The sequence below is a fragment of the Balaenoptera physalus genome, assembly GCF_965194825.1.
Source record: "Balaenoptera physalus genome assembly, chromosome: 18".
Taxonomy (NCBI): Eukaryota; Metazoa; Chordata; class Mammalia; order Artiodactyla; family Balaenopteridae; genus Balaenoptera; species Balaenoptera physalus.
The window spans coordinates 23,815,610-23,959,788 of NC_138899.1; the positions used below are offsets into that span (position 1 = coordinate 23,815,610).

The 144,179-nt window shown below is 36.2% G+C and overlaps 1 long non-coding RNA gene across 1 annotated transcript; it reads right to left on the reverse strand.

Moving 5' to 3' along the window:
* Nucleotides 1–59,386: 59,386 nt before the first annotated feature.
* LOC309647410 lies at nt 59,387–117,355 on the reverse strand. Its single transcript, XR_014256028.1, has 3 exons — nt 108,263–117,355; nt 76,564–76,643; nt 59,387–64,398 (listed from the first exon to the last, which is right to left on the reverse strand). It is a non-coding gene; the product is annotated as an uncharacterized lncRNA (long non-coding RNA).
* Nucleotides 117,356–144,179: the final 26,824 nt, after the last annotated feature.

A 144,179-nucleotide genomic window follows, 5' to 3' on the forward strand; every position in this document is an offset into this window, starting at 1 on the left:
AATTACAAACAAAACTTTTGTCATGCAGTGAATTCCTGATATTTAATGAAAGTCATGTGACATTGAGAAATTAAATAGATTAACATACATGTACAATTCATAAATATTAATGACAGTATATGTTATGTCAAACTAATAGTGAATCAAAGGCTTATAAGCAAGACTAGGTCTATAGTCAATGAATTTGCAAGTTGTTCTGTGCTTACTTGTCATCAAGTGCTTCATGCACTTTGTGTGAAAATATATCCCCTTGTAAGTAAAGTATTTATGTAGCAGGCAAACAGACAAAACAACCTCATTAAAATAGAAGAAAAAATTTGCTTAACTTTTTTTTTTTTAAATCACTGAACCTGTTTGTTTTATTGGAGGTCATCAGCCAAATGATACATCTGATAGTTATTGAAAAGCATGCCTCCAGATTTGTCTTGCTACATTCTTCAATTTTATGCCCCGATTGTGTTTACTACCAGATCAAGCTAAAATAAGCAATGATTACCCGACTCTGGTGTTACTAGCCTTCTTTCAAAATCTGATAACACTCCAGGTGGTTTTAAAACTTGCTAACTTGTTCTGCACATCTGGACCAGGTTAGTTGCCTGGATATGAATCAAAGATTATGTTAATCTAGGTACATATTTTTTGTTAGAAAGTCCAGTCAACATTGGTTGGAAGAAAATTTCAAGAGCTAGACAAAAGTTTAAAGGATAGTCTACGAGAATGTGTGTATAAACAAGTAGGTGGAATTTTGAGCTTGAAGGCTGGAAGAAATGTAGAGTTGGCTTTAATAAATGTATTATACCAGTGAAGGAAGGAGGAAGGTTTAAAGCATTGCCTCATCTGATCTCCAGGTTCTGCCAAAGCAGAATAGCAGCTTGATTATTGCTCAGAACAAGAAGGGAATATAGGTTAATTCAGGAAGGAAAGGGAAATCATAAGGATAGTTGGAGACATGACAGTGTACAACCAGTAATTAAAATATGAAAAGTGCTCTTGAAGTTGATCTACTTAAGGAATAGTAATACAATACACCTTAAAGGAAGACAGCAATAACTAATAGACTAATGTTCTTGTTTTTCAAAGAAATACATTTAGTTTGTTACTAAATTAGCTAAATTGGTTACAGTTTCCTTGAAAGATACTGTTCAAGTCTTTAACTTTCTCAAATGTATGCCTTGTGGAAATGGGAAGTTTAGATTTTACTTTCAGCTATAAACATGTTCTCTCATATTAATCTTACATAAATGATGGTGGTTTAAATAATTTGACAATTCACAAAAGTTATGTGTATCAATATTAGGAATATTAGTATTTGTATTAAATACTCCAAAATTAATTAGTAACAAATTTAATTGATACCACATTGGAAATTTGGAGATATATTTCATTTATTGCATACCTCGATTTATTTAAGATTATTTATTTTGGATACTTTGAATATTTTGGTTTTGGTCTCTTCTTTTTAAGCCAGTTTAGCACAACTAAAACTAAGCTGGCAAGAGGGAAGGTCTTGGGTATAAGGTTTGGTGGGTGGTATGTGAATGTCATGTGAGCATAGGACATTATTGAGTCTAAAATATCCTATAGTGGCAGACATGTTAGTCATTTTCACTTTTTAAAGTGAGAAGTAGGTTTAAATACCACGAGAAGAATTTCAAGTTTTAGGTAGCTGAAAAGATTCCTAGTTCCTTGTTTGCATAGATGATTATATGCATATATTCCTGATGGGTTTTCTAATTTTGGGTATTAACTTCAGATTAAGTATTATATCTAACCTAATTTGGAGGATTTTCTAGCACTGTATAATGTAGTCTTTTGTTTGCAATAGGAAACTGAGTACAATGTAAAACCACACTAAATTCTGCAAAGCTACTGCCATTTGTTAGCATAAAGCAGACAGATATAGCTAAACAGCATTTTTGGGAACCATTTGCAATGCATTGCTTAAGACCCAAAGTAGAAGCCTTTGATTTCCAGCATACATAGAAGGTGATATTCAACAATAATCGTATGTGAATAGAATTTTAAAAGAGCATACAGTTAAAGCCCAAATTGTAACCCACCGATTTAAAGAACATCATTTCTATATATTTCTGAAGAGTCTCAGCAGCCTTAGAAAATACAAATTCTTACTATGGATTATAGGTAGAAAATGCTGTCAGAAGTCTGAGTTCCTTCCTCCTCAAAATCAATAAGAATGGATTTAAGCCATAAGATGATTTCTATCATCTACTAATTGTCCCATTATTATTATAATCACAAAATACTTGAACACTGGTTACCTTGATATGGTCTTCTACTAAATTAATATCTTGTGACACCATTGAGTCCTAAATAAAAATAATTATAAAAAGCCTTCTTTCCTACATCAAAAAACTAAGTGAGCTACAACTCCTGCATTTCACATATGCGATGGCATTACTACCTGAATTTCAGTAAGCTGAAGTGAGTTTTAAAATGAGGTGATAGGGAGAGGAATATTATATATCATCATTTACTAGATTATTTAAAACTCTAAAAAGAAATTGTCTCAATCTTATTAAAGAAAAGTTATCCTATGGAAATCTACTAATGCCAACATCATGTCCTAAAATTAGAAGTTTTTGTTACAACATATGTTACCATTCCTCAAAGCTTTGTAATAACATAGGGAGGCAGAGTATCAAAGAGAAAAGAATATAAGCATTGGAGTGAGATAGACTGAGTTTTATAAACTAAATAAATAGTAAAGTACAGCCACACTGTGCATGTATATGTATGTATATATACTTATATGTATATATAAATATATGTATTGTGCATAATGTGTCATAATTTATATTATATATGTTGTATATAATGTATATGTGATATATGTATATATCTCATCATAGTGCTATAACATTGCCATAGCAACTGTTGTACAGTACATGCTGTATATATATTAAAAATCTAATAATATATTAGTGAAAATTAAGAATGATTCTGAAGATTTATTATGGGGCTTTAAACAAGATTGGGGCAGTAATAAGAGCATGTTTTAGAGACAAACAGTAACTTGAGACCTACTGAATTTGAAATGCCTCTACTATAGGATATTCAGTAATTATATTTAATAGATAGTTATAAGTATAGAGCATAAATGTAAAACAAATGTCTGAACATCATGAGTTTGAGAGGAATCAGCATAAATTATGCATTTAAAGCCATCAACATGGAAGATATATACTGCAGAGGCTGGATGTGGAGGTGACAAAAGAATATGGAAAGCATAAACATGAGATCACTAATACTTGAAGAGTCAATAAAGGATGAGAAGTGTGTATAGGAGACTGAGAATGACTGTTCTGAACAAAAGGAGAAATTCAGAAAGTGCTATTTACCAAATATAAGGAAAAGAAACACTCAAGACCCAGCCTCCCAGATGCTACTGAATTCTCAAGTGAAATCAATCATAGTGGATGCAGGTTTAGAGAAGAGATGGGAGTGAAAACAAGACTTCAGTGATTCTAAGATGTAAACGAAAGTTGAAGAATGGACATGGCTAGTTGAATATGTCTTGAAAGACATATCTATAAAGGAGATATGTTAAATGTTTGATAAAGGGAGTTTCAAGGTGGGTGGAGGCTTTCTGAAATGAGATGAGAAAAATACAGCCTAACGTGATAGTATCAATGAAGGAAGATAATTGTAGGATAAAAAGGAAAGTGGGTATGATCTATGGTCTTAGAGTTCCTGGAAAATAGGAGGAGATGGTACCCACTGCAGAGAGAGAGGAGTTAGCTTTGGATTGGATGAAGACATCTTTTCTGCAACATTAAAATATAAGAAATTATTTTATATATATGTGTGTGTATATTTATACACACACACCAGTTAGAAAATAATATGCCAAGATAAATATATCCTAATTCCTTATTTTTTACTTGTAAGTCAGAAGTGGGGTTTTTTGCTGCTCAGAAAGAGAATTAGTTAGATGTGTATAAGGTGGCTTATTTCGAATGGTAAATATTTGGCATATTAAATAAGAGAGAGCAGAGGGAGGAAAGGGAAGAGGACAAAGAAAAAAATCTGAAAGAATGATGCCATTGAAGAGGTGGTGGAGGCGGGGAAAAAAAAAAAAAATGGTGGCCAGAGAGAAAGAAAGGAATCAGGGGAATAGAGTTTTCATGAAGATAAATAATCAGTAGAATTAAATGTCTTTCAATTATTTATACAGGAATATTTAATATTTGGTTTAGCAAAACTAACAGCAGTTTCAGAGCTGTTGGAAAGGAGGTTTTGCAGAGAAGCAAGATTTAAAAGGGTTTTGCCATAGATGGGACATGGCAACAATTATTTCAGTTAAATTCAAGATGTTTGCGGAGGGGAAAACAAATACATGGGGTTATCTCAGGAGGACATGAGGGATGTATGTTAGTGAGAAGGAAAAAGCGAGTATATGCAAGTAGTCAATGAAAAGATCCAAGAAAAGGGGTGGGGCTGAAGATAGGACCAAAAAAATGGTTAATCAGCAGAGAAATATACCTGAAGAAGGATGAGGAAAAAGATTATGATTGCTATAAAAGGTAACTCCTTTTAAGAAATAGGAAAGAAGATAACTTCGAATACTGGTGGCAGAAAGTTGAGCATTTGTTTGCTCTACGAATCTGAAGGAAAGACTTCCTGTTGAGAACGAGGACAAAGGCAGATGATGTTTGAAATAATTTGGAGAATGGGAATAGGCAATAACTTGGAAGGAGCAAACAAAGTTTATATACCAGCACAGATCTGTACAGTGGGTATTTTTCTCTGGCAATAAATGTGAAACCACTCATTCTAATTCAGGTTTGGGGTTTGCTGGGGGAGGAGTGAGTAGTATGATTAAAGGACAGTACACAGATAGACTATAGCTTAATGACAAGCCAGTGGTTGAGATAATGGAGAAGGGGCCTAAACTGACTGTGGAAGAAGGCGACTGATGGTAGGGAGAATACCAAGATCAAAGGAATAGAGTTTTGAGGAGTTCAAAGAATCAGTGAAGTGGAAGCTCCAAGTAGATGCTGTAGTTCATAGGATTAATGACAAAAGTAGGAATAGTGTGCAAAGATCTTTTTTTTTTTTTCTCAATAAAATAAGGGTGAATTACCACAGCATAGATAAGCCTCAAAGAACCGAGGTTTGTATAAAAGAGCATTAAGGAAATAGTGTTGAAGTTGCAGGGAGCAAGGAATACCTGGGGTGCGGGGTAAGAGTTTCCTTTACTTCACAGGGGTACACAGGAGGCAGGACCCTCAGGGGAATAATGCATCTTCAGGAAAAGCAAGGAGATTCAGGATCCCTCAGTGAAGAGGTTCTGGATATAGAGAAATCTGTGTAAAGAATAGTGGCTTCACAGGGAATGTGAAAAGATTTGGGTGAAAGTGGGGCTGTGGAATTTGTGTTAGGGAAGGGGAAGTAATAAGTATGGGTTGGAGAGATTAACAAGAGATGATCTATATAACAATGAGATTTGCATCTTGAGTAGTACCCAAGGATATTAGGCATGGTGTGAGGATAGTTTTAGTGGTGTGACTGATATAATTTTTAGCCATGTGAATCTAGAATATGATTTTCTTTACATTTTCTTGTGACTAAACTTAAGATATAGCATGAGTGCCTATTTCTTTTCTTTCAAAATTACTTTATTAAGGTATAATTTGAATAAAATAATTATTTGAATAAAAAATTAGTCATAAATAATTATTAATTATAAAATTCACCAAGTGTAAGTGTCCTATTCAGTGATATTTAGTCAATATTCAGAGCTATGCAAACATCAGCACAATCCAGTTTTGATAGTTTTCATCACCCCAAAGCTTCCCTTGTGCACATTTGTAGTCAATCTCTGTTCTTACACCTAATACCAAAAAACCCCTGATTTACCTTCTGTCTTGATTGCTTTGCCTTTCTGGAATTTCCTTATAAATGAAATCTGGCCTCTTTCATGTCTTGCCTTTTTAATTGGATAAATGATTTGCAAATATTTTCTCCCAATCTTCAGCTGGTCTTTTTTGTTCTTGTTAATTTTAATTCATAATGCCTGTTGAAGAGCAAAGGATTTTAGTTTTGATGCAGTTCAGCTTATTACTTTTTATGGATTATGATTTTGGTTTGATATCTCACAACTCTCTTTGCCCAGTCCAAGGTCAAACAGATTTTCTCCAGTTTTCTTCTAAACATTTTATATATTTAGCACTTACATTTAAGCAGCTGACTCATTTTGATTTTTTATTGTTGTTGTTATGATGTGAGGTGTCTAAATATATTTCTTTGCAAATGGGTACCCAGTTTTCCCAGCACAGTTAGTTGAAAAGACTATCATCTGCCCAACATATCATCTTGACATCTTTGTTGAAGTACAACTGGCCATAAATATAATGGTTTATTTTTAAACCTGCAATTCATTTTGACTGATCTCTGCATCTATCCTTATGCCAATACCACCCTATCTTACTTAATTAGACTTATAGTAAAGCTGATCTTATATTTCAAATATATTTTATTAATATACTAGATTATTTACATTTCCATGTAAATTTTAGGATTTGCTTGTCAATTTTACAGAAGAAAAAATGCTGGAATTTTTATAGGGATTGCATCAAAACAGTTGAATTTGGGGAGAAGACCCAATTCAGTATTACAAAGCAGCATAATGAAATATCTCCCCATTTATTTTAAACTTCTCCCCTTTCTCTCAGCAATGTTTCATAGTTTTTAGTATACAAATTTTGGTTTCTTTCTTAAATTTGTTCCATAGTATTTTATTCTTTTTCATGCTAGTATAAATAGTTATTTTCTTTATTTTTGGATTGTTTGTTACCAGTATATAAATTGATTTATTTTACTGACCTTGTATCCTGCTACTTTGTTATGGTTCTTAATTCTAGTAGTCTTTTTATAGGATCCTTAGAATTTTCAACATACAGGATTGATTATGTTATCTGCAAGTAAAGGCAGTTTTACTTCTTTGCCAGTCTGAACGCCTTTTATTTATTTTTATTGTTTTTATTCTCTGGCTAGACCCTCTAATACAGTATTTGAATAGGAGTAACTAGAGCAAATATTTTTGCCTTGTTCCTGATCTTAGGGGAAAAATATTCAGTCTTTCACCATTAAGTACAATATTGGCCATTGGTTTCTCATAAATGCTTTCATTAGATGAGTACATTTCTCTTTTCTTGTAGTTTGTTGTGAATTTTTATCATTAATATGTATTGGGGCTTGCCGAATGCCTCTCCTGTAACTGTGACATTATTTTTTTTATCCCTTTAATCTATTAATTTGGTGTATTACTTTAACTGATTTTCAGTTGTTGAACAAACCTTGAATTCCCGGAAAATGCCAAATTGTCCTTGTATATGATCTTTTTTATATGTTGTGGGATTAATTTGCTGACGTTCTGTCAGTAATCTGCATCTATGTTCATGTAGTTTCTATAATTTTATTTTCTTGTACTATCTATGCCTAGTTTTAATATCTGGGCAAGATAATCTTCACAGAAATAGTTGGAAAATGTTTCCACTTTCTCTGTTTCTAAGAGTGTTTAAGATTGTCATTATTTCTTAAATATCTGATAAAACTCACTAATGAATTTATAAGAGCCTGAAACTTCATGAGATATATTTTTTTAATTCTTAATTCAATCTCTTTATCAGTAATGGGTCAATTCAGATTTTCTGTTTCTTCTTGAGTCAGTTTTGATAATTGTCTTTGTATTAATTTGTCGATTCATTTACATTTTCTGATTTATTGGCATAAAATTGTTCATAATATTCTCTTACAGTACTTTTCATTTCTGTAGGGCCATTAGTAATGGCTTCTTAAATTTTCTGATTTTGATGTTTTTGTGTTGTTTTTTATCTTGGTTAGTCTAAAAAATTGTCAATTTTTATGCTCTTTTTCACAATCATCTTTTGGTTTTATTGATTTTATTTATTGATATTCTGAATTCTCCTCAGATGTTTATTATTTCATTGCTTCTGCTTGAATTCAGTTTCTTTCTTTTTTTTTTTTTTTCCCCTCTCTTTGGGCTATTTTCAAATGTTGAAGTTATAATTTTGAATAAAAATTTTTCTTTTTTTAATAATAGGGACACAAAATTACACATATCTATGAACTATTTAGCAGGATCCAGTAAATTTTGATATGTTTTGTTTTTGTTTTCAATCAGTTCAAAATATTTTCTAATTCCCTTGATATTATTCTTTCAACTGTAGGTTTGTTTAAAAGTGTTCTGCTTCATTTCCAAATATTTGAAGATTTCCCAACTTTGTTTCTTTTATTTCTAATTTAATCCTTTTATGTTTGGGGAACATATTTTCAGTTATTTCAGCCCTTTTGAGTTTGAGCCTTGTTTCTTAACATAGTACTTTACATGTCATATCCTAAAGAATATTTCATGTGCCCTTGAGAAGATATGCATTATCCTTTTGTTGTGTGCTGTATTCCATAGATGATAGGTCAAGTTGGTTAATAGTATTGCTATTAGTATTGCTATTAATACTATTGCTAATAGTATTAACTATTGTTAATAGTCTTCTGTACCCATGCTGGTTTTTTTTGTAGAGTTGTTTTAGTAATTAGTGAGAATTTGGCATTGAAATATCAAACCGTAATTACTAAATTGTCTATATATCCTTTCAACTCTGTCAGTTTTTGCCTCACGTATTTTGAGACATTTATGCTAGGTTACATATGTTTGTAATTATTATTTCTTACGTATGTATGGACACTTTTATCATTACTAAATGTTTCTTTCTTAAATTCTATTATTTTAATATCAGTATAGCTGCTTTCATTCTTTTATGGTCACTGTATTGCAAGTATATCTTTATCCACCCTTTTACTTTCAACCTATTGGTGTCTTTGATCTAAATGTACTTCTTGTAGACAGCATACATTGAATCTTGCTTTTTAATGATTAAAAAAAATTGGATGATTTGGATGATTAGCCAAAACTCACTTAATATGATTATCAACATGTTTGAATTTCTCTCTACACATTTTTAAAAATATTTTTCCCATGTATTTCTTTCTCTGTTGCTTCTTACTCCTGAATTTTGTATAAACTATATTTTTTAGTATTCATTTTAATTCCTCTGGTGATTTTTTTTAACAATGTATTTTTATTTTTTCATTAGTGGTTACTCTAAGAATTACAATATGTATTTTAATTTATCACAATCTACTTTCAATTAATTTCAAGAACTGTTGAAGTTTTGAGATGTTACCCTACTTTATTTTTTATTTTTAAAAATTAATTAATTAATTATTTTTTTTTTTTTTTTTTTGGCTGTGTTGGGTCTTTGTTGTGGTGCGCGGGCTTCTCATTGCAGTGGCTTCTCTTGTTGTGGAGCACGGGCTCTAGGCTCATGGGCTTCTGTAGTTGTGGCACGTGGGCTCAGTAGTTGTGGCTCATGGGCTCAGTAGTTGTGGCTCATGGGCTCTAGAGCGCGGGCTCAGTAGTTGTGGCACATGGGCTTAGTTGCTCCGCAGCATGTGGGATCTTCCCGGACCAGGGCTCAAACCCTTGTCCCCTGCATTGGCAGGCGGATTCTTAACCTCTGCACCACCAGGCAAGTCCCAATTTTACCCTACTTTAAATAACAGATTGCCTGCAACAGTCTCATGGATACTGACAGAAGACATGTGACTCATGGGGAACAAGCCAAGGACTTTATTATTCACACAATATTGGAAGCCAAAGGACTGGCATGTTTATGCCCTGGTTCCCTGAGACCTAATTCCTACAAAGGCAAACTGGAAAGGGTCAAGTGGCCCTTGCCCACAAAATGAGTTTCATTACAGGAAGGTAACCCTGAGGTTAGCTTACTTGGATCTCATACAAGGACAGCAAGCTTGCCTATGTTTTGCTCCAGTGGGAAGATAATATCTCTGTCTCCCATGGCTGTCCACTATACAAATATTCTTGAAAAGACAGTCTAGCACAAAGGCAAAATTGTCTGCTGACAAGGTGTATGAAAATGAGACAGAGACCCATGAGGAATTGTATCCCAACAATTAATGCTGGTTTAATTCCAATTAAATACAGCAACTTTGCTCTGATATAATTCCATCCTTCACTATCTTTTGTGCTATAAATTTCACATATATTAAATATGAAAAACATATTATCATATATTTCATATATATGAAAATTATTGCCATATAGAAGCATGCATCCTTTAAAGAAATTAAGAGAGGCACATTTTAAAAATAATTTACATTTACCCACATAATTATCAATTCCAGTGCTCCTGATTTTTTCCTATTTGTGTTAACATCTGGTGTAATTTCCATTCAGCTTGACAATTTCCTTTACCATATCTTGAATGACAGGTATACTCGCAATGATTTATCACAGTTTTTGTTTACCCAGGAATGCCTTCATTTCACCTTTTTTAAAGAATAACACATATATAAATAAAATTCAATATATACATATATATTTCAGCATTTTGAACATACCATTCTATAACCTTTTATCTTCCAGTGGTTTTTATGATACCTAAGATACATGGTGAATTGTTTTTCTGTTGCTCCTTTCAAGATTTTTCCTTTGTTTTGGCTTTCAAGAGTTTGTCTATTTTATTTTATTTCTTTTTTAACATCTTTATTGGAGTATAATTGCTTTACAATATTGTGTTAGTTTCTGCTTTATAACAAAGTGAATCAGTTATACATATACATATGTTTCCATCTCTCTTCCCTCTTGCATCTTCCTCCCTCCCACCCTCCCTATCCCCCCCCTCTAGGTGGTCACAAACCACCGAGCTGATCTCCCTGTGCCATGCAGCTGCTTACCACTAGCTATCTATTTTACGTTTGGTAGTGTATATATGTCCATGCCACTCTCTCACTTTGTCACAGCTTACCCTTTCCCCTCCCCATGTCCTCAAGTCTATTCTCTAGTAGGTCAGTGTCTTTATTCCCATCTTACCCCTAGGTTCTTCATGACTTTTTTTTTTTTTCTTAGATTCCATATATATGTGTTAGCATACGGTATTTGTTTTTCTCTTTCTGACTTACTTCACTCTGTATGACAGACTCTAGGTCCATCCACCTCACTACAAATATCTCTATTTCGTTTCTTTTTATGGCTGAGTAATATTCCATTGTATATATGTGCCACATCTTCTTTATCCATTCATCCGATGATGGACACTTAGGTTGCTTCCATGTCCCAGCTATTGTAAATAGAGCTGCAATGAACATTTTGGTACATGACTCTTTTTGAATTATGGTTTTCTCAGGGTATATGCCCAGTAGTGGGATTGCTGGGTCATATGGTAGTTCTATTTTTAGTTTTTTAAGGAACCTCCATACTGTTCTCCATAGTGGCTGTATCAATTTTACATTCTCACCAACAGTGCAAGACGGTTCCCTTTTCTCCACACCCTCTCCAGCATTTATTGTTTCTAGATTTTTTGATGATGGCCATTCTGACCGTGTGAGATGATATCTCATTGTAGTTTTGATTTGCATTTCTCTAATGATTAAGGATGTTGAGCATTCTTTCATGTGTTTGTTGGCAATCTGTATATCTTCTTTGGAGAAATGTCTATTTAGGTCTTCTGCCCATTTTTGGATTGGGTTGTTTGTTTTTTTGTTATTGAGCTGCATGAGCTGCTTGTAAATCTTGGAGATTAATCCTTTGTCAGTTGCTTCATTTGCAAATATTTTCTCCCATTCTGAGGATTATCTTTTGGTCTTGTTTATGGTTTCCTTTGCTGTGCAAAAGCTTTTAAGTTTCATTAGGTCCCATTTGTTTATTTTTATTTTTATTTCCATTTCTCTAGGAGCTGGGTCAAAAAGGTTCTTGCTGTGATTTATGTCATAGAGTGTTCTGCCTATGTTTTCCTCTAAGAGTTTGATAGCGTCTGGCCTTACATTTAGGTCTTTAATCCATTTTGAGTTTATTTTTGTGTATGGTGTTAGGGAGTGTTCTAATTTCATACTTCTACATGTACCTGTCCAGTTTTCCTAGCACCACTTATTGAAGAGGCTATCTTTTCTCCACTGTATATTCTTGCCTCCTTTATCAAGAGTTTGTCTATTTTATATCTGGGTGTGGATCTCTTTGTTTCTAAACTTCTTTGGTATCACTTTTTAAAAATCAAATTTGAGGGCTTCCCTGGTGGCGCAGTGGTTGAGAGTCTGCCTGCCAATGCAGGGGCCACGGGTTCAAGCCCTGGTCTGGGAAGATCCCACATGCCGCAGAGCAACTGGACCCGTGAGCCACAATTACTGAGCCTGCGTGTCTGGAGCCTGTGCTCCGCAACAAGAGAGCCTGCCATAGTGAGAGGCCCGCGCACCGCGATGAAGAGTGGCCCCCGCTTGCCACAACTAGAGAGCCCTCGCACAGAAACAAAGACCCAACACAGCCATAAATTAATTAATTAATTTTAAAAAAAATCAAATTTGTGGGAGTTGTGTGCCATTATCCTTCATTTCTTTTACTGCCTCTTCTCTCTTTCCTCTGCCCCAGGGCCTCCTAATACATCTATGTCAGTGTGCCCTGATGTTGTCCTAAAGGTCTCTGAGGTTCTGTTTATTTTTCCTTTCTGTTCTTCAGATTATGTACTTTCTATTGGTCTGTATTCATGTTCACTGATTTGGCTTTTTTCTTCTATCTCAAACCTGCTGTTCAGCCTATCTAGAAAATACTTTATTTTAGATTATTTTAAATTTTCACACTAGAATTTACATTTAGTATATTTGTAGAATTTCTATTTCTTATTGATGTTACCTTTTTGGTGAAACATATTCATACCTTATATAATTCTTTAAGCATTGTTTCTTTCCTTTGATTCTTTGAACATAGGTGTAATGGCTGTTTTGACATCATTGTCTGCAAAACCTAATGTCTGAGTCCATTGGAGACAGTTTCTATTAACCATTAGTTTTACTGAGCAAGTTCACACTCTTTTATTTCTTTATGTGTCTCAATTTTTTCTTTTCTTTTTGTAAATCATACCTTTTATACAATACAAAAATGTGTTGTAGCATTTCTGGGTTTTGTTATCTCAATTGAGAAGCATTGTTACCATCACTAATTTTTGTTGTTTTTCTTTCATTTGCTTTATGCTGTAACTTTCCAGGACTTAATCTGTAGACTCCTCTCCTCTACAGTGTGTGATCACTGATGCCTCACTCAGTTGTTTTTATCCTCATTTTTTTTTTTCTTTTCGTTTTGGCCTCAATTCCTAATGGTTATACTTCTGTCTGCATAGCTTACTAGACAGCCAGTGATTGGTGAAAGAGTTTGCTCAAACCTAAAGCCAGTAAATCTTCCACACTCTAACGGTGGATATTTGTACCAGATTGGAGAGTACTTCCAAAATCTAGGCAGTTTGCACATCTTTCCACCAGAGCCCCTTCAGTCACCTATGTGCATGTGCAGAGTATCCCATTCAGCCAAAGTTGCTTGAAGATCTTGGGCCCTTTTGGGTCTCCTCTCCAAGTACAAATAGCTCCCCAGTAAGTCAGGAATATGGGAGAGCCCATCTAATGCTCCTATGGCTCTTTTTTCTAGGATCGCTTTGCTAAAAATTTTGATTGGCCAGTGGACTAACTCCAGTCCCAATTGCTGCCTTAAGCCAATGGGGCTGCATGCTTTCTGTATTTGTTTCCAATCATGTTTGCTACATTTTCAGTAATATCATTGTGGTTGGACTTTCCACACTGAAACAAAGTCAGCTTCCTCTGCCATGGAAGCTTCCAGTTTTCACAGTCAGCACCGCCCAGGTAGAACTACCATGCTGATTGAGAAGGTGGGAAGGGAGTATGCGAGTAGCCCTAGCAATAATGGCACAGATTCCAAGTGTCGTTACCTGAAATTCATTGGCATGTCTTAAAAAATGCTTCTTTTTGTGTTTGTTTGTTTGTGTTTGACCAGTTTCCAAAATGTTGAAATAGATATTTCTGACAACTTGGTTCAGATTTTATTTCTTTTGGGGGAGACAATTTTTTAATCTCTTTAACTCCTCCATAGCCATAAGTTCTCCCTATTTGTTCTGATACAAAAACCTTAATTTAAACTCTTAAGTTACTAACTGTTGTAATTTTTCTCAGATATTTATTGTTGAAATTAAAGATTCATCCTATCCTGTCCACTTCTCCCTTTGTGGTGTTTTAGCATCCTCTAGCAAAATATCCACTAAGTTGCTGTCTGCCCTCCATCAAATCCCTGTTTGGATGGTTCACTCCATAATTTCAGCTGCTGTGTCCCCTCTATCTGACAGTGAGAGTCCCTATCGAGTTTCCTGTTTGTGTTCTCTCTTCTGTGGGTAATTTCAGTGCCTCCTTTGGGTGTGGGCAAATGCGATTGTATGTTGCCATCCTAAACCAACAGGACTGAGGAACGGCAGGAATTTTAGGAATTGTAGTTTTGTCCTCTCAGGCTGGACATACAATGCCACTGTGGTGACCTAGGAAAAGGCTTTAACTCAAAGTTGCAGTATTGGTCTTCTTTAAAATCATTTCTCTAAACATCAAGAAAGTTGTACCATCTACAACACCCCACTCCAAAAGACTAGACCTAAACAAAAACAAAAAACTGAGGTAGAAATTATGATCTTAATATCATATATACCTTGTTATGACTCCACATTCCCACACACTATCCTGTCCTCTCTCCTCACAGTTCAGAGAAGTGAATGGTCCGGGAGCAGAAATTCAACTTCCTGTATCTTTCTGCTCTACAACTCTAGATCAGATTTTTTAATTTAAAAGTTCATTATTTATTAGTTTTTCTGTTTTACAATCTCTTCTCTGGGCAATGTCATTCTCATGTCTCAAGGCCTGATTCAAGTAGGTCATCAGACAGAAGGGAGAAAAGCACCTCAGTTGGTATATATCTTCCTGCCATATTTGAAACAGGCTTTTCAAAATAGAATAATTCCCTGCATCCCTGATGAATAAAAGACAACCAGGCCTGGACTGATCGTATTTCAAGGCAAGTCCTTGACTGGAGGTACAAACTGGTAATGTGAATATCACAATGTACTGGAAATAATCACCAGGTACTGGAAAAACAGCAGCTTCTGATATTTGGGAATTACTTGGCTTACAAGAAATATACATATGTGGATAGGGGTACTCTAGCCTAGTGGTCTCAAAGCTTGCTTCTCATTAGAATCAGCTGGGGAGGCCTTAGAATGTAACAATGTTTATGATCCATGTAGAAATTATTATTTAATTGTTCTGAGGAATGAACGTCATTTAATTCTATGATGTAGCCACTGCTTGCTTGAGCCTTTCTGGGAGCAGGTAGCAAAAGTTTCATTTGATTTTATGGATTTACTGCACACACTCTAGGTAGGCACTCTATGAGATAATGAAGGTCATAGAAAAATGTCTAGAATATAGTCAAAGTGTTTAAGGCACTGGTGGTTAGAAAGTCTCATCTCTCTACTTCCTTTGGTAGTCTTCATCTCTCTACTTCTTATTCCTAGTTCATAATTATGACTGTATTCTTTATTAAGGGCATGGTCCCCAGGCTAATACACCTCTGGGCTCTAATAATGTTAATGTTCTGGAACAACAAAACAGAAAACCTAATCTTGAATGTAGTGACCTGCTTGAGTTTTACCTGTTGAAGTTCTTCACAATGTAACCACTTTTTCCTATATGACATGTCCAGCAGTACCATCTCTGAATTCCTAGCTATTTGTGTCTGAATAACAAGCTATCTGAGGCTAGGGTAGTATATTATTTTTCTAGGCGTGCTGTAACAAAATAGCACAGATTGGATGGCTCACACAACAGAAATTATTTTCTCACAGTTCTGGAAGCTGGAAGTCCAAGATCAAGGTGTCAGTAGGGTTAGTTTCTCTTGAAACCTCTCTCCTGGTCTTGCAGAATGCCACCTTCTTCATGTGTCCTCACCCGGTCTTCTCTCTCTGTACATGCATCCCTGTGTCTGTGTGTCCTAATCTCCTCTTTGTTCAAGGACACCAGTCAGATTGGATTAAGACCAACCCTAAAGGCCTCATTTTAGCTTAATTACCTCTTTAAAAATCTTATCTCCAAATTTGGTTGCATTCTGAGGTACTGGGGTTTGGGACTCCATCATATGAATTTTGGGGGGATAAATTCAGCCCATAACAGGTGCTGATGCTGCTGAAAAACACAGAAAATAAAGATGAAATGAGGATTCTTCTATCTTGTGACAGCTACTTAAACTTTATCTGTTCTTTTCTTCTTTACTATAAGAAAAAAGCTACCATCATAGTAGTTAAAATTAGAAAACATGTATAAAAATTATGCTACACGATCTTAGAATATAATTCTCCATGGATTCCTTATGTTTCTGTGTGTTCTCTTCACTTGTGAGCAAATGGCATGTTTGAATAGCACCTGGAATCAGAAGTTAGAAAGAGTATATCCCTCTGGAGATATTTGGAATCATCTAGGATAATGAAGATAGTCTTCTACTTCCCCTCACTTCAAACATTTGCTTACATTATGAGGTAATAACCTAAAGATGGCATGCCACCCTCCCATGGAGGAAATTTGCTTCATTCCAAGGTAATGAGTAATCTCAATCTCTCTAGAAGGGAGGATGGGAAGGTCACAAACAGCTCTGATAAAGGTCAGAATCTTCTAAAATTCGGAGTTCCTCTCCTGTGGTGACAGGTCCTCATGATGTCTCCCTGAGGGAAATGAGACATGGTGAACCAGTGCATGGTATTGCTATGACTGCTCTTTCTGTGCTGTGAATAATAATAAACTGTCTGTCTCTGACCCAGAGGTCTGGTGTTCTTCTGTCAGTATATGTATATAAAACTCTACCAGGCTAACTGGCTGCTTGCAAGTAGAGTAAAATTTCAGACCCTTCACAATATCTGACTAAAAATAGATATCTACTACATAACCGTCAGTTCTAACAATAATTTTGTCAGGTGTTTTTTGACCTTACACTGGATAGCATATGATCAATAGGGAAACTTAGAATTTCTTGGAATCTCTCATATTCTCTCAGGGTACAATTTAATTCCTACATATGGTACACTGAATTCACTTGTTCCATTTATGATTTAAGGCAGAAATACATTAGGAGGAAATACTCTTCCTAAAATAAATGAGGAGCAAATACTCTGCCTGAAATTTCTTGATTGTGTTAATAGTTAGAATATTGTTCTAACTCTGATAACTCAGAATAACCAACAATGATAATCATTCTTTTACATAGTTGGCAGAAGTGACTTTTGTTAAATCTCTTTAACAGAATGCCATAGGTTAGCTCCAATTAATGGGTTTCTTTTCTTAAAAGATGGTGATTGGGACATAAAAAATATTTTTCCCTTGTTTTTCTTTCCTTCATTACTAAAACATGTCTTGATTCACTGTCTTAAAAGCATAATCTCAATAGAGTCTATAACAAAAAACAAGATGCAGTATCTATAGCAGATTCAGACTATATAATACCAACAGCTGAAATACCTGTCCATTAACTATTGAGCACAACAGAGCAGGCAGTGGAAGAAGAGAGCACAGGTCAAAATATTTCAAAACATATGTACAGGATAATAAGTACATGGGATGGTACACTTCAATTTCGAGTTTTAACAGGTCTACAGCTAATGCTAAAATTTTCAGTGACACTCATCTCTAGTCCCATTTTATCTTTTTATTCTATTCTCTCAGTATATTCTACTAACCAGCATCCACCCCTCTCCCATATTTTTCGATGTGTGATTTAAAAAATAATCCACAATAAATTTTCATTTAATCTACTTTTTTGGCCTCACCCTAGCCGTGAAGATATCTGCAGCTTAACAACGCTCCCAGGTGATTCTTAGGCACCCTAATTTTGAATCCTACTTGGTAGCCTTGATCTTTATGTCTCTGTGAAATTTCCTCATTAATTTAAAATTTGGGCCTAATATTTTAACCATGTTCTTAATTGACTTCCATTAGATCCTGCTGGACTGTACTAGCAGTACTCACATTGACATTTGCAACAAGCACTTCATATGTATTATCCCTCCTAATCATCACCGTAGTTCTATGGAAATGTTAATTTCCATTTCACGTGTTAAAAAATGAGTAGTTAAATAACATGATGACTCACTTGTTGCTTGTAACTAGAAAAACTGGGACATGAGAATACCAGAAATAGCTCAATAACCCAAGTAGCCGTATATTAATTCTACCTAGAGCTAGGCCTTTTTGTCTATAAATATGATTACACCAATCACCACCAGGCTGCCTCCATAATGTCTATTTAAAATAATTTGCTTCTTTCTTTCCCACAGATAGCTTTACTGAGAAAATTTACTCAGTTGCCATTATGTAAACAAACTACTCCCACCATTGCAGTTTCTTTTTGATTCCACCTGAATTTTAACATTCTCAGCAAACCACTAATTTTAAACCGTTGTAAAGTCTTCCATCTCTCGTACCAAAAGCTTCTGGGAAATTAAGTTAGATTTTTGTGATTTTCTTCTCAATGTGGCTCTGAGGTTGAATTTTTGTCATGTCCTCTTAACGTAACAGTATGCTCAGCTGCGCTTTTATTGTTGCCTTATATTGGCTAGTGGGATCCACAATTGGGGACTGATAAACACAATGCAACAAGCAGTTGGAGGCCAGACACCCACCTCAGCACTTAAAAGAGAGTTAGAACTGGCTCTGATGCTCCAATTCTAATCCAGTTTCTGAAGCCTCCATTTCAAGCCAAGTAAGGATGCTTCCTACAAAATTACTCAGAAATTTAAGGGTTGCCTCCATTCCTTTAGTGAAAATCTGCTCCTCCATCAAACTATCAGCTACATGTGCTTATTTCAGCAAGGGTGTGAAGAGAATTGAAGCCACAGTCCTGGGCAAGAAAAAGGTGCAAGACTGAGCAGGAAGCAGAACCATCACCTGATGTGGTGAGGGTGAATAAGGACACAATTCCACTGTAATTTTAGCACATAAAAGTCAGATGTGAGGCATGTTGCAGAAACTCAGTTGGGAAGGCTGGCTGGCTGCCCAGTCAACAAAAGACGGGGTTGATAGATGAAGAGAGTTGAAAGAAAGCAAGCCAGAGCAATCACCATCTTTGGGAATCTCCTGTCAGTAGGTTTACCCATGTGTGCAGTGAGATAGTACTTAGCCTTCAGAATTTTGTGACATCAACACTCACCTAGATATGGGAGAAAGAAAAATGCAGCAAAAGAGACACATGTTCCTGTCCTAATCCAGTGAAGGATAGTGGAATCCAAAGGAGAGAAAAGAAGCAGTCAGAAAGCAGACCATACTACCTTTACCTGTAGTCTGTGGGTTTCTAGGGCCAAGAGTCAAGCGTGACTTAGCCAGAAAAGTATAGAAGACATGCACTGAATTAGATATGAGATTAGAGATTAAACTTGATTACACTTGTATGACTTTTTCAAATCTGACAAGGACCATAAAGCTATAGAATCTGCCCATGATTAGAGGAAAGAATAAATAGTCACTAAATGATTGTACCTCATTTGGTTCACACTGTTTTAGCAAACAAGTAAAAACTAAAATGCAATCGTTTTCTTAAAAGTAATAGAAATTTAATTTGGCTTTGTGATTTTACCCATTATGTATGCCAGTATCTCCTTACTTCTCTATTAGCCCAGTGGTTCACACCAGCAGCAATGGCATCACTTAACAAGAGCCTGTAGGAAATTCTGAGACCCTACTCCAGACCCACTGAGTCAGAAACCTGGAGGTGGAGCCCAATGGTCTGTGTTTTAACAAGCCTTCCAGATGATTCTAGTACATACTGAAGTTTAAGAATCACAGTGTAGTTTGTGTTTTCCATTTTGAATGTCTTTAGTGAAAGAGTTATAGAGATTTAACTTTAATATTTTAATAAACATTTTGTAGTTTTGTGTATGTGTCAGCTCATCCTTTCCCTAGTATTTGGTTAAACTTAAAAAAATATATGGATCTTTCATTATACAATTATACCAATATATATTACAGTACAAAGTTATTCAATAATTTAAATAGTTTATAATTTTTGCATTATTTTTCCAAATGTAAATATCTCATTTCATATATCGATTTTTATGTTATAATAGTTACTGATTATTTGATATAAGCTATTAATGATCTATTCTATTAAAATTTCTTTAGAGTATTATATCTATGGCCTTTAAAAAATATGAGCGTTTCTATAATTTTAGTATTTGAATTTAGTGCTTAATTCAGTGACAAAGAGAAATAATTAATACATTCCCAAAACTTATATCTGGCTCAGTAACTTCTTAACAGTTCATAATTGACCCATATTTAGCTGATAAAAAAATTTCTATTACTTTCAAAATTTTATCATGGCAAGCTTAAAATTAGCTTCGTAAAAATGCTTTATGTCTGGTTTAATCTCTAAAATGTATTATTCTTGGCCTCGATTGGTATCTGATTTTTTTTTTTTTTTTTTTTTACATTTCTTGTGTTTTCACTATCCAGGAATATCACCACTTAAAGTTAAAATCTGCTAAACTCATATCCACTTTAAAATCATCTTACTTACATAATGGTAAAACAATGAATAAGGTTGTTTTCTTCCTTTAAATCACGACCATCATATTTTTTCTAAAAGTACACACACACACACACACTTTTAATTTAACCATTGCCTCTGTTGCTCTGGAGCTAAATTAAGGTTGCATAAGAGTTTGCTTGATATCTGTTTTTGAGTAAAAGAAACAAACTTTATTTTTGTTAATTCTGATTTAAAAAAATACTTCCTCAAATTTTACCATTCATGAAATGTAAAGCACTGGCACATTATATTTTGAAAAGATATTAAAGAGAAAAGAGACTAATGATAAACATCCATGATATTATCACAAAATTTTAATTTCTACCAAAAAAAAGATAATCAGTGCAAAAGATATCCTTTGATTTCACACTAGTGTCAACAATATATCCACATGCCCTTAAGTGTAGTGGAATTTGACTTAACTCTGTTAGAGTGGATTAGTAACAAAAATAACAACATCACTGTGTTTCTAGATGCTTGAAGGACATAAGGAATCTTCATAACCGCTAAAAATACAGTATAGTATCCCAAACAAAGGGATGCTAAAACATGTGAGGTCTAAAAGTTGTGGATCTGTGCCAGCTGAGCAAAGCAACAAGCAGTTCATTTGAGCAGCCTGCACAAACATTTCTTTCATAGAGGAACACTCTCTCACTATCCCTATCCCCTCCTCTCTCCCTGAAAAATCTCATACATGACATTTGCATTGACTTCATCAGCTTCGGATTGCACCGTCTTGAATACTAGCATGCATTTTGTATTCTTTCCATCAACAGCCAGGACAGGAGGCTAATTAGCGTACTCCCAATGGGTTAAACACAGGATTGCCATAAAGGGCAATTCTCTCTCACAAAAACCTCAACCTCAAAACTGTCAATTCAAAGAAGGGATTTTTTTCCTAACACAAACTGAACCTAAATAGCTACCTATGTTTAAAAGTTTTAATTTCTGTGCTAAACTGTGAAAAAATATTTTGAAAACCATTTGAGCTCCAACTAATATGACTGCTCTATAGACTTTAAGTTCTGTTATAAATGAAATGGAGTCATTTATTGAAAGATATAAAGTAATATGACATGGTTAGAGTAATAGTGGTGGGAATAAAATTCAGAGCCTTTATTTCCAGGATCTGATCTCATAGGTGGTCACGCTTTGGGCAAATTTCACTGGATTTAGACCTGCCACAGTTCTTAGAGACTGATAGACCTCTGATAAATAATAATTATTTCTTAAGCATGAGAGGGAATAACGATATATAATACTCCAATAGAATAAGAATTTGAAAGTTTTTATGTAAATATTTAATATTGATGATATTGATGATTCTTTAAACAGATACAGGATGGAAATAACTGACATAATTGTAGAAACACTGCTTACATAAATATATATAATGCATATGTATATATATATTTATACATACTTATATATGTACAAATACAAACACAAGAAAAATTTTCTTTTTTTCCTTTTCAATCCCAAAGGAAACATTTTAAAAAATTACTTCTTGAATTTTTCCCATAAAATAATGAACTACAATATCTGTCACAGGAGTTAAGTACATCCCTCATCTTGAAAAAATAGACACATGCAACATTTTCTAGAAATTGGTTAAGGGAAAAGAAGAAAAACATCTATGTGTCATGTGATTGTGTTTAAGATTCTCTATCTGTACTCACGTACTATAACGGAGAGAAATCTCCCGTTTCCCTTTTGTGGAAATGATAATCAAGTGATTACTGCCATCCATATATGAGTCGGTCTGTGTTACAAGATCAAAGTTTCTGTGTGGTAAAGCTTTCAAAGCACCTTTATAATTGAGAACCACTGTTAACAATAGTTTTTTTTTTTAACATCTTTATTGTTATATTAATTGCTTTATGTATAATTGCTTTACAATGGTGTCTTAGTTTCTGCCTTACAACAAAGTGAGTCTGCTATACATATGCAGGTATCCCCATATCTCCTCCCTCTTGTGGCTCCCTCCCTATTCCACCCCTCTAGGTGGTAACAAAGCACCGAGCTGATCTCCCTGTGCTATGCGCTGCTTCCCACTAGCTATCTATTTTACATTTGGTAGTGTATATATGTCCATGCCACTCTCTCACTTTGTCCCAGCTTATCCTTCCCACTCCCTGTGTCATCAAGTCCATTCTCTACATCTGGGTCTTTATTTCTGTCCTGCCCCTAGGTTCTTCAGAACCTTTTTTTTGTTTTGTTTTATTAGTTTCCATATATATGTGTTAACATATGGTATTTGTTTTTCTCTTTCTGACTTACTTCACTCTGTATGACAGACTCTAGGTCCATCTACCCACTACAAATAACTCGATTTCGTTTCTTTTTATGGCTGAGTAATATTCCACCGTATATATGTGCCACATCTTCTTTATCCATTCATCTGTTTATGGTCGCTTAGGTTGCTTCCATGTCCTGGCTATTGTAAATAGTACTGCAGTGATCATTGTGGTACATGACTCTCTTTGAATTATGGTTTTCTCAGGGTGTATGCCCAGTAGTGGGATTGCTGGGTCATATGGTAGTTCTATTATTAGTTTTTTGAGGAACCTCCATACTGTTCTCCATAGTGGCTGTATCAATTTACATTCCCACCGGCAGTGCAAGAGGGTTCCCTTTTCTCCACAAGCTCTCCAGCATTTATTGTTTGTAGATTTTTTGGTGATGGCCATTCTGACTGGTGTGAGGTGATACCTCATTGAAGTTTTGATTTGCATTTCTCTAGTGATTAGTGATGTTGAGCATTCTTTCATGTGTTTGTTGGCAATCTGTGTATCTTCTTTGGAGAAATGTCTGTTTAGGTCTTCTGCCCATTTTTTGGATTGGGTTGTTTGTTTTTTGATACTGAGCTGCATGAGCTGCTTATAAATTTTGGAGTTTACAAAGCAAAATCCTTTGTCAGTTGCTTCATTTGCAAATATTTTCTCCCATTCTGAGGGTTGTCTTTTCATCTTGTTTATGTTTTCCTTTGCTGTGCAAAAGCATTTAAGTTTCGTTAGGTCCCATTTGTTTATTTTTTGTTTTTATTCCCATTTTTCTAGGAGGTGGGTCAAAAAGGATCTTGCTGTGATTTATGTCACAAGACTGTTCTGCCTATGTTTTCCTCTAAGAGTTTTATAGTGTCTGGCCTTATATTTGGGTCTTTAATCCACTTTGAGTTTAGTTTTGTGTATGGTGTTAGGGAGTGTTCTAATTTCATTCTTTTACATGTAGCTGTCCAGTTTTCCCAGCACCACTTATTGAAGAGGCTGTCTTTTCTGCATTGTATATTCTTGCCTCCTTTATCAAAGATAAGTTTACCATATGTGCGTGGGTTTATCTCTGGGCTTTCTATCCTGTTCCATTGATCTATATTTCCGTTTTTGTGCCAGTACCATACTGTCTTGATTACTGTAGCTTTGTAGTATACTCTGAAGTCCAGGAGCCTGATTCCTCCAGCTCCATTTTTCTTTCTCAAGATTGCTTTGGCTATTCGGGGTCTTTTGTATTTCCATACAAATTGTGAAATTTTTTGCTCTAGTTCTGTGAAAAATGCCATTGGTAGTTTGATAGGTATTGCATTGAATCTGTAGATTACTTTGGGTAGAATAGTCATTTTCACAATGTTGATTTTTCCAATCCAAGAACTTGGTATATCTCTCCATCTGTTTGTATCGTCTTTAATTTCTTTCATCAATGTCTTATACTTTTCTGCATACAGGTCTTTTGTCTCCTTAGGTAGGTTTATTCCTAGGTATTTTACTCTTTTTGTTGTAGTGGTAAATGGGAGTGTTTCCTTAATTTCTCTTTCAGATTTTTCATCATTAGTGTATAGGAATGCAAGAGATTCCTGTGCATTAATTTTGTATCCTGCTACTTTACCAAATTCATTGATTAGCTCTAGTAGTTTTCTGTTAGCATCTTTAGGATTCTCTATGTATAGTATCATGTCATCTGCAAACAGTGACAGCTTTACTTCTTCTTTTCCAATTTAGATTCCTTTTATTTCTTTTTCTTCTCTGGTTGTTGTGGCTAAAACTTCCAAAACTATGTTGAATAATAGTGGTGAGAATGGGCCACCTTGTCTTGTTCCTGATGTTAGTGGAAATGCTTTCAGTTTTTCACCATTGAGAATGATGTTGGCTGTGGGTTTGTCATATATGGCCTTTATTATGTTGCGGTAAGTTCCCTCTATGCCTACTTTCTGGAGGGTTTTTACCATAAATGGGTTTGGATTTTGTCAAAAGGTTTTTCTGCATCTATTGAGATGTTCATATGGTTTTTCTGCTTCAATTTTTTAATATGGTTTATCACATTGATTGATTTGTGTATATTCTAGAATCCTTGCATTCCTGGGATAAAACCCACTTGATCATGGTGTATAATCCTTTTAATGTGCTATTGGATTCTGTTTGCCAGTATTTTGTTGAGGATTTTTGCATCTACGTTCATCAGTGATATTGGCCTGTAGTTTTCTTTCTTTGTTACATCTTTGTCTAGTTTTGGTATCAGGGTTATGGTGGCCTCGTAGAATGATTTGGGAGTGTTCCTCCCTCTGCTATATTTTGGAAGAGTTTGAGAAGGACAGGTGTTAGCTCTTCGCTAAATGTTTCATAAAATTCTCCTGTGAAGCCATCTGGTCATGGGCTTTTGTTTGTTGGAAGATTTTTAATCACAGTTTCAATTTCAGTGCTTGTGATTCATCTGTTTATATTTTCTATTTCTTCCTGGTTCAGTCTCAGAAGTTTGTGCTTTTCTAATAATTTTTCCATTTTTTCCAGGTTGTCCATTTTATTGGCATATAGTTGCTTGTAGTAATCTCTCATGATCCTTTGTATTTCTGCAATGTCAGTGGTTACTTCTCCTTTTTCATTTCTAATTCTATTGATTTGAGTCTTCTCCCTTTTTTTCTTGATGAGTCTGGCTAATGGTTTATCAATTCTGTTTATCTTCACAAGGAGCAAGCTTTCAGTTTTATTGATCTTTGCTATTGTTTCCTTCCCCTTTTTTCCATTTATTTCTGATATGATCTTTATGATTTCTTTCCTTCTGCTAACTTTGGGGTATTTTTGTTCTTCTTTCTCAAATTGCTTTGGGTGTAAGGTTAGCTATTTTATTTGAAATGTTTCTTGTTTCTTGAAGTAGGATTGTATTGCTGTAAACTTCCCTCTTAGAACTGCTTTTGCTGCATCCCATAGCTTTTGGGTCATCATGTTTTCATTGTCATTTTTTTCTAGGTATTTTTTGATTTCCTCTTTGATTTCTTCAGTGATCTCTTGGTTATTTAGTAGCGTATTGTTTAGCCTCCATGTGTTTGTAGTTTTTAAAGACTTTTTCCTGTAATTGATATCTAGTCTCATAGTGCTGTGGTCAGAAAAGATACCTGATACAATTTCAATTTTCTTAAATTTACGAAGCCTAGGTTTGTGACCCAAGATATGATCTATCCTGGAGAATGTTCCATGCGCACTTGAGAAGAAAGTGTATTCTGTTGTTTTTGGATGGAATGTCCTATAAATATCACTTAAGTCCACCTTGTTTAATGTATCATTTAAAGCTTGCATTTCCTTATTTATTTTCATTTTGGATGACCAGTCCATTGGTGAAAGTGGGGTGTTAAAGCCCCCTACTATGATTGTGTTACTGTCGATTTGCCCTTTTATGGCTGTTAGCATTTGCCTTATGTATTGAGGTACTCCTATGTTAGGTGCATAAATATTTACAATTGTTATATCTTCTTCCTGAATTGATCCATTGATCATTATGTAGTGCCCTTCTTAGTCTCTTGTAATAGTCTTTATTTTAAAGTCTATTTTGTCTGGTATGACAATTGCTACTTCAGCTTTCTTTTGATTTGCATTTGCATGGAATATCTTTTCCCATCCCCTCACTTTCAGTCTGTATGTGTCCCTAGGTCTGAAGCTGGTCTCTTGTAGACAGCATATATATGGGTCTTGTTTTTGTATCCATTCAGCCAGTCTATGTCTTTTGTTTGGAGCATTTAATCCATTTACATTTAAGGTAATTATCAATAGGTATGTTCCTCTTACCATTTTCTTAATTGTCTTGGGTTTATTATTGTAGGTCTTTTCCTTCTTTTGTGTTTCCTGCCTAGAGAAGTTCCTTTAGCATTTGTTGTAAAGCTGGCTTGGAGGTGCTGAATTCTCTTAGCTTTTGCTTGTCTGTAAAGATTTTAATTTCTCCATTGAATCTGAATGTGATCCTTGCTGGGTAGAGTAATCTTGGTTGTAGGTTTTTCCCTTTCATCACTTTAAATATATCCTGCCACTCCCTTCTGGTTTGGAGAGTTTGTGCTGAAAGATCAGCTGTTAACCTTATGGGGATTCCCTTGTACGTTATTTGTTGTTTTTCCCTTGCTGCTTTTAACATTTTTTCTTTGTATTTAATTTTTGATAGTTTGATTAATATGTGTCTTGGTGTGTTTCTCTTTGGATTTATCCTGTATGGGACTCTCTGTGCCTCCTGGACTTGATTCAGTGTTTCCTTTTCCATATTAGGGAAGTTTTCAACTATAATCTCTTCAAATATTTTCTCAGTCCCTTTCTTTTTCTCTTCTTCCTCTGGGACCCCTATAGTTAGATTGTTTGTGCATTTAATGTTGTCCCAGAGGTCTCTGAGACTCTCTTCAATTCTTTTCATTCTTTTTTCTTTATTATGCTCTGTAGTAGTTATTTCCATTATTTGATCTTTCAGGTCACTTATCCGTTCTTTTGCCTCAGTTATTCTGCTATTGATTCCTTGTAGAGAATTTTTTTTTTCATTTATTGTGTTGTTCATCGTTGTTTGTTTGCTCTTTAGTTCTTCTAGGTCTTTGTTAAACATTTCTTGTATTTTCTCCATTGTATTTCCAAGATTTTGGATTATCTTTATTATCATTACTCTGAATTCTTTTTCGGGTAGACTGTGTATTTTTCTTCATTTGTTTGGTCTGGTGGGTTTTTATCTTGCTCCTTCATGTGCTGTGTGTTTCTTTGTCTTCTCATTTTGCTTAACTTACTGTGTTTGGGGTCTCCTTTTCGCAAACTGCAGGTTCGTAGTTCCTGTTTTTTTGGGTGTCTGCCCCCAGTGGCTAAGGTTGGTTCAGTGGGTTGTGGAGGGGACTGGTGCCTGTGTTCTGGTGGATGAGGCTGGATCTTGTCTTTCTGGTGGGCAGCTCTGTGTCCGGTGTTGTGTTTTGGTGTGTCTGTGACCTTATTATGATTTTAGGCAGCCTCTCTGCTGGTGGGTGGGGTTGTGTTCCTGTCTTGCTAGTTGTTTGGCATAAGGTGTCCAGTACTGTAGCTTGCTGGTCGTTGAGTGGAGGTGGGTCTTAGTGTTGAGATGGAGGTCTCTGGAGAGCTTTCGCTGTTTGATATTATGTGGGCTGGAAGTTCTCTGCTGGACCAATGTCTTGACTTCACTTCTCCCACCTCAGAGGCACAAGCCTGACACCCGGCCAGAGCACAACCCTGTCAGCCATATGGCTCCCAAGTCTACAGTTGCTCCCAAAGTCCAGCGCCTCAATTTTGGGATGATTTGTTGTCTATTCAGGTATTCCACAGATGCCAGGTACATCAAGTTGATTGTGTAGATTTAATCTGCTGCTCCTGAGGCTGCTGGGAGAGATTTCCCTTTCTCTTCTTTGTTCGCACAGATCCTGGTGTTCAGCTTTGGATTTCATCCCACCTCTGCGTGTAGGTCGCTGAAGGCGTCTGTTCTTCGCTCAGACAGAACAGGGTTAAAGGCGCAGCTGCTTCAGGGGCTCTGGCTCATTCAGGCGGGGGGGAGAGGGGTACAGAGGAGGCGGGGCGAGCCTGTGGCAGCAGAGGCCGGCATGACATTGCACCAGCCTGAGGCGCGCCGTGCGTTCTCCCGGCGAAGTCGTCCCTGGATCACGGGAGCCTGGCAGTGGCGGGCTGCACAGGCTCCTGGGAGGGGAGGTGTGGAGAGTGACCTGTGCTCACACACAGGCTTCTTGGTGGCGGCAGCAGCAGCCTTAGCGTCTCATGCCCGTCTCTGGGGTCCGTGCTGATAACCACGGCTCGCACCCGTCTCTGGAGCTCGTTTAAGCGGCGCTCTGAATCCCCTCTTCTTGCGCACCCTGAAACAATGGTCTCTTTCGTCTTTGGCAGCTCCAGACTTTTTCCCGGACTCCCTCCCGGCTAGCTGTGGCACACTAGCCCCCCTCAGTCTGTGTTCACGCCGCCAGCCCCAGTCCTCTCCCTGGGATCTGACCTCCGAAGCCCAAGCCTCAGCTCCCAGCCCCGCCCGCCCCGGCGGGGGAGCAGACAAGCCTCTCGGGCTGGTGAGTGCTGGTCGGCACCGATCCTCCGTGCAGGAATCTCTCTGCTTTGCCCTCCGCACCCCTGTGGCTGCGCTCTCCTCCGTGGCTCTGAAGCTTCCCCCCTCCGCCACCCGCAGTCTCCACCTGCGAAGGGTCTTCCTAGTGTGTGGAAACCTTTCCTTCTTCACAGCTCCCTCCCACTGGTGCAGGTCCCATCCCTATTCCTTTGTCTCTGGTTTTTCTTTTTTCTTTTGCCCTACCCAGGTACGTGGGGAGTTTCTTGCCTTTTGGGAGGTCTGACGTCTTCTGCCAGCGTTCAGTAGGTGTTCTGTAGGAGTTGTTCCACATGTAGATGTATTTGTGGGGAGGAGGGTGATCTCCACGTCTTACTCCTCCGCCACCTTGAATATCTCCTAACAGTAGTTTTTGAGGAGTTACTTGTGTGCCCATGATAATAAGGTTTGACCTGTAATGCCTTTTTTGTATTTGTATACATTGCAAAATGATCACCACAATAAGTCTAGTTAATATCCATCACTGCACTTAGTTACAAAGTTTTTTCTTGTGATGAGAACTTTTAAGATCTACTCTCTTAGCAAATTTTAAATAGAGTACAGCATTATTAAATATAGTCAGCATGCTGTAGATTACATCTTCAGGACTTATTTATTTTATAACTAGAAGTTTGTATGTTTTGATCCTGTTCGCCCATTTTGCCCACCCCCACTCCCTGCAACCACCAATCTGTTCTCTGTATCTATGAGGGGTTTTATTTTGGTTTTGGTTTTGTTTGTTTGCTAGATTCCATGTACAAATGAGATCATATGGTATTTATCTTTTTCTGTCTGATTTATTGCACTTAGCATAATGCTCTCAAGGTCCATCCATATTGTCACAAATGGCAAGGCTTCCTTCTTTTTTATGGATGAACGATATATCATGGTGTGCAATTGTATGAGTGTGTATGTATATACATATACACAGATAGTAGAATCTTGAACAACATGGGTTTGAACTGTTCAAGTCCACTTATATGCGATTTTTTCTCAGTAGTAAATACTATAGAACTACATGATCCTCGGTTTGTTGAATCCACAGATATGGAACCACCCATGGATAGGTAGGAACCTCAAATATTAAGGGCCTGCTATAAATTATACTTGGGTTTTCCACTGAGGGAAGGGTTGGTGCTTCTAACTGCCACACTGTTCAAGGGTCAACTGTATATATATTCCACATTTTCTTTATCCATTTATCCATCAATGGAACTTAGGTTGCTTCCATGTCTTGGCTGCTGTTAATAATGCTGTGATGAATATGGGGGTGCATATGTCTGTTTGAGTTAGTGTTTTCATTTCCTTCAGATAAATGCCCAGATGTGGGATTACTGGATCATATGGGAGTTTTATTTTTTAATTTTTCAAAGAACTTCCATACTGTTCCCCATAGTGACTGTACCAATTTTATCTTCCCAGCAACAGTGTAAGAGTGTAATGCCTTTTATATTCTAAAGGAACTACAGATTAAATATATGATCTCTGTGCTTTAGAATGGATCCTAATGATTAAAAAAAATTTTCACATTTTTTTCTTTGTTTTTTTTCCTTTTCAGAAACCATTAAGAATGTGGCTTTTTGAAATATTATCCACTATGGTCCTTATATTAAAGGTTTAAACAATATAGCATGCTTTTATCAACATCAGAGTAACAAGGAGCATATCACCAATCATTTTCTTATTATGGCTACCAAAAACCAAATTAAAAACTTCAAAACACTAGGCAACATCATTCAAATGAGTATTTTCTGAAGTGATATCATCAAATTAGCATGAGTAAATTAATGAGTATATTAATTTAGAAATCATTAGCTCATCTCATTTTAGCTATACTGCTAAACAAATCAGAGTATCTGCAAGGATTTTAATTATTTAGTTAAATATGGTCTTAAACTAAACTCCTCTTCTGCCTGTGTTGGAAATAAATTGCACATGCTTACATTTCCATAGACTTCACAACATGAGCTGCTTCGAGTTTGAAATAAGAATGTTAAGGTTGCCAAGTATAAAGTTTATAACTGCTGTTATTTTGGATTATATAGTTATGAAAATCCAAATGTTTTACAAAGTTAAAAAGTATTCTTTTTTTGCTCACTTATAACTCAAAAATCACTAAAGTCATTCTGCCAAAACATGCCAAGAAGCCCAACTTCTTGCCATATGCCTCTGTAATCTTACCAAATCACTGCTAATCACGGGCACATTCTCAACACACACACAAACAAGGGAGACGAAAGATTAAAAATATATGTGTTTTACAGAAGCTTGAATTGAGACCATGACCTCATTTGAACGCATGTGGCCTATTTCTAGGGTTATTTTTAAGTCAGCATTCCAGCATTAACAAAATTACGTTTGGTATTTTACTTAGTACTTCCTGTACCCACTGTCATTTTAATGTATTCTGGTACTCCAGTGATTGAAATAATCTAATAAGTACATAACTTATTTTTAAATTTTATTTACTATGTACAATTTGCTTTGTTCATCAGTTAATTATATTACACAGTTGTAAAAGTAATAACATGCAGGGAGCACCAGATAAGCACTAGTTATAGTATAATAATAATATATTTAATATTAATTATTATTAAAACATGTATAAATAGATTCTTAGACAAGGCCTCTAAGTTGGTGTCTTAAGTTCTTAAAATAACTAAACTCTATTAATAAATCATTCATTAAATCTTTTTCCTTTGTGAAATTTAGCAGTTCAAACAACCTGTTCTTAGTCTCTGATTGTCCAAAGTGCCATATTTCCTATTTGTAATTACCCATTGCATATCTGCACGTAATCTCAGCCTCTGGTTCTAGGTCTTTTCAGTTGATGATGGCAAGGATTGTATTCTCCCTTGAGACATGGACTAGGAAGGGAATTTCAAATTTGGATATTCTGAAGTGTTTGAAGAATACCTAGCTCATGCCAAAGAGTAATTAAAAACTGCTCCTATATGTCTATGTGTTGAGAAAAAGAGGAGTGAGTGGAAAAAGACCTCAAATATTTCTGCACTTTGTTCTAGGATAAGACTCAAGTTTTTAGGGTGTAGGAGTTTCTTTCCAAGCTGATCTCAGTCACCCCTCTATCCTAGTATTTTACCAATATTCTAATCCAAACTGCCATTTCAAGATGTGTGTCCTTTCATATTACAACTGGTACCTTGCACCTTCATCTTTCCAATTTCATCTCTTTGCTATTTATATTCACACTATCTTGCAGTTGTTTATATCTTTATCTCATCCAGTAGAGAGCTACTTTAGCTTTCCTTTTATTCTTAGCCCTAGCAAAAGGGCTGTTTATTTAGTATATGGATAAATGAGAAAATGTTTTCTGAGGAATATGGAAAACTGTATATAATCTACCCAATGGAATTGACACTGTCATTCACTCTTACTATAATAAATTTAGACAACTTCAGTGGCTCACAGGTGTGGATACATGTATAATTACCAAGATATTTTGAAAGAAATAATTATGGAAAGACCCACTCTAGACACATATCAAAATACCTGGGTGTAGCGGGTACTGGGTGTAGAGAGGACTGTGCATTTATAAGTTTTTAAATCCCCTAGGTGATTCTAATGGTTGAAAACCACAGCCATAGATGACCTTCTATCTACCTATAAGGTTTGATATCACATGTATTTACGAATTAGGCCAAGGCATCAGTGAGCTGGGTGTTGAAGTTAGCCCGTAATGTGGTTAATATGGATCTATTTCCTGGGCACTTTTCCGTTTCACAATAATGTTATAAAAATTTTCATGGAGTTCAGACCAATATTTTATAACCTATTTTTCACAACCAAATTTAGACATGGATTTGTGACTTAACTGTGTCATTTTAATTCCTTCTACAAAATCTTTTGCAGATATTTATCTAAACTTTATTTAAACTTTATTTAAACTTCATTTATCACTCTGTGTTTCTCCTGTGATACAGTCGATACCTATTAATGGATTGTTCTAATTCTAGTCAATTTCTTTGCTTGAATTGATTAAAAATCAACTTCTCTGTAATTTGTCCTGGTCCTTCACATATTAAATAAATCTTCTTTCCATCAGTAAACCCATCAAGTATTTGAAGATAGTTATTATATTTACTTTTCCAAACTATATTTCCACATTCCTCTTATAATATGCTACTTGGCTTTTGTATTACTCTGTAACAATTCTAATTAAAGTGTAGTGCTATACAGCTATTTACTGTTGGAAATGCATAATGAACTAGCAAACTAAAATAATATATATTTGAGATGAACATTTTACCTTGGTGAACCAAAGTGACTCCTGCCTCCCTATCTATCTATCTATATATTTTGGGGGGCTTTCATTTTACTTTATTATTTTTTTAACATCTTTATTGGAGCATAATTGCTTTACAGTGGTGTGTTAGTTTCTGCTTTATAACAAAGTGAATCAGCTATACATATACATATAGCCCCATATCTCCTCCCTCTTGCATCTCCCTCCCACCCTCCCTATCCCACCCCTCTAGGTGGTCACAAAGCAACGGAGCTAATCTCCCTGTGCTATGCGGCTGCTTCCCACTAGCTAGCTATTTTACATTTGGTAGTGTATATATGTCCATGCCACTCTCTCACTTCGTCCCAGCTTACCCTTTCCCCGCCCTGTGTCCTCAGGTCCATTCTTTATGTCTGTGTCTTTATTCCTGTCCTACCCCTAGGTTCTTCAGAACCATTTTTTTTTTTTTTTTTTTTTTTTTAGATTCCATATATATTGTTGGGTTTTAAGTTTCAACATAGATGTTCCTTTTATCATGGCTAAATTTTAGGCTGTTTACCTTATTTCATAATTTTCATCAGGGAATTTTGAAACCTAGTTGTAGTAATGTAGGAAAAAAAAATGGATTTCTTGAGGAAGTTGGGAGCAGAGGTATTTTTCAGTCATTTGGGCACTAATTATAATGCTCCCCTCCAGAAGAATGTGTGATCTTGCTGATACAGAGTTTGGTTCATGACCTCGATACACTTCCTTAAAAAGAGCATATTGGTTGACAATTGAAGATTTTGCAAAATGTCAATTTAAAGTCCCATGCGTAAAAGTTCAGAATCATACACAAATTGACTTTCTGGAGCCTAACCAGACCCTACCTTTTTCAGATAGTGTGCAACAGGCAACTGCTTCCCCAATGAAGGACTCTGGCTACATCTATTTTGGCACAAGGGAAAACTCATTTCCATTATGATTTTATATCCTTGGATAATTAATTTGGGAATGGAATCTGCATACAGTATGAGGGTTTATCCGTGCACAAATATATGCACACGTGTAATTGTATGCTTGTGGTTTTTAAATTTTGTTTGGATAGATCGGTATTCCTTTCCTTCTTAATCAGCTTATCTGGAAAGCAACACTCATCAAGTGTTAATTATTTCTCCTTGCTCTGGATATGTGTCATCAACAACCAAAATAACTTTATCAAAGACATTAGTAAAAATGCTGATGATAATAGGGCCAAAGATAGGACTTTGTAACATACCAATTAAGACAGCTCCCAATATGTCTTACCCCCAGTTTGAAACAATCTGTTACTCAACATTCCTGTGACATAATTTTTTCAAATGGTTATAAAACAAAGTAACACTGTTATAATTCACACAAATCCCTCCATAAAATATAACAAATTTTTCAAGTGCCTTGATATACTGAAAATATAAAATGTCTGAATACCCTGCTACAGTAGAGATTATATAGGTTTGTCAATTAAAAATACGGTAAGGTATGTTAATATAAATGTGGCTATTTGATCAGAATCTATTATCCCAAACTCCTAAATCTCCACGCAGTCTTCACTAATTTCAGTGAGTGTCTTAATGAACTATGAGGTAATCATACATGGAAATGATCACACTTAATTACTAAGTGGCTATTTCTGCAAACCCCCATAGAGTCCTATAGTGGATTAAGTGGGTCTAAGTGGAACAAATTTTCTCAGGTAACTTAAAAGTGTAAAGCCTATCACTCAAAACTAAACAGTGCACCTCCACCACCAAGCAAGAGTGGAACAACACCCTCTAGATTTATGTACCAGCCATTAAAGAGAAATAATAATCTCTGAAGAGAAAATTCCCCAAAGGCTCCAAAGAACAAGGGTGTTGTGACTTTATTAAATTAACATTTGTTAAGTGGAGTGCATAGTGCCGGGCAGTGAGCTGTGGTTCAACAACAGACCGCACAAAAATTGAAATAGAGAGTTTTATTCCTCACAAGTCCTGGAGGAAGTGCACAGCATGCCTCAAGGGGCCACATGGGGAGGACAAGACGGTGCAAACAGGGAAGAGGCAGGACTTCTGTTGTTAAAAATAAAAATTATGATATTGCCCTTCCACCACGTGAGGACACAGCTAGAAGCTCCAACTATGAACCAGGAAGAGGGCCCTCACCAGATAATGTGATGATGCTGGTGTCTTGATCTGAGACTTCTAGACTCCAGATTTGTGAAAAATAAATTTCTATTGTTTATAAGCTAATTTTTTTTTAATGTTATCACCAAAGTCCCACTGGCTTCATATGACAGAGGTTTATTTCTCACTCCTGTTTTATGTCTTCCACTTTGGCTCTGTTCTGTGTCTTATTATTTTAGCACCCAGGCTGAAGAAGCAGCCTGTATTTGGGGTGTGCTGATTTTTTAGGCAGAGGATAGGACAGGCAGTGTCAAAACCATGAAATGGCTCTGAAGACTTTTGGCTGAATGTGATATGTCATTCATACACATCTCAGAGAAAATCCTATGGCCACTTTGATGTCAGTTGGAGAAAGCAGATATACTCATCCCCTAGGGAGAAACACTAAAGAGATACCTCAGAGATGGAGGCAGTGGGTATTTGGGAAAAATAATACCATCTACCACAGAGCTCTTCATGGTCAAGAGCCTTGCCTTACCCATGGCTGCATTTCCAGAACCAACAATAATGCCTAGAACATAATAAGATTGTAATCCTTCTTTGTTTAAGGAATGGAAGGGTTGATGAATGGATGAATAAATGATTTAATGGTTAAATTTTGCAGTATTAAATACACATGCCATTGAATACTTAGCTAAGGTATTTAACATTTTAACTGTTAGGAAATGAAACATCATTAAAAGCTTTGAATCAAAAATACTATTTTCATAAAGGATAGCTGTAAACTTCTAGTGAGACTATAGAGCAAAATATGGCCAGAAGACTCTCCACCTTGGAATCCCCTGAGGAGATTGTTAAACATGCACATACTTGAGCTAGAGCTTCTGAATCAAATGGCACAAAAGGGCCTAGATGATTGCAGTTTATTTTTTGATGGACATCTTTCATGATTCTAAAATACTGTAAAATTTGAGAGCTTCTCACTGATGCATATGAGGAGAACAAAGAACTATTATGTAAACTTTGAGTTTGGAGAATTTGTGGAGAGACAATTTCTGGAGGAAAAAAAAAACGAATCATCAGAGAGAGAAAGATGTTGATGTGACAGGATTTTCTATTACTTTCTCTGAATAGAAGCATTTGGATATATACAGCAATCAAAAATGTTATCTATTTTGAATAGATATTCTAGTTTACTCTTATATAACTATTATTTTCACATAAAAGCTCAAATTCTTTTAGATTTTTCTCTCTCCTGCTTCTATGTATATATATATATACACACACACACATTTATGAAATATATTATGCATTAATATATACTATTTTGTATAATAACCTATTGCTTTTTAGTATCTTGCTTTAATTATTTTTTAAAATCTAGAGCTATTCCTAATGTCATTTATAGGACGTCCCCCAGTGATTTTTATGATTGTTACTGATGTGAAGTCAGATATGTTATTTGATGTTATGGATCTTCAATACTTTCTTTTTTTAAGCAATCTCATTATAACACGTTGACTAAGAGGACACTGGCATCAGACTGCTCATGTTTGAATTCTAGTTCTCCAACGTATACACAATGACTCTCAGTTTACTCATCTATAAAATAGGTTAAAATATTACCTATCATAGGATTATGGGAGTGAATAAAGTAATACATGTAAAGGCACAACATAGGTAGAGTAAGCAGTCAATTAATATTAACTGTTATTTTTAGACATTGGTGTGATTATTATAAGTTGTATGATGAATATCTGTTTACATATTTTTGTGCAAATTTTAAATTATTTCATTAATATCCATACCTATTATATTACTATACTGATGAATCTGACAATTTTAAGATTTTTGACACATTTATTTCATTCTATAGTAATTTTCTACAGAGAGCATGTATAAGAGGTAAACCTGAGTCCTTGTGTTTTTACAAAGTTTATTTTTGTTATCCCACTTTTAAAGTTTGGTTTGGGTATAGAATTCTAAATTCTAAATCAGTTTTCCCATTAGCAGCATATTGTTTGAATTACTATGGGTGTATTACATGCCAACTGTCTGATAAAATGAGCCTTATGCATTAAGATTATTTATCAACTTCTCCTAAAACACAGTCTACATAATCTAGTTTTGGTAATGAGAACGTTGACAACACTCTTATTTTATTCCTTTGTAGGCAACGTATTTTACTTCTAAAAGCTTTTCATAGTTTCTCTTTTCCCTTAGAGTTCAAAACTTTTACCATGATATTTGTCTTGTGGGTTATTTCTCATTCTTACTATTTGGAACTTGGCGGGCCATTTAAATATACAGAATTCTGTATTTCTTCAGCTCTGGTAAATTTTCTTTTAATATTCCAGATTTATTTTAAGAGACTCCTGTCCCAATACAACTGTACTTGTGAGGTTATATGTTCTTTTTTTCCCTGATGCTATATCTAGCAATTTGGGGCAGGAGAGGGGACAGGCATATGTGATCACATGACATCCTGGTTTAGTCTCTTATTTAATTTTTGTTTCAATTTTTTGTGAGTTATCTTTTAGTATTTATTTTTTGGATAATGGTGGGAGTGAACATCTAACTTGTTTGAATAGTTCATTTTCCTATATCATAATTTAATAATAACTTCCTTAATTACGTAAAATAAAACTTCTTCTGTATATTAAATAAAACACCGAAATACATAGGAACTTTTTATAGAGCCAATATATTCTAAGCCGTAATCTTCTTGAATCCAGTCAGTGCCATATTGTTTGAATTACTATAGCTGAATTCAACACCAAATGTCTAATAAAACAAGCCCTTATGCATTAGAATTATTTTTCAACTTCTCCTAAATATTTTATTCTGTATATTATTTATGACCAACTTGTCAAAAAATAACTCTCAAAATTTATACAAGCTTGATCTCACTCAAATACAAATGTGTCAAAGATTTTAAAAATTCACTTATGACAGCACAGCAGGGTGGTAGAATTGATACAAAGAATATTTTTAAACAGACATTTTTTTGGAGCAGTCTTAGGTTTACAGAAGAATTGAGCGGAAGGTAGAGATTTACCATATACCACCTTACCTTCCCTCCAGTTTCCACTATTATTAACATCTTATATTAGTGTGCTATATCTGTTAAGATTGAGCCAATATTGATACATTATTATCAGCTAAAATCTATATTTTATATTGGGGTTTATTCTTCACATTAAATATTCTATTGGTTTTGACAAATGTATAATCACATTTATCCACAGAATAGTTTCACTGCTCCAAACTCCACTGTGCTCCAACTATTTATCCTTCCCTTTCCCTCCCAACCCTTGGCAACCACTGATCTTTTTACTGTTTTCATGGTCTTGCCTTTTCCAGAATGTCATATAGCTGGAATCATACAGTATATGGACTTTTCACATTTGGCAGCTTTTCCTTAGACATATGCATTTACTAAGACTCCTCCATATCTTTTTGTGGCTTGATAGCTATTTTTTTTTAATGCTGAATAATACTCCTTTGTATGGATGTACCACAGTTTATTCACCTATTGAAGGACATCTTAGTTGCTTTCAGGTTTTGGCAATATGAATAAAGCTGTTATAAACATCCATGTGCAGGTTTTTGTGTGGACATATTTCAACTCATTTGGGTAAATGCTAAGGAGTACAACTGCTGGATCATATGGAAAGATGATGTTAGACTCGGAAGAATCTGTCAAAATTGTTTTCCCAAGTAGCTGTACCATTTTACACTCACCAGTAATGAATGAGAGTTTCTGCTGCCTCACATCCTTTCCAGAATTTGGTATTGTTGGTGTTTTGAATTCTAGACTTTCCAATAGATATGTAGTGACATCTCATTGTTGTTTTAATTTGCTGCTCCCTAATGACATATGATGTTGAGCATCTTTTCATGTGCTTATTTGCTATGTATCTTCTTTGAGGAGTTTTCTGTTCAGATTTTTGCCCATGTATATTGGATCATTTATTTTCTTATATAGTTTTAAGGTTCTTTGTATATTCTAGATATCAGTCTTTTATCCCATAGGTGTTTTGAAAATATTTTCTCCCAGTATGTGGCTCATCTATTCATCCTCTTATTAAAGTATTTTACAAATTAAAAGATCTTAGTTTTAACAAAGACCAATTTATCATTTTTTTTCATGGGTTGTGCCTTTGGTATTACTGTGCCCAAGAAGTCATTGCCAAACCCAAGGTCACCTTTACTTTCTCCTATATTATCCTCTAGGAGATTTACAGTATTGTGTTTTACATTTAGGTCTATGATCATTTGAGTTAATTTTTGTGGAAAGTAAAAGGTCTGTTTCTAGATTAATCTTTTTAACCATGTGGATATCTAGTTGTTCTAGTACTATTCTTTTGCTATTGAATTGCCTTTGCTCCTCTGTCAAAGATCAGTTGACTATATTTATGCAGAAAGAAAATATTTTAAGAATTGATTATAGAAATCTAACAAATAAATAGGAATATAATTGCCAGCCTATATACAAAAATAATTTATGTTGTAGAAGGCAATACAATCATAACACTGGGTTCTTCTGGAAAGAAATTATTTGCATCTATATTTGATTAAAAATATCCATAATTTAACATGCAACTACAAGAGTCTGGGTCAGAATCAAAATAGATAGTAGGTCGAAAGCACATCCTATACAGGTTTGAGCTCAAATGTTACATCTTCAGGGAGGTCTTTCTCAACTATGCTACCTACCTTTAGTTTCCTTCCAAAGGACATTTTATCAGATGATAGATTTATGTCCTTATTTATATTCCTAGACCTTATAACGTCTATGGACAAATATAAGTGTAAAAGAAACAAATCTCCCATTTGTCCTGCCCCTTTACATTTTAGTTGGCCCTGTGATTTGCTACCAGAATTAATGTATGAATTCCAGGCATGAGCATAGGAAACCTGTTGTGAGCCGTTCCACTCACATTATAGCCTAATGCAAAATGTAAGAAGACCTTGTTTGAAGGTAAAGGAGGGATGTTGAGATCTGAGCAACCTAGATGACTGATTTGCCACATGGAAGGCTGACAGTATTGTCTAGACAGATGCCTGTGCCTACAGCAGCCATAGGGATAACAAGAAATAAAATTTTGTGTCTATGAAATTTTGGTGTCATTTGTTAGCACAGTAAAACTTTGCTGATCAATACAGCATGTACAAATTAATATTGTATATACATATTTTAGATAAATGGGTAAAGCAAAATGAAGAAAATATATTTAGTCCATTGAGAATAATCCTAAATGTAGTAAACAATTTCATTACAAAACACAAGTGAATTTATTGAGTCATGTCAACCTTCCAGAGAATTATGGAAGATTTCAGTCTAACTGTATGCATTGCTTCATATGTCTTTGTGACCCATTGTACTTAGTAGTCGCTAATTAACTAATTAACTAAAGTAAAAACCAGATTGAATCTAGTAATAAGAGGTTCTGCCTGGGAGGTCCTCGGGAAGATGGCGGAAGAGTAAGACGCGGAGATCACCTTCCTTCCCACAGATACAGTAGAAATACATCTACACGTGGAACTGCTCCTACAGAACACCCACTGAACGCTGGCAGAAAACGTCCGACCTCCAAAAAGGCAAGAAACTCCCCCCGTACTTGGGTAGGGCAAAAGAAAAAAGAAATAACAGAGACAAAAGAATAGGGACGGCACCTGCACCAGTGGGAGGGAGCCGTGAAGGAGGAAAGGTTTCCACGCACTAGGAAGCCCCTTCGCGGGCGGAGACTGCGGGTGGCAGAGGGGGGAAGCTTCGGAGCCACGGAGGAGAGCGCAGCCACAGGGGTGCGGAGGGCAAAGCGGAGAGGTTCCCGCACGGAGGCTCGGCGCCGAGCAGCACTCTCCAGCCCGAGAGGCTTGTCTGCTCCCCCGCCGGGGCGGGCGGGGCTGGGAGCTGAGGCTCGGGTTTCGGTTTCGGTTGGATCGCAGGGAGAGGACTGGGGCTGGCGGCGTGAACACAGCCTGAAGGGGTTAGCGCACCACAGCTGGCTGGTAGGGAGTCCGGGAAAAAGTCTGCAGCTGCCGAAGAGGCAAGAGACTTTTTCTTGCCTCTTTGTTTCGCGGCGCGCAAGGAGAGGGGATTCAGAGTGCCGCCTAAACGAACTCCAGAGAAAGGCGTGAGCCGCGGCGATCAGCACGGACCCCAGAGACGGGCGTGAGACGCTGGGGCTGCTGCTGCCGCCTCCAAAAAGCCTGTGTGTGAGCACAAGTCACTCTCCACATCGCCCCTCCCGGGAGCCTGTGCAGCCCGCCACTGCCAGGGTCCCGTGATCCGGGGACAAGTTCCCCGGGAGAACGCACTGCCCGCCTCAGGCTGCTGCAACGTCACGCCGGCCTCGGCCGCCGCAGGCTCACCCCGCCTCCTCTGTACACCTCCCTCCCCGCGGCCTGAGTGAGCCAGAGCCCCCGAAGCAGCTGCTCCTTTAACCCCGTCCTGTCTGTGCGGGGAATAGACGCCCTCAGGCGACCTACACGCAGAGGCGGGTCCAAATCCAAAGCTGAACCCCAGGAACTGTGCGAACAGGGAAGATAAGGGGAAATCTCTCCCAGCAACCTTAGAAGCAGCGGATTAAAACTCCACAAACAACTTGATGGGCCTGCAGCTGGTGAATACCTGAATAGACAACGAATCATCCCAAATTCAGGAGGTGGACTTTGGGAGCAGGATATATTAATTTTTCCCCTTTTCCTTTATTTGTGAGTGTATATGTATATGCTTCTGGGTGCGATTTTGTCTGTATAGCTTTGCTTTACAATAGCTTTATTTTACTTCACTATATTATAGCCTCTTTCTTTCTTTCTGTCTTTCTTTCTATTTTTTCTCCCTTTTACTCTGAGCCGTGTGGACGAAAGGCTCTTGGTGCTCCAGCCAGGCATCAGGGCCGTGCCTCTGAGGTGGGAGAGCCAACTTCAGGACACTGGTCCACAAGAGACCTCCCAGCTTCACGTAATACCAAACGGCAAAAATCTCTCAGAGATCTCTATCTCAACATCAAGACCCAGCTTCACTCAACGACCAACAAGCTACAGTGCTGGACACCATATGCCAAACAACTAGCAAGACAGGAACACAGCCCCATCCATTAGCAGAGAGGCTGCCTAAAATCATAATAAGGCCACAGACACCCCAAAATACACCACCAGACGTGGACGTGCCCACCAGAAAGACAAGAGCCAACCTCATCCACCAGAGCTCAGGCACTAGTTCCCTCCACCAGGAAGCCTACACAACCCACTGAACCAACCTTAGCCACTGGGGACAGATACCAAAAACAACAGGAACTACGAACCTGCAGCCTGTGAAAAGGAGACCCCAAACACAGTAAGATAAGCAAAATGAGACGACAGAAAAACACACAGCAGATGAAGGAGCAGGGTCAAAACACACCAGACCTAACAAATGAAGAGGAAATAGGTAGTCTACCTGAAAAAGAATTCAGAATAATGATAGTAAGGATGATCCAAAATCTTGGAAACAGAATAGACAAAATGCAAGAAACATTTAACAAGGACGTAGAAGAACTAAAGAGGAACCAAGCAATGATGAAAACCACAATAAATGAAATTAAAAATACTCTAGATGGGATCAATAGCAGAATAACTGAGGCAGAAGAAAGGATAAGTGACCTGGAAGATAAAATGGTGGAAATAACTACTGCAGAGCAGGATAAAGAAAAAAGAATGAAAAGAACTGAGGACAGTCTCAGAGACCTCTGGGACAACATTAAACGTGCCAACATTCGAATTATAGGGGTCCGAGAAGAAGAAGAGAAAAAGAAAGGGACTGAGAAGATATTTGAAGAGATTATAGTTGAAAACTTCCCTAATATGGGAAAGGAAATAGTTAATCAAGTCCTGGAAGCACAGAGAGTCCCATACAGGATAAACCCAAGGAGAAACACACCAAGACACATATTAATCAAACTGTCAAAAATTAAATATAAGGAAAACATATTAAAGGCAGCAAGGGAAAAAAAACAAATAACACACAAGGGAATCCCCATAAGGTTAACATCTGATCTTTCAGCAGAAACTCTGCAAGCCAGAAGGGAGTGGCAGGATATACTTAAAGTGATGAAGGAGAAAAACCTGCAACCAAGATTACACTACCCAGCAAGGATCTCATTCAGATTCGATGGAGAAATTAAAACCTTTACAGACAAGCAAAAGCTGAGAGAGTTCAGCACCACCAAACCAGCTTTACAACAAATGCTAAAGGAACTTCTCTAGGCAAGAAACACAAGAGAAGGAAAACACCTACAATAACAAACCCAAAACATTTAAGAAAATGGGAATAGGAACATACATATCGATAATTACCTTGAATGTAAATGGATTAAATGCTCCCACCAAAAGACACAGGCTGGCTGAATGGATACAAAAACAAGACCCATATATATGCTGTCTACAAGAGACCCACTTCAGACCTAGAGACACATATAGACTGAAAGTGAGGGGATGGAAAAAGATATTCCATGCAAATGGAAATCAAAAGAAAGCTGGAGTAGCAATTCTCATATCAGACAAAATAGACTTTAAAATAAAGACTATTACAAGAGACAAAGAAGGACACTATATAATGATCAAGGGATCGATACAAGAGGAAGGTATAACAATTGTAAATATTTATGCACCCAACATAGGAGCACCTCAATACATAAGGCAAATACTAACAGCCATAAAAGGGGAAATCGACAGCAACACAATCATAGTAGGGGACTTTAACACCCCACTCTCACCAATGGACAGATCATCCAAAATGAAAATAAATAAGGAAACACAAGCTTTAAATGATACATTAAACAAGATTGACTTAATTGATATTTATAGGACATTCCATCCAAAAACAACAGAATACACATTTTTCTCAAGTGCTCATGGAACATTCTCCAGGATAGATCATATCTTGGGTCACAAATCAAGCCTTGGTAAATTTAAGAAAATTGAAATCGTATCAAGTATCTTTTCCGACCACAACGCTATGAGACTAGATATCAATTACAGGAAAAGACCTGTAAAAAATACAAACACATGGAGGCTACACAATACATTACTTAATAACGAAGTGATCACTGAAGAAATCAAAGGGGAAATCAAAAAATACCTAGAAACAAATGACAATGGAGATACGACGACCCAAAACCTATGGGACGCAGCAAAAGCAGTGCTAAGAGGGAAGTTTATAGCAATACAAGCCTACCTCAAGAAACAGGAAACATCTCGAATAAACAACCTAACCTTGCACCTAAAGCGATTAGAGAAAGAAGAACAAAAAAACCCCAAAGCCAGCAGAAGGAAAGAAATTATAAAGATCAGGTCAGAAATAAATGAAAAAGAAATGAAGGAAACAATAGCAAAAATCAATGAAACTAAAAGCTGGTTCTTTGAGAAGATAAACAAAATTGATAAACCATTAGCCAGACTCATCAAGAGAAAAAGGGAGAAGACTCAGATCAATAGAATTAGAAATGAAAAAGGAGAAGTAACCACTGACACTGCAGAAATACAAAAGATCATGAGAGATTACTACAAGCAACTCTATGCCAATAAAATGGACAACCTGGAAGAAATGGACAGATTCTTAGAAAGGCACAAACTGCCGAGACTGAACCAGGAAGAAATAGAAAATATGAACAGACCAATCACAAGCACTGAAATTGAAACTGTGATTAAAAACCTTCCAACAAACAAAAGCCCAGGACCAGATGGCTTCACAGGTGAATTCTATCAAACATTTAGAGAAGAGCTAACACCTATCCTTCTCAAACTCTTCCAAAATATTGCAGAGGGAGGAACACTCCCAAACTCATTCTACGAGGCCACCATCACCCTGATACCAAAACCAGACAAAGATGTCACAAAGAAAGAAAACTACAGGCCAATATCACTGATGAACATAGATGCAAAAATCCTCAACAAAATACTAGCAAACAGAATCCAACAGCACATTAAAAGGATCATACACCATGATCAAGTGGGGTTTATCCCAGGAATGCAAGGATTCTTCAATATACGCAAATCAATCAATGTGATACATCATATTAACAAACTGAAGGAGAAAAACCATATGATCATCTCAATAGATGCAGAGAAAGCTTTCGACAAAATTCAACACCCATTTATGATAAAAGCCCTGCAGAAAGTAGGCATAGAGGGAACTTTCCTCAACATAATAAAGGCCATATATGACAAACCCACAGCCAACATTGTCCTCAATGGTGAAAAACTGAAACCATTTCCACTAAGATCAGGAACAAGACAAGGTTGCCCACTCTCACCACTATTATTCAACATAGTTTTGGAAGTGTTAGCCACAGCAATCAGAGAAGACAAAGAAATAAAAGGAATCCAAATCGGAAAAGAAGAAGTAAAGCTGTCACTATTTGCAGATGACATGATACTATACATAGAGAATCCTAAAGATGCTACCAGAAAACTCCTAGAGCTAATCAATGAATTTGGTAAAGTAGCAGGATACAAAATTAATGCACAGAAATCTCTTGCATTTCTATACACTAATGACGAAAAATCTGAAAGTGAAATTAAGAAAACACTCCCATTTACCATTGCAACAAAAAGAATAAAATATCTAGGAATAAACCTACCTAAGGAGACAAAAGACCTGTATGCAGAAAATTATAAGACACTGATGAAAGAAATTAAAGATGATACAAATAGATGGAGAGATATACCATGTTCCTGGATTGGAAGAATCAACATTGTGAAAATGACTCTACTACCCAAAGCAATCTACAGATTCAATGCAATCCCTATCAAACTACCACTGGCATTTTTCACAGAACTAGAACAAAAAATTTCACAATTTGTATGGAAACACAAAAGACCCCGAATAGCCAAAGCAATCTTGAGAACGAAAAATGGAGCTGGGGGAATCAGGCTCCCTGACTTCAGACTATATTACAAAGCTTCAGTAATCAAGACAGTTTGGTACTGGCACAAAAACAGAAATATAGATCAATGGAACAGGATAGAAAGCCCAGAGATAAACCCACACACATATGGGCACCTTATTTTTGATAAAGGAGGCAAGCATATACAGTGGAGAAAAGACAGCCTCTTCAATAAGTGGTGCTGGGAAAATTGGACAGGTACATGTAAAAGTATGAAAATAGAACACTCCCTGACACCATGCACAAAAATAAACTCAAAATGGATTAAAGACCTAAGTGTAAGGGCAGACACTATCAAACTCTTAGAGGAAAACATAGGCAGAACACTCTATGACATACATCACAGCAAGATTCTTTTTGACCCAGCTCCCAGAGAAATGGAAATAAGAACACAAATAAACAAATGGGACCTAATGAAACTTAAAAGCTTTTGCACAGCAAAGGAAACCATAAACAAGACCAAAAGACAACCATCAGAATGGGAGAAAATATTTGCAAATGAAGCAACTGACAAAGGATTAATCTCCAAGATTTACAAGCAGCTCATGCAGCTCAATAACAAAAAAACGAACAACCCAATCCAAAAATGGGCCGAAGACCTAAATAGACATTTCTCCAAAGAAGATATACAGATGGCCTACAGACACATGAAAGAATGCTCAACATCATTAATCATTAGAGAAATGCAAATCAAAACTACAATGAGATATCATCTCACACCGGTCAGAATGGCCATCATCAAAAAATCTAGAAACAATAAATGCTGGAGAGGGTGTGGAGGAAAGGGAACACTCTTGCACTGTTGGTGGGAATGTAAATTGATACAGCCACTATGGAGAACAGTATGGAGGTTCCTTAAAAAACTACAAATAGAACTACCATACGACCCAGCAATCCCACTACTGGGCATATACCCTGAGAAAACCATAGGTCAAAAAGAGTCATGTACCAAAATGTTCATTGCAGCTCTATTTACAATAGCCAGGACATGGAAGCAATCTAAATGTCCATCGACAGATGAATGGATAAAGAAGATGTGGCACATATATACAATGGAATATTACTCAGCCATAAAAAGAAATGAAATGGAGGTATTTGTAATGAGGTGGATGGAGTTAGAGTCTGTCATACAGAGTGAAGTAAGCCAGAAAGAGAAAAACAAATACAGTATGCTAACACATATATACGGAATCTAAGGGGAAAAAAAAAAAAAAAAAAAAAGGCCATGAAGAACCTAGTGGCATGACGGGAATAAAGACACAGACCTACTAGAGAATGGACTTGAGGATATGGGGAGGGGGTGGGGTGAGATGTGACAGGGTAAGAGAGTGTCTTGGACATATATACACTACCAAATGTAAAATAGATAACTAGTGGGAAGCAGCCGCATAGCACAGGGAGATCAGCTCGGTGCTTTGTGACCATCTAGAGGGATGGGATGGGGAGGGTGGGAGGGAGGGAGATGCAAGAGGGAAGAGAAATGGGAACATATTGTATATGTATAACTGATTCACTTTGTTATAAAGCAGAAGCTAACACACCATTGTAAGGCAATTATACTTCAATAAAGATGTTAAAAAAAAAAAAAAAAAAAAAAAAGAAATGAATAAAAATAAAAAAAAAAAAAAAAAAAAAAAAAAAAAAAAGAGGTTCTGCCTGAGTTACTCTAAAATTTCCAGGCATAAGAACCTACAATGCAGTTACGAGGGCAAGGAGCAAACATTATAGACATATCCAAGAACCAATAAGATCAACTGTCACTTTTTCTTTATATGGTTAAACTTCTCAAGCTCAAATTTTAGTCTTTATTCTTATCTTTTGCCTGTTTAATGTTGGCTTCCACATATGTCTTTCTCTGCTTTGCTATGTACTTTAGGACACTGGAAATTTACAAACTACACTTTTTCCATGTATAGTTGGTTGGCTTTCTGATAGGTTCTGCCAATAGGAAGAATTGTTGCTAGATCAGAAGGCGGGAGGAAAAGAGGAGCTTTCTGATTCTGGTAGAGCAGTTACTGGCAGCTACTAGAATTACTTGGAGCAGTGGTAGCAGTAAGGTGCTATTGGACTTGAGCATTTGTTTGATGTTTCAATGCTGATCACCTATCAGTGTCCCCAGAACTACTACTACATCCTCTTCTTGTGTGTGCTACCTGATGCATTCTGGTAGCCTCCTGCCCAGAGGCACTAGCAACTTAGGTTTCTTGATATTATCTCCTCTTCTTTTTTCATTCCTTCAGTCCCTGCCACCTTTGTTTTGACCGTTCAACTCTGCCACCTGTGTAACTACTCAGCCTGTTTGAACAACATAGATTGATTTCTATTTTCCTGACGGGACTGTGGAAGACACAGTGAAAATATATTTGACATATTACAGGAAGGCAACGATGAGGGAATTAGCAATTTGTCTAAAACTCATTTTGCCATACAAATGAGTGAATGTCATATAATGCATAGCAAATGGACATCGTATATTTTATATGCACAGATTCCTTTAGTAATCTGAACCAACATGAAAATTGAAGTAATCACACAAACATCTAGATAACCTGAGATAGCTGTCTAAAGTTTCACGCCCTAAAATCCATGCACTTTACTCTCTTGGGTACGTCTTGGCATTTTATTTTACACACTATTCTAACAAGCCATTTTATCTCTTTGTTCAGCCCAATGTAAACTACCTTGGAACAACAATTTTATATGGGGGTGTTAGAATTACTCTTAGAAGCACAGTGATCAAAACCAAGGTTAATAATTGACAGATTAACAATAGAGGAAAGAGAAATACTCAAAAAAGAGAAACATGAGAACTCTTAAAGTATAATCATACAGAATAAAATGTATCGAGACACATTTATTTACAGCTTTCAAAATGTCTCCAAATGTGTAAAAGTCTCCATTTTTCTGTGACATTTAGTCATTTATAATACTTTATTTCAGCTTTTAAATGTTAAAACACCAGGAGTAAACAGTTGTGCAGGAAAAATTACATAACATATATTACTTGTTTTAATTAAGTAGTAAAAGTACAGAAAGGTGTCTGATACCTAAATGAGATTCCCTATATATGTCATGTCCATGGTCAGTTTCAATTTATATTGATTACCCAGTATAATTTTTAATGGTGCTACCTTTTACACTTAAAATTGTTCTGGTTTATATCAGAAATTTCAGGGTTATCCTATCCATTGGTAATATCTTTGTCATAATATTATTGTAAATTATGCATTTTGTTAACATCCAGTAGTTAACATGATTTCTGACACATAGTAGTAGTGGCAGAGATTGTTGTCCTCAACATCTATACTCCTGTTTTTCCAGAATTATGCATGCCTAATTCAGAATACACATGGCTTTTTAAAGAGTCAAGTGTGGTTCTGTGGATAAGTTCAGGTCAGATGGGATATGGACAGAAATGTCATCTGGAGGTTTCCAGAGACCTTCCTTAAGAGACAGCTGGCAGATACATTTTGACTTTATTTTCATCCTTTCCTCCTCGTCACTCCTTGGGATATGTGTGCTTCATTTTGGAACATGAAGTTGGCAGGTGGCGGGGGACAGACCCTTTCGGAGCATGGCAGAGTTCTGAACAGGAAAGTCCTTGGTTCCCTGGGGAGTTCATAGAGCAGAGCCAGTAACCAGCTCTGAACCACTTACCTCTGGAGTGTTTATACAATAGAGAAATAAACATATATCCTGTTTAAGACACCTTTATTTGTAGCCAAATATAGTCTTTACTGAGATAGTAGATATTTAATAAATGTCCAAAGGGTGAATCAAATATTGACTGAAGATCAAGCTACCATTCAATCAAACCTAGAGACCATGTTTTATTTAAAATGCTTTCAGCAGCAAGGTGCAGAAACTCCAACTCAAACTGCTATGAACAATATTAATATATATTTAATTATGTAACAGAAAAGCTACAGTTAGCATAGGATTCAGGGTCTGATGATTTAATGGCACAATGATATCACCATTTATGCATATATTTCCTATGGTTTTACTTGGTCATCCTTTGGCAGTCATGGTGGATTTAGAATGATTGCTGAAGCAATAGCAATTTTACTCAGCAGGAAAGGGATGACCATTGCCTAGATTTTAAAAGTGAAAAACTTTTCTGGGAAGTCAGTGGTAAACTCTCACTGGCTTGAATTGTACTCATTCCTCTCACCATCAGACCCTATATGCTGATTGACTTAACCTGGAGTTTTGAAGCAATAAGTGGCAAAGAGGATGAGATACTCATTGGAGTCTTAGACTATTTACTAATTGTTAAAAAAAAAAAAAAAAGTATTCAAAAAATAAAAGTAGATTTTTTTTTTTTAAATTTTTATTTATTATCTATTCACCATGTTCATCCTTGGCTGTGCTGGGCCCTCCCCTCTGCGTGAGGGCCCTCTCCAGCCGCGGCGAGTGGGGGCCACGCCCCATCGCGGTGCGCGGGCCTGTCACCATCGCGGCCTCTCTCGTTGTGGAGCAGAGGCTCCAGACGCGCAGGCTCAGTAGTTGTGACTCACGGGCCTAGTTGCTCCGCAGCATGTGGGATCTTCCCAGACCAGGGCTCGAACCCGCGTCCCCTGCACTGGCAGGCAGACTCTCAACCACTGCACCACCAGGGAAGCCCAAAAGTAGATTTTTATTTTAAAATTTTAAAAAACATAAATTTAGCTTTAAGGCTACATTTCTCTAAATATTCCTGGGGTTACAATGATCACACATATAGAGATTTCCAGTTATTTGATCTGCAAAGTTATACCTGGCAGGTCTGTCTTATTTTTGCCCTTTTATTTCTTACCTTTGAGTATTTGGCAGGTCTAATCATGTTGATTGATAGGTGGTAAAAAGAGACTGCTGTGAAAACTGCTTCTGAGCAATGAGTTGCTGATGAAAATGGTGCAATTTAAGATTTTTAAATAAAGATGGAATAACTTTACTATTAGGAGATGCATGGATTTCAGTGGAATTGGAATAAGACTTCTATTTGGACTGATATTTGCTAGTTGTTAAGCTAAATTGCAAATGCCAGTAGCATTTGCTGTCAAAAGAGAAAATGAAACTTAAAAATGCCTAGAAAAGTTTTCTTTATTGTTACATTATAAATCAACCTGGGAAAATTATGTAAGTGGTTATCAATGGCTACAAGGTGAATTGTACATTTCTCTTACTTTGATACATATCCTTTCAGTCTTCTGCTCAATTTTCTAGGTTAAATATAATGTGGTAAGAATAGATAATAAGGCACATTTTTCAATCTCACACTTTCTATTACTTTTGAAATTATTTTTATTTATTATAGAAAAAATATAGTGAAAAGTATCACTAAAATGCAAGAGGTTTGGAGCAAGAGGATAAAGAAGGTTCTGCTAGAATCACAGAGAGTTCACTGTCCTGGCAGAGAACACCCTCTGAAGTCCACAGGGAACATTCACCAAATTCCATGAGGAGAGGAGCTTATCTCTGGATAACTAGTAGCTAGCGGTGTGCCTGGAACAAAATAGAAGCAATACACATACTGATTACATGAATGGATAAAATGTCATGAAATCTTGTCTTCTCTAAAGAAGGGAATCGGTAGGTAAATGTCAAATGTGTTCATGAGACTAATTTGATCCAAGTCCTCCTTAACACTAAGACTGAACCCAGTGATACCATAAGTGAGGAAAAGAAACATAGGGGCTTTTGTTTGTCATGCACAGAAATTCTTTGTTTACTCCATCAAAAAAACTTATGTATTTTGTGGACCTATTGAATCTATGTTATATAATTATATTTGCATATAAATGAATAAGTTAGGAGGTTTGTGCCTTCTCCACTAAAATGCCTATCAATAGAGAGACACTTCAAATAAGACAAATTCTCTCAGCTACAAAATCAGTACACCACTGTCAAAAAGTAACATTAGAATAAGACCACATATTGGTCTTTCCTGCTTAAAAGTTTCTAATTTTTTTGTGATGTTGTTTTGTGTTCCAATTTAAATCTGTAATCAGCTACAGCTCTTACATACATCAAACAAGCAGCACCATGCTCAAAACAACAGTGGAAATAAACTAAAACAGGCAAAAAAAAAAAAAGTCTTGCAGAAAATCTGGAAAATTATAGCATGGTCAAGTGTTGCTTGAACTGGGAAAGCAAAAGGGAAAAAAGTCCCATTTCGGGGAAATTTACTACCTTCAATGATTTTTCTAGGATTTCAGAATTCTCTAAAACACAAATTATCTATTTTTGCTTTTGTAATTCTAAATTATGAGAATCCCCTTTAATTCTGTAGGACTTCAGGGGGAAAACAAATATCCAACACATTTTTAGACACAAAACCCAAAAAGGAGTGAACACAAAAGGAAGACCATTCAAAGGGACAAATAGGCCTGATTTAAAGGAAAATTCTCTGCCTTGCCCTGAACCACCCTAACACCTGCACAGGTTCTTACTGACATTTAAAGGCACTCAAAAGATGTTTGCTCCACTCACATTACTAACATAGTGGTTATTTAGAAACTCCGTGTATTTTTTTTTTTTTTTTTTAACAAATGAATTGATTTGAGGAGGGTGACAATTATTCGGTAACAGATATATTTTATCTTCAGATCTGTGTGTAATGACTGCAAGCAGAGATGAGTAACAGTAAGTAGTGGTCCAGAGGAGTGACAGTAAGAGAAAAATGCTGTGTTATGATGGAAATCAAAATGCTTTACCACACAACACAACCCAACATTGATATTTCAAGATTTGCCAGTAAAACCATGGAATTCAGAATGTAGACCACACTAACAGAAAGATGCCAATAGATCTGGCAACTTTGGGTGCTATTTGAAATGGTAGAGGAATGGTGAGTCACTATAGCTTAAAAAATTACCCAGAAAGCAAAAAATGATAGACTTTATTAGAGATGAATGGCAATAGAGCATAAAACTCCGCTAAGAAATACCTCTTGGAATAACTCAATATTCCCAGGATCTATATGATCTGAAAGAGAACAGAAAACATAGCAAGGAATAACTAAGTAGATAAAAGTGATAATCAAGGTACTCATTTTGGTTTTATTTGGCTGTTTTTCATGTGTGATTGCTATAGGACTATGCATTTTGTGGGAGGCATTAAGAAATAATATATATATATATAAACATAAAATATGTATATGTTAGACTATGCATATATACATAAATATATGTACGTATGTCTATGTTCATATACATATATGAGGAATGAAGAATGATAAACATCATCAATAACAATCTGTTAACTTTGAGTCCCACATAAACTTCATAAAACACTCAGGACTATATGAAGACACTAATCTTAGGCTAATTTTGTCATTCATCATCAAGTTCAAATATGATTTTTGAATTATTTTGCTATGGCAAAAGTTCATATATTTCAGATTTATTTTCCTAAAAATTATATAATGATAAAAGATTTAACTTTTATATGCTAATTTATTTTCACTTGTAAACTACATCTTGAATGAGATTTCAACAATTAAGTAATAATATAGGAGCCAGAATCTTCAAATTAATAGCAAATACTTTATGGGAAATATGGGTAAAGTACTAAAGCTTTGAAAAAATCAAATTATCCCTGTGCATATACATATTTTATTTGCTTTAAATTTACAAATATGATTGTATCATGTCTTTATAAAAATATACATAGTCACCAAATGGTCTTGCATGTATTTTATAATATGCAATGACTCTAATGCTGTAAGGTTCTACTGTTAACTAAATCTCAGGCTGAAAACATCATCTAGAGTCGGTCTCTTCACCTCTTTTTAAAACAACTGTTACCTCAAATTTAAGCTTTGTTTCAAGTGTAATTGTGAGTGAATAAATTAATCATGCGCTCTGACATAAAAAGAGAGAGGACAATAGCTCCCAAGGGAGAAGTGAATGCAAATGAACTGATGGATTTAATACTTCAGTGCAATATTATTATTATTTTTTTAATAGTAATCTTTTATTTATTTATTTATTTATTTTTATATTTATTTTTGGCTGTGTTGGGTCTTTGTTTTCTGCACGAGGGCTTTCTCTAGTTGCGGCAAGCGGGGGCCACTCTTCATCGCGGTGCGCAGGCCTCTCACTATCGTGGCCTCTCTTGTTGCGGAGCACAGGCTCCAGACGCGCAGGCTCAGTAGTTGTGGCTCACGAGCCCAGTTGCTCCGCGGCATGTGGGATCTTCCCAGACCAGGGCTCGAACCCGTGTCCCCTGCATTAGCAGGCAGACTCTCAACCACTGCGCCACAAGGGAAGCCCCTGGTGCAATATTATGATTTTCACTTGAGCAGATGAGAAATAGCGGGGGTGTGCAATCTCAAAATCATCAGTAGAGTCAACTTTTTCCTGTTCCCGAACTAAAAAAATCCATCAAAAATCTGAATATTAGGATACAATTCCACAGCCCCAAAGACTTGAATGTTGCAAACTCATCTGTGCTGTTCTATGTACTGCATAGCAAATGAAACCATTTAGTTATTTAGCACCAATATAAATTTGTGTGTATGTGAACTTGTATCCTGCAAACACCTGCTTCTACCATGCATTATGTAGACATAGTCCCAAATGAGAGGGAAAATGTGGAAGGTTCTCTAGATTTTCCAATGTACTTCAGCCTGCTATTTTGATGTTGTTGCAACTGTGTCTAAAAATTAGAGAGAATATAAAATATACGTAATGATTTTTATACTTTTTCATTGCCTAAAGCAAATAGGTCACTGAATAATTTAGATGGCAGTTACATTTTATTATTTTGACAGTTTCCAGAGAGATAACCATGGGATGGAAACTCCTTTCATCTATGTTCAGTGTGTCAGGAATATTTTAGATTGGCTCAACATATAAAGGGATTTTTTAACTTGCTAGTGATGTCCGAGAACCATCTGGAATATTTAACACCTTGAATACTGGGTGTTGAGTATTACAGGTAATCTAATCAGAGCCAGTAAGATCCAATGTGTCATTGATTCTTCCCCTACCACTGCAGTGTTAACTTGGGAGGTGGTAAATTAATATTTTGATATTCTTGAGTATTCTATGAAATATGCACCCTGCAGCCTAGGCATCTAAGTCCAATTCCCACAGAAGGCAGTGGGGAAAATCACCACAACACACAGCTTCTTTATATATATATAAATAACATATATATATAATTCCCCAGGAAAAAAGAGAGATTGGACTTAATCAGGCATGTAAATAAATTCATTTTCTACTGATGGGATAGAAATTAATCACAAGGACCTTGAGGATTTGGACAACAGAGTCTGGTTTACTTGACCGTAGGCAAAATAACTTACCCTTCCAGGAAAAATGAGATGCTATCTCTCAAGTTCCTGGTAGGAAGTTCTTATTGCTGAATCTTCTCTTGAATTGAAATAGTTTGAGGGAGTTCTTTTCTTGATTTGTGATGTTGTAAAATGTAAAGAGATGGACGGTGTGGTACCAAATAGGCCTTGGTATAAAACTCATTTCCAGTAAGCATTAGATGAGTGAGCTTGGAATAGTGCCTCAAACCCCTGGAGGCCTCAGTTACTTCTCTGTGGCTTGCTCTGATATCGGTGGTTCCAGATTTAGAGAAGATAACGAACACAGATTGTGTATCTAGCACAGCGTGCATATATTGCAGGTCATTAAATTTAACCATAGACCACCGTGGCTACAGAATAACCCAGATGTTTGCTACTGACCTTGAATCTGGTGATCCTTCTTTATTAATTAATAATAATAACAAATAATTAATATTAATGATTTGGTGATGTAGTCTTCTAAATTTAATATTTTCTCAACACACAGTATTGAACAAAGGACAACAATGACAAAATTCGGGTTCAAAAATACCTTGTATAGACAAAAACCTGGTTCAAAAATACCTTGTATAGAAAAATTTAACATTTGTTGAGCATTGTGAGATAAATACTTTATATGTGTTATTTTAAAAGAAAGTATTGTTTTCTTTATTTTTCAGAGAGTCACTGAGGCTTTAGAATTTTAAATAACTTGCCCAGGTTTTATAAGGCTGGAATTTAGGCTTAGGTTTCTTTGACTTCAAAGTCCTATATACCGTGCTACACTGCAGTCTGTAGTTGTACAGGTGCAGGATAATAAGTTAGTATGCTCCATATATCCCTTTAAATCTTATTTGTGTGATTCAGATCAAAAGAGAGTTACAGATGTAGAAAACAATCTTATGGTTACTAGGGGTGAAATGGAGGGGTGGGAATAAATTGGGAGATTGGGATTGACATATACACACTACTATATATAAAAAAGATAATAAGGACCTACTTTTATAGCACAGGGAACTCTACTCAACACTATGTAATGACCTATATGGGAAAAGAATCTATAAAAGAGTGGATACATATATGTATAACTGATTCACCATGCTGTACAGCAGAAAGTAATACATTGTAAATCAAATATACTCCAATTAAAAATAAACAAAAAACAAAAGAGGTTTCTAAATGCATTGGAAACAATTCCAAAATGTATGGTATTAATTGACTTAATCAAGAAAGCCATTTTCAATTCTATCAAAATTATGATTTGTGTCAAGCATTCACAAGTAGAAAAAAACCCCCAGCAAATTGAAAACACCTGTCCATCAAGACTAATCCTATTTTTACAAAGGGTAGAAAGAGACAATATCTTATGTGGGCTGAGAGGAGAGAAAAGAGTAGAAGCAAAGGAAAAAAATGAAGGTGTTCCTCCAAGATCAGGTATAAAGTTTGAAGGTGCATTTGCAGATAATTTTATAAAATATTTAATGTAAAAAGGGAAGTACATGTACAGTTTTTCCTTGCATATTAGGTGGACATTAGGTTACATGCATCACATTATTGTCATAGCTTCTAGATTCCTTAGAACTAATTCTCCCACATTTGTCTCTACATACCCCTTTTTCCCCAGGGCTGTCTAATAATCTTCCTCCTCAAGCTTTGATATTTCTTGTTTTTATTCCTAACTCACAAAACCGCTCAACTTCTTTCTATTCTCTTAACACTACTATCCCTCCGCTCCCACCCCAGGGGGCTTTTCTTCTGTCTGTTCTGAGAATGAGCCTTATGCTCCATGCTTTTGAACATGATCTTTTTGAATGAAAATTCTGCTCTAAAACAACCCCATTTGCTTATCTAACAAAAATCACTTTTAGGTCTCAGCTGCAACGCATCTTGCCCTGGGAAGACTTACCGCTTCTTCTCGTCTAGGTTAGATCTACAGTCCTTTTATTTCCACATTCATAACATTTATTGCACTCAAAATTATTTGTTTATTGTCTTTCCCAAGCAGGGCAATAATTTTGTTATTCACCACTAACTTCCTAGGACCTAGCCTGATGTCTGGTATGTAATAGATACCCAGTTCAATTGAGTTTATTTTTCTGTCATGACAACTATATACATTGATGTGGGCACTGAAGCCAAATATAAAAAATCGAACTTAGTATATGCAAGGTAATAGGCGAAGAGAAGGATGAATAATGTATGATGTATGCTGTCAATTTACTTTATAACCTGGCTCACATATTTCTATTTCTTTAGAGCTGAAACAAATAGGATTTATTTTTGATGGGGGCGGAGTGGTGGTAATTGAGGGAGCAGTCTATGTCATTTGCTCTCATGTACAGACCTCAATGTATATAATGAGGGAGCTCAAAGGGCTTTGAATAACCTTTTTTATTGTTGAAGGGAAGTTCAGATGCAAATAGTTCACAGAGAGAAAAGTTACAAGGTTGTTCACATACAGATTTTAAGATAAGTATTTGTTATGACAAATGGCATGATAATGAGTCTCTGCTAAAAACAAAACAAAATGATCCCTCTTTATTACAGGCTCTCTATTAACCCGGTACATATAATTAAGACAGAAGTTTCTGTTAAATCCTCTCTGGATTTGCTTGATTATATTCTGCATTTTAGCAATCTGCAATCTATTCAGAATCTTTTTAGAGATCTTGGATTTGATTGTTTTAATTACAACTCTGAGCTTTGTGTAAAAGCTCAGTTGCCTTTTCTGTAATGGAGGTGGGGTAAGGGAATCTAAGGGCACACACACACACACACACACACACACACACACACACATACACAGGATAAATTTCATGAGTGGTTACGCCTGTCAAACAAAGATTGCTTTTTCCTTCCATCTTTTTCTTAAAATACATAGGTTAGAACACAGGATCCAAAGCCAAAAGTTCTGGTTCTGCTTAGTCTTAGCCAGGGTATTTTAAGCAAGTAATCTTACCTAAAGCCTCAGTATCCTTCCTAGTCCATAAAAAGTGTATATGAAATTTCTGTATCAGTTTCTTGATGAACTTGAGAATAAAATTAGTGATTGTAGAAAAGCTTGAGTAATATGAAAAACATTACATAAATTTAAAATAATTTAACTTAGTTGTTTCTCTTTTGTTCTACATTCGCCTACTCATAGCAGTGTTGTAGACTGTGATAAATTCGGGAGAATCCTGTAAGGACCTGTTCCTAGTTACTTATATTTAGATAATTTTCCTAGGCAAATTTTTACAGGGGACTTAACAATTCCCTAGTCAATTGCTCACTGTTATTTACTGCTGCGGTAAATTTAAATACACATCTACTACTTTGAGTCACTCCTTTACATTCTAGTCTATACCTGTAGTTCTCAAACTTTGCCACAGATCAAACTCAGCTCCAGAGCTTGCTGTCACACAGATTACTGGGTCCCATCTCCAGAGTTTCTGATGGAATAAGTACCCCTCCCCCCTTTTTTTTGTATTTCTTACAAGTTACTAGGTGACATCTGTGTTGCTATTCCAGTGGCCACACATTGAAAACCACTATTCTAGCAGGGCTTCTTAGATTTTAACATTCATAGCAACCTCCTGGCTTTATCCTTAGACAATTGTTTCATTGCTCCAAGGTACACCTCGGTATCCTTATTTTAAAAAGTAAGAGGGCTTCCCTGGTGGCGCAGTGGTTGGGAGTCTGCCTGCCAATGCAGGGCACGCGGGTTCGAGCCCTGGTATGGGAGGATCCCACATGCCGCGGAGCAGCTGGGCCCGTGGGCCATGATTGCTGAGCCTGCGCGTCTGGAGCCTGTGCTCCGCAACAAGAGAGGCCGTGATGGTGAGAGGCCTGCGCACCGCGATGAAGAGTGGCCCCCGCTTGCCGCGGCTAGAGAAAGCCCTCGCACAGAAACGAGGACCCAACACAGACAAAAATAAGTAAATAAATAAATTTAAAAAAAAATAAATAAAATAAAAATAAAAATAAAAAGTAAGAGTTGAGATTCACTGTTTTAGAATGTGTTTACCAAATCCCCTTGCCAAAACCCAACTCAACTGAGTCAGATTTGAAAGGCAAGAGGACAGGGATTACATATTTTCACCTGTGGCCTCTGTGCTCTGTCATCCAACCAAATATCCAACTCAGACACTTTCATCGTTCAACCAAAAAAAAACTATTTGCATAACTAACAAGTGCTGCTTATCAGGACCATCCCAACATTTCTGTGAGCTGTTACAAACAGAAGTCTTGGAGTACAGAGATCAAAGAGGTATAGATTTTTCTCCTTCCCTGCACCGTATTCAAGCATGAGAGTTTGCTTATTAAAAATGTCTCCCACATGGTAATTGTTCTGTTGTGGAAACAGCAGCCAGTATTCCAAGACTCCAGACCAATGCTATCCACCTGGCAATTGCATGACTACTTATCTCAAAGAAGAGATGGGAAACACAATTAGGACTGATCTCAAGTCTATTAGGGAGTCAAGAGAAACCCAGTTCAAGGGCGCTGTTAGCTAACTAAGCACAAGAAGTAACTTTCTCAGGCTCCATTTCTTTGTGATAAGAGATAAAATTCAGGAATTTGTTACCTACCAGAAAAAGAATAACTACAAGTGGTTTGGAGGCAACTGCATTAAGTAACACAAGATCCTTTAATCCCCACTTTTTTCCAACTTGAGACTTTGAAATGTCTTTACCTTTCCTGCACATACTTACCCTAAAAACAAAGCTTTAATTATAGGCCTTCATTATGGAACTATGAATACATTATTTCTGACATTGGCTATTACAGACCATCAGCATTTGAGAGCTAGTTGATATTTCATGAATGCTCCTTAATTTTAAAAAGTACATATTATGCATTTAAATGTTCATTTAATAACAAGACATTATTTCAGGGTACATAGCAGTAAAAAGTATGCTGAAAGAAGAATTACAATTTCTAAGATAATTTTAGCTTATGATACTGTTTTAAAGTATCATAAAATACTTTAAAAATAGATGATAATCACCATAATAGTATATTTTATTTCATTTTATTCTTTTAATTGTGAATACAGTTGATTTACAATGTTAATTTCTGCTGTATAGCAGAGACTCGGTTATATATACACATACATATACATATATATACACATATATACATATCTATAGTTTTTTATATTCTTTTCCATTATGGTTTATCTCAGGATATTGAATATAGTTCTCTGTGCTATACAGTAGGAACTTGCTGTCCATCCATTCTATATGTAATACTTTGCATCTACTAACACCAAACTCCCACTCCATCCCTCTCCCAGCCCTGCACCCCCTTGACAACCACAAGCTTATTCTCTATGTCTGTGAGTCTGTTTCTGTCTCATAGGTAAGTTCATTTGTGTCATATTTTAGATTCCACATATAAGTGATATCATATGGTATTTTTCTCTTTCTGATTTATGTCACTTAGTATGATAAGCTCTAATTGCATCCACATTGCTGCAAATGGCATTATTTTGTTCTTTTATATGGCTGAGTAATATTCCACTGTATATATGTACCACATCTTCTTTATCCATTCCTCTGTCAATGGACATTTAGGTTGCTTCCATGACCTGGCTATTGTAAATAGTGCTGCAATGAACATTGGGGTGCATGTATCTTTTTGAATTATAGTTTTGTCCAGATATGTGCCCAGGACCGGGATTGCTGGATCATATGGTAACTCTATTTTTAGTTTTCTGAGGAACCTCCATACTGTTTTCCATAGTGGCTGTACCAACTTACATTCCCACTGGCAGTGTAGGAGTGTTCCATTTTCTCCACACCCTTTCCAGCATGTCGTTTGTAGACTTCTTAATGATGGCCATTCTGATTGGTGTGAGGTGATACCTTATTGTAGTTTTTATTTGCATTTCTCTAATAATTAGTGATGTTGAGCATCTTTTCATGTGCCTCTTGGCCATCTGTATGTCTGCTTTGGAGAAATGTCTACTTAGGTCTTCTGCCCATTTTTTGAATGGGTTGTTTTTTTGTTGTTATTGAGTTGTATGAGCTGTTTGTGTATTTTGGAAATTATGCCCTTGTTGGTCACATCGTTTGCAAATATTTTCTCCCATTCTGTGGGTTGTCTTTTCATTTTGTTTATGGTTTCCTTTGCTGTGCTAAGTTTGATTAGATCCCATTTGTTTATTTTTGTTTTTATTTCTATTGCTTTGGGACACTGACCTAAGGAAACATTGGTACAATTTACGTCAGAGAATGTTTTGCCTATGATCTCTTCTAGGAGTTTTATGGTGTCATGTCTTATGTTTAAGTCTTTAAGCCATTTTGAGTTTATTTTTGTGCATGGCGTAAGGGTGTGTTCTAACTTCATTGACTTACATGTGGCTGTCCAACTTTCCCAGCACCACTTGCTGAAGAGCATAATAGTATATTTTAGATGCATATCATATATTCGTTAGTCATACAAATTCCTCTATTATAATAAATCCAACAGTAAAAAATAATTGTGTATTTTTCCTGTTAGATTTTTTTGCACAGAATAAAGTCCAGTTTTAGAATCACTGGGTAAATGGAAATGAGCATTTTTATGATCTAGCTTTAGGTTATAACTCATGTTAATTTTGGAAAATTTAAAGATATAAAAAAGCATAAGGTAGAAAAATATCAGCCATCTTAATGCAGTAACTTAATGATTTACTGTATTTATTTTTTATGTTAAAGTATCCCGTTATTAAAATTTTAAACAAAAATTCTTAATTCTTCATAAATATCAGTTTAATAATAGTAATTGGAGGTAGCACTTATATGTTTTTATTATGCCTAATATCCCATGTGGTAAAGTCCATTTTTTAAAATTTTGATCAAGTGGTTTTCACAACATAAGACAATGTGTTTTTATATCTTTTAGAAAGAAGTTCAAAAATTCATTATACCTCACTTTGGGTAAGATTTTTTTTAAAGCTAGAGCACTCTGTTTCTAATAATTTTATTAAATATTTTAAAATTAAGTTTAACATGCATGAGTGTATAGCATTGACTTTTCACACCTGTTCAAGAAATAGGACATCACCAGCTCTCCAGAAGCACCTTCACGTCGAGTTCTAGGCATCAGCCATTAGCATCACTTCCAGTACCATAGATTAGTTTCACTTGTTTTTGAGCTTTATCTAAATGGAATCATGACACATTTTCACATGATAACACATCATTCATGTGAAACTCATACATCTTTTTACAGAAAGCAGTAGTTGGTTCATTTCCATTGGTGTTTGCTACACCTGTGAATATCTATACAAAATTTGTTTTGAATATTTTCTGCCAATAACTAATGGCCCATAAGAAGTACATGTATAAAAATATGTGACTAAATTGTCAAACAACTAGAAACTGAGTAAAGTTTTAACTACCTGAAATGAATAGTGAATGAAAACCCAACTGTATGATTATTTATTACGCTCATATTTTCTACACAAACCATTAAATTTTTCAATAAGCACCCAAAAACTTTAGAATCTTTTATATTACTAAAATTATATATTTTAAAAAACAAATTGAAAGAAGTATCAGTTTTACCTTTAATGTCATGAGCCCCCACTTTCCAACCTCAATAGCAATGGTGGAAAATGTTAAATGATTTCATCAAGATCTGTCATTTCAAATACTTACGTCTAGTTAGGGGGAAAAAAAATCACTTACTATTAGGAATTGTCTTAAATAGTAAATGATTCTGAATGTAATAAAATAAGCATTTATAAAGTTAATCAAACATAGGGAGCTGATGACAATTAACTGAGTTAATGGACAAGTTGTTAATAAAGTACAATATTAATGTTTTTATTTGCTTTAATTATGGTAAAGCCGAAATGTAATGACAGTTATGCACCTACATAAAGATCAATCAATAGCTGCTTCCTCAATAGCTCTGGTTAGGAAGGTGCCTATAGTGGTGACTGTTGTCTATCCAGCTTCCATTGCCACCTCTCTTCCTCTTGTGAGCAATATTCTGATTGCCCATGGTGTCACGCATCTCAAGGGAAGCAATGAAATTACTCAAATATTACAAATAATAAATACACTGTGCACATGATTATAATAAAATGTGTGTGTGTGATTTCAAAGATAGGTATTCTTGAAGTATAAAAGTCAGTATTCCTGACATGTTATCTAGAGAATTCATATCACGCTGAGATTCCATTAGCAACTGAAGCAGCTCTAAACGATGTGGAATTTTCTTGAGGCCAGCCTGTAAAGGGTGTGAGCATGTGAGGAGCATCATGTTCAGTGTTTGAAGATCAAGGTCACAGTGTATTAAATGAGAATTTCTAAGATAAAGTAAGATGGAAAAGAAATGACCAAATACAGAACGAAAACAAAAATAGTGCTAGTAACAAAATAAAAATAACCTTCTCATTTTAGGTAAATTTGTGGTTTGACAATAATTCTGTTCAACTGAACAGAAGGTACAAAAATAAAAAGAATATTTTAACTGAAACTATAAAATGATAGTATGTCTAGGTATATTTAAAATATGTCCATCTTGCTTCAAAATGGAAATTAAAAAGTATAAATATTATCTAACAAAAAATATATACAACTGAATTTGAAATTCCAATACTGTTTAAATATTAAAATGTATGCCTATACATATACTGTAGTTTTACAAAATTATGTTTAAGTGAATGACTGAATTATACAAATATAATTTGACTATAGTGTACCGAAATTTGATAAGGAATCCCAGGACTTATTTCACATTAACTTAAGGAGAAGTGCCCTTTGCAGTCCATCGTTAAAGGCATTGATGTCTTGGTCCATCTCGGTACCAATGACTGCTTCACCATCAATGACAACCCTTTCACATGTAGTTCCTTCCTAGTGACTAAGATAACAAAGGATGAGAAACAAGGCGTTGGAATTAGAAAAGGAAATAAACTGGGAAATGCTTTTCCACTCCATATTTCAGTTGCTTTCTTTGAACAAAGGTTTCATCTTGTACATACAGGCTTGAAGATACTGGAGACAAATAAAAATAAATAACAAAACAATAAAAATTGTTAGAATATTTCTTGACTACATTTGATGTAGTACCTTTGGGCTTATCATTTACACTTGCTATAAATATGAACATTGCTGTTCTAATTTTCAAGGTTTCCTTCAATAAAGAAGCAAATCTTGACAAGTTGCTTTGGGTTAAATTGGGAGAGAAATAGTCTATAATAATATGCTCTCTAGGTTTAACCTGGTTCCATGAAGTTCATTAAAATTTTAATCCCCCTTCTCTTTCTTTTTCTCCTTCTCTCTTTTTATGCCTCTCTTTCTTGTGGTGGTGTAAAAAGACTGATTCTTTTGACTAAAAATTAGTCAGTCAATTTAGACATAGACTGAATATCATTAACATCTAATAAATACATGCTCTGCTCTCCATTTTATCCATAAATGTATAACCCTAGCACAACCCTAGAGCAAATCAGTGTCTCAATTATTATACCAAATCACAGCAATAAACTAGCTGTGAAAGAAATGGCAATTACCATTTCATATCCAGAGATGCTTTTTCAATGTTTTTTTTGTATGTACATCTTAAAAACATATATTTTCTTAAATATTTATGAGATGGCTTAGTTTGGGGTTGTTTAAATTCTGGCCATAAAAATTTTGTTTTTGTTCTTGTAATGCAAAATCTGATACATGTACCTTTATCTTAGTATCAAAATCTTGTTAGCATTCTTTAATCTGGAATGGCTTCTGTATAACAAACACATTAAAAATAATGTGGTGAGTTTTTCTGATGGTAGGGTACACAGAAAAAGAAAAATTTCTTCGTATGCAGAGAGTGTATCCTAATGGTTGTTTAAAGAAACCACACCATGACAGAACATACTGTTAATGTCCTAAGAAAAATAATGAAAGAGTATGTTAAAAACAAGCATTAAACTTGTTAATCACTATAAACACTTTATACCGATTACAAGGAAGATGTATGGTGAGGCTTTTAAACCCTAGGAAACATTTTATTTATAAAACATATAGCACTATATTTCACCATATTTAAGTGATATTAAGAGAGGATACACACTGATATCTAGAATCTACATGTATAAGAAGTCTGCTTCCAATACAGGAGTATATTTGCAATATAATACATTTCCTTTTGGAAAAGATGCCATTTTACCTTTAAATTTGATGAATACATTCTACATAAAACTACCATCATTCTCATTAATGGATGGCTTATTAAGCAGCAATATTGTTCCTTTCACAAGAAATTACGGTAACATGGCCTATAACACTACCTCAACTGAAGTAAATAGCTTTAATGTCACCCTGTTGTGTAAATATATTCCACTCATGGTGCTGCTTTGTGTCACTACGCTAGAATAGGAAGTTCTTGTGCATTCAAACAACTTTGTAGGTAATAGAGGACTTGAACATAATAGTTTAACAACTGGTTACTTAAAATATGTGTCAGTTAGTAAGTGATTACAAAATAGCTCTGTAGATATTTTGTTTGAAAACCAAATTTTACAAAGTATGCTTTACAAATATTTGCCCCACTTAGATGGAGAGAAGGATTTTTTTGTAGTTTTTATGTTTCTTATTTTTTCATGTGTATGTGTTATAATCAGTTGTATGGTATGGTGGAATTTATTGAAACAGATGTTTTAATCTCATTACATGTTAACTTATTAACGTGCAGTGACATTAAATGTTGTCTTGTTAAATTGTGTGACCTTGGGAAAGTTTAACTGCTTTACTGTTCAGGCTTTTTTTTTTATGATGATGAGTTGTAGGTATGATAAGATTACTTGATATTGTAAATAAGCAGAACTTTAAAAACAATTTTTATTGAAGTAGAGTTGATTTACAATGTTGTGTTAGTTTCTGGTATACAACAAGGTGATTCAGCTTTATATATATATATATATATATATATATATATACACACACACACACACACACACACACATATATATACTGTGCTATACAATAGGACCTTGTTACTTATCTATTTTATATATAGTGGTGTATAGCTGCTAATCCAAAACTCCTAATTTAACCCTCCTCCCTTTCCCTTTTGGCAGCCATAAGTTTGTTTTCTATACCTGTGAGCCTGTTTCTGTTTTGTAAATAAGTTCATTTGTAGCATTTTTTTAGATTCCACATATAAGTGATATCATGTAATATTTGTCTTTCTCTGTCTTCACTTAATATGATAATCTCTAGGTCCATCCATGTTGCTTCAAATGGCATTATTTCATTCTTTTTAATGGCTGAGTAATATTCCATTGTATATATGTACCACATCTTCTTTATCCATTCCTCTGTTGATGGACATTTAGGTTGCTTCCATGTCTTGGCTATTGCAAATAGTACTGCTGTGAACATTGGGGTGCATGTATCTTTTTGAATTGGAGTTTTCTTCAGATATATGCCCAGAAGTGGGATTGCTAGATCATATGGTAACTCTATTTTTTTAAGGAACTTCCATACTGTTTTCCATAGTGGCTACACAAATTTACATTCCCACCAATGGTGTAGGAGGGTTCCCTTTTCTCCACACCCTCTCCAGCATTTCTATTTGTAGACTTTTTAATGATGGCCATTCTGACTGGTGTGAAGTGGTACCTCATTGTAGTTTTTATTTGCATTTCTCTACTAATTAGCGATATTGAGCATCTTTTCACATGCTTCTTGGCCATCAGTATGTCTGCTTTGGAGAGATGTCTACTTAGGTCTTCTGCCCATTTTTTGATTGGGTTGTTTTGTTGTTGTTGTTACTGAGTTGTATGAGCTGTTTGTATATTTTGGAAGTTATGCCCTTGTTGGTCACTTGTTTGTAAATATTTTCTTCCATTCTGTAAGTAGTCTTTTCAGTTTGTTTTGGTTTCTTTTGCTGTGTGAAAGCTTGTAAGTTTGATTAGGTCCCATTTGTTTATTTTTGCTTTTATTTCTATTGCCTTGGGAGACTGACCTAAGAAAACGTTGGTACAATTTATGTCAGAGAATGTTTTGCCTCTGTTCTCTTCTAGGAGTCTTACAGTGTCATGTCTTAGATTTAAGTCTTTAAGCCATTTTGAGTTTATTTTTGTGTATGGTGTGAGGGTTTTTAAAACATGCTCAGTAAATAGTACCTAAAACCATTTCCATATTTTCAAGGTAAAAAGTCTTATTCTTTCTGTTACTCTACTTTAATGTTTCTCCTTTTAGTTATTTCAGTATTAGTTTTAAAATGTTAACTGCATCATACTGAATCCCATTTCCACTTTAAGTTGTTAAAGAGATAGTTTAGCAAATAAAAATAATTGCAAATCAAAATATGAAACATTTATTTTCATATGCAATTCAACTTGTGTACTATGCAGGTGCAGAAAATAAGACGCTTTGTTTGAATTTAGCTTTTCTACTGAGAATTATATAAAGCAGGGATTTGTATAAATAATATATATTTTGGGCTGGAGTTCTACATTGCGAAAATTGTATTGTGCTTTCAGATGCTTTGAATGTGTTTGAGGAAAAAAATTAAGTTTTGAGTAAGCCATAAACACAATTGCTTTTCAATAAGCATTACACTTAACTACAGCACATCTAAGTTGCTATAATATTAGCATATAAAGTTAATGGTTTTATGGAAAAAATCAATTTTAATGTGCCATTTTTATTAAACAAAGCTTCTTAGACTACACATCTCTAAAAGAGACATAGAGAAGACAGCAAGCTAGATTCTTTTAATCATAGAATTTTCTCCTTCAGAATCAGCATTAAGACGTTGAAATATATATCCATATTAGAAAGTAAAATTTGAATAAATAATAGAAATACTAACATTGACCTGGGTCCACTTTGCTTTTCTATTTTTTTTACTATCTGGCTATTTTATACATCTGTCTTGTGAAGACAGATTCTTCAGTACTTCTAGGCTAAGAGTTTAGGGACTCCTGGATTTCAAATATCATGCTCGCTATAAAAAATATTTTTGAAAACTTTAGGACTTCTTGCCTTTCCCATTTTCTGAAATATAGTTGACCCTTGGACAACATGGGTATAAACTGAGCTGGTCCACTTATACCCAGAAGTTTTTCAATAGTAAACACTACAGTATTACATGATCCATGGTTGGCTGAATCCTCAGAGGTGGAGGAAACACATATAGTGAAGACCAACTATCAATTATATGTAGCTTAACCCCCCACGTTGTTCAAGGGTCAGATATATTTTACACTCTACTTAAAGGGTATTTCGAGTGTCTGAAAATAATTAGCTTCAGAATATGTGTGCTTATTAAAAAATTAGACTACCTAGTATTTAGTCAAATATTTATATATATATTTTTCATCCAGGAAGTTTCTAATATCTTCAGAATGTTGTGGCTTAAGCCACTTTTTTTTAAAAGTAATTCACATATTATAATAATCAGTCTCTCAAAATATCCAGTTATTCTGCTTTCACTAAAGTTGTGCAATCTCCACCACTATTTATTTCTAGAAAAATTTCGTCACCCCAAAAGAAACCTGTACTCATTGGCAGCCCCTCCCTACTGTGCCCCCAACCCCATGCCTTTCTGGCAACCATTTATCTACTTTCTATCTTTATGGATTTGCCTATTCTGGACATTCTATATATATGGAATTATATAATATGTGGCCTTTTATTTGGCTTCTTTCATTTAGTTTCATGTTTTCAAGGTTCATCCTAGACCCATTTTATACGGTAATATTCTTAGTTTTGCAATACAGTTCTTACTGGTTCGAGTAATCTTTTGAACCATTTCACCTTTTGGAAAGTTTGGTTTATTGCAACCCTGCCATTTTTGTTTTCCCCAAAGGTAGAAGACAGATATAAGCCATGTCTCTTCAAAATGAAGTGAGTTGAGTTGAAGTTCTCATCCTTCACTTCCTTCCTCCCCTGATACACTGGTTTTGTGTGATCTGTGAAATACAGGTGATGTCTGGCCCTTGTCTGTCACAGTAGCATGCCAGCAGCCATTACAGGCTGCATAAAAACTACCTAAAATGATTTTATCATGAGCTGGAAGGTTGGCAGTGCAGGTAAAACCTTTTTCTGTCAGGTAATTCATTGTTCTCACCTTAGAATACAATTTTAAAAGGCCCAGGAGAAATAGAAAATGATCTTAATGTAGATCTAACACTTTGAGCAGAAGAAAAATGATGAGCTACTTTTACCTCCTTCAGAATTTTAATAGATAAATCAATCTCCAAATTTTATATAAATGGTGGAATGCATCAAAGGTAAATCAAAGAGCCAGATAAGAGCAGAGTAGGGACTTGAAAATCTCAAGTAGGTACTTGAAGAAGTTACAAGTATCATATTTTAGCATGCACAGGCCGTTTTTAGGGCTCTAATTAATGTTAAATGTTTGTTTTTAAATCATGCAAACCAATAATGACGACAGCCAAGAATGGATACCCAGAAAAGAACACACACTGAAATATAACTTGTACAGTTGTATACGTGACCTAGTTCATATCCACCTTTTAAAAATGTGTTGCTAATGGCTGAGAAGATAAAACAATGAAGACTGTGTGAAATGTAAAATCTTGAAGGTTCAAGTTACTGTTAATAGTGTAGGAATTGAGCTATTCACTTTGATTCTTTATCAAGATTAAATAGAAAGGCAACAGAGAAAGATGTTACTTTGACAATTGATTAATTTGAATGTGCGGGCACTGATTCTAAATTTAATTTGTCATATGAAAGTGATATTATTACACTTGCTGAATAATTAATTAGCTGAGATTCAAAAATAGAAGGAAATGCTGGGCACAGTAAACAGACATCCCACCTGTTAGAAAAAGAATCTTGAAATTACAGATCAAAACTGACTTAAATGCACATAAAATCAATATTCTACAAGTCAGACATTTCTACATTAGAACCCTGACTTTCCATGTCCTAACTAGGTAACTTTTTAAGTTAACTAATGCTACTTGCTGGGTCTCAAATTCCGCATCTATAAAAAGAAATGGTTAATAGCATTTATTGGAAAATATTGTAAATAACGAGTTAAGGGCCTGGTCCATCACTGGGCATATGATTGGCTCTTAGCAAATAGTAACTATTATTATAATACCATCCTTTTGTGAATTTTTCCCACCTGATTTTTTTTAATCCAATTAATTTAGCCTATTAATTTTTTTTGTACTCTAACTTTTAAAGCTAAGCCTAGTAAAATGGAGAACAGATTAGCTAAAATCAGAAAACTGCATATGCACTGGATTCTTACTCTATCAATAGAAACTTTTAGAGTATGTTTCAAAAGTTCATGTCTTCCACAGAAAACAAACTTACAATTACCAAAGGGGAGAGGGAGTGGGGAGGAAGGGTATGGGATTAAAAGATACACACTGCTATGTATAGAACAGATAAGCAACAAGAATTTACTGTATAACACAGGGAACAATATTCAATACCTCATAATTAACTATATAGAAAATAACCTGAAAAAATTATATATATATATGTATATATATGCATGTTTGTGTGTATATAAAACTGAATCACTGCTGTATATCTGAAACTAACACAATACTGTAAATCAACTATACAATGATGAAAGCTTAAAAAAATGTTTGCGTCTTCAGAGGGCTTTTAAGTTAATTAAGGATAATAGCAATTTTTAGGAAACTAGGATTCACCATTTTTGTTACTCCTTTCCAATTATTCTCATTAATAATTTTCAAGGCCAGCATAGGCATGTTAACTCACGTTTTACTCATTGCTTTCAAGTTCATATCTTTACGACATAAAGCCTGTAGGCATATAGAGAAAGAGGTCAATAACCTACACAAAGTTATAAAAATTAATAGAGCCATAAAATTATGCATGCACTTCATATGACTGAAATGACTATTATGTTACAAATTGGTAAATAGCTCAATGAAGCCATAAACTTATCATCCTTGAGTTTATAAATTAGTTTTGACAGAGCAGCTTCTACATCTTTTTTTTTAATCTTGCAAGGGTTTGTCCATTTGATATCTTCATGGTATCCATGTCAGATACCATATTGAAGCGGAAAATTTAGCTTATATTGTTACTTGATTAAATTTTAGTATGGGGAGATTGAAGACATTAAGTACAGTTGACATTAGGGATTTTCTGTGAATCGCTCTTATTCTCATATATCATTGTCCAGACATAAGAAGTGCCATTCTACTTGTCTGCAAATATAGAATGAATAATTTCCTAATTTTGAAATATTTATACATACAACACATATTATACATAACTCCATTATTTTCTGTTAGGGAAAAATAAATATTAGGGTGAGAACATTTCTGATCATAACAAAGTGAATCATATCATCTAATATTACCCCTGAGAATTAATAACTTTTATCATGGGGAAATGTCACAATCATATTTAAAAGATTTAACAGTGAAGGTGGTATTTTGTGCATTGTTACATGTAAAGCTCCTTTCATTAATTACAATCATTCTGATTGTGCTTAGACCTCTAATATGTTAAAATTTATACAGGTTTTGATTTTCTAAAGAAAACTCATGTAAAATCAAATGCTTTAAGAATAGCAAATTGTTGGTAGATTTTTAGAAAATCACATATTATTTTAGTATGATTCTTAAATTTTCATTGCTGTAAATTAGTATTTTGAGTTGTAATATCCTCTCAACCACTAAGACTAAATCTCATAGTCACCTCTCTTCCCTTTAACCCTCATCTTAAAGAATGCACTAAATTATTTTGTAACATTTCCTTATTCCCTTATCACCACCCTATTCCATAGCCCATTCAAGATTTCATAAGCCCTTGCCTAGCAGTGGTCTAATTGTTCAGTCAAAATCCAACCTTTTACTTTACATATTCTTCATACTGTGTTTAGTTGTTATCCTAATACACAGTTTAAGCCATTATTCTTTTCCATAATTGTTTAGTGAGCATTAAAAACCAAGTTCCTTAAATTTACATACAGGACCTTCTAGAATGTGTCACTGTATCTTTCCCTCTTTCTTATTTTTATCCCCAGAAATGTCTTATACTTCAGCCAGAGACCAATTTGCCATTCTCTGAAGAGATGTGCATATGGTACTTTCCAAAACTGTGCCTTTTCTAAAACTCTTCCCTTCTTTTCCCTCCTTCACTACCTATTCAAAAACCTATTATCTTCTAAGTTTGAATTCAAATCTTTTTATCATTGCTTCTAGTTCCTTACCAGAATGAATACTTCCATTGCCTATAATCAATTGGAATTATTTGTACATGTAGTACAGTGATAATTTAGTCTGCTTTCTATTAAATTAGGAACTATCTTCTGTATCTGATTGAAGGCACCTTGACTACAAGGATTATGTCTTGTCTTCTTTCTCCTTCCATGTTTCCAGTCATGATCAGAAACATTATCCATACATAATTTGAATGTCAAGCAAATTCAGTATATGTGTTGTAATTACTTTTTACTGTTATTTTATACAATAGAAATTTAATGACAGCTCTCTAATACATTATTGTATTTTGGAGTCTTTGTATTAGAAAGAATGGATTTCTAAAATTTGATATAATATTAGGACAATATCTGCTGATTGTCAGAATCCTGCTGAATACTAACACTGGTTACATTTTAAATCTTGACCAGGAACATTATAAATTAGGACCATGAAGAATTGAAAGTTTTTAAATTCTCTTTAGTAAAGAATTTTTTCTTTAAACTCTTATCTAAGTTTTAGAAGACATAAAAATGTTCATTTGTGTCTTCAAAAACAGCACTCAAACATATGTCATTATTTCTATAGTAGTTTCTATATTAAAATATATATGCTTATATATGATATATATTTATAAAATAAAAATGCCACTTTGTAATAGTCTCTATGAATGCGTCAACTTGATTGCAATGACAAAGCAGTTGAATCTATTTATACCATCAGTAAAGAATATTTTGTCACACATGGGTATGGTAAAAAGTATTCAAAGCATCGCACAGGTTTCTATAAATACATTCAAAAAGAACAGAAAGCTCCAATATCAGAAGTATCCAATAAAACTCCAATATCTACTACTTTCATCTTTATATTGATTTACAGGAAGATATAAAACTGGACTAAGTATATATTATAAACTTTTTCATATAATTAATCACTGAACTTCATAAACATACTATATTTCTCTTAATAGAATATTTTAAAAGGTGAGTGGTAAAATTGTGAATTTTATACAACATAGAAAAAAACAAATAGTTTTTTTTGCTGAGAAGCCAAGTCACTTAGATTTTATTAGTTCTCAAAATCCTAAAGACTGGAAAAATCAATTGGATAACTCAAACTTATCTATTCCTGAAAATATTTGGATTTACTTTTCTAAGTAGCAATGAAAACAAGCACAACTACCTACCAACCACCCAAAACAATCAAGTTATTATTAAAAATCGCTAAATAGGCTGTTCTTAGAATTAAAATAGTAATACTTCCTTGGTATGTAATTCAACAAACTAAGTAGTTTGCTATGAAAAGTATTTTATATGTTTAATAATTTATTCTTATTACATAGAATAGAAAGAATTTCAGTTCTGTAAAATTTCATTAATTTCGATGTTAATTAGAATTTGTTATAATATGTTGTGGGTTGCAATGATATTTACCTAATTATATAAAAAATGTTATTAGAAAATAAGTCATTGTATATGGTATATTTACAAATCATTAATGTAATGATTTTAAAAGGTGTATAAATTAACATTTATAACCTGCTGGGCAATTTTATTTAGGTCATCATTATTCACCTTATAAGAGATGTCATTTGTTGAGTACCTATAATATGCCATATCACATCATTTGTAATCTTCACAACACTGTTGTTAAATAGGTCTAATCAAGGAATAGTAGTATGAGGTTCTGAAAAGTTGTCCCAGACCACTAATTACATGGTTGAAATAGAATACTTACCGAGGCTAGCTGATTCCAAAGCTGAATGAATAATACAACTTAAAAAAAAAAAAAAGTATTATTCATAGTCTAGGTCAGTGGCTTTCAAAGCCGACTGTCTCAGATTAAGAAAGGACACCTGAAGATCTATGCTTCCTGGACCTGCCATCAACATGTTGAATCAAATTTTCAATGAGTCAATATTATGGATTTTAAAAATATCTGCCAAGTGACTTTGAAGATGAGCAAGATATGAAACTCTAGGTAAAGATGGCAGCCAAGTAGGACAAAGAGCACTGAATCAGAAGGAAAGTCTGTTTTATTTCTATTCTGCTATTTAAAATTTTTTAGGCAAGTCATAGCATTTAATGATTTGTTTCCCAGCATGCATAGCTCTTCCAACTGATGGCAGGATGCTGCTAATACTACCAAAACGCTAGAAAAACACCCCAAAACCACAAACAGCTCTAAACCACAGCAAAACTGTATTTCTCATTTGCCTCTTGAACTAGTGCCTCAAAAACGAATAAGCCTTACCAGCTGCTCTTCATTGTGGATGTCTCTTATGTGGTTGTATCTGTGTCATCATTTGCCAACAATAATCCTCATTATGCTCTCTGACTTAGGCTACAGGACCATGTTGCCTTTTCCTCTAAATGTCAGACATATATTTTAGTGACATTTTCTCCTAGGATTCAGGCATCGGTCCCTGCAGGCTGAGTCAGAAGGTGATCTAAATGACACATGCTCTTTGGTACTCAAATTATCCTTTTACTGACCTTGAGGATGTTTACTAGGTCATACTAAGTACTACAAGTACATTTCTATTAAGAGTGAGTTCTTTCCCAGAGGTTGACTTGGTATCTTCTTTAACTAGATCCCCAAAACAACTAGTCTTGAAAGACTGTCTAAGAATGATATAATATTATGGTGATCACAATATAGAGTAAGTTCTGAACTGTATGTGTATATATGTATATGCTTATACTACAGTTCATAACAACCTATAATGATATATATGTATATATACACACACAGTTTTGTCTATTTCTCATTTATCCCCCATTCATTTTCCAAAAAAAAAGTGTGAAGTGGTTACGAATTATCACCATTTTTTGGATGAAATCATAAGACACCCGAGTTAGGCAATTTGCTCAAGATAAAAGAGCTGACATCTGACAGAGCTAAGAATCCAGGCATATTTATTCCAGAGCTAACACTCTACAGCAGTGATATTCATATTGTTTGTCTCTCTGTCTGTGCCTTTTGTCTCCTTCCTTATTAAATTGATATGGTCACATATATGCAATCATTTACATATAAATGAATAAAGCTAAACCCACAAGGGAAAATACATTGTTATGCAAATTGTTTAAATATATTAGCCTAAGGCTTTCTTTTCATTTTGGAAGGCTTCTTAGAAAAGGTCACATTGAGTAGAAAGTTCAGTCATTCTTCTAATCAATCAATTAGTCATTACGTATAGTACATCCACTCAGTGTTTGGCACTATATTTGCTGGGTAGTTTGTTGAAATAGGGAAATAGCACAGAAAACTAAGACCTTCTTGGTGATCTGAAAGAGCTTTTTATCTAACTAGATGTGCACAGTTTACACAGATTAAAGTTAGAGGGCAAGAAAGTACTAATTTGTGATACACTGTGCACTAGTACCAAAGAAAAGGGAAATTAATTTTAAGCCAGAGGCATCAATAAGGAGATGCAACTTGAGCTCAATATTTAAGGTGGTTGGGACTTTAAAATCAGAGAAACGGAATGACGTTTTCTAGAATATAGTAGAAAATATATAATTATATGAAAATGTTTTAATCTAGGATGACGTATATGGTAATAGATAAATGGAATGGATCGGGTGCTAATTTCCAGGCAATTTTCAGTAATATGGAGTGATTCTCACCCCATGTATATGTTTATTCATTCAGAAATATTGTTGAGTGATAGCATTTGTTCAGGGTCCTGAGCAGGGCATGTTTTTTGCAGCTGCTGAAAGATTTGACTTTTACTTCCTTTTCTAATGGTAATGTCAAACTCTTAAGATAGAAATTATATATATTATTTTAACTTTTCAACCATAATAATGCCTACAAATGGACATAGTAACCTGGATGGAAGGGAGAATCTCAAACAAACAAATTTAATCCACCTCTACGTAATTACAAAGAAATAGCTTAGGAGAAAATAAACTGGTATATATAGATATAAATATATTATTTTCCATTCTCTGCATATAAGATTTAAAATTTTTTTGATGACAAGAGTACTTACGGAAATTTTTCTCCTGGAAGATTCCGATAATCATTCTCAACTATCTTACAGTGGGAGTCCAGGGGCCTACATAATTTCAGCTGCAATTTTAAGGGAAAAAAAGCAAATTTCTTGTTTCAGTCTTTTAATTACACACAGATCATGCATTTAGAGTAATTGAAATTTCACTCATCATCTAAATAAGTGACTTTATAGAGGCACAGTCTTGATGTTTGTTGGACCAAAAGAAGTCTGCTCTACATACACGATAGAAAAAAATAAAATAAAATCAGCGTAATGAAGATGCAGTCTAATAGAATAATTAAGGATTTCACTACTCAACAGTTGATAACCTTGAGTGATAAATATTTGTATAATCCTCAAGCTTAAGATCTAACGTTATGTCAGTATTACATGTTTTCAAAATTAATATAGTTATTATTTAGATTTCAGATGTCCAAATCACAATGTAATTACAAAATATTTCTACGAAAACGTACAAGGACATTTCAAACTGAGAGAGGAAAAAGTGCGCAAAGCAAATGGACTAGATTAATTTGAACATGAAGGAAATTTATAGAAAAAGTTACAAGGTAAACAGTGCTCCCCGTCCCACAGAAAAGCTTATTTAAAGTTAATTACAAAATAACTTCCATAGAATAAATCCCATAATAAGCCTAGATCTAGAGAACAACAAAAGCACATTATGAAAGACATACACAAATGTATTCACTTCATTCAAATAATTCCCACAACAAATATTTATTGCCCATTGTTGCAACCATTGAGCTAGGTCCTGGGGACTAAAAAAAAAAAACCCCAGGAAAATAGAATCATATTCTTGAGGCGCTAACAGCATCCTGTGGAAAACAGTTACATGAGCATTATGAAATGATGTACAATAATAGAGATATACACAAGGTTTGATAAAAATACTAAAAAGAGGTACTTCAAGTTTTTTAGCAGTGGGTATGGGTATTGGAGTGGGAAGAGGTTGTGGATGGTAGCTGGGAAAACACCCTGGAGAAATGATTACTAAACTGAGTATAAAAGAATCACTCGATCATGCTGGATGATATTTATGTGCTATAAGAAAGACATTCTGGACAAAGGGAGTGCCATGAGCATTCACATGAAGATAAGTGCTTGTATGATTAGGAAATATAATCATTTTGGTGTTTCTATGACACCAATTTGAATTAGAGAATAGGGACAGATGGCAAAATAAAAAGCTATATAAAAGGAAAATTTATGTCAAAATAAATGTAAACTTTATTCAAAAGACAATTATGTTTACTCCAACTGGTCTGACCAACTGGGTATATACTACAGTTAAATTCTGACACTAACCACCTGAGTTAGACCTCACAGGTCAAGGGAAAAGTTCTCCATAAGACTGCTCTCACTTCAGATGTCAGCTGCAAGTCTTGGGGGTATCCTCAGGCTATCCCTCTTCTGAAAACTTAGCTACAAAGATGGGGGTTCCCATGACAGATCTCCTCAGGTTTGATTATTTGTTAATCTTCTTAGGATGATTCACAGCATACAGGAAAGTGCTATACTTAAATTATAGTTTTATTACACAGGATACACATAGGATGGATTCAGGGAGGGAACACAGAGCTTCTATGCCTTCTCCTCAGGAATCAGGAAGTGTTACCCTCCTGGCACATCAATGTTGTTTACCAGTTAGGAAGTTCTATTGGCTCAGGTGTACAGAGAATTATCTGGGATTTCATCATGTAGGCATGACTGATTAAATCACTGGCCATGTATTTGAACTCAAACTCTAGCCACCCTCCTCTCCCTGGAATTTATGCTAGTTCAAAGTTCCAACCCACTAATCATGTGGTTGCTCTTTCTGATAACCAGCCCCCATCCTGAAGCTATATAAGGGCCTACCACAAGTGACCTCATGAAGAGGTTTCTACATTTATCAAAACTTGACTGATATTGTTTCATCTACACTCCTTTCTTCTTCATCTACACTCCTTTCTCCTACCTCACATTTTGAAGCAAATCCTAGACATCAACCCGTTTCATTTGTAAGTATTTTGAAGGGTTTTCCATTTTAATTTGGCTTTACTCTTAGTCACAAACATCATTAAAGGCTATAGCATAAAAATTATTAAGATTTAAATAAAACTACACAGTAGGAAACAAGATCAGATAAGCTCTTTAAGTATATGTGAAAATTTAAACATGCCATCTCCAAGTTAAGGCAAAAGTGAAGGGGGGCTATATTCTTTATACAAGAGTCAAAAGGTTTAGGCATTATCACCAAATGTCAATCCACTTTAGAGTCGTCAATGAGACTAATGTATGTGTTTTTGCACATTGCACTTGTAAAAGCACATAAAATATTTAGTATGTTAGTTCCCATGTATTTTACCTGCTCAGAATACAGGATGTATACAGACTATGTATAGACTATATCAAAGTAGTAGACAGGGGCCTATGCAAAGCCTGCAAAAATAGTACTTCAGGTATCTATTTACTAATTTAAAAACACAGAGTTTGCAGTTTTGAAGTGATACAACTCAAACTACCCCACAAAATACAAAGGGCTTGAAAATGCATACCCTTTCAAGCAACATTTGTTATTAATAAAGGTTTGATTTAAAAGAGTATAAGTGAAGGCTTTAAGAATTAATCATTTAGAATAAAGTTGTGAAAATAGAATGGCCAATTGTTTTCATAATCAAAGTTTATCGAGTTTTAGTTATCTTAAACGCTTGGTAAATACCAAGCAGGGTATATTTTGTCTCTAAACCTACCAAGATACATTTTTAAATTTGTGGAGCAATTTTTTTCTTATATAATATAGATTAAATATCATAACCTTTGGTTAAACAGGCAAAATATTTAAAATAAAATGCTTTGCTAAAAATATTTTCTTATTATATAATATGTCAAAATGACTAAACAATATGGAACATTCCTAGAGAGATTCTTTAAATTACATATTTAAATCAAACAGATTCCCTAGAAAAGAGAAGTTTGAGGAAGTGTGCTCAATTTTGTAGGTATTTGTATCAGTCAGAGATGAATTAGAGATTGGCCATTAATAATGGTTTATAACAAATTATTATAAAGATTTGTTTGTGCAATTGTGGGAGGGGTTAAACAGTTCATCTACAGCTGCTGCTTCTGTGTCTGGTGCTGGATTGGAAGTGAAGAGGGCAAGTGTACATAAGAAATATGGACATAGTGTGAGGGAGAGCAAGGGCACACTAGAACTTGTAAGAATGAACTGGAACCTATGAGGATGAGCCGGAAGCCATGTTAACCTTTCAACATCTCCAGTTATCCAACTTCAATGATGCGGATGATTTGCAGAAGAGGCTAGTGTTATTTGTCAAGGGTGTGAACCCATACCTGGCCCAAAGGAGCAGGAGGAAGAGATCTAGCAAAAAGTGGAGGATGTGGAAGCCCAGTTACTGCTTCACATCAACAAGGTGTGTCAGCAGATTCAAGACACCATGTATGAGCACTAATTAGTCTTATCCTACGCTGACCCCCTGAGCCTCCATCTAGCTGTTGTTCACTCCCACTTTCTAAATTTTACACATAATTTTCTCTTATGGCCAACCTTAGCCCAGAACATAGAGGGAAAGAAATTCTGAGATACTAATTTGACACAGTAGAAGGTTATCAAGGTTCATCTCGATAACTTGGAATCCACATGCATCCCTATTAACCACAGATAAGTTCTAAAATCATGCTTCTTCCTAACGTGATTCAACTATCCCTTGTACAACTGAAAACACACTAACCATCTTCCTAAGAAAATTTACAGAGTCCTTACATTTGTCTTTGTTTGATACTCATTCCTATTTGGGATGAATCACTTTCTCTTTAATGTTCTATAACCTAAATATTGAGATATAAGGTTAGGTATTACTGACATATTTTATATTTGTTGATAAGAGAACTGGAAAGGGGGAGGAAAATGCTTAAACTATACACATTGCATCCCTTATTGAAATAAGGATCAAACAATCATAACTATTAAGACCTCAATTCAGCAATTAGTCATGAGGTCACCATTGGTATTTTTTACTACCTTTTCCCACTACCATTCTGTATTCCCTTTGCCCTCAGCAATTGCCTCAGCTGGTTGTAGTTTCTTGCCTGGTTGAATGAGAAAAACCTTTATTTCGAAAGTGTTTGGGTCCTTAGACATCCTGACTATATCGGGTTGATGTGATTTCCTATGGACATTAAGCACAGGACACTGGAGTATCCACAGGAACCCCAGAAAGCCATTCTCCTCCTTATACCTTCTTTTCTAGTAGCATCACATTTTCTCTTTTATACTTAGAACCAGTCACCTCAGCCAGTACATGGACCCCTTTCTAGCTTATTTATTTGTTGGCATGAGTAGCTCAGAGGGGTCACGTGGTAGACTCAATTTTCAATTATTTGAAATCACTGCTGTGTGCCCTGGTGAAAGCTGGGTTTTATTTAATGATGTTGAATTTGTGATATAAAAATGCATGTTTTCATGTACAAAAGCAACATTTGTTTAAAGTTCTTCCTTTTCCTTTCTTTTTGTTATACTTGTCTGGATTGAGTATAATTCTCATCGTAGTATTATAGAATGAGTTAAAGTTTTTCATTAACCTTTCCCTCCAACCCACCTTGACAGTTTTAAGATAATCTGTAAAGTACTTATTGTTTGGTGGTTTAGCAGAGTTCTTTCCAGAATGTATTTGACTTTAGTCCCTTTAGTTGATCATTAAATTCCTTTTCAATTTATCTTTTAAAAAAATCTCTTCAGATCTTTCTGCTACATTTTGAAAATGAAACTTCTTTAAATACTTGACTGACTGGCTAATTAATTCAGTTCTTCTTACAGTGCCTGTTCCCTCAGTTTTTGATATTATTCTGCAGTTACTCTGGGAAAAGTCCTCATTTGGGATGTGAATTCTTTCGGTCTTTAGGTTCTAAATTTTCATTGCTACATTTCAACATTAATCATTATGCTTTATTTTATAAAAACCAAACTTTGTCTTGTTATAGAAATATAATTCTCTACCACTTGTATGTGCAAAATTAAATGATCACTGTTTTATGTGTTGCATTCCATTTCCTGTGTTTTTTTAAATTGCATTCATTTTTTTGAAATGCAAAATGTATAAAAATGTTCAGAAAATAATAACATATATGTATCTCACACAAGAATTAAAACAAAATAGTATATTTGCTTTTTTCTAAAATATGAGTAAGGAAATATCATCACTGATAAAGTTAACATGCCAGCTTTTTATTCCTTTGCTTCCCATTTGCTAGGGTCTTAATGTCTGTATCCCCCCATAATGTGTATGTTGAAATCTATGCCCAATGTGGTGGTATTAGGAGGTGGGGCCTTTGGGAGGTGATTAAGTCTAGAGGGTGGAGCCCTCATGTATGAGATTAATGGCCTTAAAAACAGGCTCCAGAGAGTTCCTTTGCACCTTGTACCAAGACCTTGAAGAAGTCCCCCACTCAACGATGCTGCTGGCGCCCTGATCTCAGCCTTCCAGCCTCCAGGACTGTGACAAATTTCTGTTGTTCATAAGCCACCCAGTCTGCCCACATGAACTAAGACACCATTATAGAATCAAATCTGAAGCAGTTGAATGTACTTAAAGTTGGTATGTTAACATTTTTATCATTCATTACATTAATTTACCCAGTAAATATTTTTCTAGAGTCTAATATGTGCCTGACAATGATTTATGCACATCCAGCAGTCCATAAAACAGTTTTTGCTGTTTTGGCACTTACATGTTTATTGCCTCTAATTTTCTTGATCCATTTAAGAGTCAATCTTATACTCCACTCTACTTCAGACACTCAATCATACGTCTATTCTCAAGATTCGTCATGAAAAGATCTTTTCATGATCAGTAACAGCTACCTCCTCCTTAAATTAATCTAACTTTCAAGTATGTCACTATCTGATTAACACCTTCTGTTTTCTAGCTCACTAAGTGTGTGTGTGGTACTCCAATTACATCAATCTTCCTAACCCACCATAATCTACAATCTATACTTTCATCTTTTAACAAATTTGTTAGACAGTTTTCAGACTTCTGAGAAAAAAGAATTTGTGATATATTGTTAGACATAGCCTCAAAAAAAAAAAAAACTTTCATCTTTTTCCTGTCTCAAAATACCCTGAAGTCTTCTTTTTCCCCCATAACCTGATTAAATTCCATATTTAATCATTGTAATCGCTCGAAAACACCCTCATTCCCTTTCAACTCTCTTATTTTTTCATACTCAATTGGCTAAACTAAAACCCTGGCCAGAACAATCCTACCAACATGCTGAATATGTTGCTTAGTTAAAGGATAACTAATCTTTTTGCATCTTCCAATTTAAATTCATGATCAAAGATTTCAACTGAATGCTCAATTGTTATTCCGCAATCACGTTCTATTTCTCTAATCCGTCCATTCTCCCAGTGTGAAACATGACATTTAAATGTTTTTCTGACTTCAAATGTTCAACATTTCCTGCCTATATTTACACTCAACTACTGCCCTTGGCTTTACATTTTGCTGACAGACTAGAAGAATAGAGAAGAGAATATCCGCAAATTCCCCTAATTTTACCTACCCCCAAACGTGTCCATGCACTATACCTTATGTTCTCTCATATCACCATTAATGAATTGCCAGACGCCTATCTAGATTCACCATTTTCACGTATGCATTCAATTCCATGTCCTCAGTGCTGCCTCAAGTCATTGCTCCACCATTTCTCCCTTTGTTTCCAGTATCGTTTTTTTCTTTTTCTTTCTTGCTATTAGATCTATACTTACCATATAAAACCACATTCTCAGGAATTTCATGTTCTTATTTCCATACCCTGAAGAGTTACAAATTTACATCTGCAGCCAGTCTCTCCCCCAAATTTGTCTTGCTTCTCTAAAGGCCTGTTTGATTATCTCCACTTGATTTAATTTAGAAATAGCTATTAGATATTCATCAAAAACTGAGCACTTGATATGTTCTCCCACCATAAAAAGAAAATATTCTTTTTTTTTTTTTTTTTTTTTTACCACCATACTAGTTTACAAATTCCTTCTTTCTACTAGTTTAGGCCAAACCTCTTAAGAGTTCTCTCCTTGACTTTTTTCTTCTTCTCTCACATTCCATAACTCTTTTTGAATGTAAAGATAACTACAATTAACCGGAATCCAAACATTTCTCAATACTTCTGCTGTTACCACTCTGGTCCAAGACACCAAAATAAATCAAAGGAAATACAGCTATAACTTCCCAACTATTCTCTCTGCTCCTGCCCTTGACTCTCTATTATAATCCATTCTTTTTAGAACAAAGGCCAGATCACGTCACCTCAGCTCAAAATCCTCCAGTGGCTTCTCATCTTGCTTACAATAAAAGTCTTGAATCCTTTACAAGGTTGACGAAGTTCAACACAACCTTTAACCCTGTAGGTACATTCTGGATGTTCTGCTCGCCTTCTACTCTACTGCTAATAGAACAGGATTTCAAGTCTCTTCTGAGGACTTCCTGAACAGCTGCAGCCACTTTGCCCGCAGAGAGCTCAGAGTCCCTGGGAATTTACATTCTCTCAAGCAGCCTTTGGCTTAAGGGCTAACTTGAGCTGGGATCTGAACACCAGCTATGTTGCCTGCAGTTGGGATTGGATCTGAGGGTAATTTGTACTCTAGAACTCCCCTGAAGGATCAGACTGAGTCTAGGACTCAGGCTGAAATCATAGTCTTGCTTTGCTCCTTCCCCTTCCTTTCTTGATTATACCATTCTTTTATCAGGTTCTTCTGGGAGCATTTCCATAATAAATAACACATGGGTATGCCTAGTCTCAGAGTTTGACCCAAGCCCAAGACAACCCTCTTGGATATATTCCAGTTACCTTTTTGGTCGCATCTCCTACTACTTTACCCCTCATTTTCTCAGCTCCATATTCTTTACCCTTTTGCTTTTCTTCCATCATAGTAGACATGTTGCCTCCTTAGGCCCCTTGCCTGGAATACCTTCCTTCAGATATCTGTATGTCTCAGTGTTTCACTCCTATTATGTCTTTTCCCAAATTATAGCTCCCAGGGAGGCCCCATCTTAAAATGCAATAATATTCCCCACCCCCAACACACACAGTCTCTCTCTCTTCCCATCTTTGTTTTCTCCACTGTAGTTATCAACCTAAAAAGTACAACATATTTTATGGATAACACTTGCTTATTTACTGTCTCCTATCACTGAAGTCAGGAATTTTCTCTGAATCTTTAGATCCTTGAGCAGTCCCTGGCCCGCTAATATGGCAAGACAACTAGTTCCTGGATGAATCGAATAAATAGGCATTCAATAATAATATGTAAATGTTTGTGTTGATGGACTTGTACAGAAAATATATCATACTCTGTATATCATTGTGAAGCATGTTTTTGTCATTCACATTGTGTTTTTGAGATCAATCCATGGTGATATATACACATAAGGTTCATTCATACATAATTGTTTTATGGCATATCGTCATTCAGAGTAGCTTTAAAATGTAGTGGAGAAAAATATATTTCTAGTCGATGTTTAAATAGATGCTACAATTTCCTAAATTTTTAACCTACAGAACAGAAAGTCTGTATGGTTAAATCAATGATCTAGCAGCAAAAATATTAATATATAATTCAATTCAAGGAGAGAAAATATCTCAATCACCAAGCATTTCTATAGTTTTTTTTTAACTTTTAGACCTTTACCTCTAAATTAAATTCTGACTTTTTTCTATGAATGACACATCAGGTCATATCCTATAAATAACATAAAGAGTTTTACACTTTAAACAGAATGATTAAATCGCAGAACACTTGCCACATAGACAGGTGACTGACAAAAAAATATCATAGCATAATAATTCATTCTTTAAAATCTAGTCAAGGTAGTCTAATTTCAAGTAACAGCATTCTAGGTTAGTCTTTAATTTTGAAAGAGTCGATAAAATACTCTGAGATGAAGAAATGCAAATGAAATTAATAAAAATCTCTACTGAAATCAATGACTCTGTAAGCAATGTTAGAAATATATTTATGAAATGTAATTTACAAAATGGATTTTTCTTGAAAGCTCAGAGTTAAATGAGGATGCTATATTTTAATATTTTATGAGAAACCCCTGTTTCAAAAGTTCCTATGTGATGGTGGGTTTAACATGACATATAAAATATACCAAAATACATAGCTTTTTAAATACTTGCTTAACTTCAGAACAAAGTGCTCTGTGTGAAGCAGGGTTAATATTAATACCCAACCTGAATTTTCAACACATGAAATGTGATTTGTAATATTATCAGTCTGTAGAAAAAAGATCTTCCTTTTTTTATACCACACTGAAATAAAATGTTTTCTCGTTGCCCCTAGTTATTCTTTTAAATCAAAAGGCCAGTTTTATCAGTGTATTTAAGTGAAAAAAACTCTGCTATGCAAATTAGGAGACCTAGATTCTGGGCCTCTTCCCAACATTTAAAAGAGGGGACTAAAATCTGGAGGTTTATTCAGATACAAATAGAGTTCCTATATTCGAAACAATATATGGTTTTTAGAACTGTCTGTAAATAAAATACACTATTTTCACCAGTATGTGAGCTATATAGCAAATAAAACAGTTGTACAATGTTCATTATATCATTTTAGTATGAAAAATCAGATAGTGAAGTAACACATCATGTTATCTTCTAGAGAAACATCACCATCATTATTAAGGAAATAATTTCAGGATAGCTTCTAAGAATGAAGTTGTTACCTATTAAATTTCAAAGGGCTTCATTTACAACGTATCTTGTGCCTAACACAAATCTGTGAGGCAATGCAGCCATCATTCCTATCTTGCAAATGAAGGAATTCACAAGTTAGTGATATTCCCAGCGTGCGGCTGGTTGAATGTGGCCACACATTAACTGCCATTACGACACTGGGTGTATAAAGTGGGGTGCTGGATCTGCTTGCACTAGCTCACAAGAATAGCTTTTGCTCATTTCTTTCCAACTCTGTGTTCCGTGGTGCAATTTGGCAGCTCTAATTCTGCTGGAGTGAGGATATTTACACCATAGAAATTGTTAAACACTACAAATCAGGACACTTTTTTTGAGAGGCAGTTTACGAGCAGACCACTGGGGGTGCCCTCTTTTGAATCAAGGTGGGCTCTTGAGACTGCTTGTACTGATAGATTTTGGCACAAGTGATGCTATGCCAGTTTCCCGAACTAGTTCTTCAGAGAGTGGCCTCCACTTTCTGCCTCTTAGAACATTTGGTCTTGGAAAATGCCCAAGCAGTTAGTGAAGAAGCCCACATGAACAAGAACTGAGGCTACCACTTGATAGCTTGCATTAACTTGCCAGCTACCTTAAGCTGGATCCTTCAGCTGTAGTCAATCCATCCCAGCTGACAACACAAAGAACAGAGAGGAGCTGCTCCCATAAGCCCAGCCCAAATTGCAGATCTGTGCGAAAGACACATCAGTGTTTTGATTTTAAGTCACTATATTTTGGGCTGGCTCATAATAAAACAATAGATAACTGCAAATAGAAAGACACAACTTGAAAGTAGCCAAATAGCATGCTACTCCTTACTTTAATTCCCCCATAATAGTAGTGAAAACTGAAGGAAATATATATCATATCCTGAAGAATGTAGAGGAAAACAAACAAAAACTAGTGATTTAACTATTGTTTTTCCAATAGTATTTGACAGATTCTTTCAAAGTCACTATTGTGAAATCATTGTTGGCATTCTGAGTTGATGTTTTAGGGGTATATAATAACTGGCTTCCTTTTCTGATTGTATGCTTATTCTATGTAATAAGCATAATAGTTGGAGTCAAGTCATTGGTCATTGTTATGTGTTTAACACTGATATCTATTTTGTTTGTTATATGCTGACTACTGCAAATACCAAGAATAATAATATTGGAAGCATTGGCAAGAAACTGAATACATGAATAACTCGAAGTAAATTATAGTAGCATAAAAAATTAACCATAAGGCAATGTAGGATATCTTCCTTATTAGTATATCTAAAAACATTAATTTCTTTTGGGATTGTGTAAAGCAAAAGAATCAAGAGAGAATCATATTGTTAACAACTTAGAGTGTTAATAATTGTAGGCATTTTCAAGATTACATTAAATTATTTAATAATCTGGTACTAGTAAAAAAAAAATAAAATCACAAATCAAAATATTAAATTTGCTTTCTAACATCACTGTTTCAAGTACTGATTATCTGTCAATAGTGTTTTGGCATTCTAAGTGATTCTATTATCTTCCTTTTCTAGACATATTACTCCAGAAGTATACCTCTAAAGTAAGTAAATATATTTATGCATAGAACCTAGCTTTTTATTCTCTAGAGAGTAAATCCCTATATTCTATGCAAACATTCTCTGTTCAAATCTCAAAATTTCATTCTACTTAACAAACTAGATTACGCTCTCTTACCTAGTATTTCCCACACAGCCTCAAACCTTTGACCATATTGATCCCTGTTTGAAAGCCCCTTCCATTTATCTATACATACTGAAGTTCAAATCAAATATTAAGACCCAGTTTAAAAAGCACGCATGAGGGGCTTCCCTGGTGGCGCAGTGGCTGAGAATCTGCCTGCCAATGCAGGGGACACGGGTTCAAGCCCTGGTCTGGGAAGATCCCACATGCCGCGGAGCAACTGGGCCCGTGAGCCACAACTACTGAGCCTGCGTGTCTGGAGCCTGTGCTCCACAACAAGAGAGGCCGCGATAGTGAGAGGCCCGCGCACCGCGATGAAGAGTGGCCCCCACTTGCCGCAACTGGAGAAAGCCCTCGCACAGAAACGAAGACCCAACACAGCCAGAAATAAATAAATTTAAAAAAAAAGAAAAAGAAAAAGCATGCCAAAGTAAAGGCTTCCAATAAGTTGGGGAAAAAAAAAAAAAAAAGCATGCATGAAATATTCCCAACTCCCCACGTCCAAAAGTAATGGCTCATGCTCCTATGTTTGCATTTCTCTCTTATAGCACATTCATGTGTTGTATTTTTTATTTGTATAAAAGCATATATGTAATATAATAATCCTACAGTGTCCAACCTTACCTTCTTTAATCATTAGTACTCTCTAAGTTTTACTCTAGCACATGCCTACACAGGCAGGATCACTGTCTATCCCTTTTGTATCTAGATTTGGGTGTGTAATAAAGTCCTTGCCAACTGTTTTAAGGATAGGCTTTTCCCTTATAAAGTTAGGCTTTGGTTCTCCTTCCTGTGGTCTAGGACTTGGACTTGATGCTGGCCAACCAGCTTTGACTATGCAGATAAGGTCAATAGTTGAGGGAGAAGAGAGGCAAGAGACAAGAGCCCTGAACCCTGGATGATCTTGTGGAACAAATCGGCCTGCCTATCCTGGACCACCAGTCTATCTCAACGTTATGACTGAGAAACACAAAAATGATTCTACAGCAACCTAGACTCTATGTTCTAACTAATACACTAATGTAATTTTCTCTAAAACTTGAGTGTAGAAGTTGTCTATTGGCTGCCTTTTTCTCTATCTCTCCTGTACCTAGCACAGGGCCTTGTAGACACTAGGTGTTCAAAATATCTTTGTTAAGTTGCATTACACTGAAAAATAATTCTCCTTGGGAAAAAAAATGTAAGCTTTTGTTTATTAAATTGATTTTTATCTTGTTAGCATTAGCTTATCTTAAAGTCATCTATTAAAATAGATCATTACTTGTTATAGTAAAAACATTAAGATATTCATTGTTAATAATAAAAGTCAGTGTATTTCAGAGTTAGAGTATATATGTGGAAAAGAAATGTTGGCTAACAGAATACAAAGAGAAGAGAAGCAGAGAAGACTTCATGTATCTGTGCTTCATTTATAGTAATGGTATTTGCATAAAGGAACCTCTTAAAAACGATCCACAAAGCAAATGGTATTTCGACAGTAAATATCACAAAGACCAAAGGAAATTTAAATCTAATTCAGAATTATTCAATAAAGGTCAGTGAGAAGTAGATAGGGAAAAAAAAGATCAGATGATAGGAATTTTCAATAATGTCCTCATCAGAAAGGTCAATCAAAGTTGATTCCCTACTGTTTTCGAAAAAGGTAAAACTTTTCAATTAAAAATTGCTAGGTAGTATTAAAGAGAGAAGACTTTACCCTCAGCATTTTTTTTTTAACTGAAAAAACCCAAATCATTTTATCTTAATTCATCACTGCATACAAGGATAAAAAATAGCCACAAAACAAAACAAACAAACACAGAGCTAAGATTTTGCTATAAACCCTTTGACATAGGTAATCTCTCTCTCCTCACATGGCTTCTGTCGTCTTGTAACCAGAAAGGTAGAAGCCCTACTGAAGGCTGCCTCTGTGTGGTTTTATTATTAAACATAATTCTGAGTCACAGAATTCTCATGGCTTTTGTAAAAGCTAGGGGAAAATATGCAATTCAAACAAAATGTTCCATATAAATTCAGGTGGATTATGGACATCATTGACCTATGTAAAAACCCCTGAATCAAAAGAGTTTACCACGGAACGAAAGGATTTTTTTTCTTTTTCTTTACTTTTGGTTCTCTTATACTCTGGCTTAAATATACAGAGTTGATGACATCAATGTATCAGGTTGAAGGATTCCACAGTGCACCTGATTTCTGGTATATTTAGATAACTGGCCTCATAATATGTTATAACAGCCACAATTGTCCAGGCGGGGAAAAAACTCCACTGCTTAATAGAGTGCTTACAGGCTGACGTGGTCTAGAATTCAGATAGTTTGAACGTTTCTAAGTGGCCTTAGAGGGAGGTTGCTTGCAGGTCATTTTGAACAAGTTGCTGTTGCTCAGAGACAGGAGAGTCAGAACACAGGGGACTATTATGAGGAAAATATCTCAGAGGTGGACAGAATTACAATAGTATATAATAATAAAATTAAGTTTAGAAAGAAATAGAATTGATTTCCTTATTTGTGTATAACACAGCATGAAGCTTTAAATGTGGCAGAAAACAAACAAAAGAATTCTTAGTGGATATCAGCATCTTTAAGATGAGCAAACAGAAATCACTCCTTTGGCATATAACAATAGCTGTGGTGTCATTTGAACATCAGAAATCTCAATAATAAACTACCAGAGGGACCAGATTAGGGAAGATGGAATTTGGTAAACAGTGGAAAAAAATGCTTTGTCAGTTCATTTGAGACATCCAATGAGACCTTCTAAATATCACATGTGGGGAAAGAAGCATGAGGTACTGATGATAAGGAATCATAAAATGAAAATGTGAGATATTATTTTGCCATTAAAACTGCTAATGCACTCTTGTTAAACATATGAGAAATTGGCACTCCTGTGCACTGTTGAAATGAATATAAGCTTTTATAATCATATACAAAATTGACCATTTTTATAAAAATCTTGGAAATATTCTTGCAGTAACTTCAGTGGAGAAAATTTATTCCAAGGGAATATTCACAGAACAAAGATATTATATTCCCGAAGGTATTTATGAAAGTTTTAAAAACAAAAACATTTTACAATAAATACCCCATATAAGAAAATTTGTTAATAAGGATGTCATATTTATATATGGGTATACACAGACATTGTAAATTATATTCGATTTTGAATGGTATTTATGGATGTGGGAAACATACACTATTAAACAGAAAAAGTAAATTTCTTGGAGCAGGGGTAGTGGTAGTGATCTTACTTTCTGAGAAAAAAAAGAATCAAGATTCTTACTCCTTACTTTGAGAAGGTTAATGTTGGGGTACTTATCATTGATTTTTGAGCCCAGAGAGGACATTTGGCGGGTTAGAATAACAAGGTTCTCTTGAGATAAGAGATCATCTTAATGGAATGGATTAGAACCTGAGCCTTCATTGTCATGGAAAATACCTTGTTCCTGCAAAAAGCAAGTCTTGGGTCAGAATTATTCTTAAACAAGACACCTTAACACTGTGAACATACGTTTTCAAAAAGTGTGTGTGTGTGTTTTAGTGTATATTCAAATGCTGTTTCATTGGGAACAAAGAATTATGGTGGTATCAAATATGGTTTAGATTACCACTGGGGAGAGAGAAATCTTTTTCGGTACAAGAAACCAAAGTTGAAACTTTAGCAGCAATTTCCATTGGTCATATCAACATATAAGGAAGAACATCAAAGAGAAATTGCCTGTTTGCAATAGCAATGTTGTGTGGTAGTAAAAGCAACAATGGAAGCAGAGAATGAAGCCTGATTGCTGAATGGTCATATCTTCAAGTTTTATCAACTGGACCTAATAAAACCACTGACTCCTTGGACTCAGTAAGTACCAGGGTTTTGTTTTTGCATTTGTTTTTTAATTTGTCAATGGAGTAGACACCATACAAGAAGAATATTCTCTATAGGTAGGCAAAATGGGAGATTAGAAATATAATACTGTGACTGTATTTTTAGGTAGGCTATAAAAATGTGCCTGAACATTTACATGAAATCACACATTCATATTTGGCTTACAGTACTTTATGTTGACTCTGGAGGATGGATGTAATGGGATAAGACCAAAAACAGGAGAACCACCTAGAATATTTCTATAACAGTTATATCTAATTATAGAGAGGGAAGACTTGACCTTGAACAGCTAAAATAGAAATGAAAATTAAGGGAATTTAGGAATAGATTATTCATTGCATATAAGTGAAAGATGATTTAAAACATCAACCACGTTCTTAGGATTGGAAAATAGATGGACAGTAGTAGTACAAACTCAGAAAATACAGAATTGTTTAAGCATAGACAATTGATTCAGTTTTGGAGTTTGTTCAATTTGAGATACCTGTAGGATATCTAGGTGGAAAGGTGAAGAAAAGCTAACTCATGGTTATATACACAAATCTCAACCTCAAGTGTTGTCCTCAAGGTCTGATCTTAAAATAACAGTTTAAGAATCAACATGTACAAGGTCATTGATGCCATAAGAATAAGTGAATTTTTGAAGTGAGAAGAGTAGTGGGTCTAGGGAATTCTGTAAAACAACAAATATAAAGAATGTGAGAAGAGAGAAATACGCACATAAAAAGAAGGTGAGAATAAGAATGAGGAAACATAGAAATGAATGGAATAGTGATTCAATAGTGTCAAATGAAGTAATATTCATTAGGTTTGGGAATTGGGAACTCCTTGGTGACCTTCATCATAATAGCACTCTTAACTGAGTGCTGAGAACAGAAGCCAGACTGAAGCCAGACTGCAGTGGATTGAATAGTGAATAGGAGGTGCAGAAGTGGACAAAGAGAGTCAAAGAGAGTCAAGGCTTTTTCTTTGAAAATCTTGAAGAAATGGTAAACAGCAGCTTTGAAGTAGCTGAAAGAAATAGAGGTCTGTGCTAGCATATCAAAGTCATTTTTATCTTCTGTCTAAAGATCCACCTTAAAGTATTTTTAACAGTCTGGACGTTGGTAAAAGTTGAAACATGGTAAGGATTAGTCTTTGTTTTTGAAAAATCAAGGTCTTTGATAAGACTCTTTTAATCCTGTGATTCTTGCTTACAGTTATAAATCTAGTTATATTAAATATATATTCAATTGAATCAGAAATATAGCATCTTAAAAGATTTTGGGCTTCCCTGGTGGCGCAGTGGTTGAGAATCTGCCTGCCAGTGCAGGGGACACGGGTTCGAGCCCTGGTCTGGGAAGATCCCACATGCCGCGGAGCAACTAGGCCCGTGAGCCACAACTACTGAGCCTGTGCGTCTGGAGCCTGTGCTCCGCAACAAGAGAGGCCGCGATAGTGAGAGGCCCGCGCACCGTGATGAAGAGTGGCCCCCGCTTGCCGCAACTAGAGAAAGCCCTCACACAGAAACGAAGACCCAACACAGCCAAAAATAAATATAAAAATAAATTTAAAAAAATAAAAAAATTAAAAAAAAAATAAAGTACTACACTTAATACTATGTTTAAAAAAAAAAAGATTTTGGAAGATGTGTAGGAATTAACTAGATTCCTCAATACCCTTATAATTCATTTAATATCTAGTTTCTTAATACCCAGGAATTATATTAACAATACTTGACCCTAGGGCAGCAAATTGGCATCAACTATCAGAAATAGGCATTAACCAGGAAGACATGGGAAGTAACCAAGTCTGATTGGACAACAGCAAAAAACAACCAACCAGTTCAGTCAACAATGTATCAAGAAGGGAATTCAATAAGGGGGTGGTGGTGATTGTATCCTCCGTACAGAATTTATAAACCATGATGAAATAGAATAAAAGTGGGTATACCATGTGCCAACAATTCTAAATAATATCTATGATTAAATACTCTTTCCTTCCTTAATGGACTGGTTCAGATCCCACATTTAGCCACTGTCTAGGTATGTATCAACTAATTATCAGCTGCTAACCAGTAAATGAAAGACATTTTTAAGCATCCACTATGTTTCTGGCATCGCTCTAGCTGCATGCAGTCATACACATATATACTAAGATGACATTAATTAGGACATTGACCCACTTCGGGTGTCCTGATAATTAAGAGGAATGGGACGTAATAATTCTTGTACCCTGTGCCTGGTTAACGCCCTGGAAACTTTACGTATTTCAACTATACAAACTTTACTCCACCTAAATGAATTAAGTATTATAATAATGCCTATTTTATGCATGGATTAAACTGAAATTCAGAAGGTTAAGTGACCTGTCAGAGGACAAACAACCACTAACTGGTAGAATTAAGACTTGACTCCAAAGTCTGTTTTATTCCTCCTGTAGTAATTCTTAAAATTTTATACCAAAGATTTCCTAATTGCAAAAATGTTCAAGCTGCCAACTTCATGCATAAGCATAACTTAAATTGCCTTTTTCCCCCTTATAGAACAAATATAAAAAGAAATAGAATATTACATATAGTAAGATCAAATTAAACAAATCATGCTGCATGGAACAAATTTCCATGAATGCATCTGATGCTCCAGTGAGCACTACTGGTAGCTGGTGTTACAAACTCTGCCCGGAAGTGAAAGAACTGAGGCTGTAAAACAAGGGCTTCCTCTTACCAGGCCACTTGCTCTCCATCCAATGCTTAGGCTCTTTTCACAGTGTCATATGGCTGTTCTACATAAGAAGAAAGGAAGAAGAATGGAACAAGATAGAAAGCCCAGAGATAAACCCACACACCTATGGTCAACTAATCTATGACAAAGGAGGCAAAGATATACAATGGAGAAAAGACAGTCTCTTCAATAAGTGGTGCTGGGAAAATTGGACAGCTACATGTAAAAGAATGAAATTAGAACACTCCCTAACACCATACACAAAAATAAACTCAAAATGGATTTGAGACCTAAATGTAAGACTGGACACTATAAAACTCTTAGAGGAAAACATAGGAAGAACACTCATTGACATAAATCACAGCAAGATCCTTTTTGACCCACCTCCTAGAGTAATGGAAATAAAAACAAAAATAAACAAATGGGACCTAATGAAACTTAAAAGCTTTTTCACAGCAAAGGAAAACATAAACAAGACGAGAAGACAGCCCTCAGAATGGGAGAAAATATTCTCAAACAAATCAATGGACAAAGGATTAATCTCCAAAATATATAAACAGCTCATGCAGCTCAATATTAAAGAAACAAACAACCCAATCCAAAAATGGGCAGAAGACCTAATGAGACATTTCTCCAAAGAAGACATACAGATGGCCAAGAAGCACATGAAAAGCGGCTCAACATCCCTAATTATTAGAGAAATGCAAATCAAAACTACAATGAGGTATCACCTCACACCAGTTAGAATGGGCATCATCAGAAAATCTACAAATAACAAATGCTGGGGAGGGTGTGGAGAAAAGGGAACCCTCTTGCACTGTTGGTGGGAATGTAAATTGATATAGCCACTATGGAGAACAATATGGAGGCTCCTTAAAAAACTAAAAATAGAATTACCATATGATCCAGCAGTCCCACTACTGGGCATATACCCAGAGAAAACCATAATTCAAAAAGACACATGCACCCCAATGTTCATTGCAACACTATTTACAATAGCCAGGTCATGGAAGCAACCTAAATGCCCATCGACAGACGAATGGATAAAGAAGATGTGGTACATATATACAATGGAATATTACTCAGCCATAAAAAGGAACGAAATTGGGTCATTTGTTGAGACGTGGATGGATCTAGAGACTCATACAGAGTGAAGTAAGTCAGAAAGAGAAAAACAAATATCGTATATTAACGCATGTATGTGGAACCTAGAAAAATGGTACAGATGAACTGGTTTGCAGGGCAGACGTTGAGACACAGATGTAGAGAACAAACGTATGGACACCAAGGGGGGAAAACCGCGGTGGGGTGGGGATGGTGGTGTGCTGAATTGGCCAATTGGGATTGACACGTATACACTAATGTGTATAAAATTGATGACTAATAAGAACCTGCAGTATAAAAAAACAAACAAAAAACAACTAATACTAAACTTTCTTTGGGTTATTTGTATGGAAATATGTTAATATAAATGTTTCAGACATTACATGAAATTTCTAAAAATCTTATATGTTCTGGTATAATGTTATAATTCATAATTCTAGTTATTACTTTAAAATGTATATCTCAGAAATAACTAAATTTCCTTGTCAATTGCATTATTATGAACTTTCATCAAATCTTTAACCGTGGTCATTTTTAAGTCTTTTGTCATTTACAGACAGTTCTGGGTGTACCCTGATGCTTTCGCAAAACTGTTCCTATAAAAGGGTTTCATCTTCAAGGAATTCATGGAAAAAGACTCTGACAAGTACAGGTTTCTGGTAACTGACTATACTGCTGAACTGAATGAATAAGCATTTTCAGAACTCTAATGGAAAACTGATGAATTCATAAAGGTGCTAACAAAAGATCAAGATTAAAAAATAAAAATTAATTACATGGGACTGAGTGAACTGATGAGGATGATTATAATTTTTGTGACTTTCTGTTTGAATAAAAAAAAAAATCCCACAAGGACTCAGAGGCAAAAAAATATACAAATCAATTTTCACTGCAAAGTAAAGGAGGTGTTACAGTGGAGGATTACTGGACTGAATGTCAATATTATGACATATTATGAGTGTGTTTCGTGTTTGGTAATTGCAATCATTGTTGCTTTTGTTGTGGTCATCCATTTACAATGCTTGGTGTCAGTTTATTTATCCCTTGTAAAAATAAAATACAGTGTGTGTGTGTGTGTGTGTGTGTGTGTGTGTGTGTGTGTGAAAAAATAATAATTTAGGTTCTACAGGTTATAAAATAAAAAAAGAAGAAGTAGAAAGGAAGATTTTTCAATACCAAAACTTATGGGGGAAAAGGTATGTATAGTGCTAGTGTCAAGGAGGAATACCAAATGCATTAAATTTGTCATGCAATTCATTCTAAATAACAGTGCACTTCACAAATGACATCCAAAATGATATTCCTAAAAGCTATAGTGCCTGCAAAAGTCTTTATAATGTACACCATCAGAGTACAACATTTTAAACCAATTATTTCATTAACTGCATTTCTATTATATGTAGGACAGATTTTCTTTGGTAAGTGACTAGAGAGGCAGAACAGTTTTGGTAATAATAGAAGCCGGGTGTGAATAAGAGCTTTATGTACCAGTCGTTCTGAAAGTGTTAGCAAACTAAAAGGCAAATTAGGAACTGAAGGTGATGTCAGATTACAGTGTGAGTTAAGGAGAAGGAGTCTAGAAGCTTTTGTCATCACCATATTACCTGTCAAGGCCAAATGGGAAAATTCAGTTTATTTTTACATAAACTGTAAAACATTAAATAATATTCTGACCTTTCCAGTTTTACTGTATGGAGATTACAGAGTTTGGTTGTAAGGTATAATTTACATGATCTTGATATGTATATGCAAAATAATTTTTAAAGGCACAGAGCACACAGAATAAATTCACAAGCAATGTTTAAATTTTACTTTAAAGTATAAGTACTTAATATAGAATATTTTTCCTTCATATTACTGTTCTTTCTAAGCAATGATACTTTTTTCTTGCAATATTTCTATACTCAGTTTTGGCATGTGAAGGAAAATGAGATAGATATTAACTTATTTTTTGACCAATTGAGCAGCTATTATATAAGGTAGAATCCTGATTAAGGCAATGACCGACTTTGCCCCGAAGAGGGGTCCATGTTGTTATTTAAAAAAAAAAAAGGATTAGTAAAGTTTGGGAAACATTCTTTTTATGGAAACCTGATAAATGATTTATTATATAACAGGTGAAATGAGTAAAAGAGAATCATTAAAAAATAACCAGTCTACTGAAGAACAAGAAGAAAAATAATTGCAAGTAGAGAACTGATTTCTTAGTTTTGATAATGGATGTACTCCTGTCCTTCATTCTCACAAAACTCAACTGATAAAAATCCAAACTTAAGAACAATTGCTTTCTTTATGGAAGAATTAAGAATGAACTTCTATAAATGAAAATTTCTTCTATTACAATTGAACACAATTCAATGGTATCACAAGGGAAGGAACGGATAACACATCTCAGCTATATACATAAAGATGATGTTACCCAGTCACATATGCCCAGAAACACACTCACACATGCAACATAAACAAACCATGGTGCCCAGAATGCAGATAAGGAAAGACACTAAAACAGGGATTGTATGATTACAGGTGACATAATTATCTTACTGTATTTTTAGGTTTTCTACAAAAATTATATAACAAATTATTTGTTTGGAATCTGCTATTTATAAATGACTCAGTCAGAAAAGTTTCCATTTGGAGTCAAAAAATATATTTGCAGTGGAATTGACTTGGAAGCTCAACATTTGGGGGTTGAAATCTCAGCTCTCGTACATCCTTTACCTATGTGAAAATGGGCAAATAATTTAACAATATTTCTTTGCTTATTCTTTTGGAAAACAATAAATTATACTTAAAGCATTCTAATAAGAATTACAAATAACTTATGTAAAATTCTAACATTTAAGTGCTTCAAATAACTCATTTTCCTTACTCTTATTCTTTTAGAAGAGTTACATTTGACATTTTTTTTTAATTATGCTTTTGTCTCTTAATAAACTTCTCAATACAAGCAACTATTTTTTCCTACAAATATCCAACTTTAAACAAAGATATTGGAAAAAACATTCTTCCATTCTTTTATAAGAAGTCTTCTGGTTTGTTAAAATATGGTTCACAGTGCATGTTTTAGGATCTAACTCCTTGAGAAGAAATCTTTTAGAAAATATTTATAGAACTTTTTTTTTCTTTAAGAACTTTCATTTCCAAACTAGGTTAAAACCTCTGAGCAAAATCACCGAAGAAAACAGTAACAACAAGCCCAAATCATACTTTCCCCCCTAATCTCCTATCCTATTGTCAGTTAAGTAATAGTGAGCATTTTGAAAAAACATGTACACATTATATTTAAAATTTTGCTGTGTGTCCCTGTTCTTACTCTACCATTTTATAACAAATCAACGATGACATCTTGTAGTTTCAAGTGTAAAAAATTGAATTTATCAAGCTTTCTCACAATTGAGTTTTTAACATATTCAAGAGTTTGAGGTACTCTCAAACAAACATTCTGAAAATTTTAATTTTAAAAACTTGCCTTACCTGAAAATAAATTGAAATGAGTTTTCCCTCAAATAGTTTATCCTGTAATATTATAGGCAATAGTAAAGTCGTATGAATTAAGGAAAAAATAAGAAGCCACAAGATATAACAGTACAAATCAATCTCATTAGGAAAATGTACAAAGAAAAATATTCAGACTATAATATATTTTTAAAAACATCTAAATGTATAATCCTACTCCTCTTTGGATTAACATATGTGTTTACACCCAGAGCAGATAACGGAAGGACCTACCACAAACACCTTTCCATTCTCAAATACTGAAATTACTTGTAATGAACATTCAGAAAAACATTCTCTTCTAACTTCTCCAAGCAGCTCCAAATCCTGACAGAGACGCTATATCATATCAGCCACAGCATCAATTTTTATACATCCTCTAGCCGTTTCTTAGCATTAGCCCAAGAACCATTCTCAGATGACCCTTCTGAACTTCCAGATCATGACATTAAAAAACAGTGATAGTTAGCCTGAGGGTGCAGCTGCAGTTTCCTTCCTCCTGTTAATGTAGAAGCTATGAAGTCTGCTCCAGGGAAGGGATGCATAACTTCCATTTTCTGACTACCTAAAATTATTTTTTTCCTGAGAAATGATCCTAATAGGTCATATACAGTCAAAATTTCTCTGTTTAAGAAGATCCCACAGCAGGTGGAATATATAAAAATAATTATTCTCCTCAAAATATAAAATAAATATGCTGCCTTTAAAGCAATATTTTTAGATAGGAACCTATGAAAAACAGAAGCAGGAAGAGAAAAAACCACATTGGGGCTCAGTGCCAGAGGTATATATAACTTTTATGAAAATTCACCTGAATGTAAGAACTGTTTCTTTCACTTCATTATTTCCTCTGCCTTTCAACAAATGAATCTTTTTATCAGTATCCCCCAGTCATTGCTGCCATGCATATATTTTTTAAAAAAAGAACAGTAAAATATTATGAAAAACATACAGAGAGTTTCTGTACTAATTTTAGAGAATGTGAGTCAATCAGTATTATTTGCATGTAGTTGCATTCAGCAGACAGTATCTTACTTGCTTTGCTGGAAATATATACAATTCCCACCCCAAACAGAAACATAGACTTCTTGTCAGAATTAGGACAAGATAGTTTGCATTTTCACAACTAGGTTAAAATAAATTCATATATATCTGCAAACACTACTGTCACTGGGGCTGATACTATGGTAGCAATTGCTACATTATTCATAATAGTTTATACTTACATTCAGGAGTAAAAATTATGATAGCAGAGAATAAGTGTTTTATTTGCCAGAATATATGCCCATATGCATTGCAATTTCACAATAAAAACACTACTTAAAATTATTTTTAGTCAAATAATTGGCAATAAGTAAGTTTTAAATATAGAAGCTTGGATAAAATCTTTTAAGAGTTTCTGATTTAGGTATTTCAATTATAGAGCACAGACTCATTCACCTCTGTTGAACAAGCATTTCTTAAAAGCTTAGGCTCAGTGCTCTGTACTAAGAATACAAAATTGGAAGAAGAGGTTCCTGACTTTAAGAAATGAACTATCTAATAAAAAGTGAAGCAAATAAAAGAGATCATTATAATGCGTTATGATAAGTCCTATAATAAAAGTATGCAAAGTATATGCTCAGAAACCACAAATGTAGGCACTTAGTCAAAAGAGGTGGCAAAGAGAATGCTATCAGTGTTAAGTCTCAGAGATGTGTGATAAAGCAGACATATTTTACCATTTTTTAAAAGGTCAAGACAACCCTCAGAATGGGAGAAAATATTTGTAAACAAAGCAGCTGACAAAAGATTAATCTCCAAAATATACGCAGCTCAATATCAAAAAAACAAACAACCCAATCCAAAAAATGGGCAGAAGACCTAAACAGACATTTCTCCAAAGAAGATACACAGATTGCCAACAAACACATGAAAGGATGCTCAACATCACTAATCATTAGAGAAATGCAAATCAAAACTACAATGAGATATCATCTCACACCAGTCAGAATGGCCATCATCACAAAATCTACAAACAATAAATGCTGGAGAGGGTGTGGAGAAAAGGGAACCCTCTTGCACTGTTGGTGGGAATGTAAATTGATACAGCCACTATGGAGAACAGTATGGAGGTTCCTTAAAAAACTAAAAATAGAACTACCATACAACCCAGCAATCCCACTACTGGGCATATACCCTGAGAAAACCATAATTCAAAAAGAGTCAGGTACCACAATGTTCATTGCAACACTATTTACAAAGCCAGGACATGGAAGCAACCTAAGTGTCCATTGACATATGAATGGATAAAGAAGATGTGGCACATATATACAATGGAATATTACTCAGCCATAAAGAGAAACGAAATTGAGTTATTTGCAGTGAGTAGATGGACCTAGAGACTGTCATACAGAGTGAAGTAAGTCAGAAAGAGAAAAACAAATACCGTATGCTAACACATATATATGGAATCTAAAAAAAAAAGAAAATGGTTCTGAAGAACCTAGGGGCAGGACAGGAATAAAGACGCAGACGTAAAGAATGGACTTGAGGACACGGGGACAAGGAAGGGTAAGCTGGGATGAAGTGAGAGAGTGGCATTGACTTGTATACACTACCAAATATAAAATAGATAGCTAGTGGGAAGCAGCCGCAGAGCACAGGGAGATCGCCTCGGTGGTTTGTGACCACCTAGTGGGGTGGGATAGGGAGGGCGGGAGGGAGACACAAGAGGGAGGAGATATGGGGATATATGTATACATACAGGTGATTCACTTTGTTATACAGCAGAAACTAACACAACAATGTAAAGCAATTATACTCCAATAAAGATGTTAAAATAATAAAAATTTTTTAAAAAGGTCATGTATTACATTGTATAATATAAATATGTTAGATTATAGAAAAATGTGTTAAGGTAGGGAGTATATTTAGTCGTTGGCACAAGTCAAATTCACTCCTGCACTAGCATTAACAGTTAATACATTTTTCTCCGTCTACATTGCATAGGGTAGCTGCAGGCTGCTGTAGAATCTCACACGAACAGACAGATATTCTGTTAAAACCTGAAACTTCATGGTCACCAATCTCAATTTGGCCTTTAGTAAGCCTTTAGTGTCTATTTTAGTCTGTTCGGGCTGCTATACCAAAATTACCATAAACTGAATGGCTTATAAACTACAAACATTTATTTCTCAAAGTTCCAGAAGCTGGATTTGAAGTCCAAGATCATGGCACCAGCAGGTTCAGACTCCAGTGAGGGCCCGTTTGCACATTGATGGCTACCTTTTCACTCAAACCTCACATGTCAGAAGGGACAAGGTTTCTCTCTGGGGTCTCTTTTATAAGAACACTAATTCCATTCATGAGAACTCTGCCTTCATGACCTAGTCACCTCCCAAAGGCCCCCCTCCTAACACCATCACATTGGGCATTAGGTTTCAACACATGAATGGTGGGGGGGGGGGCGAGGTGTGCAGGGCATAAATGCTCAGTCCATTATAGTATTTTATCAGTTTTCTAATTGGCTTTCTTGAATAACATCTACAACAACATTTTCTAATTTTATCCATTCTGAGCACTTGCCATTTCATCATATTTCACTAAAATAAATAAAATACATAAAACAAAAAAAACTTCCAACTCCTGGCACACATTATCCAAACCTACCTCTGCAGCACCTGCCATCTTTAATTTTACACACACTTTCATCAAGGTTGTGTCCCTCTTCCTTTCCAGGAAATCTTTCACTTTTGCCCTGAATCCTAGTCTCTTTCCTTACCCTCTTGATTGCCAGTTTCTCTGGTCTACTTATTATCCCCTCTTTGTATGTCATCATCTGTCCCTATGAATTTTATTCTTCTATTCATTTATATTTAATCTAGGGACTTCTATTAAAATTTTAAAATCCTCCCAGAATTGAGATTTCACCATCTGACAACAGTTCGCTTTCCTCCTTGTCATGGCCATATGTGATCTGTGCTGACTACAATCTCTATTTCTACCTTCCCATCTCTCCTTAACTCCCAATTCACTCCCATCTACCATCTACCCCACCACACAGCCAGAGAATTCCTGGTCAGTTTAGCAGGAATTTCCATCCAATGAGAACATTTTGTTCTTCACAGTATTGGATAAACTATCCAAGATTGTCAAGAACTCAGCTGAGTAAATATTTGTTAGTCTTCTCTATTTCTGATAAAGGAAGTTTTTACATTAAAAAAAAATATTTCTATAGAAAGTAATGGGATACCAATGCAGCAAAAAGCAGTCATTAAATGTTTTCAATTATTTGTTTGTGGAGATAACAATTCTCTTCAGCTCTAAACAACAGCAAATGAGTTTAAAAGGGGAGAGGCCAGGGAGTGTTGATTAAGAAACCATTCTTTCTTTAGAATGTATGCAGCATGCATTTCCTCTAAGGGGGGATTCCTGATTTTTAGGGTCCTGCTTCTGAGTAGGAGTGGTAGTAAGAGAAATGACAGGCCAAGGCTTCTTGACAGTAAGGAGAACAAGCTAGAAAGGGAGTTTTGCTTGATTTCGCTTATGGATTGGAGGCCATCCCCTCTTTGAAGCCTGAAGGAAAGGGGAGATTACTGTACGAAAGAGATCTTGGGCTTTCAGGAAGGGAGTGAGGCCGCAGAATTGAAAGAGGGGGAGGGGAGGAGGACTAAGTGAGGACTGACATGCAGCCAGGAGAGTCGGTTTTGCTGTGGAGAAGCACCCCCATCGTCACACACCATCCTAAAGCTGAAGTCTAAGGGGTTTTCTCCAGTGCTGTGCAGTCAGAGTCAAGTTACGTAGAACTTTAATCTTAGTACTTTCTTTGTTTTAATTCCACTTAGAGATTTCCCCAGGCCTTCCAGGCAGAACTTTGCATTCTGGGGCGCTCTTCTCATGAAGGCTAACCGGGACAGAATGACAAAGGGAATGGAAGTCTGATGCATCCTCCTCTCTTTCTGCCTCCACAGAAGTAAGGACCACAGATCCTCATGAGGAGACTTTCATGCGGAGTCCCTGAGGCAGCAAAGACACCCGCTGTTCTGGAAAAATTGGTCTCTACAATCACAGGACAGAAAGTAAAACCAAATTTGATAGCACTCTAAGTTAGTTAGGGATATCGTCTCAGAAGAAAGTAGACAGAAGTTCCTGGGTTACACCTAACTGATAACTTCCTTCTTCATGGATGCCTTTAAAATTTTTTTAAAGTATTTGTTTATTTATTTATGGCTGTGTTGGGTCCTCGTTTCTGTGCGAGGGCTTTCTCTAGCCGTGGCAAGCAGGGGCCACTCCTCATCGCGGTGCACGGGCCTCTCACCATCACGGCCTCTCTTGTTGCGGAGCACAGGCTCCAGACGCGCAAGCTCAGTAATTGTGGCTCACGGGCCCAGCTGCTCCATGGCATGTGGGATCTTCCCAGACCAGGGCTCGAACCCATGTCCCCTGCATTGGCAGGCAGACTCCCAACCACTGCGCCACCAGGGAAGCCCCCATGGATGCCTTTAAAGAATGATTTCTACACCTCAGCCACTTCTCCCCATTCTCCTCCCTTGATTTGTATTTATTAGCCAAAACTTTTAAATGTTAAAGTTTCTCAGTTTAGGTTCGAATTCCTTTGCTTTCACATTAGTCAATCAACGAGTCTGATGAATTCTGTCTCAAAAATATTTCTTCAGGACAAAATTTGTCTGCCTCAGTGCCAGCACCTGGTCTAAGCCACTGTGACTCCCCGGTGTCATGCAATATCTTTCTAGTGGATCTGTCCACTCACTCTTGCCTCCTTCCAGGTGATTCTCCACAAACCTTCCAGACAGCCTTTGAATACATCAGTTTTCTCTCTTCTTGTTTTCTTGCATAAAATATTCCAGTGCTCTTCCTTGTTAAATATCCTAAATTCTTACTATGGCATATATGATCATCTAAGAACATTACTCTCTCCCTTACTCCTTTGCCTTAATCAGTCTCAGTTTTTGGGTTTGTCATACTTCCTAAGTTACTAGGGAATCATTGCATCACCTTTTTTTTTTTTTTTTTTTTTTAATCTCTGCCACACAAGAAGTTTCCTTTAGCCTTTAACAATCACTTCCTTTCTTTCACCTTGGATCATTTCTATATATCTTTTATAAATGACCTTAAATATCAGATATTTGTGGGTGCCTTCTCTGAACCCAAACTCAAATTATGTTTCCCTAGTATCTGTGTGTGTATGTATGTGTGTGTATGTGGGTGTGTTTGTGTACTCCCTGTACCCTAATTTTTCATGGTACTTATCTACTATAAGTAAGTATGTGTGTAATTATTTTTTGTCTATCTTATACTGCTTGATCAAAATTTTATTTTGGAAAGGGACTGTGTCCATCTTAATTTAATTTTGTGCCATCAAGAGTCTGCATCATAGCAGTCTTTTCTCTTTTTCTTTCCTTTCTTCCAGCCATTTTTCTTTCCTCCTTAATATATTATTTGGACCTAAAGAAATACATGTTATAAAATGACAGTTGAGGAACATAAGGAATCAGAGAGTTTGAGAATAAATATCATCAAAAATCAAAACGGTAACAACTGACACGTGAGCCAAAAGATGAAAATACGTGACTAAATTGTAAGACAAGTAGAAGCAGAGAAGAGAGAGATCTGGTAAACTATCAAAAAAAGTATCAATAATCTTTTCAGAAATAAAAATTTTGAAAAATCCACATGGGTTAAAACTTTCTTTTCATTGTCATTTATTGTTGCCAACTAAAAATTGCCATCTGCCTCTACAAGGATGAAGTCACAAACTGCTGCAACTGCTGACCTCCCGCACACCCTGAAAGGAGTGCAGGGTGGAGACCAGCAATGAGGCGCTCTGTGCTCTGGGAAGAACTGGCAGAACAGGCCTTCTGATAGTTAGATATTTTCAGGAGAAGATTTTATGAGCTCAATTTCTTGCATCTTCTCATATCTAGAAAAGCACTAGAAATCATTAACAGAGACATCTGCTCCTAGGGACGGGCAGCAACCTCCTACCAAAGCGTGCGCTCGATTGCATGTATCCCCCTTCATCAAAATCTCATCTATACCGACCTCCCCCCTACCTCTTTGGAGCAGTTCCTCAGTTATCTGAGACGCTGTCTCCTGGGCTACAGTCCTCATTTGGCCCCAAATAAAACTTAACTCACAACTTTCATGTTGTGCTTTTTTTTTTTTTTTTCAGTCGACATTGCCTAAAAGATACATTTTGAAATATTACTCACTATTCCACTACTCAAACACAACAGTTGCTTTAAAGCCTTCATTGCTCCTATGTTCATTCCTAAATGTATATGGCTTTTTAAATAATTATAACTGAGGTAGAGGTTTATGTGTCTTCTGACTTTTTCACTCAACTTCGCATAAATGTTTTCCTACCTTGTGATTATAATAACCATTTTAGTAAGGGCATACTATCCCCTTGAATCAGTGTTGTACAATTTACTGTTCCCTGATTCCTAGACATTTTTCTTCCAAGTTTTCCCTATTAAAAATAATTCTACAGTAATAGCTGGTTTAATGGGTATATATTTTTCAAAGTCTTTAATATTCCTTTAAGTTCATCTTCCAAGAGAGATATTAAGGAATCTGAAGGTATGAACATTATCATGAATCTAAATATAAACTTCAAAATGCTTTATATGAATCTTTCAAAAGCCATTGTTTAAATTAGGAATAAACATAGAAGATAGATGGCACAAAAGTGTGTCAAACTTGATGACACATATACAAGGAGAGAAAATAATTAAAGTAGAATTGAGTATTTGGCCTAAATACCTAGGCTCTGTAAATTAACTTCCTTCCTTCATCTTCCCTCCTCCCTTCCCCCATTTCTCACTCCCTCTGTCTGTCTTTTGTTATCTGCTATTATTGTTGACAGACTGCAAAGGCATCCTAATCTATTTGAAATTAGCTTTCCAAAAGGCAAAATTGCTGTTTGAGAAGATAACATCCAAAATGATTTCTGTGAATCAGATAGTCTACTGTGAGACAGACTGAATTATGCATTGAGTTGCCAAGGATTAAATAATACTATTTCAAGAACGTTTTTTTTTCCTCCAGTACTTTTAAAAATAGGCGCTGATATATAGAAAGAATTTAAGGTTTCCTCTTTCTTATTTCACCCCTTCGTTCCTACTAGTCTTCTTTCTTCTCTTACCTCATTCTCTTTTTTCCTCAGTCACCTTCCTAAAAATATGTACTTAAAACAAAAATAATATATTCTAATTGTTTTGTTGATGTTTAATTATAAGGAAGAGCCTCATCAGTATAGCAAACTCATTTTGCATTTCAGAAGAACACATTTAACTTTCAGCAGAAATATTCCTGCCAAAGACCTTGTTTTGCTAGTGCTTTAATTTTCTTTAAGCCTAATTTTGTTTCTCTGTTCATTTTGTAATGGAGCTTCTGAAAACACTGGCAATCTCTGCTCATTTTGCCTTGAGCTAGCATGGGATTTTTTTTAAGGAAGTGCAATTGCTGAGAAAAGTTAATGGATAATTCAGCAGCAATTTTGCTATAGCAAAAGTAAAGAAAAAAGGAATACATGAAGAGTAAAAAGCTTAGGAAATAAAGGGTGAATGGTTATAATATGTATTGGAATGCCCTGACTCAAAAACATAGATGGTAAAGATTTAAAGAACATATAGTCCCAATTTAAGTGTTTATATGTTAAATAACATAATTCTCTAGAATATGTCCCTAGATGTCTATAGAAACTACAGTTACATTTTCAATGATCAGTTGGAAAACTAAAAATTCTGAGTTTATGAACATCAGTGAAAGGGTAAACCAAAAAATAATTTTTAAATTTGAGCATTATCCCCACTCTGTTAAATTAAACAGCTATGAGGACAATTTGGAAATCTTGTAGAAAAACATGGATACATACATGCAAATATAGTGAAATGATCAGATCTCCTATGCAGAATTTTCTACACAGCATAAAGCAGCAAAAATATTGATCCCAGGCTTAGCACAGAGGTCATAATAAAACCTATAGACCATTCACTGGTTTATCTTTCCAACTTCCCTCCATGCTAACCCCACACACACCCCCCTCCACCTGGACTCACTCACCTTAAATTGCTCCCTGCTCCTTTCTATCCCTTGTTCGCATTGCAGCGTCTATTATGTGAAATGTTACTCTGTCCAAAGTACAACCAATGAAACAGAGGAATAGGAAATATATCTTAAGAGATTTATTGCAAGAAATTTTCTTATATGCTTGTGGGAACCGGCAAGGAAAGTCCCCAAATCCACAGGCAACAGGAAACGGAGGATGGCCCTCTCAGGCATCACCAAAGCTGTTGTCTACAGCCAGTTTCTTCTTCTTCAAGAAAACCTCGGTTCTGCTCTTAAGGCCTTCCAACTGACTGAACCAGGCTCACCCAGATTAATTCGGATAATCTCACTTACTTAAAGTCAACTGACTGTGGAATTTAATCACACCTATAAAATGCCTTCACTGCAACACTTAGATTAATGTTTGATTGACTAACTGAGGGCAACAGCCTAACAAGTTAAAACATAAAACAGAGTCCACCCCTTGTCAGCTTGGGCACGCATACACATCTCTTTAAACCAAATTTCTTTCTTAAATAAAAGACAAGAACCAAGCCATACTTCCACAAAACACGATTAAACTATCCTACATTAGTACAAAAATAGACTAATCCTTTCCCGAGAGGAGGATGCAAAGCCTTGAGGCGATTCTCACACTTCTCCTTTAATAGGCTTTAAATTAAATATTAAATTAAATACTGTGATACTTCACTATTATTAGTAACTCTTACCTTAGATAACAAGAGGATAAAATATGGAAGAAAACAAATATCTAGTGTGCGTGTAAAATATATATATGTGTGTGTATATATATACACACATATATATACATTTATAATAAAATAAGTAGGGCTTCCCTGGTGGCGCAGTGGTTAGGAATCCACCTGCCACTGCAGGGGACACGGGTTCGAGCCCTGGTCAGGGAAGATCCCACATGCCGAGGAGCAACTAAGCCCGTGAGCCACAACTACTGAGCCCGTGTGCCTAGAGCCTGTGCTCCGCAGCAAGAGAAGCCACCGCAGTGAGAGGCCCGCGCACCGCGATGAAGAGTAGCCCCCGCTCGCCGTAACTAGAGAGGGCCCGTGCGCAGGAACGAAGACCCAGTGTAAACAAAAATAAATAAATTTAAAAAAATAATTAAAGAAAAAAAAAAAAAAGAAGAAATCTCAGCTTTAAAAAAAGAAAAAATTCGCTCTGAAAACAGCATTTGGTGGCATGAAGCTTTGTCTATTTCCATGCAATAAACCCACATTTAAAAAATAAAATAAAATAAAATAAGTAATACACATAACTATTATAATCCTCATTTCTACAACTGGTCTCATGGTTACAGATGTATTTAAAACTACTTTCTTCCCTACCAATTCCAAATGCCCTTTACCTTCAAGAAACACTTCAGCAGGTCGTGGTTATTTGCCTAGTGGAATTACCCAAAATTTCATTCCTCAAGGGTCTGGGCCAATGGCAGTCCTGTCTGAATTGAGTGATTGTAATTTTCCATTGACTTTAGTCTAGGACATGATTATATTAAGAGGCACCCTAGGGAATATTCTGTATTCCAGGCATACTCTCCCTCATTCCCATTGTGTAGTAATGACACAATTCCCCCTTAATAATCAGGATCAGCAACCCAGACAGCATAGTAACTCTCATCTTTGCCTGGTAATTCAGAGGCGTGTAGAGCCTAATGTGGCCAAGTGGCATTCTCAGCTTCCTCTGCAGTGGAATTATTGTTACGTCTCCTTGTGGACACATTCTTCCCTTTGGAACTAAGGCCTCTAAAGCCAACGAAGCCTAAGGTCATGGGGATGGGACATAAAAATTTTGCTAGTAGATTAGTTGGTGTAACAGTGAATGAGACTACTCCCATTTACAATCCTTGATTCCTGGATCAATGAATGCTAGCTGTGGAAGAAACTGCCTCATAGAATAAATGCTGATTTAGATCTTATACAGCCTCCTGGAGGATACTGCCTAGGTCCTATAAGGTATTGCCATCTATCTGGCACTATAACTGTGTCTTAAGAAGGCTCTTTTACCCTTCATTTCAGGATGATTCAAACATGGTAAGATGGGTGAATTTAATGAGCATGGGTCCACTGTCATACTTTATTTGCTGTCAGGTAAATTCCTTGCTCAGAAGCAGTGCTATGTGGAATCCTTGACAGAGGACAAGGCATTCTGTAGGTCCATGGGTGGTAGCTTTGGCAGAGATATGGATTTACGTTTCCTGTACTCACTATCCAGAGTAAGTGTCTATTCAAGCAGGAGTAAAGTTCTGCTTTTTCTACAATGGAAGCTATCTAATGTAGCTGATCAACTTGGGGGTCCAGTTTTATTCTAGGGGACTTAGTTTTATTCTCTGCATCTGGCAGAGGGGACAATCACCAGAAGCTGTAGTCAGGTTGTCCTTGATGAGTAAATGTCTATATTGCTAAGCTTATGTATAATCTCCATTCCTTGCCACCATGGTCAATCTGCTCATGAGCCCACCGGACAATGACAGGAGTGGCTAGGGGAAGAGACTGACTTGTATTCAAAGGATGGGTACTCTTATCCACTTGATTTTTAAAAGCTTCCTCTATTGAGGTCACCATTTCATGGCAGTCATGTAGGACACAAAAGTCTTCACATTCTTTGCCCATGAATAGTGGTATATCCACATGCCTCTTCCTCAGACCTTCTTGTCACCAGTTTTATCAGTCATGTGCCCTCCAAACCCTGACCATCCAGCCAAATTATTAACCACAGCCAATGAGTTGCTATAGACTTGCGCCTCTGATCACTTCTCCTTCAGGCAAAATGAACAACCAGATGCACCGCCCAAAGTTCTGCCATCAGGAAGGCACTATTGTGCCTTCACTATTGTCCTTCGGGATGTCCAGAAAGGGGCTACAGTACTACAACAGTCCACTTTCAGGTGGTGCCTGGATATCTTACAGAACCATCCAAAAGAGAAACATTTCTCTTCTTCAGTCAACTGTTCATAGAGACGTCTCTATAAGATCATTGGTATGGGCTTCAAAAGTAAAGGTAATGTAGCAGGAGTGGGGACCAAGGGCATTTGGGCTACTTCTTTATGCAACTAACTTGTGCCTTCAGGCCCTGCTCAAGCCTAATCTCGTATATACTACTTCCCCTGGATGACGGACTACTACTTGGCATGCCCAAACATATGGCTTGAAGGGTCAGACAACACTCGATTCATGAATGCTACATCCATGCAAAATCTCCATACCTGCCACCATGATCACTCTGTTCATGAGCCCATGGGGCATGGAGAAGAGTAGAAAAAGGCTGACTGGTATCCACAGAATGAGTAATCCGATATATCTGATTAGTAAAATCTTCTGCTGAAGTCACCATTTTGTGAGCATTCACAGTGGGTACCTCAGGTTGCCTGGTAACGTGGTGAGCCATGGGTAAGCATCCAGTGTGTCTAAAAAAGTCCATTAGTAAACCAAAAGCTGTTCTCAAATTGAGAGTAGTCATGTGTAGAGGATATCAGGGCTTTGGTCCAAACACCTAATATCATGCTGTGATTAACTTAAAGAAGCCTGCCAAAGGCATCAAACTTTCAGCATTATTGGATTTACTGGATCATAGGGTCCAAGAGTTAGAGCAGCTTGCATGGCAGGCCAGACGTGTAACGGAGTCTTCTCTTATTCTTGTGCCCCATTTAAAACAGCTTTTTTGGTCACTTGGTAAATGAGTCACAGTAGCATAAAAAAAATTAGAATTATATTGTCTCCATATTTTATGGAGACCCATTATGTATTGTTCTTCTTTTGTTGTAGGAGAGGCCAGATGCAGCTACTTGCAAGTTCACCTTGGAAGGGATATTTTAATATGCCCCACACCAATGGACCCCTAGAAATATAACTAAGATAACAGGCTCCTGAATTTTTTTGTATATATTTCCCACTGTCTGACGCAGAGATGTCTCATTAATAAACCAAGTATAATTGCTACTTCCTGCTCACCAGGTTCCAATCAGCATAATATCAATATAAGAAACCAGTTTGATATCTCATGGAAGGAAAAGGCAATCAAGGTACTCGTGGAGGAAATTATGATTCAGGGCTGGAGAGTTGACATACCTCTCAGATAGACCAGTAAAGGTAATAGTATTGCTGGTCTTGCCCAGCTGGAAGCGGTATTTACTAATACGCATTCAGAAAAGAACATTTGCCAAATCAATAGCTGCATACCACTTTTAGGGGATATGCTGATTTGTTCAAGCAACGAAACCACATGTAGAAGAACAGCTACAACTGGAATCTACCACCTGGGTAAGCTTATGACAATCTACTATCATTCTTCAAGATCTGCTTTCTGCACAGGCCAAATAGGTAAGTTGAAAGGGTATGGTGGGAATCACCACAGTGCATCCAAGTCCTTGATGATGGCAATCCCTGCAGTCCCTCCAGGGATGCAAATTGCTTCTGGTTTACTTTTTTCCTAGGTAAAGACAGTTCTAGTGGTTTCCACGTGGTCTTTCCCACCATAATAGACCTCACTCTATAATTTGGGGAATCAATGTGGAAATTCTGTCAGTTGCTGAGTAGGTCTATTGCAATTATGCCTTCTGGAACTGGGGAAATCACCACAGAGTATGTTTATTAAAAAACTGGACTAACTATAAGATTGATCTGAGCTAAAACTCCATTGATCATCCGACCTCCACAGGCTCCTGCTCTGAATGGTGGACACAATGATGTTTTTTGTCTCCAGGAATTAATTTCAGTTCAAAGACAGTGTCCAGTAATCCCCCAAAAGTAATATTTCTCTTTTCCCAAAAAGTGGCCATAAGTCCTTTGGGGACAGCTGGGAGAAAGGTGAACAGTACCTATCTTGGGCAACTGGAATCTACAGGGTCCTTCCTCAAGAGGAGTTCTATGTCTGTAAACTGGCTCAAGTCTGGGAGTTGATTGAGGGGCCATGACTCAGGGTTTCAGTGTTTAAGTTAGACTTCTATGCAGTTGACCTAGAGCTCTTCTCCTTATACAGGTCAAATAAGAATTTAGTAGCCTTCCCTTTTATTTCTTGTTTAAGGTCACCAGATTCAACTAAACATCACCACACCTCTCTGTGAGTCAGATTATTCTATCTGCTTTGACTCCACTGTCTGTTAAGTTAAACATATCTACCTTGTCATTGCCACTTAAATGCCACCATATGGCCTGTGCTATTCTAGGATCACATTATCCCCACTGCATGCAGGAAACCTGGTTAGATGATAGCAGTTCTCACTGTAAGTTATGATCTACAGAGAACAGCAGCCTCAAGCTTTTCAATGATTTTGAGGTTTTCCTTACAATTTTTTTCTCAGTTTCAGTGAAATGTGTCTCCTCTGGACCATCCAGGGTGCATGAGCAGTTCTCACATGATAAATTCACTCTAACATTTCAAGCTCCCTAAGCCTGCAGACACTTCCCTTTATAGTATGACAAGGCTGTTCTGGTGTAGAATACCTTAGAATTTCAGTGCTAAAACTAGCCAACTGTTAGTGCTATTTCTAATCCCTCAAGCTAAAACACTGAATCCAGAATGCCTGCATAGTGAGCCCATATCAAAAAATTTAACCTGATCCAACATATGTTCCTTCCACCATGATCTCAAGTTCTTATGATCCATTCCCACACAAATTTTCCATATTTCTGTCAGTATACATTGGAAAAATTATACAATCCTTTTGGCGTGTAGTGCACAGCCTTATGGATTATAGTTTGTACCTCACCCTTCAGGGCCCCCTAAGACTTGAGTCTAGTTGTAGGTCTAGAAGCAAAGACGGGTTGTGGGTGTTGGTCTCAAGGCGACTTGTCAGTGGTTTGCAAGTCAACTAGCTCAGGACCACTCACGTTCGCTAGAATAATCTCCCTTACTTAAAGTCAATTGATTACAAACTTTAATCATATCTACAAAATCACTTCATAGCAGACCTAAATCAGTGTTTGAGTGAGTAACTGGGAATTACAGTCTCGCCAAGTTGACACACATAAAACTGGTCATCGCCATCCCCTTCCTCTCTGTGTATTCACCAGAGGTAGGCACCTCACCCAATCTCAGCCACTTAGAGTGCTTCCCCGTGAGAACTTTGTAAACGTAACTGTGAGACTCTGTTTCTTTCTCATCACTGAAGATACAACATGCAGTTTGCGTGCTGCAAATGTGATAGTCCCTGCTTTGGGAACAGCAAAGCATAAAGTGACAAAAGAGCCATTGAGAGCGATAGAGGAAAATAAAGATGCAAAGAGAGGAACAGATGTATATAGACCAGAAAGCGCTGACTCTGCTGGAGCAGTTTATGGTTGGTCCCGAGGACCAAGCACATTCATATCCTTGGATTCCTTGACAAATTCCACTATCCCTGTGATACATTTCTCTTTTGTTTAAGCTCACTTGCATTGGGTTTCTGTCACTGGCAATAAAAAAATATTCTAATTTCATGAGGTTTTAGAACAAACGTTTATTTGGGAGAAAAAAGTTACCATGGAAAACTGCTATGTAATGAATAAATTAAAAGCAAAGTAAAACATTTTGACCAAAAGAAGAAAAAAAAATGAGGCAATGCAGTACGATTCAAAGCCCAGCCTCTGAAGTCAGATATGAGTGCTTCAAACCCTAACAGCAGTGTGACCTTCCATTCATTAATCTAAACATTTAACTGGGTACCTCCCATGCATCAAACACCATCCTTGACATGGCATATATTAGGAGTACATGATCCTTACTCACATGGAACTAAAAGGCTGATGAATATTTCGTATTTACTATCCCCAGAATCTTACATGGAGACTAAGACTGGTGTTAAGTGCCTTAACCAAAATCACAGCTATTAAGTAGTTACGCTACCTTCATAGACATAGTAAAGACACAAAATAAGATACTGCATATAAAGCCCTTAGCACATTGCCTGTCACATAAGTTAGTACTTATTAAATGTTAACAAGTAAATGACCTCATTTCTAATATTAGGGAATTAGTTGAAGTTATCTCTAAAGTCATTTTCAGCTTGGACAATCATGACTCTAAGTTAAGGATAAAAGGTTACATGATTATGTCAGGGACGAGGCGCTGCCAACACTATTTTCATTCTCCTTTTCCTGCTTAATCAAAGATTCCTAGTTTTATTCAGGGTGGCAATATGCCCATGAAAACGATTACACTTTTCAAGTTCCCCTGGCAGGTTGGTATGGCCATATATCTAATTCTGGCCAAAGAAATCTATGTAAAAGTGTTGAGTGGTTCCATTGAGAATAACCCTCAATAAAATGTGGGACAGGAATTCTGTAACGCACCTTCTTTAGCTTTTCTCCCCTTCCTCTCCTCTCCTTTTTGGAAATTCTAAACTATAGATGAAGCTGCAGCAGCTATCTTATAAACTTGCAGGTGGAAATGACTCATCATGGATGATGGTGCAGAAAGACAGAAGGAGCCTTGGACTTAGCTGATTGCTCAGAGCTACCAAGCCAACCATCAGCTGCTTACCTTTGGGGTACTTTTATGTGAAAGAAGAAACTATGTTGTGTCTAATCTTTGCAGTGTGGTGTCTATTATAGCAGCAAAATGTAATTTATAACTGACAAAGTAATTTTTAGGAAATAACAAATTAAGGTTAGTATAAATAAAGATGTCAAAAATCAGAAAGGAATAAGGACCAATTTCAGTTACGAATAGCTATTGGTATGCCTGCTCTCCTCAGTGTTTTCCTCTATGTAAGTCTAGCTCCAACTTGAAAAAGGAATTTGCGTTAAAAAGGGGACATGCACTAAGATAATATCATATACACTTTTAGGGACAAATATAAAATGCTTACTAAAATACTGTTAGAAGCCAACAAGACTAAAGAACACACGTCAATCAAGAGATAAAGAGCCACTTGCATCTAAAGGTTAAAGCATTTAAACCCTAAGATCTGGAAATACCCTGCCAGTACTGGTAAACTTCCTTGGCATTTATCTTGTCATTTAAAATCTTCACAGCATGCAATATACTGGGTTTACTCTTCTTGCTCTATAGGAGATTGGAAGATCCTGAAAGGCCTAGAGAGAGAGGAGGAAAAAAAGAGAGAGGCAGCAGGGAGACAAGCCCTCTCTGATGGCGTACAACAGGAAGAGTCGAGGGGCACAGGTGTACACATTCTTTAAAAGGGGTAGATATATATGTATGTCAATACACTATGCTGTAGAAATAAAATTGAGACAGAACCCGCTTCACGTTAAGCAGATAATGTGAAGCCTTTCCTTTGAGAACTATTTTCTGACGCTGAAATGTGAGAACTAGTTCTCCTCCCCTCCCCACTCTCCATCTCCTGCTGCTTCATCTCTTTCTCCCTCTTCCCTCCCCTGTTCGTTCTTCTTCTCCCCTTCCTCCCTTCCCCACTATCCCGCCCCACGCCTCCTGGTGGGTTAGCATACTTTTGAAAATTCTCCAGTTTCCTGGCATTCAATGTCCTTTTACAAAAATGGACATCTTGAAAGGAAATGAATCCATGAAATTTTATCAGCTTAAATAACTTACATAGGTAAATTTTTAAAGTCAGATAAACCACTTCTCTGATTTTGAAAGTCAAAATTAAAGAATTAAAACTAAAGACTGTTTTGGCAAGATGGCGGAAGAGTAAGATGCGGAGATCACCTTCCTTCCCACAGATACATTAGAAATACATCTACACGTGGAACAACTCCTACAGAACACCTACTGAACGCTGGCAGAAGACCTCAGACCTCCCAAAAGGCAAGAAATTCCCCACGTACCTGGGTAGGGCAAAAGAAAAAAGAAATAACAGAGACAAAAGAATAGGGACGGGACCTGCACCAGTGGGAGGGAGCTGTGAAGGAGGAAAGGTTTCCACACACTAGGAAGCCCCTTCGCGGGTGGAGACTGCGGGTGGCAGAGGGGGGAAGCTTCGGAACCACGGAGGAGAGCGCAGCCACAGGGGTGTGGAGGGCAAAGCAGAGAGATTCCCGCACAGAGGCTCGGCGCCGATCAGCACTCACCAGCCCGAGATGCTTGTCTGCTCACCCGCCGGGGTGGGCGGGGCTGGGAGCTGAGGCTCGGGCTTCGGTCAGATCGCAGGGAGAGGACTGGGGTTGGCAGCGTGAACACAGCCTGAAGGGGCTAGTGCACCACAGCTAGCCGGGAGGGAGTCCAGGAAAAGGTCTGCAGCTGCCGAAGAGGCAAGATACTTTTTCTTGCCGCTTTGTTTCGCGGCGCGCAAGGAGAGGGGATTCAGAGCGCCGCCTAAACGAGCTCCAGAGATGGGCGTGAGCCGCAGCGATCAGCGCGGACCCCAGAGACGGGCGTGAGACGCTAAGGCTGCTGCTGCCACCACCAAGAAGCCTGTGTGCGAGCACAGGTTACTCTCCACACCTTCCCTCCAGGGAGCCTGTGCAGCCCGCCACTGCCAGGGTCCCGTGATCCGGGGACAACTTCCCCAGGAGAACGCACGGCGCACCTCAGGCTGGTGCAACGTCACACTGGCCTCTGCCGGCGCAGGCTCGCCCCGCATCCGTACGCCTCCCTCCCCCCCCCCCCGCCTGAGTGAGCCAGAGCCCCCAAAGCAGCTGCTCCTTTAACCCCCTCCTGTGTGAGCGAAGAACAGATACCCTCAGGCGACCTACACGCAGAGGCGGGTCCACATCCAAAGCTGAACCCCAGGAGCTGTGCAAACAAAGAAGAGAAAGGGAAATCTCTCCCAGCAGCCTCAGGAGCAGCGGATTAAAGCTCCACAAACTACTTGATGTACCTGCATCTGTTGAATACCTGAATAGACAACGAATCATCCCAAATTCAGGAGGTGGACTTTAGGAGCAGGATATATTAATTTTTCCCCTTTTCCTTTTTTTGTGAGTGTATATGTGTATGCTTCTGGGTGAGATTTTGTCTGTATAGCTTTGCTTTCACCATTTGTCCTAGGGTTCGGTCTGTCCTTTTTTTTGTACTTAAAAAAATTTTTTTCTTAATAAATGTTTTCTTAATAATTTTTTATTTTCTATTTTTAAAAACTAAAAAATTTTTTTCTTAATAAGTTTTTTCATATTTTTTATTTTAAAAAATTAAAAAAATTTTTTCTTAATATTTTTTCTTATATTTTATTATAATAGCTTTATTTTATTTTATTTTATTTTATCCTCTTTCTTTCTTTCTTTCTATTTTTTCTCCCTTTTATTCTGAGCCGTGTGGATGAAAGGCTCTTGGTGCTCCAGCCAGGCATCAGGGCTGTGCCTCTGAGGTGGGAGAGCCAACTTCAGGACACTGGTCCACAAGAGACCTCCCAGCTCCACGTAATACCAAATGGCAAAAATCTTTCAGAGATCACCATCTCAACATCAAGACCCAGCTTCACTCAACGACCAGCAAGCTACAGTGCTGGACACCCTATGCCAAACAACAAGCAAGACAGGAGCACAGCCCCATCCATTAGCAGAGAGGCTGTCTAAAATCATAATAAGGCCACAGACACCCCAAAACACACCACCAGATGTGCACGTGCCAACCAGAAAGACAAGATCCAGCCTCATCCACCAGAACACAGGGACTAGTCCCCTCCACCAGGAAGCCTACACAACCCACTGAACCAACCTTAGCCACTGGGGACAGATACCAAAAACAACGGGAACTACGAACCTGCAGCCTGTGAAAAGGAGACCCCAAACACAGTAAGATAAGCAAAATGAGAAGACAGAAAAACACACAGCAGATGAAGGAGCAGGGTCAAAACACATCAGACCTAAAAAATGAAGAGGTAATAGGCAGTCTACCTGAAAAAGAATTCAGAATAATGATAGTAAAGATGATCCAAAATCTTGGAAATACAATAGACAAAATGCAAGAAACATTTAAGAAGGACGTAGAAGAACTAAAGAGGAACCAAGCAATGATGAAAAACATCCAATAACAGAATAACTGAGGCAGAAGAAAGGGTAAGTGACCTGGAAGATAAAATAGTGGAAATAACTACTGCAGAGCAGAATAAAGAAAAAAGATTGAAAAGAACTGAAGACAGTCTCAGAGACCTCTGGGACAACATTAAGTGCACCAACATTTGAATTATAGGGGTCCCAGAAGAAGAAGACAAAAAGAAAGGGACTGAGAAAATATCTGAAGAGATTATAGTTGAAAACTTCCCTAATATGGGAAAGGAAATAGTATTCAAGTCCTGGAAGCACAGAGAGTCCCATACAGGATAAACCCAAGGAGAAACACGCCAACACACACATTAATCAAACTATCAAAAATTAAATATAAAGAAAATGTATTTAAAACAGCAAGGGAAAAACAGCAAATAACACACAAGGGAATCCCCATAAGGTTAACATCTGATCTTTCAGCAGAAACTCTGCAAGCCAGAAGGGAGTGGCAGGATATACTTAAAGTCATGAAGGAGAAAAACCTACAACCAAGATTACTCTACCCAGCAAAGATCTCATTCAGATTCGATGGAGAAATTAAAACCTTTACAGACAAGCAAAAGCTGAGAGAGTTCAACACCACCAAACCAGCTCTACAACAAATGCTAAAGGAACTTCTCTAGGCAAGAAACACAAGAGAAGGAAAACACCTACAATAACAAACCCAAAACATTTAACAAAATGGGAATAGGAACATACATATCGATAATTACCTAAAATGTAAATGGATTAAATGCTCCCACCAAAAGACACAAACTGGCTGAATGGATACAAAAACAAGACCCATATATATGCTGTCTACAAGAGACCCACTTCAGACCTAGAGACACATACAGACTGAAAGTGAGGGGACGGAAAAAGATATTCCATGCAAATGGAAATCAAAAGAAAGCTGGAGTAGCAATTCTCATATCAGACAAAATAGACTTTAAAATAAAGACTATTACAAGAGACAAAGAAGGACACTATATAATGATCAAGGGATCAATCCAAGAATAAGGTATAACAAATGTAAATATTTATGCACCCAACATAGGAGCACCTCAATACATAAGGCAAATACTAACAGCCATAAAAGGGGAAATCGACAGTAAAACAATCATAGTAGGGGACTTTAACACCCCACTTTCACCAATGGACAGATCATCCAAAATGAAAATAAATAAGGAAACACAAGCTTTAAATGCTACATTAAACAAGATGGACTTAATTGATATTTATAGGACATTCCACCCAAAAACAACAGAATACACATTTTTCTCAAGTGCTCATGGAACATTCTCCAGGATAGATCATATCTTAGGTCACAAATCAAGCCTTGGTAAATTTAAGAAAATTGAAATCGTATCAAGTATCTTTTCCAACCACAATGCTATGAGACTAGATATCAATTACAGGAAAAGATCTGTAAAAAATACAAACACATGGAGGCTATACAATACACTACTTAATAACGAAGTGATCACTGAAGAAATCAAAGAGGAAATCAAAAAATACCTAGAAACAAATGACAATGGAGACACGACAACCCAAAACCTATGGGATGCAGCAAAAGCAGTTCTGAGAGGGAAGTTTATAGCAATACAAGCCTACATCAAGAAACAGGAAACATCTCGAATAAACAACCTAACCTTGCACCTAAAGCAATTAGAGAAAGAAGAACAAAAAAACCCCAAAGCTAGCAGAAGGAAAGAAATCATAAAGATCAGATCAGAAATAAATGAAAAAGAAATGAAGGAGACAGTAGCAAGGATCAATAAAACTAAAACCTGGTTCTTTGAGAAGATAAAAAAAATTGATAAACCATTAGCCAGACTCATCAAGAGAAAAAGGGAGAAGATTCAAATCAATAGAATTAGAAATGAAAAAGGAGAAGTAACCACTGACACTGCAGAATTACAAAAGATCATGAGAGATTACTGCAAGCAACTCTATGCCAATAAAATGGACAACCTGGAAGGAATGGACAGATTCTTAGAAATGCACAACCTGCTGAGACTGAACCAGGAAGAAACAGAAAATATGAACACACCAATCACAAGCACTGAAATTGAAACTGTGATTAAAAATCTTCCAACAAACAAAAGCCCAGGACCAGATGGCTTCACAGGCGAATTCTATCAAACATTTAGAGAAGAGCTAACACCTATCCTTCTCAAACTCTTCCAAAATATTGCAGAGGGAGGAACACTCCCCAACTCATTCTATGAGGCCACCATCACCCTGATACCAAAACCAGACAAAGATGTCACAAAGAAAGAAAACTACAGGCCAATATCACTGATGAACATAGATGCAAAAATCCTCAACAAAATACTAGCAAACAGAATCCAACAGCACATTAAAAGGATCATACACCATGATCAAGTGGGGTTTATCCCAGGAATGCAAGAATTCTTCAATATACGCAAATCAATCAACGTGATACATCATATTAACAAATTGAAGGAGAAAAACCATATGACCATCTCAATAGATGCAGAGAAAGCTTTCGACAAAATTCAACACCCATTTATGATAAAAGCCCTTCAGGAAGTAGGCATAGAGGGTACTTTCCTCAACATAATAAAGGCCATATATGACAAACCCACAGCCAACATTGTCCTCAATGGTGAAAAACTGAAACCATTTCCACTAAGATCAGGAAAAAGACAAGGTTGCCCACTCTCACCACTATTATTCAACATAGTTGTGGAAGTGTTAGCCACAGCAATCAGAGAAGAAAAAGAAATAAAAGGAATCCAAATCGGAAAAGAAGAAGTAAAGCTATCACTGTTTGCAGGTGACATGATACTATACATAGAGAATCCTAAAGATGCTACCAGAAAACTACTAGAGTTAATCAGTGAATTTGGTAAAGTAGCAGGATACAAAATTAATGCACAGTAATCTCTTGCATTCCTATATGCTAATGATGAAAAATCTGAAAGTGAAATTAAGAAAACACTCCCGTTTACCAATGCAACAAAAAGAATAAAATATCTAGGAATAAACCTACCTAAGGAGAGAAAAGACCTGTATGCAGAAAATTATAAGACACTGATGAAAGAAATCAAGGATGATACAAATAGATGGAGAGATATACCATGATCTTGGATTGGAAGAATCAACATTGTGAAAATGACTCTACTACCCAAAGCAATCTACAGATTCAATGCAATCCCTATCAAACTACCACTGGCATTTTTCACAGAACTAGAACAAAAAATTTCACAATTTGTATGGAAACACAAAAGACCCAGAATAGCCAAAGCAATCTTGAGAACGAAAAATGGAGCTGGAGGAATCAGGCTCCCTGACTTCAGACTATATTACAAAGCTACAATAATCAAGACAGTTTGGTACTGGCACAAAAACAGAAACATAGATCAATGGAACAGGATAGAAAGCCCAGAGATAAACCCACACACATATGGTCACCTTATCTTTGATAAAGGAGGCAAGCATATACAGTGGAGAAAAGACAGCCTCTTCAATAAGTGGTGCTGGGAAAACTGGACAGGTACATGTAAAAGTATGAAATTAGAACACTCCCTGACACCATACACAAAAATAAACTCAAAATGGATTAAAGACCTAAATGTAAGGCCAGTCACTATCAAACTCTTAGAGGAAAACATAGACAGAACACTCTATGACATAAATCACAGCAAGATCCTTTTTGACCCAGCTCCTAGAGAAATGGAAATAAAAACACAAATAAACAAATGGGACCTAATGAAACTTAAAAGCTTTTGCACAGCAAAGGAAACCATAAACAAGACCAAAAGACAACCCTCAGAATGGGAGAAAATATTTGCAAATGAAGCAACTGACAAAGGATTAATCTCCAAGATTTACAAGCAGCTCATGCAGCTCAATAACAAAAAAACAAAAAAAACAAACAACCCAATCCAAAAATGGGCAGAATACCTAAATAGACATTTCTCCAAAGAAGATATACAGATTGCCAACAGACACATGAAAGAATGCTCAACATCCTTAATCATTAGAGAAATGTAAATCAAAACTACAATGAGATATCATCTCACACAGGTCAGAATGGCTATCATCAAAAAATCTAGAAACAATAAATGCTGGAGAGGGTGTGGAGAAAACAGAACACTCTTGCACTGTTGGTGGGAATGTAAATTGATACAGCCACTATGGAGAACAGTATGGAGGTTCCTTAAAAAACTAAAAATAGAACTACCATACGACCCAGCAATCCCACTACTGGGCATATACCCTGAGAAAACCAAAATTCAAAAAGAGTCATGTACCAAAATGTTCATTGCAGCTCTATTTACAATAGCCAGGACATGGAAGCAACCTAAGTGTCCATCATCGGATGAATGGATAAAGAAGATGTGGCACATATATACCATGGAATATTACTCAGCCATAAAAAGGAATGAAATGGAGGTATTTGTAGTGAGGTGGATGGAGTTAGAGTCTGTCATACAGAGTGAAGTAAGTCAGAAAGAGAAAAACAAATATAGTATGCTAACACATATATATGGAATCTAAGGGAAAAAAAAAAGGTCATGAAGAACCTAGTGGCAAGACGTGAATAAAGACACAGACCTACTAGAGAATGGACTTGGGGATATGGGGAGGGGGGAGGGTAAGATGTGACAGGGTGACAGAGTGGCATGGACATATATACACTACTAAATGTAAAATAGATAGCTAGTGGGAAGCAGTCACATAGCACAGGGAGATCAGCTCAGTGCTTTGTGACCACCTAGAGGGGTGGGATAGGGAGTGTGGGAGGGAGGGAGATGCAAGAGGGAAGAGAGATGGGAACATATGTATATGTATAACTGATTCACTTTGTTATAAAGCAGAAACTAACACACCATTGTAAAGCAATTATACTCCAATAAAGATGTTTTAAAAAAAAAGAATTAAAATTAAAGAATAAAGGCTAATTATATACATGAAAGGACACGCACCACATATACCAAAAACTTAACAGAAATTTTAAACTTGTAATTGCCTTTTTATATTCTTTTCCACATGCTCTGCATTTTTTGACCGTTTTGAGTTTGGCACTGCTACTGTGCCTCTGGGATGGCTTTCTCTCTCTTTTATATATTGCTTCATCAGTCCATCTCCTCCATGAACTTTCTCCTTAGGACCCAACAATAAGATGTCTTTCCCTTTTCTAAAGGCTAATCACAGTTAGTGCCTGACACCACTGACTCCTCAGAGACAATTAGCACCTAATGGTTAAGAAGACAAGCCAAAAAAAAAAGAAGACAAGTCAGACTGTCTCGGTTTATTTCTCAGTCTGGGGATCTTAGTCAAATTATATAAACTCTAAGATTCAGTTTCTTTTTCTTTTTTTTTTTGCCCCATGGAGATAACATTACTATCTTCTTATGTCTGTAGCAAGGATTAAAAGAGAAAAATACATGAAAAATGTACAGCACAGTGCCTGGTACAGAGCAACATGTAGGAAATGCCAATTCTTATTTAAGTTATGTTAATAGGCACGTGCTTAATCTCTTAAACTAAATTAGACCACAAACTCCTTGAAGACAGGAGTATGTCTTCTCTCAATATATATCACCTTTAAGAGTACACTGTCTGACATACAGACAGCATTCAGTATATAATTGTAGAATCATACATGGTCAACATTATTTTTTAAAAAAATATGCTGGAGAGGGTGTGGAGAAAAGGGAACCCTCTTGCACTGTTGGTGGGAATGTAAATTGATACAGCCACTATGGAGAACAGTACGGAGGTTCCTTAAAAAACTAAAAATAGAACTACCATACGACCCAGCAATCCCACTACTGGGCATACACCCTGAGAAAACTATAATTCAAAAAGAGTCATGTACCAAAATGTTCATAGCAGCTCTATTTACAATAGCCAGGACATGGAATCAACCTAAGTGTCCATCAACAGATGAGCTGTTAAAGAAGATGTGGCACACATATACAATGGAATATTACTCAGCCATACAAAGAAACGAATCTGAGTTATTTGTAGTGAGGTGGATGGACCTAGAGTCTGTCATACAGAGTGAAGCAAGTCAGAAAGAGAAAAACAAATACCGTATGCTAACGCATATATATGGAATCTAAAAAAAAAAAAAAATGAAAAAAATGGTTCTGAAGAACCTAGGGGCAGGACAGGAATAAAGACGCAGATGTAGAGAATGGACTTGAGGACATGGGGAAGGGTAAGCTGGGATGAAGTGAGAGAGTGGCATGGACATATATACACTACCAAATGTAAAATAGCTGGTAGGAAGCAGCCACATAGCACAGGGAGATCAGCTCAGGGCTTTGTGTCCACCTAGAGGGATGGGATAGGGAGAGTAGGAGGGAGAAGCAAGAGGGAGGAGATATGAGGATATATGTATATGTATAGCTGATTCACTTTGTTATATAGCAGAAACTAACACTCCACTGTAAAGCAATTATACTCCAATAAAGATGTTAAAAAAATATTTATTGAACATCTATATTGTACCAGTCATTATTCTAAGAATAGGAAATATGGTAGCATATAATACAGGAAGTGAAGAAGCCCTTTAAGTTATGCAAAAATTTAAAACCAAAAATTCCTTATCTTTCAATTCAGATTTATCATGCATGCTTCAATGACACGTCCCTGCAAAATTACTGTTTGAAATCTTCTGCAATATCACAAAATAGATAACCTATCTCATTAGAATTGCAGATAGGCTCTGGACTAAATTACACCTATCTTTCTTGAGAATAGAGTCCCCAAATATCAGTGCCTGTTTGATGCTGGTATATGCCAGGGTTCTTAGGGACTGCAGTATAAGGGTAATAATGTTGACGCTTTGTTCACATAGCACGCAGCAATAGAATGGCAGTACAGAGGGTTCTTGAGAGCAATTAAGGGGCTGTTTATCTAAGGCCAACAGAGTCAACTCAGCCACAGGAACATGGAGGGGTAGGTATCTATTTACCACATTACAGCCAGAAGGATCCCTTTAAAGTACATGCCACATTTGACCACATCCCTGCTCAAAATACTTCCAATGGCTTTCCATCACAGTTCCAGTAAAATCCAAATTTGTACCATGGCCCTTTGCTATTTCTTCAGTCTCATTCCCTACCAGGCTTCTCTTTTTCCATTCAAATATAAACCCCATCAGGGAAAGGACATTATTTCGTTGCTTCATCCCCAGTTCCCAAAACAATGCCTGGCAGAATGTATGTAGAAGTTGTTAATTTGTATTTGTTAAATAATGAATGGATGATGATGAAAAAACCCTATTTTAGTTCTTTTTTGTAAGTGAAGGAGATTCCTCAGGGCAGCCTACATACATGGCATTGGTTGACATTAATTAGCTTCATAGTTTCGGGAACACTATGCACATTGAATTTAATAGCAGTGGACTTCAAAGAGAGGTGCATTCACCAGAGGGGGTACAAGGAGCCATTACAGAGTTTTACGTACCCTCTACGGTACAAACACCGTCTTCCATTTAACATTGCATCCAGGGGAAACAGAGCTTTCTGGAGCTCAGACACATCTGCAAATGTATCAGGAAGCAGAGTCTGGCAGACAACCTCTGTGAATGCATTATGGCTGGCTTTAGGCAGGATCTATAGCCTAATTTTGGTAGTACCCAAGTCTACAAGGCTACTGAGTGTATATTTTCTTCTAGCACAGACAGGTAGATTCTACTGCACTTTGCATAAAGGAGTACAACACATCAGAAGATCTGTATTTCCATGTATCTCTTCACGGTGACATAATAAACACGGTGATTGGTGATTTAGAGTCCAGATTCTGGATTAGAAATACCTGGGTTTAAATAACAATGGTCCCACTCCCTTGCTATGTGATCTTGCATGATCCAGTCTGTAAAATGGGAGCAGTATGTAACTCCTTTGTTTTGTCGTTGCTGTTGTTTTGTTCATTTTTAAGGAAACCAAAAATTACCTAATCGCTGTGCTCCACAACAGACCTGACATGTGAACACCTCTCAATAGTTGTTAGCTAGTAATGTCTCCCTATATGCACTTACATATTCTTTGGAAGAGTCTAGACCATTTGCATTCATGACTTTTACTAGTCTATGTAACTTTACATACATAGAGTTCTTTTTCCTAGTGCCTTTTTCATTTTTTTTTTTAACAGCAATTCCCTTTCTTTAAAAAGAGAGGCAGCTATTTTTTTTTATGTTTTGCTTTACCAAGAAAATTGGTAAATTAATTTTCAGATCAAGAATTATGTAAGAAAAGCATCCGGTGAAAATCATTTTATGCTTAAATTACTGATTATCACTAAATTAAGTCACTGTCTAAAATTTAAAAAGGCATTGACACACAATTTCTACCTGCAACACTAGGAAACATATTTCTAGAGAAATCACATTTGATATTTCAGGTCTATTTTATATGAGAAGAAAACAAAGACACATAAATGTTGGAAAGCAAGGTTTATGCAATACAATAGGTTCTCAACTCCTTTGCCTGTATCATAATCTGACATCCTATATTCCTCTTCACCTAAACTAGCTGAAGCATTCAGTTGTGACAGAATCTGGTTTATTTCAGCAACAATGATTAACCTGTCTGTTTGGACAGCTGCTGCAATAAATTCAGGAGACTGACAGGGATGAAGACACTAGCACATTTGGAGATTAGACTTCGGTTAGTTAACTAAGGTTTATTAACTATCATGTGCAGTAAACCAGTTGGGATGTTGTTCAGAAAACTACAGACAACAAAAAAATTCTTGTTCTCCCTTATTAAATAATGATATTGGGGAAATACGTCATAGGAATAGGGGTTTTACATACTTAGTAATATATTAAAGGACATTCTTAAGAAATCTCAAGAATTCTTCAGTTCTCAAAAAATTAAGGACATATAAAAATATTCAAAATAATTAAATTAGCAACAGATATATAATTTGTTCTCCCTTAATAAATTAGGAATCCATAATATATAGAGTCAGATATTAGATACAATTGATTAAACATTATATATTAGGCATAATGATAAATACCTGTGTATATAATTACTTATGTTACGTGTGATATATACCTATTTATAGTTTATACATGTAATAATTATCCATTATTGTATATCTTATAATTATATTATTGCATATAATAATATATAATAATGATATAATACCATATTCATATATAGAAATACTGGGGGGTAAATATCCTGAAAGAAATGGTGAAATTAACATGTGAAGAGGCAATGGATATAAATTATTAGGGATCTATTTGCCAAAGGTCATCATATAAAAAGTATATTTTAAAGAAATCTTAGCATAAAGTAATTTGGAAACACAGTTAACCACTAGCATCCGATTAAACTTCTGTAACTGTTTGGAAGTTTTTTTATGCATCACTCCACAGCTCAATTACACTTCTCCCACCCCATACATACAGATACATGCCCCTTTCATGTCATAGGACAAAGATTTATCGGATATTTTCTTTGCTCTATAGTTTTAAAAATTACTGTACCCTTGCTAACCTGAAAGTAAACATCTGCTCTCTCATGATTTCCTACCCACCGCACGCATCATTATGACCACTGTCTTGTTAAGCCTACTCTAGTTGCACATGCGGTGGCGGTAGGTAACAGAAGTGTAAACTACTGCGTGTGTGTGCAGGCATGGGTATGCTTCACTCTATTTACTTCACTCTTCTGAGGCTGGATCGTGATCCTTGTTAAAGAAGCCATGGCACAATTACAACAAGAAATTAAAGAACTGAATTACAGCAGGCCCTCTGTATTCACAGGTTCCGCATCCATGAATTCAACCACACATTAAAAATATTAGAAAAAAATTCCAGAAAGTTCCAAAAGCAAAACAAATTTTCTGTGCACTAGCAACTATTTACATAGCATTTACATTGTATTAGGTATTATAAGTAATCTAGAGATGATTTAAGGTATACAAGAGGGTGTGTAGGTTTAATGTAAATGCTATGCCATTTTATATAACAGACGAGCATCTGCAGATTTTGATATTCGAGGGGGGGTCCTGGAACCAAACCCCTGCAGATACCCAGAGATGACTGTATTAGTCTCTTTGAATGATTAAAGCTAAAAAGCCTTAAGTTTGAAATATATTTACCAAACTATTATTTCTACTACAGAGGTTAGAAAATAAACACTCTGTCTAGACCAGAGTAAAAGGAAAATTATTGGAAACATTTAGAGTCAAGTTCTGTGTGAAGAGGAGGATGAGGATAGAGATTCAGTCTGAGGATATGAAATTAGGGGGCAAGCTGTGCATATTTTCAGGCCACAAGTTTTTTGATAAGCAGCTAGTTCCACAGATAATAGAGACAGAGAATGATGCATAAATAACAAGAACGGCGTCACCCCACAGGCACCCTGTGAGCCCCAGCTTGTTAAAATGTTTTCCCATATGGTTGAGAGTGATGTGGATGGGCACAAGAGTCAGGATAACTGGGAGGGCCTTCTGGCTGGGAAAGGAAGAGCCTTTGGGGCATATGTTGGATTGTGCAACAGCAGCTGGAAACAAATGCAGACGTCAGCAGAGCCTACCATAAACAATGACAAAACCTGGGAGAAATAGAAAGCTTCATCCAAGCTGGATGCCAAAGAGGGCAATATCTAAATGGAATTCTTTAAGAATAACAACTAGAGACAAACACCTGGATCTTAGCAGTTTACTCTGAAGGTAAGGGGAATACCAGTACAGGAGTAAGGAAGTGAAACCAGAAAAGGATCCTGCAAAGTGAGCATTGTCAATCAGCCATTTGAGCTTAATTTAACTGGTGAAACTAGGGGCCGGGTCTATGACACCTGATTCTGAATTATCCCTCCTGAATGGCAAAGAAGTGGGGCATTCTACTTCCACCAACTTTCGCTGTCATTGGACCGTCATCGATTCAGAGCTGTTCCTAGGTGTCTTCAAGTTCTCAGAATTCCCAATGTGCCATAATGGTGGCAAAGTGGACTCAGAGTGTCAAAGCAATCTCTGGCGACGTGAAAAAACCCTCAGCAATAAAATGCACGTGATGGGAGTTGGAAGTTAGACCTGCATATACTGACGAGGCAAGGGTGAGAGGATAAGAAAAGGGCATTGATTTCATCTGCTACACTGCACAGATCCACAAGTGCCTCACGTTAAATTCAGTCCATCCTGGCATTGATTCTTCCAGAGTGGTAACTACTCACAATTCTCCCATTTAAAAGGAAGGAAGGAAAAGGAAAAAGAGGGGAAGAGAAGGGAGGGGAAGATTGATTCAGGCAGCAATCATAATATTATGCCTAGTTGAAATCTTCTTGTATCTCCTGGTGGAAGTCTCCGCCTTGGGAATAAGGATTGTAGCCCAGCAAATGTTGCAGGTGGGAACTAGAAATTGACCAGTTGGGTCACTAGGAGTTAGGGTGGTAGGGGGCCATACGTCCATGCTTTGGGTCCTGGACATTTGTTATACTTATACGGGACACAGCACCATAAAATGATGAACTTGAAATACATCAGCCCAAACTGCAGGGTGTCTTCCCCAAACTGGTACCTTCTATGATGCTGACGACCATGCTAAGTTGCCAGTGGTTGTACCTCCTTGTCAGTGAAGGTTCTTTTTTTCTTTTTCTGTGTGTGTATTGGGGGGTGTGGAGGAAAGGCAATGGTATATGGGATTGTATGATGATAAATTAGGCACTCTACGAATCCTTGGGTATTGGTGCTATACTTAAGGACTGTAGTCATAAAAGGCAAAACCAAACCCAGAAAATGTATTAATATAAGTCAAAATGAATTCCCAACTCCAGTAAGGAATGGGTTTAACACAATTAACTTGTCACCAAGGACATGAAAGAGCAAACAGAAGTAAAAGCTAGACAAGCTTTGCTGAGAAAGCCCTTTCTACTGAGGTGTCCAAAATTTCCATTCCTGATCACAATGGCTGTAACATTATTGATCCATTCTAAGGTACCTGGAGAGCTGAACATACTGGCTGCATGAGCTCTAATGGATAGTTTTTAGAGTCTCCTCAGTGAGAGACCCTCCGTGATGTGAGATGACACATCTCTGTGCTCAACCCCACAGGACCGTCCACATGCTTCCCAGCCAGGTTACATGGTCTCTAATTTACAGTAGTCTTCCTGGCCCCTGAATAGTAAGCCAAGATGATCAGAACTCCTTAGGAGTTCTCTCAGGCTACTCTCCCTCCAGACTAAGTTGATGTCTGGGTGTATGGCTCATAGCTCTGTCTACTGGGAAGTTTTCTCCTCAACACAGATTTGCAGGGCCACCTCTAAGTGATACTCTGAGCAGCCATGCACCATTTTCTTCTTGTACTATAGGACTGAACAATGCCATCCATGAACCAGGACTTTTTTTCCCTACTTTTTTCAATCATCTGATCATACATAAAACACTACTGGGCCATAGTATGATCTAAAAAGTAGCTGTGACAGAGGCTAGTGACATGGGTATAAAGCCACATTTTTTTAAAACTAATTTGTGTCCACTGGACCTTCTCAGGACCAAATACGTATGCACTGTTTCACTTGTGTAATGAGTTGAGACTCTGTCAATCAAGCCTTATGACTTGACAGGTCTGCCCTACCCAGCTCATGATGGAAGGCTTCAACTGCAGAGTTCATTTTTGTCCCTTTCTTAGGCATTCAGTCTCTACTAGAGTCCAGTAACATGCCAGGATCTACTTTTTACATGAGCAATAGTTTCTGCTGCTGGTGGCATGGACTTCCTTCAAAAACATGGGCAAATTTATATTAACTATGGTCCAGTTCTTTTGAGGAATCTAGGTTTCAAGACACACAAAAAAGCATTCCTATCTACCATAATCACCTCTAGCAACTTGAGATCTCCTGGGTAATATGGTCTAATTGACAGGGCTACAAATATCATAGATTAGATGTGTCACAGAACCCTTTATCCTCCTGTACCTATTCAAAACAACTTTTCAAAGCACTAATACATAGTTTAAAGCCATTTTCCCAAATGTGGTGTGTGCGGTCCTCAGAACCCAAAGAAGTCTACAAGTGCTGTACCTCTTTGTAGCAGATGCAAGGTGCAATGACTTTTTTATTTTGGAAACTGGGATATGATGGAGACCATTAAAACTGAATCCTGTAAATCTACAAAGATGGCACTAATCTCTGCCATCTGCCTAGACATAATATTGCTTCTGATTTTTTACCTTGACCTAGGTGGAAGAATATAGTATTAGGGCTTCCACTTGGATCTTCTGTTTTGTTCTTATTTAACATGTCTTGGGATGAATGTGAATATCCTTACAACTCCAAGTCTATCCGTCCCAATTACATACTAATGTACCAGAGAAATGAACATAGCATTGATGGCCCATTGGTCTCTTTGAGAGATGGACTTGGACCAGATAGCCATTTATCTCCTAGGCTCCATATACTTCTACAGTACAAAAGGAGATGATAGTGCTTTAAAGAGAGTGGAAGGGGATTCATTGAAAATTATTAGTGCAGAGATTCATACTCCCAACTTGGTTTGTGTCTGATTTGTGGCCATGAAAATACAGTACATTATATAAAACATCTATCAGTGCTTCACAGCTGATTGTATGTAAGTCAAGATAGCAGATGGAATTCACGGCAAGACACTTGACTAATAACCTCTAAATTAGCTATTATAGCAAAAAATCACTGGGGAATTTTCTGTATGTATACATACACACACACACACACACACACACACACACACACACACTACAACCACTATTCCAGATGATTGGCTGGGACTCATTTATAATAATCAATAACGATTACATTGTAAGAGTTGAAATAGTAGTATATTTACTAGTAGTATAAGTAATAGTATATTCAGGTCAATACACACGAAGTAGAAGTTATATTCTGAATGGTTACATTACTAAAAATTACACATTTTAATATAGTCATCTAAATATGTTTATCTGTAAATAAGCAATGTATATAAAATTATTACAATCCCTCAAGTTGAAGTCCTCCATGATTTTACATGGAGATCAGAATTTATATTCCTTAGAGAGTACAGCTATAGAGCTACCAACTGTACATAGTACTCTCTCTTACAGAATCAGAATAAGAGGAAAAATGCAATGTGAAAGGAAACGTCTCCTATTAACATTAAAAAAAAATGGTGCACGCCTGGATAACTAGGCCTTACAGCAAAAGAATATAGCCAGAATATTCACACACACACACACACACACACACACACACACACACACAATAATGGAAAATAACTTCCTTGCCTGAAAATGTGTAATCCACCCTTTCTACACAAGAAAACAAAAACTGAAGTAATTCACCCAGTTAAATCATAAGAGTAATAATGGCAACAACAAAAACAGCCTAGAAGCTAAAGAACTAATTTAGGGATTTACCAGTGTTACTGAGTTATGAGCTTCTGGCATCTGTAAGCTACCTCACTTTAGAAAATTAATTTCATGCTTGCCTACTCCTGTAAAACTCCTGCCTGAAGGGTCTCATCGAGGTTTAGAATGGTCAAGCAGTATCAGAACTGTGATTGAAGCCAAGAAAAAAGTTGTCAACATCACGGCAGTCAGAGATCTCTTTCTTTATTTTTAAAAAATAAACTATGTATGCTAAATTAGAGATATTAAATTAGGGACGTTAGGTGTGAACTTTGTTTTATTAAGAGATTTTTTTAAAAAAGAACTTCTATTTTTCCCAGGGAAACAGGCCTTCATTTTGGGCAATTAGCCCTTCAGATATTATTTAGAGAAATAATTTATTAAAATATAAAGCATAACACATAGAATTGTTTGAAGTTTACTTTAGGTTTAGATTTCAAGTCTATAACACTTCTTAGAATTTTCTGGACCAGTATTATCTATCATAATTCTATATAGTAAATTCTGTTAATCTTTCAAAAACATTTGAAAAGAATGCCACAGAGAGCATTACCTTTCCTAGTTTCACTTGAAAAAGTATGAGTCCAAGATGTATATCTCTACATAATAAAAGGAAATAAATGAGAAACTGTAAAGATAATGAATAGGGTGATATTAGAGAAATAAATAAACATGCTGCCATGTCTGTCTAAATATTGGGTGGGAAACATGGATCATATATACCTGGTGGACATTTAGAAGCCTGCATAATTCAGATAGATACTATAGGGTCTTTGTTGATCTTACAGAAGAAAATAAACAAGGTTTTCATGGGAATGGAGAATTGATAAGAGTCAAGATTTATAGAAGTACAGCATTCGGCTGAGTTTTTGTCTATCAACCATTTTAGAATGCTTATCTAAGAGGGATGAACGTGGACCTGTGCCACTCAGATTGCCCATCAAGGGAAGACGATACCCAGCTGGAGAAGTGCAGTCAATAAACAGCCTCCTGTTTTCAGTTGCTTCTGGTCTAGCTCAGCTGCAGAAAGCTGCTTTGCCTAAGGCCTTGCCCTTGAGTGCAGGGCAAGAGCAGAGAAAGGCAGATTCCACCCAGTGACTGAACAAAGTGGGCTATAAAAGGCCAGGACACTTCAGGCCAACTTGACACAACTCTGTTGGGCAGGTTTCACTGCAGGCCTCCCTATCGGGCCGGTTAAGGCTCGGTCAGGGCTCCATCACTATTCAATTTCTCCCTCTGCACAATCCTTCTCCTGCCTCCTTTCCTTCACAGGTGCTGCTCCTTAATAAAGATTTTATACCTAAATCCATCTCAGTATCTGCTTCTAGAAATCCAAGCCATAACACAAATATTCCCACATGTCTAATTCTAAAGGTTTCCCTAGAATCACATTGGGCTGTGACTGAATATTTCTCTCTGGCTTCCATTCCTTCTCTGATGGTCCACGAAAAGAAATGGTTTTGAGAAATTGGGATAGTAAAGTACACAGTATTACAAACACTAAAAAATTAGAACAAGCTTCTTGAAAGATGCAGTTTTATATACAATAGTCACATTCAAGTTATGCCTCATCCAGTTTCTCTTTGCAAATTTCCACATCTGCTCTCAATCAGCTATTCTGCCTCAAGAACTTCTGTGGGTATTTTGGGATTAAAATGTTGTTTGCTGGATATATTTCTATATTTTCCCCTGGGCACCAAAAGATCAGAGCTCCTCATGTAACATCACCACTAAAATGATTCCACCTGAGGTAAATCCCTGTACATTTCTATCACTCCTTGCTCATATCTTTTCAATGCCCTCTTATTTCACACACAAGAAGACATAAAATTCACTTCAGGTAAATTCACTAGAGGTGAATTTTATAACTCATTTTCTGCCTTGGGTTGAGAGGAGAACAAAGCCCAAAGGGCTTCTTATTTTAGCAAAATTTCTTCTCATATGGCACTTTCTTAGATTTTTCTTAAGTCTGCATCTTCACCTGGATTTCATAGAGTTTATCATTTGCTAGGGACTCCTCTGGGGAAAACTTGAACATCTGCATTTTCTGCCTAAAGGAAGCAGAGGACTCTGCCCATATTTATAACAGCTTACTCTATATGATGCACACAAAGCCTCTGGTACTAAGACTCCCACCCACGGCTTGCCATTATTGAATCCTATCCCTCTGATCTTCCAGCAGTTCTGGCCATTTGGGCCAATGTTTTGAATTTCTATGAATTTTTATCTAAGAGTTCCCATTACATGTACATCACCTGCTAGCCACTTTGCTAAGCCCTCTATCTATGGTACCATTTTAAAATTAGTTAAACACGATGTACATGCATATAACAAAAACTGTCCCTCAGTCCCCCAGTTGGCTGGCCCAGTATCTGTCTACTTGTTGTCCATTTTTATCAATGTATGCTGATTTTTCAAGAGCAATTTAATGTTTTAACTCATGAAAGTTTTATTATCCATGTTCATTCTTCCAGATGAGGAAACCAAATTTCTGAGATGTTAAATATTTCTCCCAAGGTCACACAGCTAAGAGATGAAGAAATCAGGATTTGAGTCAGGTCTTTCTGACTCTAAAAAACATTCTCATAACCGCTTTGCTGTATGGTCTATCTAAAGGTATTTGAGTGAATGGAATCTCCAGATTCCTTGTTACAACAGTTTGGCTCAGTGCTCAGTCATAGGATCCTTTGTTCACATTTTAAAAAGGTGTCTCTTCCTTAAGAACAATTTCATATATCAGAATATTGTCAGAATGTATTAATTTTGTTGCATTAAAACACTTCCCCGTCATCTCTCAAAAACTGTCCCCCAAAATATCCAAATCAATGAAGTCTATGTTATGAATAGCTTCCTCTGTCATTACATAGGGCACAACTGGCCCAACTGTACATAGCAGCCCTGATATTGCACATAAGCTTTTAATTTTAAGCTGCAGCAAACAGTCAGTAAGTTTGATAGTTTCCCAAAGGGTCACGGTGAACACGTTTCAGCAAAAGGGTGGGATTTATTTTCAACACAGTTGCTATTCCTTATAAAAGGAGAAGAGTTTAAGGCCATCCCTAGCACCAAAATACAGGTAGGACATGGAGCTAGCAGCAGAGAAAATTCAGAGACACTCAGGAAGCTTCAAGACTATGTAAAGAAGGAATCTTGTTTCACTAATGCATAACTAGAGGCAGGGATTTTACATCACACATTGGATGGAAGCTTATCCTTCTACGAGAATACCTCCTGAAGATACAAAACTCAAAGTGAATATTAATTAATCATAGATGTACATATCTAGAATTGTAATAAAAGAATAATAAGAATACTCATGCAGGGAAGGGACATCTCAGGTATCATTATCGTTCTACAAGAATACAAGATCAACAAAATGGAAACAAAGCAAGAAAAGACACTTAACTGGACCAAAACAAGAGAAAAAGGAAATGTAAAAGGCATCCCTTAGCTAAAATGCTTTTCATAAGTGATGGTAAAGTATAATTGAATGTTCATGGCAAATTCCATCAAATCTTATGTAAATACATGTTTAGTTCTTGTTCCCTGATTAGGGTCTATGCACTTAAAACTAATATTTTTACATCACAAAATATGGAGTTAAATAAATCTGAGTTATTATTACAGGAGAGAAGTATAATAAGCTGGATGGACTCCACCTGACTACTACAGCTGTCTTGATTCTGGAGCCAAAAGTGGGCAGTTCAGGTAAGGTGAGCATTATCCCATGATTATCCTTTATAACAGAACACACTCTACTTTGAATAGGCTGCATGTTGCACATAATCCAAAAACACAAATCAATATTCCTGTTCTGAATTAGAAGGACTCATCTCAGAGCAGGTGGTGGTTAGCAAAAACTCATGAGTATCCAGCAACTTCCAACTAGCATGCTATAAAAACACACGAAAAATGAATGCAACGCCAGAAAAGTAGGACTATGAAACCAGAATGGAAAACACCATCAGTGGTCATCTCTAAAAGATGGAAAGCCCTTGCTCACACCTATTATCTCTACTCAGGTTAACAACAGAGTATGGGACTGCCATTCCCTGATTATGTATATGTTGTTTAAAATATTTTTCTCTGATGACAATCAATTTCATGTTTATAGAAAAGAGAGATAAACATCAATAAGGAAACTACATTTTCCCCATATTCTACCACCAGGAACCATAACGCAGCCCACTTGGTCTAATATTTCATAGCATCGTTTTAATTGAATTTGATTTAATTCCACTCTAATTAAAATCATATTAGAAAGAATGTAATGTCCTATCATGAAAACCTCCCATCACCACTTTACTTTTCAATACATTCGGTTAATGGCCCCATCCTAGTGCTTTACACATTAAAATTGTAAGTACAATACGAAAGGTACTATTTGTGTCCCTCCCTCATCTTAGGTCCTTATTGCCCAGATACTAGATACTCTTTGAATTTTTGTAGAAATATAAGTTTGGAGTACATAAATGTCCACATATGTATTCAGATGTGTTATAAGTACTTAGGTATGTTTGTATACATGGTGTAGGGGAGAGAGGTGAGTGGGATCTGATATCCACATTCTAGAAGATTATTCCAGGAAAAGAAAAATTAAACTTCTCATGGGAATGTAAATTGTTGCAAAATTTCTGGAGGACAGTTTGATTATAAGCAAGGAAAAAAAAACCTTTGGAAAGAACTACTTTGAAAAGTGATATAGGTACATGTTAAAACTCAAATAATATAAAATAATTACAGTAAAAAGTCAGTCTCAAAAAAAAAAAAAAAAAAAAAGTCAGTCTCCTTCTCAGCCTAGACTTCCCATTACCATGACAGCCTTCCCAGAAATATTCAACATGACCAGTTTTTACATATGGATTTAGAAAAATTCTATGCACTATAGTATATTATACTTGCCCTTATACAAATGTGACCATAACATAGCACTCTTCAGCACCTTGATACATTTACTCAAAAATGCACCCTGGAGACTGTTTCATGGTAAAGCATTCTGCACCCCATTCCAATGTGTGTGTGCAGGTCGGGGAGAGGGGTTCCACACACCACCTAACAATACTTCATTACCAGCTGGGTGCCCTATAATTCAACTCAATTCTGACACCATCTACCTGAAGATAGCATCAGATTCCCACAGATTAAGGACTCAATCCCACAAGATTTCTATTGTTCTAGCCTCATATTTCTCCTATGAAATGCTGCATGGCAGGAAAAATGGTACTCTTCTAGATCTTCAATGGGAAATAATTATAACCATGAATTACACATCAAGAATTAATCTTTTATGTGTAAAATCAACATAAATATATTCACATATGTGCACACATCCTGAAAAAATATCTTAAAAATAAAACTAACAAAACATATTCCAATGATTAACCCATGAGACAAAATTATGAACTCAAGAATTGGGAAATCTGTAGTAGGTAAGTAATATATAACACGTGTGATTTCCTACTAGTTAGATACATATAATCTCAGCATTCATAAGTATGTTATTTCCTCAATATCAGTGTTAATAATAGCAGTGTTAATAACATATTGAGAGATAGGATCCTGGTAGCATAAAGCATTAGGATATTGTTCTAAAATATAATATTAGACACGGTGGTAGGCAGCGTAGTTTCCCCCCACCCCCAAGATGTCTATATCCCAGTAACTAGAACCTGTAATTATGTTAGGTGATATGGCAAAAGAGAATTAAGTTTCCAGATGGAAATAAGGGTGCTAATCAGCTGACCCTAAAACAGCAACGCTATTCTGGATTATCACTGTATACACAAATGTCCTGAAAAGTAAAAGAGGGAAGTAGAAATGTAGATCAGGGTGATGCAATGTGAGAAGGACTTAACCCCCTGCTGTTGGATTTGAAAATGAAGTATAGCCATGAGGCAAGGACCACAGGCAGCCTCTGCAAGATGGAAAAGGCAAGAGAAAAAGTATCTCCTGGAGCCTCCAGAAAAAAAAGTGTAGCCCTGCCAACACTTTCATTTTATCCCCATAACACCAGTGTTGAACTTCTGACTCTCAGAACTAGAAGATAATAAAGCTGTATTGTTTTAAGCCACAAAACATGTGGCAATTTGTTACAACAGCGATATAAAACTAAAATAGGCATCAATTAAAGTGTACTTAAGATTTTTAATGATGTGGAAAATATTTGTTTTATATTAAGCTAAAATTGCATAAAATTATTCACAGCTTAAGGAAAAAAATGATACTGTTCAAACTGACTTCAGTATAGGAAACTCTCGCTATCTAAAAATACTACGGTTTCATAGCAGTTAAGAGCATGGTATTTACATTAGACTTTTATTTGAATTCTCTATTACTCATTAGCACCATGTGACCATTGCAAACTATAAACATGCTGATCCTTGGCTTAACCATCTGTGAAATGGAGACCATTATTTCTACCCCATATGATTTTTGTGGGTTTTCAGTAAGATAGTCCAGTACTTGGCATGTTATACTCACTTGGCAAATGTTAGCTAGTGGTGAAAACACTATTCTTACCCATTATATCACCCATTCCTAAGGTCAAGCAAACCATTACATCAAACATTCTCCCCACTTTAGTGTTATACTAATTTTCAGGATATATTTAAGTGAAGTTTTGGTAACTCAAATGCATGTCTAATTGATATAATGCCAATTAGACAGATGACCGGAGAAGAATGAAAAATCTCAGACAGAGTAAAGTAGGTATTAGGTGAATATCACCATCATGCAGGTGATACAGTGTTCTGGCTTCTTAGGATCCATTTACTTAAGTTTAATCAATTTATCACTACTTCTTAATTTTGTCAACCTCTACCCCCTGATTCTGTAACCATATCATTCCATGCTTCTTCCAATGCCTTTAATGGCAAAGAAAAAAATTTTAAAGAAAAACCAATAGAGCTGTATTTTGGGTAAGTGAGGATAAAGCAGCCCAGAAGAATCACCTGCAAGCTAACAACTGCCCATACATATTGCAATGTCATACATTGAAAAACACAGACTAATGGAGTTGGATAGAACATTATACATCACCTAGTCTGTCTTATTATTTTATGTATAAAGATAAGTCCCCATAGTATAAATAACTAGCTGAAGGTTACAATGCTTCAGACACTAAGAATAAATCCTAGCTCTTCCTTCTCCTAGTAACACACATACTTTATGTTTCAATGTTTATTTGTCATTCTATAACAAAACCCCTTCCTTATGTTTGTCCTCCCACCGTTGAGTTCTTCACTGAAAGCAAAAACTGCTCAATATTCTCCTAAGAGTAGAGCTGTTCACTGTTATTTTGCCTCTAAGGAAGAATCCTGACCCACGGGGCAGCAGGAGGCATGTTGCTGTGGTCCACGGAAAGGGCACTGGGGCAGCAAGTGAAAAGACTCAGCAATATACAAAAATCCTTTATAGCAAAGGTCACCCAGGTGTTTCTCTCAAATTCCAATCCCCTCCACCCCACATCTCCTTAAGAACAGGTGTGACCCCTGGAACAGAGAATCAGCAGGGGTAAGTGAAAGGTTATACAGAGTTGAAAAGCAGCAGGAATTTTGAAAAATAAGCAAATTTAATAAATAGCATCTGTTTTCAATATGGGTTTCTACTATTTAAACTTAACTTTCTGTCTTTAGTTCTGAAAGGAAAAAACGACTAATCTTGACATAGAAGTTAGCAACATAAATAAGCACAGATTATGAGAGATAGTAATTCCAAAGGCCATAGATATTATTATAAATGAGCTATTTAAAACATTTATATATGTTATTTCATAAAATGGTAAAGTCATAGGGGTGTAATATATCAGTCTGTCACATAGACCAGTCTCATTTATTCTAATTATTTTGTTCTCAGTTTGGGGGGTTTTCTCACTAGGAATTATCATTAAAAGTTCATAAGCTATTCTTGACAGTAAGTAATGAGCAAATTGTTAGATTTAGCCCATGCTGACATTTCTGTTCTCTATTTAATGATTGTTGACCTCATTAGGTGCACTTATAAAAACAAGGCTTAAAATCTAAGAAGGGTTGGAGACTTGAAAGTAAACTACTGTATAACCTGCCATTATTCCAGCCTTAAGAAAGTTGATTTTGATGTAGTAACTTTCCTGAAGATATTCAGAAAGGAAAAAAAAAATGAATTGGTGAAATATTGATACAAGCACAGACTCTAATTTTAATTAGCCTCACCAAAGCATTGTCAGTTTATTAACTTTAAACAGATCACATGCAGTACAGATAGGAAAAAAATACCATAGTTGCATATTATATGGTGTTCAAAATATATGGGAGGGATGAAAGCCTATTTCTCTTGAAGAATAGTATATTGTACATCTCAAAACTTTATTCACTAGCTGGTTTCTAAGTGCACTCAAGTGCTTTTTTTTTTTCATTTTTAACAAAGTAGGCATATATTTTCTTTGGTATTAAAATCAGATAACTGGAGTTCTTTATTTGGAAAAAGAATCTATAATTTTAAAGAGAATTTCTCTGACATACCCCAATCAGTGACTTTCACATGTCAAGGCCAGCCTACTCTTGGTTGTTTTGAGTACACTTAAGGTAAAGTATATCAAGGTACTGTTTACGAGTTTATTTTCTGAAAAAGTAGCCTACCGCCTACATTTACCTAAGGGTAATCTCTAGTGGTTGGGTTTTGAGAATTCCTCACCTCTTGAATTATGTAGCTTCATAGTATATTTGCTAATTGTGTTTACTTATCATTACATACCTTTGGAGAGAATAAATGAGAACAAAGTTAAAAACTGGAGACGTAGAAGTTAAAACCTAAAGCAAAATAGTGTTAAAGGAGTGTAGAAGAAATATTAATTATGGAAACTTAAAGGATACTCTTATAATAAAAATATACCAACACTGTAATAAAACTTCTGACACTTCCCTTCTTCACATCTATGGAGTAAGAAAAGTAGGTGGGAAATAGAAGTATATATGACGCAGATATGTGCAAGCACATAAACAAATTACAAATTAGAGAAACTGTGTCCACAAAGTTAAGTAAACAATGTTGAATAATTTCAGGTTTTTATTTATTTGCAACAAATAAGCCAAATCCTAAAATGAATGATTAACATTCTTTCACTCTTCAGTGAACATCCAGTTGTCAGATAAAGAAAATCTGGATGTCTTATGTTTAAATATCATGAAGGAATCATATAGGTATTATGGGTCAAATTCTGTCCCCTAAAAATTCTTATGATACATTTCTATTCCTCAGTACCTCACAATGTGAATTTACCTGAAAACAAGGTTGTTGCAGATGTAAGTTGAGGTCATACTAGAGCAGGGTGGGGCCTTAATCCAAGATGACTGGTATCCTTACAAAAATAGGAAATGTGAAGAGATAGACATGTACAGAAGGAGAATGCCATGTGAACATTAAGGCAGGGATTGGGCTGATGCATCTGCAAGCCAAGTAATGTCAATTATATCCAGCAAACTACCAGAAGCTAAGAGAGAGACGTGGAACAGATTTTCCTTTACTTCCCTCAGAAGGAATCAACCGTGACAACACCTTGATCTTGGACTCATAGCCTCTGGAACTGTGAAACAATAAATGTGTGCTTTTTAGACTACTGAGTTTTTGATACCTTTTTACAGCAGCCCTAGCAAACAAATATGGTGTATCTACATCACTGCTCCCTTACATTAGCATGGATGTCTGAAAAGGTGGCATATTTACAAATATACATGAAGATAATTGAGGCAACCTTGGGATGACCATGCACTTGGTTATAATTAGATGTGCACATTTCATCTTGTTGAGCAGAAATAGGCAAGAGAAAGAAAGCCACAGAAGCACAACGAAAGACAATATTCTTCCCTAGGGAAAGACTTAGAACACCACGACAACAAATAGAGCATGTTACTTTGGGAGGGCACAGAACTCATGTCCAATTATATATTCATTATTTAGCCATCATTTGGTAAAATGTATATAATTAAACACTGAGTTATGATAGTCAACAGTTCAATGGAAAGTGGCAGCCATCGGCCGAGTTTTTGTGAAAGTAATGAAAGCTGTCAAAAGAATTCAGATAGGGTTATAATAAGTCTATTATCTACATTCTCCATCAAATAAGCCTGTTGTTTTTGTATATAACTTTCATTCTTCCAGATAAAAATACCTGACCCTCTTCTCTACTACATACAAAGCATTTTGAGTTCTAGGTCACTTGGAAGTTGGGAAGTCAATTAACTTAGGTCAGCAGCACTGAAACAATGCTGGGGGGTAAAAAAGAGGGGAGAGAGAAATAGTTCAGGCATATATGAAAATGCTGAATATAGATAAAGGTTTTCCTGGGTGAAATCTAAGAGAAGCAAACAACCAAAACCAAACACTGCAATATAAGAACAAGCATGACTAGCTGACATCATTCACTCATTCATTTAATAAATATGTGTTGAGTACTTACTATGTGCCTGGCATTAAACTTGGCACTAGGGAATATAAAGATACAAAACAGAAGTTATTATCTTCTTAGTGGAAAAGGCACAAAACAAGTTAGCAGTCAAACGCATATGATGACTTCATGTATTTACACGCACTTTAATGAAAATCGAGGGGTTGTAGCTGTTTTAGATGAGGTCATAAGGAAGATCCTTTTGAAGAGATTTTTAAACTGAGGTGTAAAGGAAGGTAGGGAGTGATCCAAAGA